The 114,615-nt window shown below is 39.7% G+C and overlaps 1 protein-coding gene and 2 long non-coding RNA genes across 14 annotated transcripts; 1 reads left to right on the top strand and 2 right to left on the bottom strand.

Annotated features, from left to right (window-relative positions):
- Positions 1–12,979: 12,979 nt before the first annotated feature.
- Positions 12,980–58,712, bottom strand: LOC143694642 (uncharacterized). 12 transcript variants are annotated; one of them, XR_013183252.1, is made up of 7 exons: positions 36,008–46,600; positions 33,286–33,436; positions 32,890–33,023; positions 31,474–31,570; positions 26,608–26,671; positions 14,147–19,609; positions 12,980–13,580 (listed from the first exon to the last, which is right to left on the bottom strand). It is a non-coding gene; the product is annotated as an uncharacterized LOC143694642 (long non-coding RNA). The 12 variants fall into 12 exon arrangements; XR_013183253.1 differs by having other exon boundaries at positions 13,003–14,319; positions 19,579–19,609; positions 36,008–46,585; XR_013183254.1 differs by lacking the exons at positions 12,980–13,580; positions 14,147–19,609 and adding exons at positions 57,836–57,909; positions 58,019–58,166 and having other exon boundaries at positions 20,767–26,671; positions 36,008–36,185.
- On the top strand, positions 56,334–86,485 carry SNX7 (sorting nexin 7). The gene is made up of 9 exons (XM_054638695.2): positions 56,334–57,515; positions 63,281–63,463; positions 65,281–65,391; positions 65,798–65,962; positions 66,929–67,130; positions 69,037–69,236; positions 72,585–72,671; positions 78,153–78,305; positions 86,083–86,485. Exons 1-9 carry the CDS (start codon positions 57,342–57,344, stop codon positions 86,161–86,163), a joined length of 1,356 nt encoding a protein of 451 aa, XP_054494670.1. The 5' UTR covers positions 56,334–57,341; the 3' UTR covers positions 86,164–86,485.
- Positions 75,146–81,088, bottom strand: LOC143694644 (uncharacterized). Its single transcript, XR_013183261.1, has 3 exons — positions 80,897–81,088; positions 77,471–77,656; positions 75,146–75,291 (listed from the first exon to the last, which is right to left on the bottom strand). It is a non-coding gene; the product is annotated as an uncharacterized LOC143694644 (long non-coding RNA).
- Positions 86,486–114,615: the final 28,130 nt, after the last annotated feature.

Raw genomic sequence — 114,615 nt, 5'->3', positions numbered from 1 at the left:
TAAGCCACAGTTCCTATGGCTTAAAAGAAATCTGATGAAATCAAGGTGTTCCCCATTAGTGTTAAACAATCTAATTCTACCTGCTCATGGTAATGTCCAAGTACTGTATCTGGAGTAATTAAAAATAACATTTGAACAGCAAGAATTTTTGGTTTTGTTAAGCTATTTTACAGAGGTTTTGCATCATCTCTGTCAATAACTAAACACCTGTATTCTGGTAAGTGCAAAAGCTGAGCTAAGAAAAGCTGTTCAGTTTATATACAAAATAAAATTGCTAAATTCACCTAAATGAACCATTTAAAGCAAATTGCTTTCCCAGTACTACTCAGGACTATTTGCCATTTAGGAGTTGTTAGAGAAGTATGAAATATACCTAATGAAATACACAGCCATACAAAAGTCAAGGCTTTTTTATAAGTCATTCTTTAATGAAAGATGAGGCATTTTCTTGTAAAAATGTTGCCAGTGTGTGTATTTCTAAAGCATATTAAGAAATGTACAATCAGAAGCAGCATGCTGTTCTACCTTCTGCTCATTTCCTTGAAAAAGTTCCTGTCACAAATAGAAATGTTATCTGAAAAGACCCAGTGAGTGCATCTTTTCTAGGAAAAAGAAAAGAATTCCTCTTCATTTGAAGATTTGATTCCAGGGATGACAAGGCAGTTTGCAATTTCAGCATGCCTTCTGATTTTTATAAAAGAGAGGAACAACAGCTTCAAAGGCCCAGCTCCCAAGTATGAAATCCTTTTGTAAATTTATCTCTTGGCTCCTAAATATCTGCTTTAATAAGCTAGTGCCAACACCTACATTACACTTGTACTATGAGGGTCACATATAGGTCTGAGTGTTGTCCTGACAGCCTCACCCCATTCCAGCTTTCCCAGAGCTTTTTTGGGTTCCCCCATTATGCTTTACAAAGAGAGACACCCCCATCCCAAACCTGAACTGCAGGCTCCCTGCATCCCAGCACAAGGCAGTTCCCCTACAAAGGGGAGCACCCATGTTCTGTGCCATGTTTGGAGGCTGCTCATGCAACAGCATGTGTCAGTATTTTCACTAGCTCCAAGACAGGATTTAATCTGTAGTTTGGCCACAGCAGATGCACACCACACAGGAAAAGCTGTAATATACTACCTACACATGCTGCACAGCCTTCTGCACCAAGTGTACACATCCCATTTTATGACATTTCAAATAAGTGCAGCAAGTGTTGATATTGCACATATCTTACTACATCAAAGCCCTGTGACATCCTCTTGAGGGCTTTTAAACTAGCAATGTATGCTGTACATGATCTGCCTTGCACACAGACTAGAAAGGATTCCATATTTCTTCACCTCTCCTTCCCTCTTCCTAACCTCACAACCACCTCAACTGAACATCTATAGAGAAAAATAAGGTGACTTCAAACAGACAAAAGAAATCACAAACTTTATTCTCAGTGATTGCAACAAACCTTGGCCTGCAGAGACTTGAGCTCCTTCCTGACTTCACCACCATCTAGGACAGATCACCACTAGCAAGTCTCATGTACACTTACAGGGCAATGCCTCATGCCAGGACTTTAGAAGACAGCAGCAGCTCTAAGCTCATGAACCAAAATCTTACACTTCTCTAACAATATATTCATGAATAAAACAAATGTGAAGGGTCATTCTAAAACCACAGAGCGTTGTATCAAGATTTATTATTATTTTTCAGTGAGATCCTCTCCTGTGGTTTTTCTGTGTCTGCAGTGGGTTTCCAAAAGAGGTAAAAGGGCCTCAGTAACTATCTCCTGGCTTGCACTACACAGTCCTCACTCAGGGCCAACCCTTCAACCAGCACAAACCTGAGCTGCAGCTCCTGATGCCACTGGAGCTTTTCTGCTGTGCTGCAGATGGGATTTGGCTCCTGGGGTTCTGGAGTACATGATAGCCCTTTCCAGTACATGATGCTTTACTGAGACAGCATTAATGCAAACACAACTCCTTGTTCTCTGAAAGGCAGACATCTCCTGCAATCTGACACCAACAATTTATACACCTGAAGGAACCATGCTGAAATGGCACCAGGAAATTCATTTATTATTGTTTCATCTTGTCAAGATTGGAAGATTAGAAGGTGTGCATTTGTAAAGAGGCACACAAAGGGTGGAGTAGTGGGAGTTTAGGAGGCTCTGCCAAGGAAGAAGAATGCAAACTGCATGTTTGGAGCACTTGGCACTAGGCCCTGCAAGTCTCTAGGAAGCAGTGAGACGGGGAGGGAGGAGGAGATGAAAGCAAAGCAAACAAGACAAGCCTGAACCCTGACGACAGGCAGGGAGGGGCACCAGGCATTAGCCTGGGAGGAAAGGCAAGAAGCTAAGCTCCAGCCTGCAGTGTTGAAGGACAAGGGAACATCAGTGGGAGATGTCTTGGAGACAGCCGAAGAGCTGAAATTTGGGGGTAAAAAATAAATTGGGATAGGACCTACCAAATAGGTGCAGAGGTTAAATCACATAAGAGGAGCTGGTGGGGAGAGAAATGACCATTTTCTTGTAAACCACAAGAATCAATAAAACAGAGTTTAGGAGGAAAGATGCTGCTTATAGCAATGCTGACTGAAAAAAATTGAATGAGACAATGAAAACCGAGGTAGAGCAAAGTAAATGTGAATGCCTGCATAAATTGGAAATCCTAGTACACATCTTGGAGACCTGAGACAAAAGCCAGCTCAGCTAGTGTAAACTGGCATAGATCCACTGAAAGCCAAGGGTACTTTTCCCATCACCAAGTCAGTCTGTCATGCCTTTAGACTTCTCTAGCCTCCTTGTGCACTGTCCCCCAGGACTCTATTAACTACATCACATATGTGCAGGCATACAAGGCTAACAGAGTGGTCTTACCACCAACCTTAAGAAATGTCCATAAATTTTATTTGACATAGGCAGTAGAAGTGGCATAAAAATATGAATATTGACTTTTATCCATTGCTGACAGACGCTCCCATAAAGAAAAAACTAAGGAGGCTTACTGTGTAATTGTTCAACACAATGATTTACTGTGCAATCCTGCAAAGCTTATCATGTAACTCATTGTGAAACTCCCTGATTTACTGTGAACACTGCAGAGCTTCTCACAATGTTTCTGTGGGAAAGACTTGGCACCAGCTTGGGATAGGGTTTCACAGACCATTAATGATGACTGACAGGTTCATTTCATATGAGTTATAAAAGTTCACTGTACAAAATCATCATGCTTTGTGATATTCAGATATTTTAACTTCAGTGCTGTATAAATACTCCTTACCACCAAGAAATTACCGAACAAGCACACATGAGACTGGCTTGGTTTACATTTCTCTCTCGCTTACATATTGTCATTAGAGTCAACTTTCACCTTTTCATGGTCCATACATGAAAAATGGAAACACTTCACTTTTTTCAGATTGGACTGGATGAGATATGTACAACCCTTCAACCCAATTATGAAAAGCTAAATGCTCTCAGCTTCGGTAAAATATTTTCAAAATCATAAATCTGCATTTTTGAAGGCTGGGAGACATGTTTATAAAATACTAAGTGCGTGTCTGACATGTCAGATAAAGCCCAGCATAAAAATAATGTAAATGCCACTTAGCCAAACGTTTACCTGGTTTCCTTTTTGCTTGGCTGGGCACATTAAACTTGAACAAATAGGATAAATATCTGATTTTCATTGAATTCCTATGCTTGAGGCAGTCCTGATAAAACTGGAATCAGGTACTGACTGCTGCAGGTAAGTGGGGAGATACCATCAGGTTTGTGTGGCTCTAAATCAGTGCCATGCTAGAACCACACAGAAATAGCAAGTCTGCCGTTCTATACAAAGGCCTGAAAAGGAATGGATGAAAATACCACTTGAATTACATGGACAATATGTTGAAAGTTAGATGCAAAACTGAAGAGGTCATCCAGCAGGTACCACCAGTTCAGGCCCACTTACTGTCAAATCTTTCATACAGCACAAGACTGACTACTTGCTGAAGTACTTTGCACAGGCCAACAGCAATTTTAAACATCCATTTCCCCCTTCCCCATTTTGTAAACAGTAACCTGGGCTTTACAAAAGACAAGTCTTCATCTCATGTGGCCACACTACAAATTGCACATTATTCAGCAGTGGAAAAGCTCATGCATTAATCTTGTTATCATGCGTAAAGGGAAGACCAGGAAATGCTCAATGCCCAGTTTATTTACAACAGCCCAGTCCATGTCACTGTATAGCACAGCCAGGTGGTCTTTCCTTGTGTTGTTCAAACAGGTGGGTGCTAAGGCTTGCCTTCCTTATACTGGACAAAAGCCAAACCTGCTGTAGTCCTTCAGAGGCTTTCAGCGCACACTGCACTGTAAAGATGCCCAGCTCAGTCCCCAGTGTATCAGGGCAGGCTGCCTTTCCTGCTCCTGTCAGAGCTCAGAGCAGCCCTTAGGAAGTAAAATACAACCCTAAGACCAAATCAAACATCCCCAACAAGATGGGCCTGTGCCCATCTCCCACTCTTAGAGCCTGTTCAGTGCTGATATGAAAGATACAAATGTGGCTCTGCTGCCACAGCTGTGACCATTCCTATTCAGTCAGGTCTGGACTTGCTAAATGGATACAGGCTGTAAAAACTGCTGAAAATGGCAGCTTGGATACATCTCCAACTACTCTGTGCTTCTGTAGAGGGGTTTGTTCAGGAAGCCCCATTAACAGTCCATGGCTTTTCAGGAAGTGGGATGAGAGCAAGAGCCAAAGCATGCTCATGGCATGGCGACTCACACAACCCCAGGACCATGGCAAAGAGTAGATTTCCTTTACAAACAAGCTGAATTCACTACTAAGGTGTTTTTGGATCACACTGTGTTAGCCACAACCACAAGAAGAGTCTTAAAGCAATCTGTTTCTAAAAAACCCACCCATTTTTCATTGTTCCTGTTGCAAAAAAGCATTTAAATACATTTTCGCACTGTTATAAGCAAAGAGCACTGAGCCAGCATAGCCACAGAACTGCCTCAGCTTTCTTTTTTCAATGAATCAGTGATTTACTTCCATTATTTATACTGGAAAACAGCAGGATTTCCATCTCCTGTAATTAATTTTCAATACTGTAGAAGACTGAGCACTGATTCACTGACTACAAAGGGGACCAAAGCACATGTTTCAGTTTAAGCATGTGACAAACTGTTCCAAGTAATCAGGGCTAAGGAAGTGTGCAGCAGTATCTGCTGTAGGTGCTTCCACAGCATCATTTTCCTCCTCATCTGCTAACATGAATCAGTGCTGTCTTACCACTGGACTGGCTGACCTATTAAAAATGTATCTGGACATCCAGCTGTAGCCTGTGATATACAGTTAGCTCTGTTCCGTCAGATTGATTTACAGAAAGGAATATGCTTATCTGGAAAGGTAAAAATCACAAGGCAGAAAAGGAACAGCTGGCAAGTCTTAAAGACAAAGGGGAGGCTCTCTTCAGACACTTTTCTTGTATAATTTATGCTGTAGACATTTTACTCTGTCTAATTGCCCCATTTCAATCTAATGTCAGTTAATCAATGACTTCTGCATAGCATGGAGGTGAACCCTGGATGCAGAACAAATGCATAAATTTGGTCTGCCTTTTTGCAGGCTCTACTTACAGAGCCTCATCTTTTGCATTTGCTTTCTGGAATTGAAATTTCTTCTCTTTTGACTCATCCCCAGCAAACACCCACGCTCTCCCTCTTTTGAGTCACAGTGTTTTTGTATTTTTAAATCATGATTACACTTCTGTAAAATGTAGATTTTTGAAGTACCTCACCACTGCTTTTTACTATTATTGTTTTATTATTCTGCTATTTTTATTTGGAAGGTCTGCTTCTCAAACCTCTCCAGGTGGTAAAATCCCAGATATATCATGAAACAAACATTGTGACTTTTTGCTTTGCTTCTGAAGTCTTGATTTCATGCCTTTCTTTCCCTTACTCAATATATTCAACCATAGTTTTAAAATGAGAATATATTATACCAAGTACTTGGAGAGACCCACAGGTTTTTTTCATCTTCTAGGCTAATCTATGTAGAGCAGTTGGAAACAAAAAACATTCAGAGATAATGCCAATCAAACCCCACATGTAAAGGATCTGATTTGGCAGGTGCTCCAGTCTAGGACTTTGTGGGATGAAGCCCATATTCTTCTAGTACCTTCACACTAATACTACATTTAAACAGACACACATCCAAATACACTGGTAGATATCCCGGAGGAGAACCCTGCACTTATCCCAGAGAAGCACACTCTTGCTTCTCCTTCAAACTTGCCCTATCAGAATCTGGCAAAATAAACAGAGAATGTTTCATTTTTTTTTTAAGGAAAACTGAGCAACAGTTTAACTGAGTGTAAAGCTTGAAATCTGTAGGTAGTTACCCTATGTCCTCCTGGAGGCCAGATAAGCCTTGTATGGAGTTGGACAAGAATGCAGGCAAAGTGACACTCTTTTGCATATTTTTTTTTCTAAATGGTGGAGAAACGCAACATAAGGTGCTTTATTTATCCCATTTCTTTAAATGGCCTACATGTGTAAGTAAGTTGTTCTGCTAAATGTATGAAACAGTGCCCCAGATTTCTTAAGAGCTGGATGCTTATTGAGGAGGTATTTTGGAGAATTTTGATTCATTCTGCTGCAAATAACTGTAGTCCTCCTCTTGAAACAATGCATGCAATTTGGATCAACTCATTGTCTAATACTCTCTCCCAAAAAAGGCAAGCTAAGACAAACCCTCCAGCTCCTTCTCAGCTCACAACTGTCACCACCCCAAATCTTTTACCATGGCCTGCACAAAACACTGGATTCCAGGAGGCTTATGTTTTGATTTAAAAAATTCTTGAACAATACCTTGGGTTTGCACACAATAGTCTGACACAAGATGAGGCAGGTGAGAAAGCACAGAAACCCTTTGGCTGCCCAGGAGCTCAGAGGAGAGCACAACCTCAGCTGCAGCTGTGGCAGCTCAGCTTCCACCAGCTGCATCCCCTGTCCCCCTGTCTCTGAGGAAAAGTCTGGAACACTAGAGCTGAAAAGCTATCGCAGAACAATTGCCCCAAGATATTGAATCTGGCTACTTTTTTATTCTCCTAAGAAATCTTGCCTTTTTAATAAGAAATAGGTTATAAAGGCATGGGACAGGATAGGCTCCTCTAGTTTAAGTGAACTCCATTAAAGTATTTACTTACCTCAACTAACCATGTCTTCTCCCAGTGGGACAGAATCAGACCAGTCACAAAGCAGCTGGTGGAGAGCGCAAGGAAGTTTCAACCACAAGTCCCAACATCAGGCACCTTCACAGCAACCACCTGGGGCCAAGCTTAGGGGCCAATCTGCAGGTCAGGGTCAAAGCAGACTGCCAGCCAGATCCATCCTGACAGGACAGCTCCGTCACCAAGCCTGCAGGCCCACACACAGGCCAGAGTCCACAGCAGCGGGATGCACAGAGCAGGAGCTGGGGGCCAGCAGCCCCACAGTACTGCTGAGAAACAGGAGATGCAAAGGGCTGAGCTTAAATCCTGAGTCCCTGGAGGGGGTGGGATGCCCCAGGTGAGGCTGGTCAGGGGCATTAATACCTATCAGTGCCTTGAGGCACCTGACACCTAATTTATTGTTCAATTAATTTCTGTGCACATTTACAGCAAAGTGGGGGGTTAGACTGCAATATACCATGTGCTTAAAAAACAGAAACAAAACCCCACCAAAGCAAACCCCAGGTACCCTAGTGAAAATATTGAGAGAGACCTCTATTAAAAATACCAGCTGTGATATGGAGCCTCAGAGGGGATATGAGGTTTTATTCAATATTTCCTAGCTGAACTCAACACTCTGCTTGGGGAGCTACAACAGTGCACAATCAAAACCTTGTCTTATTTATCACAACAGTCAACTGTATTGTGTCACATTGTTGCTGGTACAGAGTTATTTAATATATAATTATATAATATATAAATTATATATACAAATATATAATATATATTATATATTATATAATATATATACATAATATATATTATATATATATATATAATATAATATATAATATTTAATTTATATATTAAGTTGTAAATTCCAGCTCCAAAATTTTCCATATGCTTTATTCAATACCCATTGAACTGTTATGTTAATTGTTCCAAAATAGGTGGAATTTGTCATCAAAGAACAGATCAAGATCCCACTAACTTAAAACAGCCTTTTTCTTCTGCCTGAAAAGAGTAGGACTACCTGGGGATATTTTTTCCTTTGCCAAAGGAGAGAATCAGACCGATGAGAGTTTGCTCGTCAGGAAGATGTATAATGTATTTTATCTTCAGTTTTTGAGAAAACCCTGTGTCAGAAACGTGTATTGTAGGTGGAATAAATTCACTGCTGTATAAAATTAGAAATCATTCTGAGATCACATGTAAAACAAACATGGTCAACAATAAGGTTGTTTTAAAAGCTATTTGATTGGTGGTAATATTCTTCTTCTAATACACTATCATTAGTATCTTATTGATCTCAAAGTTCTTGGTATTTCAAAGGCTCTCATTAAAATTTTCTCCAAATAAAAGAAAAAAATCTATTGTACCAATTATACAAGTGATCTGGAGTCTGTAGTATGTGTCGCTTTACAGGACAAAACAGTAGGAAAAAGAAACAAAAGCCAGTGTCAATCTTCAGTGAAATTAACACAATTTAAAGCTGCTCCAGGCAAAACAATGAAATCTGTAATTTATCAGCACTGGATAACATCACCAGGAGAATTATTTAATGATTAACTACAGTGGGCTGGAGCCTGAGGTGAGGCGTGTTAGCTTTCGGCTGCTCTTGGAGTGTGCTCTGCCTCAGAGCTGAACCCCTGGCCATTGCCACTGCAAAACAAACCCCAGCAGGGCTGTCCTGCTGCCTGGGACATGACCAGGGCAAGGGGAATATGGAGATGACCTCTTCAGCAGCTCTGCAAGTGTAGAGTGCTCTGGACTAGCAATGAAAGTACTGATGCATTGGAACAGCTTTGTATGCAAAACCAATAAAACCACTCACCATAGGAAGGGCAGAAGCTACTCTGTCACTGATGCAGATTTTATCACTGGCCCTTGTAGAAACAAGATTTCACACCAAGTATTTTTTGCTATAAAGAACTGAAAAGGGGAAGGAACTTCACGTTAGTATTTAATATTGTAGCTTAAGTACTGGCAAATTACATTTCTGCGCTTCATGGAAGCAATCTACCACTGTGACTAAACAGATTTTTGTGTCAGAGCTTAATGATGGGGCTCAGAGTGACCAAGGGAAGCCATGGGGAGAGGTACCACATTTATCAGCCTCCCATGGGGTACAAAAACACAGACAGCATTCCAGAATGGGGGACCAACAATGTAGAAATCAGAAAAAAGGGACTAACTATCAAGCTACTGGAATCACAGAGAGGCCAAACTGATGTAACCAAGAGCAGACAGCCTTGGGAACAACCTAACATGGTTTGTGGGCACACATGCACCTCTCATCCTTGCACGTAGCTCAGCTTTGGGCTCAGCTTTGGTGACCACTGCTGGTGCCTGCGGCCAGCACCCTGCAGGGTCCCCCGTGTCCTGCCCACCCCAGCACAGCGGCCTCAGGCTCACACAGAGGGCACAGCTCAGCTGGGCAAGGCACAGAGGTCCATCCCAGCCTATGCTCCTGGGGACAGCCACAGGATCCCTACAGACCTGAAAGGGATGAATTCCAAGCAGCATTTGGGAAAGTCAAAGAGCTGTTGGCTCTTCCATGTGGCTGAACAGCTCCCAGCTGAAGTCTGAGCTCCAGACTTGGCCCTGGCCTGGCCACTGTTGCTTGGCTCAGGCTGCTGGCTTGCTCCTGGCACCTCCCAGCTTTAGGATGGGGATTCAGACTGTAGGTGTGTGAGAGACTCCACCAGGATGGAGCCAGAAAGGTTTGGGGCAAGTGCATTTCCTCTCCTGGGAGCAGCACTCTGTCTGTGAAGCTACGCCTCTGCATGGCTTTCTATAGCCCATGAGCAAGAAGACACCTAATTCCTTTTATTATATTTTGTCGCCTGAAGACAGTGAAAGTGTTGAGACAGAAATATCCTAGATCAACTTCTCCATCATGGTAATCAAATAGTGCATGGGCTGTTGATTTAATAATGCATTTTTGCTATAGAGATGCTAAGAGTGTGTAAAGTATCTTCATTGCAATCCATTGGGACATTAGCTATGTGTTACCTGGGTCATTTTGTGTCTGGGTTCTTTCAAATTTGTCATTTTTATGCACCCTCCAAAATGTCTTTAGACTGGCAGATCCTTTTTCATTGTAACTTCTGGGATGAACATCAACAAAGTTCTCATTGCTACAATTAACAAAAGTAAGGCTGTGTCTCCAAAAGACGATTGCCAGTAATATCTATACACAGATTGTACTATTCTCCCTCTAAGTCTTGCTGCTGATTAACAGGGTGGGTTTTTTTCCTCAAGAATACATTGTTTTTCTAGTTTGCTATTAGCCTCCACAAATGACTGTGTGATGCAGTTTAGTGTCTCCAAGCCTACAGTAAATGAGAAACATTTTGTAGAATTTTCTTTTGCTCTTGAATTTTTCAACATGCACATGGGATAAGAATGTAACAAGACTCCAATAGAATTTTATAATTGGATCAAAACACAGTTCACCCACATATGAGCTGGATTGGTTGTGATAGATGTCAGGAGAAATTCTAAGGCAATACTAAAATTCTTTTATTCCATAACTGCCAAATAAAATAGTACTAAAAGCCTGTGAGCAAAAGCCTCCTGGTTTGGCTGGGATTAAATAGGAAAAGAGTAATCAGATAGTGGATGAGGCATCAGTAAAATCAAATTATGTGAAGCCAAATGATACAATTGCCGTACCACCCTCCCTACCTCCATTTCTGTTTCAGTTCTGAACACATTAATCATGGCCAGATCATTCGCACCTTGAACCCAGACCAGGTGTCCCATCTCAGGGAATAACCGAAGGCTGAACCCCCCTCAGTGTGTGCAGCGCCTCCTTGCAGCTCCTCTGCTGCTATTAAGACCTCATCAGAGCCGGTCAGCGCCCAGATGGGAGTGGCCGGCCAGAGTGTGCGTGCCTGTCTGTGTTATTTACACTGAAACTGAAACACTGACTTGCCTGCTTTCAAGAATAGGCGCTGATGTTTCCTCAAGGGTCTACAGGCCGGTGCCTGGCCCCACCCGTCTGGGCTGGAGGCCCTACTGGCCCCACACTGCAAAGCTGAAGTTTGCAGGGACCCCGTTCATCAGTCCTGCCCCATGGCCGGCTTGTGGCACAGCCCCAGCGCTGCTGCCTGCCCAGGAGGCTCCTGGCACCGGAGCTCAGCCTCTTTTCTCTGCGCCGTGTGTCCGCAGCCCTCGCAGTGCTGAGCTGTCCCACACACGCCGTGCTCCGAGCCGGGGAGCTCAGGTGGGCGAGCTCCCGCTGGAGCAGCCCTTGCTGCACCGGGAGCCGCGCACGGAGCCCTTCCCGGGCGCCGCAGGACCCAGCTCCGAGACACCCAGCTCGGCTCCGAGTGGAGCGAGATAGCCCCTCCAAAATGCTCCTGTTTCTTCACGGAACACGAGAAGAAGCTGTGCGGGAGCGCTCCGAGAGCAGCCTCGGGGCAGGCCGGGCAGCGGGGCCGGCGTGAGCTCACCCGGCCCGGCCGCAGCGTTCGCCGGCCCCGGCGGAGATGGCGTCACCCTGACCTGCGCTCCCGAGCGGGGAGAACAAAAGCAGCGAGGGCGAAGCTACCGCCAGCCCTCCCGAAGCCCCGGTGCAGCCTTCCATTGTTGTGTGCAGTGCCTGGATTGTATGTCAGCGATGCAACATAATTAATTAGATTTAGATTAGATGAGAATACATTAGACACAGTGAGATGCTACCTTCCTGCCTGTCCATCCCTGGAAGAACTGGGCACAGTTTCTTTCCTTATGCATATTCCCTTAATAATATATTTGTCACAAGGATTCTTCCTACACCCATCTGGCATATAGATATTTTTCCAAATTTGTCATTTTTTATGTTCCAAAACCTATTTTACTTCACATGCTTTCATAATGAAGCAGCAAAAGCCTGCCATAGCTTGATATATGGAGCAGAAATCACATCTGTGCCAGGCTGTTTTCTAATCAGATAAAGCACTGAATACCTGCAGTGCTTTTTCTTCTGGCCTTTGAATAGATGTACCTGAGTGACTTCCAGTGCTTGTCTAGCTTTGCATTTACAATTACTACAAAATACCATTCCTACTTCTAGCTTTCAGCTAATTTCAGTGCTTTTAAAGCAAAAGAAAAAGAACCATTAGAACTGCCTAGTGGTCCCCCGCACAATGCAAACCATGGAAAGTCATTCTGCAACTTGGGCATCAGCCCAAACACTCATGCTTGAACTAGAGTGTACTTTTCAGAAGGACATTTGCCCTCATTTCTCCTCTTAATGCTGTCAATCACACCATAGAATTTAGATATCTGTTACTAGTGAGGAGTGAAATGGGCAACAGAGTGGGGACTTCAGTGAGTTTGCTCTTACCAAATTTGGGCTCCAGACAGAAGGAGAAAAAAGAGGCGTGATGTCCCATTTTCACCAGCAGCATAAGTCTGTGGTGCAAAGAACTTCACAGAGTCGTAGGAAGATTCTTCTACTTTTCTCTGAGGCTTCACCTGCCCGGCTGTGGCCTGGCTCCTCACCACTGCCTGGCTCCTTTGCATGCACTCAAACAAGAGGCAAGATGGATTCTGCAGGAGATAATTTCATCTGAAGCCACATTAACTCCCCAGACACACTGTCTGCTTCTCGTGGTACATCCCAGGAGAGGCTTCATTGGCACAGCAGAGACAGGAAGGCTGATGGTTTGTGGCACTCCCCTATGCCAAATCCCGGGAGAGACTTCCTCCTACTTTGAATTTCCTCTGTTCATATAAAGCAAAAGGACAATCTGAGGCATTGCTCTCAGTATAGTTCAAAACACAGTTTGAAGTGTGAATTTTTCAATATTTGAAGCATTGGCTTTTATGATTTATTTATTGATATTCCAGGACAAGCATCACAGAGTGAGGCTGGCGCCTAGTCCAAATATAACAACAATCATTGAATGAATAGCAATATTTTCAAAGACATTTTGTCCATTACTATGCAGATAAATTTTGTCTCTGTATAATATCACAAAGCTATCAAGATTATAAGATCAAGCATATTGGAGAAACACTACAAAAACTCTACTCTGAACTGGAACAGTTCATATTGTTTCATTTCTGACAACAGCATGCACTTTATGAACAGAGCCTGGCTTTATAGTGGGTGTGACTCAGGCAGGAGGTGTGCAGGGTTTGCGGTCTTTTATCCCTTGAGTCCACCTTGCAATATTGCTGGTATCCGTGTGTAACAGATAGTGTTGTGCACTGGGCTGGAAGATAATAAATAGATGTGAGCTGATGATTTACAGGAGGGTGCTTGGAACTCCTTGAACCACTGGGGAAGGGAAACTGTGCCGGTACAAGGTTGTGCTGTCAACCTCGCAATAGTTTTTCCTCTCTCCTGAGGGCAATTTCTCCAAGATGTAACTTGCTTCCTGCCTCATCATCTGGAAATTCACAAATCAGAGGAATTGTGGTTAATTACTAAAATGGCTGATCCATAGATCCTTAGCTGTCAGAGCCTGGGGGGAGGGGTTTAATTGTTGTTTTCCTCTGAAAAGATTTCTCCTAAAGTGATGAAATAACTCACATTAATGAAGATTGCAAATAGAAGACTTCTGTGATTATTTCCAATTGTTGCAAGAATTGCTTATTTAAAATGCATTGCCTCTTAAGTGAAGAAACAGATATTTCTCCAAACATCCAGAATAAATTTAGCCCTAAAACATTCATAACGAAGGATGAATGCATATCCAGGCTACCACTGCATGTGATCTCTGATCATACAGTAGTTAAGTTTTACAATCACAGTGATTTATGGTACTAAACTGTGTAGCCTCATATCTGCAGGGGCGTGGGTAAAGGGGTGGAACTCTCATCAATCAAAAGACTATACTTTTTCAGCATTTGGATAATTAAGGCAGACAGTTAAAAAGCATGAAATAATATTTTTAAAAATGAAATCAGAATATCTATTTGCATAGTGTTATTAAGCAATACAGTGCTGAGACACCTTTTCAAAAAGCTTGCCTAGAAATCCACTTGTTATCTTGCAGCACTTGATATATGTGTTCTTCAAATTCACACTGAGGGTATTTGTAGAGTTGTTATATAATACACATACTGTCCTCGACTTAAAAAAACAGGATTACCAATAAAGGCTGTCCTTTCAGTTTATTCCAAGATCTAAGCAAAACAAAAAGAAAAAAAAATTAAAGGCTCAAGCAATTTTAAAGTGCAAAATTCTGAAATCTCATTCTATTGATGGTGCTTTTCTTTCAATTCACCAATCCCAGGTAGTCAGGCATAATGAGGGGCTAGCACAAGGGGAACTGTATTAATCAAACAATGTTCAAAAAAAAAAGTTTAATTAACTGCATATTTTGTAAAAGCCACATTTCATTACTGTTTGTTAGGAAGATGGAAGCATGCACTGGAAACACTAATTCTAATTATTACTTGAAGTGGGAGTTTTTGGCAGAAGGTCAAGGAATAATAGAAGAATGTGTGAATCTGTGCTACAGCATAGCAGTAAGACTAATCATTTGAATACAGCCAGTTGCTTTTTCTTGGACTGTCTGTGTGCTGTTCAATGTTCTGGATGAATCTAACACAATCAGCCTGTTCTCTGGTGTATATCCACTTCCTGCTGACTCAGGGCAGCTTGCCTCTTCTGCCATTTATTAAAATGAAACATTCCTATTAAAACACAATTTTTCAGAGAGATGACCAAAGAGATATTAGTAATGACATTATTAAAACTATTTTGTTTAAAATGAACTGTCACACTTGTGTGTTGCAAAGCAACACAAACAAATCTATTTCATTTAGCAAGAGATTGCTTTGAAAAGCTGGATTTCTTTCTTTCTATTAGAAGGTATTGCAGAGGGGATGTGATGTGTGCTCCAGGAAACCTCCAGCTTTTATAGCTATTAGAAAGGAGGAATATTGTTTCTAGTACTCTCCATAGAAAATAATGTATAATTCATGGATTTGATTAACATGCAAATATGATCCATGGTCTCCAATGTTTATATCTCCTAATAATCTATTAATGGTTTTAAAAGTAAAGGGTAATAGAAACATTTTGTATGAGCAACATTACTCGTGGCTGTCTATGTTTTTCTCTAATTGTATAGTATAAGCATGTATAGAATTAAAACAGAAACAATGGAAATTAATTAACCTATGATTCTCAAAAAAATATTTATTGAATATAAGGTCACATGGCCAATAATTTAAAATTTGCTAGTGAAAGACCCTATTATCATCAGATGACAACATGCCTTAGAAAAATTTTGCTAGGGAATGGAAAGGTACCTGTTCTATAACTATTGCTTGAAATGACCCCTTGATTTGGAAATAGGATTTGTATTGAGATTTCAGCTCCCCCATCAAATATGGAGGGGGCAAGAAACAAAGAAATTTAGCATACATCTCAAAGACTTGGACTTTTTCAGTTCTCTTTGTAACAGCAATGGATAGATGAGAGTTCATGGGGTTACAACCTTGTTTAATGTTTTAGGATCAGCTACTCTCCACTTCCACACTCTATCTGAAATGTTAGAGTTGTCAGACTGAAAAAATGCCAAAACCCACTTCTTGCTTTGTCAGAGCAAACATACAGAGATGGCAGGCAGGTAATTCCCGATTTTGGGGTTTTCTTCTACTCTGAGCACTAGGTGCTCAAGGTTTGCATATTTTGCCTCCAACTTTCTGCAGTACTGTTGCACAACTCCCCACAGCTGGTACCCCAGCCCATTGCTGAGCCCCACACCTTTCCCTCTCCCTCTCCACAGGAGGATCTGCCAAGGTAGGGATTCACTTCTGTATCAGAAACCACAGAAAGAGAAACAGTGCAAGACATGGCCACATCTGCTCTTTGTTAAAAAATACATTTAAAGTAACAATGCTGTAGGCAACAATAACCCATTTTAATCAACTAATGGAAAGAAACATCCTGTCAAGGACAGTTTTGATGATTTTCATTTTATAACCCATAAGCACTGGACAGTATTTTAGACCAGGGTTGAGGACTTTTTTGTCTGAGTCTGAAGAGTTTGTCTGAGGATAAGGAGAAAAAAATAATATGTCAATCTCCACAGCATCTCTCTATATTTCTAATAAAAAATATTCCTCATATCACATAAATATGAAAGGAATGATGGACTTCTGAACATTTATTAGCAAATAAATATAGGGCCTTTTTTAAAACAAATGCATATATGATGTCAAAGCCCTTTATTGAATGAGCTGTTCCCTTCCTAGAATGCTCATTTCTCAGACAAATGAGAACAAATTATGTAAGGCTGGGAAACACAAACAGGACTTTGAATCAGCATCTTAGCTCATCCTTTTGTGGGTGACACTGTGGCATGCAGATCCTGATCATAAACTTGTGCCAGTGCTTTAATCTTCAAGTGTGACTAAAAAGTCAGTCTCTTATCCTCACTCTTGTATGTTATACCTCTATTATATCTTCCTCCCTTTTGAGGCAAGGAAGAACACTCATAACCCTTCCAGAAATGAGAATTGCCTGAAAGCTACTGCTGTATGAATTTGGGAAGATGGGTGCTGGGTCCACTACAAGAGAGGCAGTTCAGAAAACAATTTCTATGCTATTCATATTGACCCATATGTGTAGAAAAAAAAGTATTTCTTTAGTAGAGGCTACCTGTCAGTATAAACAATCACAATTGCATTCACAATGAAAATACACCAATTTTGCACAACGAAAAAGCCTGTTGGTACTTAGACTTCACAGTTCGCTACAGATTTCCTTAATTAAATGAATGTAACAAGTTGATTAGACTTGAGAAGCTCTGAGAAAAGTCAGATCCATTTATACTGAAAAGTAGGACTCAGAAATAAATTATTCACAGTTGATTAGACTAAGACAAGCATTTCTCAAACATTTCTCAATACTTCAGAAAAAGCGACATATTGAACTCTATTTTACTGTGAGGCTCAAAATGGCAATTAACAGTCCTAAGCTGCATATAAAAACCAGTATGAACCACGTTTACAAGAACATTGTGTGTGAATCAAATTACTTTATCTTTGGTTTGAAGAACTTGGAAATAATTGCCAATAAGTATTCATGTATAGGACCAGTTTTTTGAAACAAGTTATTTTAATTACTACTAGTGTCAGGAGTACGTGTAGGCAATTTTATTAGATTTAATGTGTTTAGTGAAGCTCCCTGAACTGTAGCTGGTTTATTTCTGTAGAGGATGAAATATTTAATATAACTTTATTATTCTTACTTTCTAATATTGTATTTATTTCTAAATGAAATCCCAGCATTTTATGTTTTCTTTGCATTCAAAGAGAATACCAGGATGAAACACAGCAATATATTTATCCTCTTGAACATCTGAACATCATGTAGACATGGCATTCTATAGACTCCACTTGTAAAATACATTCCTTTCAAGCTGCATTATTTAGAGTCTTTTCCATTTGTACCCACACCTGGACCCCAACACAATGATGAGCGGAAGCTCTTCCATGAAAGAATGTGAAAAAAAAATAGAGGGGAAAGGTCTCTAAGATGAGAATATCACAGTCCTAAAAAATTATATAAATCCTCAATGATTTTCATTTAGCAGCACTTTCACTTCTAGATTATTTTTCTCAAACATGGAGTTCCTTGAACTTTCCACACCCAAATTACTAAGAAAATAAACAAATTATATCAGCAACTCTGTCTGTAAATAATACTAAGAAGGCAATTCCAAGATATCCATACAGGTGAAGAATCAAATCTTAGCATATGTCTAACAGACTTTCAAGAGATATGATTTGTGGCTTTGCTTGCGTTTCTGTTTTCCTTACCTACTGAGGCCATACACCCAGGCCATTTCCAACACTGCAGTGACAGTCCAGCTGCCCAGAGCAGCTTGCATAGCTCAGGACACTCCACTGCATCTGCCACAGCTGAGGGATGGGCAAGGACACAGTCTGCCTGGCACAGGAACAGGCACTGAGGGGTCATGGGCACAGAGACAGGCACTGAGGGGTCACGGGCACAGAGACAGGCACTGAGGGGTCATGGGCACAGAGACAGGCACTGAGGGGTCACAGGCACAGACACAGGCACTGAGGGGTCACAGGCACAGACACAGGCACTGAGGGGTCACAGGCACAGGAACAGGCACAGGCACTGAGGGGTCACGGGCACAGAGACAGGCACTGAGGGGTCACAGGCACAGGAACAGGCACTGAGGGGTCATGGGCACAGAGACAGGCACTGAGGGGTCACAGGCACAGAGACAGGCACTGAGGGGTCACAGGCACAGGAACAGGCACTGAGGGGTCACGGGCACAGGAACAGGCACTGAGGGGTCACGGGCACAGGAACAGGCACTGAGGGGTCATGGGCACAGAGACAGGCACTGAGGGGTCATGGGCACAGAGACAGGCACTGAGGGGTCACAGACACAGGCACTGAGGGGTCACAGACACAGAGACAGGCACTGAGGGGTCACAGACACAGGCACTGAGGGGTCACAGGCACAGGCACTGAGGGGTCACGGGCACAGACACAGGCACTGAGGGGTCACAGGCACAGACACAGGCACTGAGGGGTCAGGCACTGAGGGGTCACAGGCACAGACACAGGCACTGAGGGGTCACGGGCACAGAGACAGGCACTGAGGGGTCATGGGCACAGAGACAGGCACTGAGGGGTCACAGGCACAGGAACAGGCACTGAGGGGTCATGGGCACAGAGACAGGCACTGAGGGGTCACAGGCACAATGCCACTGTCTCCTCCCTCCTCCAGGAGCAGACTCAGCCAGCTCTACACCACCAGGAGGGCTGAAGGAGTAAGACAATAAAAGTAAAACAACGTGGCACTTCACCATCATCCATATTGTTCATCACCCAAATCCAAAGGTAATATCCAAAGGTATTATCTTGAACATGTCAGTCCCATGCAAAGGTTTACAGATATCTGCAAACATTCATACTTCAAGGAACACAACAGTTATGCACTTTGCTGGTGTGATATAAATTAGCAGTTTCCCACTCTTCATTGCCACAATAAATCGACACAGAAAGAACTGCTGGTATATACAACAACATCAAAGAGACTGGAATAGAAGTGGTGAATTGCAGTTATAAAAATAAATTCCTATAAAGAAGAGAGAAGTGAAAAGGAGACGAATGTTCTAATCTTACCTTCATCATAATCTTATTAGCATTTCTCAGTGAGTAGTTCAAGTATCAGTCTATACTCTTATGAATCTGTCTCATAAATATGTCAAGTGCAAAGTATAGTTATTTTAATAGTCTGTGTTGGTGGGCTATCATGGATTTAATTAAGAGACAACTAGTGTATGAAATATGACACAAAAGCACCAAACTAAATGGAGAAATGTTTTACTGCAGATTTAAATCAGGGACACAGAAGTAAGGACGATCTGGCCTTACAAACCTACCTACATTTAATTAATGCAGACCAGCACAGACCTGTTCATATAGGGGAAAAAAAAGAGGCATTAAAAATAATGATTTAAGCTATAATATGTTATTTATAAAGACATTTGCATTATCTCCAACAGCATTATGTTATTCATAAATGTGTGTTAGTTTGTGGCTCTTAAATAAATTTCCAAAAGCTGGAAATGCTTCTCCAATAAGAATTAGTAAAATACTACTTTCAGCTATATGTTTTTCCAAAATGAAGCCTTTATTAAGCTTCCTGCCTTCCTCTGAAGGGTCTCAGAACACTCAAATCATTCTGTTACAAAATTGCCAATATTCTTCTAAGGTTGCAATGAAAACTGCTATTTTCCATCCAAATCTGCTCTTTCTCCATCTTTCTCCATCTTTCCCCGTCTATTCAAAAAATGAGGGCATGCTCAGCACTGTGAGTATGCAGGATTAGATGTTTGAGCACTGCACAATCCTTCCTGCTATCATTTTGGTGCACTGCTTTGACTTGATAGGAGATTTGGCAAGATACACTAGTTTTAAGAAGCGGTGCAAGTGCATATATTTTCACGTTTAAATTCCTTAAATTCCTACTTACGAGTTTAACACTATTTTAGAAAGAAAGAATCCACTAATTCCCTGAAACCATTCCAGTATCTTGAACTGATCTTGCAAAATCATTGACTGCCAACAACATCAGCTGCACTGAAGTTGAAAGCAAGGCTTACTATTGATTTATAAGGGCACAGAAGCAGACTCTGACAATAAACAGTTAAGAATTCGCCTGTCTGGCTGTAAGAGTAGATACCTGGGTCAACTACAGGAACCATATTTATACATGATTTTCATGTCTAGGACTTTGCTTTTTATTAACCTGATCCAACAGGTACTAGCCATTTCATGTTAACTTTTATCAATTCAAGTAGCTTCCAGTCATTTAGAATAGAATAACCTTTAATTGGTTGGTTGTTCTAACCGGCAGTTATAGTATTCAGTGATTTTATTAACCTTTTATTACTAGAGAAGAAAAAAGACAGTAGCCAGAAAGCATCATTAAGTGAACTTAGTCCTTATTTTTAGAAAACTTAGAACTGTGGACTCTAGATGCTCTCTAAACACCATAATTTGGACTGCCAGGAATGTAATAAAAACTGTAAAATGACACAAAAATGAAAGTACTTGGAAGAAAGAAATTCATAACTAATTTTATTTTTTGGTGAAGAAAACATCAAAGGTTTGCAAACTCAGCCTGGAAGGCAAAAATGGATAAAAGGATAGAGCCTATAGTTTCAAAATATTTTTCTCTTTAATGAACGGTAGAAAATATCTATAAATCTCTTCCATTATCACTGTATTTAAAAAGCAGTCAAATCTTTTGTGCCTGACATGTTTACAGTAAATCTATTATCATCTGTCATGTTTGCATAAATTGTCCAAAAGTTCATCCTGTCTTGGCTGTCTTTCAGTATTCATTAGTACTAAAGTAATTTTTGGAGTAAATGAAGGGAAAAATGCCAAGAAATTGAGATAATGCATAGAAAGAATGAGATTTCATATAACTAACAGGAACAAAGAGAGCTTTTTTCAGCTAAATTCACAGAAATTTGTTTTTTTATTGTATTTTATTATTTGGGGTTTTTTTTTTATTTTTTATTTTATAACCAGTATATAAGTGTAATAAATAACCACAGACAATCAGGATGAAATTCTAAATAATATATGATAAGGTAGTAATATGGTCCCAAATAGGTATTTATATGGACACCTAACTTATCAAATGGCTCTTGTCACAGGTCTGCTGTGAGCTGTCACCTGAATTTAGCATACCTTTGCACCTTCTCTGATAGTAAGAATTACTGTGCAAAAACACAATGTGAGTCCCAGTCTTCCACCAGCTTCCTCAATTAAGAAGACAAATATAACAAAAATGGAGAAAACACTGACAAAGAGCTGCCATGGGGGTACAGCCTGAAACACGGGACTGGCTGAAGCTCTTGTCTGGCGGGGGGGGCACTGCACAGCTGAGGGCCCCTGGCTTCCCATGGGACAGAGGACTGGGGTGCCTCCAGCCTCCAGAGCGTATCCTGGCTTAGCCATCCTTATCCAGGATGTTCCTTTGTGTGTCCTGGCTTAGCCATCCGCTCCACCCAGGATGTCCCCAGTGTGTCCTGGCTTAGCCCTCTGCTCCACCCAGGATGTTCCTCAGTGTGTCCTGGCTTAGCCATCCGCTCCATCCAGGATGTCCCCAGTGTGTCCTGGCTTAGCCCTCTGCTCCATCCTGGATGTCCCCAGTGTGTCCTGGCTTAGCCCTCTGCTCCACCCAGGATGTTCCTCAGTGTGTCCTGGCTTAGCCATCCGCTCCATCCAGGATGTTCCTCCGTGTATCCTGGCTTAGCCATCCGCTCCATCCAGGATGTCCCCAGTGTGTCCTGGCTTAGCCCTCTGCTCCATCTGGGATGTCCCCAGCGTGTCCTGGCTTAGCCATCCGCTCCACCCAGGATGTCCCCAGCACCCATGCCCTGCCTTGCAGTGCTTGGCTGTGCCATGGGTGTTTGCAGGAGGCAGCAGAAGCACGGCCCCCTTCCCATCAGGGAGGAAGGAACAAAAACAGAGCTTTCAGCTTCTCAACACACACTACCAAATTCAAGAGCTTCCTCTCAGGAATAATTAGAGGCACTTTGGGTGGCATTGTAACTGGAGCATCTAAACACCTTTTAGGTTCCCTGTAGCACAAGGTAGTGACTTGATAAAAAGGGCTGAAAATCAAGGACATAATCTTGCTGAATTATTCAGGTAATAAAGAGGTGAATAGGTAAGAAATAGCTGTATTGCTTCACTGCAACCAAAGGAACAAGGAAACCCAGAGCCTTCTAGTCTAGACTCCCATGGAATCAAACCCGAAGATGTGCAGGAAGAAATTTACCCTGGTCTACACTCCACACAATGTGTTCATTAGATTTTAAAATAATGGGGCACTATATCTCTTCGCCTCAGGGCACAGTTGCTTGTGATTTCCATTAAAAGTCTTGTTGACAGCAGGGTTTGTTCAATGAAGTGTGAACATAACAATGGTTTTACAGAGTTTTACAAAGTAACTTACATTCACATAAAGCTCCCCACACCTCTGTATCAAAAACAATTTGTAGAATTAAATATTTAACAAACAAGTTTGAGATCTACAGTGATTAAATTAGTGAGATAATTAGCAAGATATTTAAGGTTAATGTTTACAAGTAGGTTAATTATATCCTTTCCCAAATCTCTGTTTTCATTTCATTTGACACATGTTGCAATAACAGTGAAAGTGAGGCCACACTTGCAGAGGTGGCAGGCAAGGCAGCATGTGTCACCAAAGGTGACTAAATGTACACTTCTGAGGGAACTTTTCTCCAATATACAGTCTTAGAGCCTTATGTTCTTCATGTCCCAGCAATTCTCCATCTTTTAGGGTGAATTTGTTCGAATAACACTTCAGATCTGTATAAAGAAATGTTTTCTGCAGGACTTAAGGGATTTCATAGCTTCAAGGCTTCATATAGCTCTCTAATGTTAATTACAAAAGTGACAGCGTTTAATGCTCTGTGCTGAATTCAATCTACTTGAACAGCTCCTGTGTACAAGACTGTAGACCCAAGGCAATGCAGAGAGCTGAAATTCCCTCTGACTGGATGTCAATGAGGTTACTTACGTTTATTGTAATGAAAGTAAGAACAGAATCTGCTACAATGATCACCAAGTTGGTTGTAGAGAATCAAGAAGGGAATCAGGTGCTTCAATAAAGTTTTAAAAAACTATTTAGCAGGTATTCGTGCAGAGGCAACAGAATATGCCATCTGGATTAACTTACATAAAGCTATTCTGAAAACATGTCAAGTCACTGTGGCCATGGGCTCTGAGAATCCAGGGAACACAGCCATGCATGCAGTGAGCTCAGCTGCAAGCTGATGCTGTTGAAGGAAAAGGTGGTGAAGTTTTCCAGTAGCAGAAGAAACATTTTTCAAGCATCTGACCACTGTTTCCTCTTCTTCCTGACGGAATGCATTTGTTGTCTTCTCAGCACACCAGAGCCCAGGACCAAACTTCCCAAACTCTGATGGGACTAAAATCCCACATATGAGAATGAGCCTCAAAATTTCCACCTCTAAAACAAGGTAAGTCCAGAACCAGATATTGTCAAACATTACAACATTTGATATTCAGATCTTATTTAGACAGCACGTGATTTGTAACTACTACATGTGCCCCAGCACATTTTACAGGGTTTCCTCCTTGGTAAACATACAACATGTAGTCTGCTGAAGGCCTCTCAGTCCAGCCGCCCTCCTCCAGGCACTGGCAGCCTCAGAAAGAGTTCATTTTTCATTCATTGCCAGTTTTTGAGTCTTCAATCTGGAAAGACAGTTGCCTCTTCCATAGGGTCAGGGCTGCTGGGGGACCTGTTCTCACGAGCCATGGGATCCTGTCCTGCCCAGTCCCTCAGAGTGAGTGCTGTAGGCTGTCACTGCACAGCAAGGGGAGCTCCTGGAGAGGCTGAGTTACTTCTCATTCAACACAACTGCAGTGCTCCCATCCCCTGGAATCACACCCATTCCTCCCCAGGAAGAGGGTGCTTTCTGGCTGTTAATGACACCTGCTTTGCCTCATGGGGCTCATGGCCCAGCCTTCCCTTGGGAGCAGCAGAGGCCCAGCCTGGCCCTCCCCTCTGGAGTGGGGTCATAAAGCTGTTATTGGGAAAGCAAAGTACACTCGCCATGGCCCAGGGGAGGAGGGAAGCCAGGACTGTGGCGCACAACTGGATAAATTCGTTTGTGTAAAACTTTCTCCGGCTACAATTTACTGAGGAAAAGGATGGATCTGGAAGTCTTATCCCTGTCTAGGGAGGATGTGTTTTCCTATACCTCTGCAGCTATAGGAACCAACCTTCTAAGCAAAAGGAGACACCTTTTAAACTAGAGGGAGCCACAGCAGTTGGTTCTTGGGTTCTGCATTCTAAGAAACTCACTGCACTATGTTGAAACTTTAATTGTTTTCTGAATTTTTTAAGCTGCAAAATTTTATTCAGTGTGGTTTTATTTGGTTTTATTTTTTTTTGTTATATTCTAGTATGGTGCTGTTATTTGATATATTATTTTATCATTTTGCCATACCATTATAAAACATTAACATGCCCATGCCTGCTGGACACTGCTGATAAGGAGGCTCACAAGACAGGAGCTGGTGCAAATCAGTCTCTGTCCTTTTGAAAAATTAGTTGAAGTAATTTTACATTTTTACTTTCCCAAAGAGACACTGCAGCTATTTCTCTCCCTTTCAAATTATTGGTTCAAATCACTGCAATGTAAACATTTATTTCTCTATCCTACATTCCTACTGCCAGAGACAAGCCCTCACCTGCAGTATTTCAGGGGCAAGTACAGAGGTGGGGATGCTCTGGGCTGCACTGCATTTTCACAAGTGACTACTGTGAGTATACATGCAAGTAGAGCAAGTGATTTTTGAAAGGCAGTTAGATACCCAACCAGTAATTGTGTGCACAATTACTGTGATTACACATGTAATCATGGTCATTGTGCTTTTAAATGATGCATGTGCTATTCTAAAAATCCACTGCTGTATTACTAAAATTAATGGGAGCTTTGCCATCAATTTAAACTGATGGAGGATCAAACACTATGCATTGTGGCAATATCCAAGATATATTGAAGAGCAAATGCATTTTTTGCAACACAAATGCTAAATCCTCAGTATATTGAAACAGTAAAAGAGGGGTGGAGACATAGTTTTTTAGCATATGTAGGTATATATTCATTATGCATTCATTAATAAATTATAATTTTTTAATAGAGTTCTGGATTTGATTCAAACTACACTGACATGAAGAGAAAACCATGGCTCTGGATCAAGGCTTCTTGCTCTAATGTTTCCAATTAGCTCAGGTTATAGAGCCGTGCATGCACTTGCTCATGACAAAATCTTTGGCTTTTGACTACCTTGTCTTTCAAGAGTTAAACAGGAGTTGCAGTGAAGATGCTGTGCAATACAGTAGGTACAGTGATGTGTAGTATTTCACATCTAGTCTTTGTCCACGTTCTAACAATGTGCATTAAATGTGCTACTATTGTCTCTTTTTCCGATTAGTTTACAGCCCTGTAGTTCCAGCTGTTTTATTCTGAAACTCTAAAACCCTGTCACTAGGGAGTTCTGTGTAATTGCCCATAATATGCACCACATTATCCATTTCAGGAACTGTGCTGAAAGACAGCAGCAATAAGGGGTTTTCTAAAGGCAGTCTGGTTTACACTAATGGATCTAACAGGAAGGAAATGCAATTTGAAAGAAGCTGATGCATATGTTCTATTGTTGAATATAATGTTTGATTTAATTATTAACTGTCTGTGATGGAAAGTCAGATCCTGCTCAGTTCTGCTTACAGTTTGGTACTCTGCTACCAGTAAAAACAGATGAGATTCAGTCTTAGGATTTAAGAGTTCTTTGTAAAGTACTGACATTTAATTGTGCTTTTATAAAATATCAGCTGAAGAACTTCAATTGCACACTTCTTCCATGCAGACTGGCTTCCTTTTATCAAGCTAAATATACAATATAGAAGCCAACTCTCTTTCATTTTCCCTTGCATAAATCAGGAGATTCTCAAAGTTAACAATCTGCTGTAATTATTTAAATAAATATGATCCAAATTGAGTTCATATTCACTGCTGTTCATGACCTATTCATTTTTATTTTATTTTACTTTCATGTCATACACATAGCACTGCAGTCAATCTACTGTATCACCGAGAATGTTCACAATGGACCCAAGTGAATTTTTAGGAAGGAGTTAAAATGTGCTGGCATGACTATACCTATCCTTCTTTTATCAGGAACAGAGGATTTGGCAGCTCATTTCAGTCCAATTCTATAATTGGTGTTTTGTGATGTCTAGTAAATTGTTGCATTGTGTTACAAAGGTCCCTAATTCCATGGGTGGGTGTTAACATGCTGTAAGGAATGAATTCATTATGGAGAACTCTTACCTGAAATTCCATTATCCTTTCCTCACCATGGTGACTCCTATCAAACTCATTCATATAACGTAATCTGGAAAAAAATAGGTACTGATGCTAAAGCTGTATTTTCAGAGGAGCTTAAAGGTAAAAAAAATCACAGCTCTTCTGCATGATTCAGACAAAAACAGTGGTTTAACACCACTAGTAAACAAAATAATTGAGCAACGTAATTTCAGTTTTGTATTTTGCATCTGTCTGGTGAGATTATTATCTTTGAAACTATCTTAAACAGATGCCGAACTGGAACTGAAATTAAACAATAGTAATGACATTTGCAGTGCATCCAGAATGCAGCTTTTGTTAAACATACCTTTCTACAAGTAGTGCACACAGCATTAGCTCTGTGGGATGCACCTTACTTTGCAAGCTCCAAAGAGATTGGTTAATTTTGTCAGGAGGGTAATAGAAAGAAATTAAGTTCCTAGGAAATACACCACCATGCCTCAGATCCCTAACTGATTTTGACAGCTTAAGAAGAAGTAGAGACCCTGTCCTTGGCATATTTGCGTTCTTGGTGTCAGTCAGTGAACTTCAGGCAAAGAGTATGAAAGAGCCATTAGAGCAAAATCCATCTCACATTTATCTGAAGAGTTTTCCTTGTAATCTGTTTTCTGCTGTAAGGATCTGAGGAGATTTTCTGAAAATCCAAAACATTTTGAATATTTTGTTTTAGAGAAATACCTCAGAGCTTTGATCAAAATATATCCACACACCTTTAGCCCATGGCTCCCATCACAGCAGATTTCTGCTGGATCTTTCCTAGATCAAGAACACCATAAAACCATTCATAGGCTGTTGCAGGACTCCTTTAAAGAACTTCTTCTGAACAGCCTTGCCAGTAACCAACAAATGGCAAGGTGTGCAGCCTCTTTAAAAAAGTTAACAAACCCACAAAACAGGTACGAGCTGAGGTCAGCTCATCTTGCCTAAAGTTTTCCCTTAGTTTCACTGTTACTCCTACTCCCAATTAAAAGTTTATTGAAGCACTTTGCATACTCTAGTGTATTGAAGAAGCAATTGTTGGAGTGAAAAGGAAAACTGTCAGTTCTGAAAATAGCTTGGACTACTCATGTGTCATTCTCAGTGTATGCTGAAATATCCAGAAAAACGTGGCTCACACTGCAGATTGCATCAGATACCGACACATGTATAAGCAACTCTCTCCCCACTTTCTCCTCCTGAGGCTCATTTTTACAAAACACATGGTTAGAACTAAGCTGTGCTTTCTGCTATTGGAGTAAACTACAATGGAGCAGAGCACAAAGGAAATTCATTCCCCATGCGTGTGTAGGATCTGTCTGTAGAGCGCAGTGTGAGAATTAAGGCAGACACGTGTAACCAGCACACTGCAGGGGAGGGGGGAGACAGCCTGCTTCATTCTCTTCAATCTCATGACCAGACCTCAGGTGAAACTCTGTATGTGCCAAGTGTCAGATCATTTGCAGTGACAAACACAAGGCTCTTGCACAGGTCCTGGGAGCTCATCCTCCTATCTCAGCCATGCCAGAACCCATCTGGTCTGAGCATCCCCAGTGCACTCCCAATGCACCTGTGTGACCAATCCACCCACTCATTCCTGCTTCCCTTCTCAACATGCAGCACTCTGCACTGTTCGTGCTTTGTCTCCATCCCAAAGTACCTCTCTGTGTTTGCTGGCTTAGGCATGTCCAAGAGGGGGATTGAAAAGGGTCTCAGTGGCTGCACAGAACAGCAATGGAATAAGGGTGGAAATCATTCACAGGGAGACAGAACTGAACTCACGCAGGTGTTCCTCCATGTCTGCTGTGACTCCTTTAGGCAGCAAAACAGGTGAGTTTGCTGCATGCTAATCAGGAAAAAAACCATCTGAAATATGCATCTGCACATGAGCATCTGTGCAGAGTTTCTCCAAACCAGTTCTCAAGTGCATTTTTTCCCTGTATGGGCCTCTTTTGTACTTTGTTGTGCCAAGAGGCTTATTTTGTATAGGTGGAGAGACCCCTACCCACCAGTCATCAGGGAGTGCTATTAATATGCAACATCTTGAATGCATGAGCTGAATGACAAGCTGGCAGTGTTTGAGAATGTGTGGTCCAAGTTTATGTCTCTCCCTGAAGAGGCGAAAAGCCCCTTCCCGAACTCTCTGCCAAACCGTGCAAGAGATGAAAGAAAGGAGAAGGGGCAACCTATTTTTTTTTGCCTCTCTCTTCCTTCTCTTCCTAATACCTTGACATTGTCGTTTCCTTCCTGTGGCCACAGTTACTGTGAATGGCCAATTTCAAATAGTTTGCTACTACTTTCAATGTTGAAAAAGAACAGGACAGCATAGCTGTTAATTTTTTTTTTTCTTAAATGCTTGTGGAAGAAATTGGAAACATTTATTATTCTTTTTATACAAAAATTGTCTTTTGGATTCATATGTCATTATCGTGTCTGAAATGTCCCAACAAAAGTGAGTTAAATTGAGGTCCTGAATTTTAGGCATTTTTGCAATTTGCTTTTGGTCACACAATGTCACTATGCAAGCCTCAACTCAGCAAGTTTTTAAGCCTGGAAAAACTTGCTGAGTGTTTCATGTGCCTGAGTAGCAAGAAAGGATACCAGCATGTCTCATTATGGTTTAGCTACAGTTTGATCTAGGAAGAATAAATGGGTATTTCTTGTACTTCTGACCAAGAAGATGGGAAAGGATGCAGAGGGAAGAGGAAGAATCAGACAGTCACCATTCCTGGCCTCTGAACCAGCCTGGAATGTTCCCCGACATTCCATGGGGCTCAGGAGCTGGACTTTGCTTGTGCAATTTAGCTGCATCCTCTGAGATGTTCATCTAGGTCCTCCTGCACAAGAAATGTGCTGGATGCTGTTATGACATGACATGACAGAACCATGCTGTGGTTTGTTTGCAGCACTAGTTCCTTAAACACATATCTTTGGCCTTCACCAGCTGTACAGCTTTGGGGTGATCAGAAAGAATTAGAGAAACAAAGGCCCATGGATTAAAACTTTGCTTCTGAGTCTTGTGATAGAAGAACCAGAAGTACCCATACATGCCCACCTGTATCCATGTAGTCTGGGAGCAATGTCTACCATGCTAGCAGAACTGAAACCCACCCCAGGACCTTTCCTTGGTACAGTCACTCCCACTGAGTCCATGTGGTCAAGCAAGAAGCTGGTTTTACAGTTCTCCATGGCAGTGTGGAGTTAGGACCTGGTTTTGCCGTATTCGATCCCAGCTGGCTGGGGCCTCCCAAGCCACGAGTTCCAGACCAGCATCTCCCCAGCAGTATCCTGGCTGGAGCCTGGCCTGATCAGCAAAGGGCTCCACCCCAGCCTCCAGGCAGAGCAGTAAGGGGAACAGCAAATTGGGCTTTTCAGACACCAGCTGTTTCCCTGGCATTGCTGCCTCCCTCTCTGCATGTGCCTTTGTCATTCCCTGAATCTCTGCCCACTGCACAACTCTTGGAATCAGTTAAAATGACTTTTGGGATGTTTTCCTCTTGCCTTAAAGGACTCCTGTGCTTTGTTTTTCCCTCAGTCACAGCAGAACATAGAAAATGGTCTACACGGAAAATGTGAAAGACGGTTTCTATGTAAATGCAAGGTAATGTCAGCCAAATTAATTTGTTCATTCAACGTCTATAAATAATTTTGTATTCGGCATTTACAAATTTATATTATTTCTTATAGGGAATCTATTTTCTACATATTCAATTCATTTTTTAACTGCTCCAACCATTTTTCACCATTCCATAAAGCAGGTTCATTTACAAATTATGCTTATCAATCATAAGGAAAATTACCTCTTTTACTTCTTATTATGAGATTGAAGTTCCATCCCTTTTTGGTGAAGATTTTGTAGTATCTTACCAAAAATTTTCAATTCAGGGAGCAGGGGAAGGTAGGGAAGGTCAGACAAATGCTGCCAAAGGCTAGCTACAATTATCAGCTTGAGAAAAAACCAGCTACAGTTTGTAGAGTGACGTGGAACAAGTACAAATACATAATTTTATAATGTTATGACCTTCCTTAAAATTCATTAATGCAAATTGGTTAAAATTTAGGTGAGTTATTAAGAACCCCATAAAACAGACAATCTATTAATGCAGAAGGAGCTAGCAACATTGATACTTTAAATCTAGGAAATATGGATTTTTATCAGCTTGCCCTCAGAATGAGTGAAGAGATTTTCCAGGATAAGAGACATTTGAGTGATTTAAACTTTCAGGCTGACATAACTCTGTTGTTGAGTGCATGTAACCTCCCCAAGATCACAGACAGGTGCTAGGCACAGGTCTTCCACAGAAGAGAAAATCAAAGCTTTGAATCATACATTCAAGGGTTTCTCACTGAGACAGAAGCGAAATAATTTTAAACAAAATTCTGGATATTGAATAAACACCACAGCAGCACGGATGGTGGCAGCAGAAGCTGGAAGGGTACCTGGGCTGTTCCCCAGCTCTGGCCCTGGCTTTGCATAGTGCTGTGTCTGGGATTGGGGCAATTCCAGCTGTGCCAGAGCAGGTGTGGGAGTGTCCCCACAAGCAGATGGATGAGCCACCTCCTGTGTGAGCAGCACCAACCTCTGCCCACTGGAGAGGCCATGCCTGCAACGTCAAGCATTCTTTCTCGAGGCACACTGTGGTGCTTTCCAGTTACAACCCTTCTGTGTATGGCCAATATCCTTACAAACATCCTGTTCCTTCTGTGAGTCATAGTGGCTTTACTCCAGCAGGCAGCAGTGGAAAGAAAACATCTCAGAGTTAAAATGCACCACCTCAGCCTCCTGCTCTACTGCCCCCAGAAAACACAACACACTTGGGGCTGTTTTAATGACACCTGATAGACTCCACTTACCCTCCTAAGGGTATCCTCTGATGCCACTACAGTGAAGAATAACTTCTCCCTACACTGTCAGCAGGACAAATGTGGATTTCTTCAAAATAATAGAGATCTGAAAATAAAAGAATATTGATTTAGGCCATGTTGTCAATCACAGGAAAGAACAGTCCAACAGGTATAGCAGAAAGGGAGTTTGTAACAAAATGTGCCTTTGTTTCTGAAGAACAGCAGATATACGTGGTTTTAATGTTGGTTGGATGGACTTTAAATTTCCAAGCGTTTCCTCTGAGACAAAGTATTTTCCTGGAGACAAGCAAGACCAAGAGAATTTCCACTGGACCAAAAAAAAATTATTCAACTAACAACTTCATTAGCACCTTAGAAAGGCAACAGCAGGAAAATCTGTAGCTGAACTTGGCAAGCATCTGGTAACTCTCACCTTGTGCAGATCCCTCAGCCACTGTTGGTACTCATGTATTGCCCAGGTTCCTGATACCTGGCTGTCTTGAGGTGCTACTGACACAAAAGCCTCCACCATTTGGATCTTGCTGTGTTCCCCCTCATTCCCAGCAGGAAGGATGCTGCCAGCCTCAGGCACGCTGCTCCAGGCTGTGAGTAACCCCAGATCCTACGGCCAGCAGGCATTTGCTACTAAAATGCACAGGAAGGCAGCCCAGGGTCTGACTGCACAGGCCTGCACAGACAGACCCATGGCATGGGACACAGCCTTTATATTAAACACAGCTTCAAAGCTGAAAAATATTAACAGACACCAAAAAATAGAAGCATAAAGGTCCTTTAATAGCCCTATGCTGCTCTTGCCATGAGCTCAAGCGCTTAGTGAGGAAGTGACCTTTACAAAATTATTGTTTATGATCTCTGTGTGTGTGCCAGTATAGGCACAAAGAGTATTCCAATTTATTTAAAAGGTTACATATCAAAACTGAATATGCAGTACAACTGTGTTATCACACTGTATAGCTTTTACACAGGAAATCCAATCCTTGAGTATGACTTCTAGGCACTGGGGCCAGTTTCTCTCTCACTATTCAAACTAGAGATGAAGATGCAATATAACAAAATAATTTATTCATCCTACATTTCTTGTTTTTAAATTATCTAAAAATCACTGAGAAATTGCACCCAATAATTCCTGGCTTTAAATTACTCACAAATTTCTTCCAATAAACAGTATTTTAGCTTGCAAAATATTTGAACGTGGAATTCAAGGTACTCAATATCCTGACAAGCCAAGGCTGGTCATGCTGAAAAATTTGGTTGTCTCAGTTTCAGAACCTGATTCAATTTCTTTTGAGTTGTATGGTATCTCTTATGGTATCTTATGCATCATAAACAATTTCCCCTTCCCCTGCTGCTTGTTAGAGGCACTGGCTATGCCTGATGAGGGAGACTGACCCAGTACTGCCTTACCTGCCCTCAAGCTGGCTCCAGTAACTAGGTGGGAAACCACTCCCCTGCTCCAAGGGAATACTTGTGTGTGTCTTTTTCCTTGCTCCACCAGTAAGAAAGTGCCTTGAATCAGCCATAGGGAATACTCTGTTCAGCTGCCAAGGTGAAAGATGAAATCAGGACACATTTAGCCCAGCAAAATAAGTGATTACACTCCTGTGCACAACAATGGATGAACCCACAACATAAAAACTAAACTGAAATTTAAAATTGCGTTCCCAGACTGCCGTTATTGATGAGGACCTCTCCCCCCATGTGAGATTGGTAGCACAGGGGCTGCTAAGGCCAGGTGCAAGCATTGCTCAGGCTGCTCCCCCTGAGCAGCCCCTTCCCCTTGTTTGAGCTGGGTGAGCTCACCTTCCTGGGCTGGCCCATAGGGTCCCGTGGTCACCTCTGCAGGCTGCCAGCAGCGTCTCCTCTTAGCCTCCCCACACATCACAGCTCCGGCCAGAACTGATCCTACTGCATCCATGGAGGTGTCAAGCATCCTTCCTGCTTCTCCTTGTTCCTAGGAACACAAAAATACTGTGCCAAGCAGGCCCACACCCCATCCTCTCATCTCACTTGCTGGTGTTGATTTCTCCTCCTGATATGGAAGACTTGCCCAACTAATTTCTCTTATGTCCCTAAGTAAGAATATTATTTTCACCTTCAGTTCTTCCTGCGAGTCACTGGGCTCTAGATAATGTTTAAACTGGATACACCATAAGAACAGTTCTATACAAACACATTATTAGATCTAGGACTTCTTTTGTGAAGTCAGCTTCTAATTGAAACCACACATCCCATGCTGGAGCTCCAGTGACAGTCATTGCATGTACACCACTTTTTCTAAGGTACCCCAAACTATCAGCCATTGCAATTTATCATGACTCTTGTCTTCAATGGTTAAAAATCCAAACAACCACTTCCTTAAAGTTATTCTGCTTGGACATAGTCGCTGAACTTGGCCATGATCATGGCCTGACAGCACAAATGAGTAGAAATTGGCCTCTAAGATTCACTTCATGCTGAAGTTCAATATATTTTTTTTTAAATCCTCAAATGGAAATTGGAAATCTGCAGAGTTTCTTATTTTATTGTTTATTCTCATTTGTTTCTGCTTCTTGATGAATCCTGTAATTCACAAGGTAAAGGTTTTCCAAAGTGTTCCATCCAGCTAAAACCTTCCTGGAGGCCTTCAAATATGCAGTCCCACAGAACAAATCACAAATATCAGGCAGCATGAGATAAAATCCAAATCTCACAATTAAATATATCACTGAAAAATTATTTTCTGCAAGTATATGAAATATCTAATTGAAAATTTGCTTTTTCAAATATTCATGAAAGGTAATTTCAAGTGCAAGTATGCTCGTAGAAAGTAAATTCACAAAGTCATAGGCATGATCAATTTGGAGTTAATTTTTGAATTTAAATGAATATTCATAGACATTTTCAACTATTCGTTTAACTTCAATACAGACTCATCAGAAGTCATTTGCACCTAGTTTTTATTAGTGCAAATCAGGATTAAAAACACTGAAATCAAAATTTGAGCATGTCTGAAAAATCCTTAAAAATCACAATTAAAACAGCCTTTCTTATCTTCAGAATGGAATAAATCTAGCTCTCTTTTTCTAGCTTCCTTTTCTATCAAAATTTGAGAATGATTTGTTAACTTTTGAAGTTATTGTTCTGCTGTCAGCTAAAGCTATTTATATGCTTTGATACTAAACATTCCTTTACATAATGGTGTCTCTTCCTCCCAATTCCTTAAAAATTACTCATCTGCAATACTTTTTTTTCCACATTTCCTAGGATTCAGTTTAAATGAAGTTTATAAAACTCTCATAAAATTTTCTATTTCAAGCTGATTTCAAAAGCTACCAAGTTCAATATTAAAAATTCTTCCACTTACAAAAAAAAATTGACAATATCAAGAAAAAGGAGGATTATATTTTAGGCAGTAAACCTAAGCAATGGGAGGTCAATGAATTATTGAACAATTTTCCTAGAGAGCAGCAATAGTCATGCTTAGGTTACCTACATGCTTTGTGTTCTCATGTGACTGAAGAACTAATAGGATATGATATTACAGTAAAATTGCATTGTTTGAAAAGCTTTAGTCATGAAACTTTTTTTTTTCACATCTTATGATTTATTCTTTCTCAGTTTGATGAAAACTCAGCAGTTCCTTATTTTATATGTCTTCAATTTTATCTGGAAATGCTGGGATGACCCTGAAGCTGTTTAGAAAGATGGGACTATATTAAAGGTCATATTTTCAAAGATATTCTAGGTAAGTTAGAAGTGTAAAGGTCTATTCTCCTATAAGATTCAAAATGTCCTAGTCTCTTCTAGAAAGGGCATAAATCTGTGACTATTTGGCTCTTTTGACTGTCTCCCTAATGTTCCTTGATCAGAGCAATGCACAATGACACAGAGTTGCATCACAACAGCTAACAAATTACATTAGAGCTAATTGAGTTTGTGCTCTATGATATCAAACATAAGCCTTTGCAGAAAATCTAACAATGAACATGATGCCCATCATTCTTGAAGACTAACCAATCCTTTTTTCCTCCTTTCTCCTGGAAAGATGAAGAACAGATGTAGAACAACATCTCTTAAGAATGTTATGGCACTTTCTGTATGTCACAAATGCAATATTTGCAGTTATAGTTTGGATTTATATGGAGCTAATTACTTCACTACAAAATAATTTTGCAACAAATGACAAATCTGAAAAAAAAAAAACAACAAAAAGAAAACAGTGTTCCCCTCCTCTTTTATTTTTGAACCATTTTTCTTAGATTATCCTAACATCTAAAATCAATATTTTTCCTTCTACTTATTTTCTTCAGAATCCAGCTTCTGGGCATGTTTTATACAAGGCAAAGTGAAAGGCTTAGCTTTGAAGTCACAGAAAATTCACTGGCCAAGTGTATCAACAATTCATTGCAATACATGTGAAGGCATAGAGCAGAGAACTGGTACAGATCAGAGAAACTAGCCAAGCTGCTGTATCAGTTCAGCTTCATTTATTAAAAGGAACTGACAAGATACTCTGTATTGGAGTCTCGGATATATTACTTACAGAACAACAGGTCAAACTTTATGAGAAATTTCTGGTGCTGCCTTTTGAGGATGCAAAGGTCTTACTGCAGGAGGATCATTTAACACCCCTGAGACAAGACATTCTCGTTCCATCCTCTTCACCTTTATTTCTTAGAGGATATTCACTCTTCTGCAATAATCAGTAACTATCTACAGTTCTGAAAATACAAACAAAACATGACATTTCCTTAAATCCTTTCCTATTATAAGAATACTGAGACAGTCAATGCTAATTGATTAGCTAAGACATGTCTTAGTGAAGGTAACTGGTTTAACACAGGTTTTTATTTCAATTGCAGAATTCTGCAGTATTCTTCCCCATTCAGCAGAAAGAATTTTCTTCCTTGTTCTCTTTGCTTTCTTATTCACCCCACAGTCATTTATTCAACTCTGTGGTTGTGAAGACTGCAGTAGCTGTTAGTCTACATGAAGAAACTGTTACAGGCACACCAAATAGATGATATGCAAATATACCATTGTGATTCATATGTTTCTTTAGGCTAATTTATATTTTAATGAATTTGGTCATTGGGAACTGAAGTACTTTGGCTTCAGAAATAGAGCTTGTTGAAAACCTTTCACTGAAATACATAAATTTCAAGGATGTTTTCAGCCAGCTCAAATCATTGTTGAGATCCTTTATTTAGTGAACCAACACTTCAATAAATAAGACAGAGATACAACTTTTGTATAATAATCCATAATTTGATATATGAGAAATAGGGATAGCAGAGAAAGCCATGCCCACTGGGACAAGCTATTTCTGAAGTACAACACAGTTATAAACCACAATCTGAAAATTACTCTAAAATCACTTCGCCACTGTTTTGTTGCAGGCGTAGCTTCTTTCAGGAGATAATTCAAAGTAATTTGAAAGATGCCATCAAGATTGAATAGACAAGTTCTAGTCATAATTGGGAAACACAGGAGTGGCTCACGTGCCAGACAGGCAGGAATAGGCTGATGGGAGCACTCATAAGGTGGAAGTGGTCAGTGTTGCAGCCTTGTGCCACTAGAGCTGATCTGAGGAAGATCGCCCACACCAAAACTCCCAGAGATCTGAAAGAACTGTAAAACCAAAGCAAAGTTCTGACATTAGCATGCACCACAGAATTTTGGTGGGAAAATCCAGAACTCAGGTTGGTGAAGAGAATTCAGGCGTTAATGAAACTGCTTTGGGAAGGGGTGCAACACACTTACCCACACTGGGTGTCACACTGACTAGCCACTGCCTTCTGAATTAATATTGAAGCTTTAAGGCATGCATTTTCCTTGCAAAAAAAGCATTTAATTTGAATTTTACCTAGGCTGGATACAGTCCAACATCTGAAAAATGTAGACTTCCATTGTCAACACTCAGCTACAGAAAAATCTGAGCTTTTAAAGAAGCCCCTTGCACAACGGACATTTTGGAGCTCTGGCTCATTAGCTGTGGATTACTGAGCTCACTGCTGCTGGAAAGCCTGTGCTGTCATGGTCAAGCCAGAGTCATCTGTGGTGGCCACTGTTGGCTCTTTAAATAGATTACTTCAGTTTGGATGGAAAGAATATGCAGATCTAAGACCACAATCAGGAGGACAGGGAAAGACAGAGTGAGATTAGGAGAGATATCACTAGAAAACCTCACACGCTGAAAACAATGGCAGTAAAATCACAATGACAGAACAATCATTTATGTCATACCAGTTTGAGAGAACATCGATTTAAAAGGTGTAATCAGATACATTTATTGCAAGGACTAAAAAAATATGGAAACTGTGAAAGTGAATACAAATACATCCTTTGCTGTATTTTAAACCAGTAGCATAGCTTTACCCAATTAGAATGAAATCCATCTTATAAGAAATATCTAATTAGATATGGTAAACTTATTTTATTTTAAAAGAAAGACATTGATGACTCCTAATTATACACATACATGTTCTCTAAGTAAATTACTCATTGTCTAAGGCATTAGGCCCAACATGTCCTTATACAACAGTGGCATCTAGTGGCCAGCGGCCAGGCTCTGCTCCAGCTGGAAGAGGGAGACGGTCAAACGCTGGAGTAATGAAAAACAACACCGGGGTTTTTGTTTGTTTAATAGATCGCATTATTTCAGATAACGAAATACGATATGGATTATTATGCTCATGTTAATTACAGGCGCTTTAGCATCCTAGCAGAAGGCATGAACCGATTGATACTTGGACATTGGGAGAGGAAAGGGAAAGCCCATCCACTGCCAGTCCAATGGACACTAGGGCTGTGCCAGGTGCTTTCTGCAATGCTAGCAACACCGACTCATGTAGTCTCTTTCTGTACCTCCAGATTTTGTTCCCTGTAGTCCATTTGGTCCAGGTTTACCATTCAAGTTGGGAGAATTTTTGCCGTCAACTGGGCGTTGAGCAGGGAGTGGATGAGACGGCCCCACAGCAGCACCGGCAGCAGCGGCAAGAGCGGCCCCGGGGCGCCCCGGCAGCCCCGAGCCACCCCTGCAGCCTCGCATCGAGCTGCTGTGCTCCATGGCCGCACCTCGGCTGCAGTCGGGAAAGCCTTCTGCAAGCCCCTTTGCTTCCTGTTAGCCACCCAACAGCACACCGGGGAGAATACAGCAGCATGGGCTGCCTCTGATTGCAGCACTAGAGATAAAACACCCACTGGAATAAATAATTACATTTTACAGACACGCATCCTGGAAGTATCTGTAATTAATGAGAAACAGAAAAAAATAATGACAACATGTCCTAAAAGCAATGCATCACCATGACCCTGACTAACTTGCCAGCAGCTGAGCACTGCATTTACCAGTAAATCTCATTTTATGAAAAATAAGAACTTTATATTCTAGAACTAGCTGTATGTTCTGGATAACAGCATTGTGAGTATACACTCTTGCTATAGATGACAACTACAGGCGTCAGTGAAAGCCGTGTTTTAAAAAGTATATGCCTCTGCGATCCAATACTGATCTTATTGGTCAGACATGCAAACCCAAATAGTATTTCTCACTCCTCATTGTAACAGGCTACTCCTATTCCCAGAAAAGCCTTGGGGCTTGATACCAGAAGTCCTGAAACATCAGACATCATTCAATTGTCAGATTGGCAAGCTGTGATCTTGGTTATCTGTGATAACCAAATAAAATTCAGATTCCACCTCAACTCACAGGAATGCAGTACTATTTTTGAGAGTCTATAAACTCAAACATATTCCTGGCAGATTTGAGCCCTTATTTCTTAACAAATAAATATCATAGTTGAGATAATTAAATAAATTTGGAATGTCTTTTTTTTGTGTGTTCTCAAAAAAAAAAAATATATCACAATACATTAAACACGGATTTTCAGCATCATCCACTTATTACAACTAGTATCATCTTATATTTAATTTCTCCTGATCAATGACATTATGGAAAGTCAGAATATCTTGTAGAAATCAGCTGCTTTGTCCAGTTTCTTTGGAGGTAAAAGACAAGTCAAGGATTTCATGCACCAAACCTGATCTCTAACCAGTCTGGGATTTTCCCAATTCCCTGCTGCTGGGTCCCACTTACCCGGCTTTTCCTCTCAATCCAGCCATCCTGCGAAGGGCTGCACTAAGTCAGCATTCTTCGACTGGATTGTTCCAGTGATCAATAGAGAAAGGACAATGATTTATTTATAAAGCAGCAATGCAGCACTGCAAGAATTAGTTCTCTTCTGGAAACGTTTCCCATTTTACACATTTCCTACATAAAAGAATGCACAATAAACTTCAGCATGAATTGCAGTGCAAACCACATTTTAACTGTACTCCTTCATTTGCTTCTTTTTAGGAAGTATTGTGTGGTTTTGTTGTTTGGCTGGTGGGGTTTTTTAGGGGGGTGGCATAGGACTGTGTATTTATTTATTTATTGATTTATTTAAAGCTTGTTGTGTATTGATTTAGCAAGGAACAGGTAATAGCCATATCAATTTTCTCACAGTGAGATGTATTGGTAGAAAAACAATTTTATAACTAAACAGAAATGACTGATTTATCGGCTAGTATGAGCTATTCTATTATACATAGATTATAGAGCTGATTTATATAAATAACTTAAGCAAGGTCTGTATTTTAGATATGCTTCAACTAAGGCAGTATTGTTAAAAGGAAAAGGGCCACATCAGCAGTATAACATACACTAGAAGCTGATATTTTGCATAGGAAATGGGATATATGTCTCTGAGTTCCTTATTATGTTGATTATTACATTTGGGAGAAATAACATTGAGTATTATTATGGCAGCTTGAGAAATAACAAGATATCTGAATCTGCAAAAAATACAGCTTGTAACAATCCGGGCACACACTCAGTGTTTCAGAAAAAGTAAATGTGATAGAAAGTACGTTTTATATCTTCAAGAAGAGATTTCCCCCCCACACCCCCCTTTTGGGTTGTATGTTTCTTCATAATCATCATTTTGCAATCTAATGTCAGAATGAAGCACAAAAGAGAATTTTTTTCCAACAATTGGAATTGCCATGGCAACACCCCAGATCTCAGATAAAGTTTGGTCCTGTACTGATAGTCACATTAGCATTTGTTTTTGTGCTAAGTGCAATACTGCATGTGAAAAGCACCTCAGTCTCTCTAGTTATGTATAAGAAGATGTAATTTGATTATTTCAGAAATGTGAAATATAAAATTTTGAAAGCTCCACAGAAAGCTTCACCCTTAAAATCATGTTTTTGAAATGACACAAATCATCAGAAGAACATTAGGTACGGCTATCAATATTAAATGCATCTCTAGTCTCACTTATGATGAATCTGAGTAATTGTCCACTGTCCCCTTTCCAGCAGCTCTTAAGTTTCCCAAACATATTGATCTTCAGTCTTTGAATTCACATACATATATAAAGAAACTGATGAATTTAAGCAATACCTACTAAAGAATCAAAGGAGACTATTTTACCAGACATATTTATAATTGCCTTACACTACTGCAAAAAATCAGCTGATGATAAAGACAGACATTTCTTTTCTGACACACAAAAATCCTATCCAAACTATAAGGCAACTAAAAACCCTGAAATTACAAATATTCTATGCTGGCAAATCTACATATCTATAAAATATATACACGTGAAAACATTTAGGATGTATTCAGGAGGCTTTTGTTCTGTATCATTAATCTGCAGGTTTGTAGAACAACCTACCAGAAATAAAACACAGAGGGACAACCATGACCATTTGAGCTGAAATCTGATTCCTCCCCAAGCAGAAAACAAAACCAGGATATACTGTCTATCATGGTAGCATACAGTTCAGATTTCAATCACTGTTTTTTTCAAATACTGTAGAGTCAAATGCTGTGTTTCAAAACAACATGATGGAAATATCTAGGAGATAACCATAATTGTTCCCAAATAAACTGCCTAACAAATAGACAGAGTGCCAAATCACTTATTATGAATTTTAACAGTTCTGATGACAAAATAAATAATAGAGAATGCAGGATGTGACTGAAATTCTGTTGCAATAATAAGCTTTGAGTGTAAATCATTGGGCAAATGTCATGTCACAATTTTTTAAAAAAGAAATTCAAGTATGTGGTTTTGGTATACTCAAGCAGGTACCACATATTCTCTAATAAATACAGCAAAGAATGTGCCACACTACATTTCCAGCTGGAGAGAGTAACTCAAATTCAAGATCTGTGTCTCCTTTCTCTTTAAGGGACAGAGAGGTAAACAGCATTGGCTAGGAAAGGATCTTTCAGAAGCCTGACATTAAACAAAGCAGTCATGGCTGTCATTGGAAAGACCCTAAATTCTAACATTTTATGAGTATACAGGGTCTGCCTGAAATACATGCTGGTTTTTGAAGTGTTACTAGTCTCCTGTACATATTATAGATACAACTTCATGGATCCAGGATGACAAGCTTAACTCCTCAAATGAAAAACCTGACAAGCTCCAAACTGTATTTAAGGGCAGAATAAGCTAATGACCAAAGCATGAAGCTATGAAAATAAAAAAGCCTAGGACCAGATGCTGCTGGCTGTTGTGGGGCTCAGTTTCTAAGCACCCAGAAGAACTTTTAAATCCCCCTTTACCTGTCCCCAAGAAGCGTACATTATTCTTTAGTGGGTATCTCAATACCTTCACTCAACAGCATCCCACCCTGACACACAAGCCCTTAGAGCAAGGTGAAGATTCCTGCACCACTTTTGAGATCAACAAACTCCACACTTGCAAACTCCTTGGCAGATAAATTCTGCATGTCCTGGATGAGGTCCTGAGAAGCCCGGAACGCATGCTGCACCAAAGTCAACTTAAATTTGATTCCTTTTTAATATTTACTGTGGGATACTAGAGAAGAGAAAGGAACATTATGCTACAATTCCTCAACATTGATTAACTTTTTTCTTTATCCTATTAATGTCTATCCTGCAGAACAGGCTGTGAACTTTACAATCATCATTTGGGTTTACCCCTGCTTTAATGCACAAATTCTAAATTAAGAGACCTTTGTTAGGGAATAGGCAAAGCATCCTGTTAATGCACATCATATTGCACGCTCCTAAGCAAAATGTTTACCTTGTGCAGGTAAAAATTGGGACCTTTTTTAAGACATAGGCATACTTTGAATCAGCTTTTCCATATTTGACATCGTTAGGCATTCTCTGTGATGTGAGGCAAAAAAATAAGTTGAGCTATGAAAACTCAGTATTTTGGAGATCATGAGCTGAAACAGAAAGCTGGGAGGGAGATGGGAAGACAGGCAGCAGTAAGACTACATCACTAAGCATCTGGTTTTTTCACACATTTCCTTGCTGCCCTGCAATTTTTCTAGTAGCTCCTCTTTGAAGGGAATAACACATAGGTAGCTGTGTCACTGCTGCAAGCATGCAGTTGTGATTTGCTTATGCAGTGCTGTGTTTTAGCAGCCATTTGAAAGCATGACTGAAATATCCTATTGCACATTATGATGCACCAGTAACTAAAGATGTAGTCCCCAGGAAGTGCCATTTGTGTCAGTGGAGCACAGCTGCTCTGGAGGAAAAAGCCTGGGGCACCTGCAGCAGCCATAGGGAAGCAAAGGGAACCAGCAGCTTTGCTCTGATTTGAAACAGGATTCACCTCCTTTAAAGTATTTATTTGCAAACACCTTGCCAAAATCTTTAGAGGAGTCTCCATTTTTTCTATTCTTAATTGTTTATTTCTTCAGGTGTTTAGATTATTTTGCTAATCCTTCTCCATGCAAATATATCTATTCCTTTTTATAAAGTCTATCAGTTCTTTTTTTAGCATCCAGTATGTTTATACATGGAAGTTACACATTGAAGAACATATGCCCCTTTTCAACTTCTTCTTGAGCTCTAATGGAGGAAAACCAGAAACCTTTGAAATGTCTTTCTTTCTTTCTATGAAAAAAGTTAATTTTCTTTTTTTTTATTTTAGAAAAACATTACAGAATGACAATTGGAAGCAGTAGTTTCTGAAAACATTTCAAAGAGGTTTACAACAGCCACTGTATATAGTTATAATTATTTTGGTAGAGAGGCACAAAAATGACAAAAATAAAATTCAAGACAATTCCAAACTCCTCACCTCTTTCTAATAATCAGGACTACATTTCTGATGACTCCTTATTTAGTAGGCTGGGCTAGGAATCTGCTTCTCATGCTGTCAAACTCGTGTGTTGTGATATGGAACAGGTCACTCAATCTGTATCTGCTGCTCTCCTTCTCCCTTCCTTAGCTGTCTAATTTATACAGTGAAATATCAGGACAGACTACAACACTGCTGCCGACACAGCACACAGAAAAATGAGGCATGATCTTTTAAATATAGTATTCATTATAACACTGGCACTGGAAACACTTTACTCTTTTACAATGCAAATAAGCACATCTTAGTTATGGAGGTTACATATACAGATGTCACAAAAGCACATTTAAAGACAGGCAAATATATGAAAAAATCCAGAAGAATCTGAATGAAGATTAAATTTCAGGGGGTAGAAATCTGATCATGAAGGACACTTTCTGCACAGTGCATAATGGAGGGTACAGTGTATTCTTTTTATATTCCTCAAATGTGTACATTTTCAGTGCATACAGTTTCAGTAATTAGAAAAGAAATTTGGATGTTAGAGTTTACATAAATAACAAAAACCATCAAGATGCCTTTTTCTTGTGATATTTTTTTCTTTTTATCTGCTTTATAATTTTTTAATTTCCTTTATACTATCTCAAGATATTAAAGTCCAAATCACCTAGCTATATCACTGGCAAAATAAGTCATATGTCATGCTCAATTTTAGTCATTAGCTATCTGTAGACACTCTCTTATGCAGTGGAGTTAAAAAACCTAAAGAGAGAAAGACAGAATATATCTGAGGGTAAAAAGCCTCTGTGGGTGTTGATGGGAGTATATGGAAGAAACCAGCAAGAACAGTGGATAATGGAAGATTGCTAGTGCAGGTAGTAGGCTTATCTATATGACAAATTGATGAAGAATGAGGAGGAAAACTATGTTGATTTAATGCTGGCAATTTGAAGCATAGGCTGCACAGCTGTTTCAGACAGAAATACTAAGATAAATTCAGAAGCAACCCCTGCTCTGACAGATTAATAAAAGACCAGGAATTATTTGAGCTTCTTAGAGGAAGGGATCACTAAAGAGCCCTTCAAATACCCAAGATATTGCACATAAGAATAGAAGAACAGCTCATCCAGCCCTTGCCTGTTATCAAGAACAGGCTTTAAACTGAGAGTCAAGCTTTTCCAGCAGACATGAAAAAATACATACTACAAGTGAAAAAGTAAAGAACAAAGTGAACACTTGCTACTGATACAATTTTAGGAAAAAAAGTCATTGGTAGAACCTTCAAACAGGCTACCTAAAAAATGGCTTACCTAACATAAATTTTTAAAACAGCTGTACTGGGTCTTCTGTTTCACCTTGTTTCTTAAAATCATTGCTAGCAATAGCACCATTTATCCAGGTGAAGTGAAGATACAGACTTTTTTCACTTCAAAAGTCAGACAAACCAACTCCATGTAAACATTTTCCCCAGTGCTTTAAAGACGCCTGTGGACACTGAGCCCTCCATTCTCTGGTCAAACACAAAAGGGCTCCTTCCCCTGGCTCTGCCAGGAGTGTACTGTGTGTCCTGCATGCTCACTGCTGGCAATGTAAGCCCACACAGTCATTTCAAGCATATTTTAGTACATTTTACGAAACAGCCAGCCATGCTTCTTAGCTGAATTTCTGACAGTTTGATTTACTGGCATTATTGTCCAGTTCCAGACAACCCAGCACTATCAGAAAGGTTATACTGCATCAGCAGCCTTCCACTGCTCTGAGCCAGAACCCTTTGGAAAAATTATATGGACTAATTCACAAACCAAAGGATCAGAACTGAGAGTTAGCTCTATGTTAGGAGAGAAGGTGCCTCTGGAAGAATACTTCAGAAGTGTTAAGACTGCAAGGTAGCATTTAAAAAAGCAAAAAACAAAAAAAACCCCAAACCAAAAGTAAGTAGCTTTGGTATCCCTCCCCTGCTCCCTCAAAAGAAGGGAATACTTCAGTATGATGGCTCACTAATGAATTATTCACAGAAAGGTAGGGCTTTCTTTCCCAGAGGTTACAGCAATGTCAAGTGAAAACATGTCAGTCTGCCAAGAAACACCAATGGTGTGGAATATTTCAACAGAAGGTGACACAATCACCCCGCTAATGATGTGAGCTCTTTTGGTGAGTGTATCTGAATTACATTCCTATAAAGGATGCCAGACATTACCAATAATTTCATATTTAATTTTGGGAAAATTTAAAGATTAACAAGCTCCTCTGAACAAATTCTAAAGCCAGGTTTTATTTTTAATTTATCAGCATTGCCTAAGCTTATTATTCATCACACAGTCCTCTTCCAGCACTCTTCATAAAGAATAAGCACTCTAAGTAATAATTTTAATACTAAAATTACCTAATGTAAAAATGCCCACCACTATCTCATCTCATCTCAGTTCTGGAAAGAACTTCTCAAACTTCAGTTCAATAGGCAGTCTTAAACTGTGGGGAAGACCACAGGTCACAAAATGTGACTTTATCCCTGATATTTGGGTTAAGCCTATTTTTCTTACAGTCTCTGTAGATATGGTGGAGCAAATGTGGTATTTAGGATGCTTTTTGTCAAGCTGTTAGTTCTGATGGCCAAGAAGAAAATTCCTTTGTCAGGAAACCTATTGGTAAAAGATCTGTGGGTCTTTACACCTCTTAAATACAATTTAGAAATAAATTTAATTTTTCTGAACAGATTACAATTCACAATTTATGCCTAGTGCTAGTAAGAGGTCTAAACCCCTTACCTTATGGGACAAAATTTGAAATTCATCCAGTGGACTTGAATCTTATGGGAAAATATTTGTAGACTCAAGTGTGTTCTTCACAATCTCTCTCATCTTCAAGAAGAAAGTTAAGATCATTTCACAGAGTTCACTGCACTCATAAGTCAGTGGGAGGGGAATCTCACAAAAACTCCACGATCTCTGTTCTGCACCTATATTAAGTTTTGGTACATTGTATGAGACAATTTTAGCCTATAACTGAAATTCATGTTTATGCAAATCTAGATCTGCCCAGTATGCATGAAAATTAAGTTACAGGCAAGGAATCAAGAATAATTTCTAGACTGAGCCATGTTCAGACACTTAAAAAAAAAAAGTCTAACACTACTTAAAGATCCAAATTGTTCAGAAGTGTTCCAGCCCAAAGCTGGGGTAAAGTGGCCCCTAAGAACATGCGGTGTCTGAGGAGGCGTGTGTGTGTGCACTGCCTGCAGCGCTGCCGTCCTGTGACAGCCCACGCTCACAACCAAAGCTGGAATCGGTCAAGCATTTATTTGCAGGTACAGGAAGGATTTCCTTTAAAAGTTGTTCTCAAGCCTCAAGGTAGGACTAATGCACCCGTAGCCAATTGGGTCATAATTCCTGCTCCCTAATCACTGTGTATTTGCTGCCATATGGTCAGATATGAGACTTCACAAGCCAGTATCTTTCTGGCCAAGGAACTGTTGGTCACCACTCTTCACTCCACTAAACTGCTTGAATCTCAGTTGCAGTGTTTTTTATTAAGATTGTGGACTTATTCCTACTATGCAACCTCCATTTCTCACCACAATCAGCACCAATGCCTCTAATGAAGACAGAATAAAATATTTCTTTTTTTTAGGGCAATACATTTAATCCCTGAACAGTGACTACATGTTGTTCTTAGGAGTTTGTTTCTAAAACTGCTTGCTTAAGGCTGATTACTTTTATCATGTTTAATATCCAGTGCAAGGTCTAGCTCTGCTGGACTTTAATTCACCTTACTCCTATCTTTCTCTAACTCTTTTGCATACATTTCTATGCCTGTCAGTCCTTTCTGCAATCTTTTTACATTCTGCTAATTTACTTTTGATTATGTGGCTATTGATCCAGTTACATTATTTCTACAATGCTTCTTTCTTTTTTCCAGGTATTAATGCCATAGAGTGTTAAAGTTTTTGAATAAGAAAGTTCCAGACCTTTTCCATGTTTAAGTTTCAGGGCTTCTTTGGTAGATTGATTCACATCTGTAGAGTACTGAGCTTTGAAATCCTCAGTTACATACAGATTTCTTTTCCTCTTGTCATTTAATTTTATCCAAATCACACATCATACATTCCTCAATCATCTCATCTAGAATATCTCCATTAATTAAATGAAACCTTATTGATGAAATGAAAAAACTGTCAGCTATTATCAGCAGAAATAACCAGTACTATCAGCATTTGTTCTCCAAGCTATTCTGAAGAAGTTAAATACTTCCATATGCAGGGCTGCCCACCCATCTGGTCACAACTCCTAGTAGTACTTAAAAGCTTTAACCACGCACAGAATGTTAAAACATAAAATGCTTTAAAAAGATCCCTTTTAATATGCAAATTCAACCCTACAATATCCTACAGACTCACCAAACTAATAGACTTTTGTTATCATTCTCTGATTTTGAGGTTTTTTGATTCAAAAGACATAGCTACACAAGAGCTATTGACAAGAATTTGTGCAATTCTACCTTCTGTGATTACCACATCAGATTTCTCACCTGTTGTTCCACTACGTGCCTGCAATCTGTCTAACCTAGAATCGTTAAGGTTGGAAAAAACCTCCAAGATCATCGAGTCCAGCATTTGACCTAATGCACCACGCCCAATAAAGCCTATCTCAGTGCCACATCCCCTCACTTTTTGAACTGTTTCTGCTCATTGTCAGCTCCATCATCATTGGAAAACACTTGAACTGTTAACAGAAAGTAAGTTGGGCAGTCCAAAAATCTGTTTTACCCTGTTTCTTGGCTTCAGACCCATTATGTCCATCATGCCAACATCAGCCCCCAGAGGCAGATTACCAAACCTATTTCCTATTTCCAGCTTCTTCAGTATGCAGCAGTACATACCATCATCTACCAGAGAATTTGTATCCATTCCACTCTGCATTGTGGTTACCTAAAAACTGACCTATTCATCTCTTAAATAGACATAATTTTGTTTAAGAATCATTTGCATTTCAGGCCATACTTTTACTGGAGACTTATTCCTCCAGTAACATGCTGATCTGCATGTTACTACATTACCTGGCTTTTCTGTACTAAAAATAATGAGAAAAAAATTATTAATTAATTAGATTATACCTTTAAATACATTTCATAAACATAGGATTGTTGAAAACTTTTTTCATCTGGGTTTAAGTTCATAACTTCCATGTTTGCTTTTATTGTGTCCTTTCACCTCCTTTCCTTACTCCTATCAGGCATGTTTCTGTGTTCCAGTGTGCAAGTAAAATTAAAGTTAAAGCATCCTAAAAGCAGTAGCATCTTTTCATGGAAATCTTCAGCTAATTTGTGGTCTTATGAATAATCTGAATTGGTTCTGCTAAAGCACAGGAATTAGGAATCTTCTTGGGGGATGCTCTTAAAGCCCTCAAAAGGCACAGAGATATCAAAGGAGATTTGCTCCAATCTACTCAATGACTCTTTTTAGCAGAGGGAATAGCTGGAGGCAAGAATGGCTGCAGCACTATATACAAAACCTTCTGTATTGCCTTATCAGCATAGGGCTTCAAACAGAATCCATACAGCTTATAGGAAATTATATGAGATATTTTTGGTGGTGTGGGAGCCAAATATAAGTCTTCCAAGCCTTGTTTCATTCCTCCTGGTGGCCTGAAGGGCTTTCTGAAACACAGAGATACAAATTCACATGAAGGCACTCCTTAAGTATTCCAGCCTTCTAAAGAGCTGGAGTAATTCCCAGCTGGTTCAAAACCAGAGGAGTTTACCACTGAGACCCTTCCCCCTACATTCAGCTATTGAGTCTGGCCTCAACAGAGTTTGCCCATCTAAGATACAGTCTCAAAGGTGCTAGAATGGTTAAACTGGAATGTCTCTTGAGCAAAACCAAAGGTGCTTTCAGAGATGTTGCACATGGAAAATGTACCCTTTCCAATAGTTGTGCTCTGTTCATTGCTTTTTCCCCTCATGTGTATCACATGAGAACAGAAAAATCTAAAATTCTAGTCTGTTTCAATAGTTTCATATACAGTTTAGAAATGTGAACAATTTGGTGGCATAAATCATTAAGTCAGTTTGAAGAGAAATTTTTACAGAACACCAAAACAACTATTATGGTATATGTGGCCACAGGCTGAGAAACGCAATCTAGCAGATGGTCATTTGCTGTCTTAAGTGATAGGGCATATAGAAAAGAAAATATTATTCTGTTAATGCCTCAGAAGCTCAACAAGGCCCAAAAATAGCATGCAACCTGGTTTCATGGATTAAAAAAAAAAAAAGCACAATTACATACTTATGGCAGAAGGAACTGACGTCTCTGATTTCTGAACTTTTTCAGAGTATGGAGTAGGTAAAGTGTAAATATTGTGGTAAATGCCTCTTAAGTTCTCATATATTCCTTCCTATAGTCTTCCTTTTTGAAGTCTACAGCACCCTTCTAGCCATTGCTTATTGGAAAGATGAATAAAAAAGAGAAATTTAATGTATTTAAGCTTTCATGTAATATGATAGGGATTAATTCCTAGGAGCTGGGGAGGTACACCTACTCTCCCCTGCAGTTTCATCTTGCCTTACAGCTTTTCTCTTTCTCTCAGTGGTAAACAAGTACCAATGCTAGCTACAGAGCTCACTGCAACTCACCAGAACACAGTATTTCAATGCCACAGTCTATCCACCAAGCTCATTTCAAACAGAAGTTCTCTTGCAAATCCACAGGGTCAACATCATCAGTGCCTTGCTATCACATCATCCCTAAGTGAAAAATCTGCTGGATGTAATAATGACCTAATTAATCCCATTGTTTTCCCTCTAAGACACAGACCAATCTGGTCTCTTTCATTTGCTCACAAAAGAGAAAACTGCAGGAAGCAAATGACTGCTTGTGTTGCCACTGTAAATCACATCTGCTGGAATACTTCCTTCCCATCTGATCTAGAGCTCTTGCAGCTGCAGTCTGACCATACTGTCCAAAGTCACTCTATTCTTGGACTACATCATGGTATAAATTCTTGAAATTTGTTTCCTCTGCTATTCTTTTCTAGAATTTGGCAATAGATCTTAGTATCTGAAGACAATTCTCAGTTTTCAAAATTGTACACATTGCAAACACACTACGATATGCTAAGACGAAATTAAAAAACTCCAATCTACAAAATTACTGAAGTCTGCTCCCCTGTGCACTTGTGCTCATGCACACACTTGCTATATAGCATTCCCACCAGATACACCAAAAACCTTAGCTAATTCCAAGCATGTCATGCAGTGGTGAGGGAACAGACAGTAGCTGGTTTGTTGCTTTTTATGTGTTCTGAGCAATGGGAAATACTCTGTCACTTGACTGTCCACCAGCAGCAACAGATATTTTTAAATCGTGAAGACATTTGGGGGGGTTAAATATAAAGTTAGGGCACATGAGTAGAACAGTTATCTACTACACTGCCAGTTTTATATGTGTGTATCCTGGCAGAAAAATTTTGAGGTTTCCTGTTAAGTTTTACCTAAGGGATAAGAGATTTACCTAAGGCACAGTGTAAAAAACATTAATTCTTCTATAAATCTATCTTAGCTCTTTTTTCAGATTTAGGCATCTCTTTTAACAGTGTTGAAACTATTTTGAGCTGTTCAGCAACTTCTTAACAAATAAAGTTAGGAGAGGAAGAGGATGTCAAAGGGAAGAAGAATCTTAGACCAACTACCAAGTTTTCCCACAAGGGCTTTTCCACATTAATCTTTGATAAGAAAACTATCCTCAAATAGTGCGAACACAGCTGTTCCCATTTAAAGCTTGACAACTTCTATGCTGGGTAAGCTCAGTTCTCACAAAGGACCCCAATATCACTCCTTTGTATTTTTAAATTATTCATATACCTGCTTCCCATACCAATCAGATTGTCTGATCAGATTGTTCTTTGGTCACTTCGGAGTTGCACCAGTTTCCAGACCTTTAAAACAACCTCCACTATTAACTAAAATGCATCATTTGTTTGCCAGGACCTAGAAATAGCTCTTCATACAGTGAGAACAGTTTTTCCCTCACAGATTACAAAAAATAAAAACCAAAAAACCAACAAACATTTACAGTCTGTGCAAATGACAAGAAAGCTATCCAAGAAGTAAATTCAGAATTTATAACTGAAGACACTTCAGGTACCCTGTCAGGCTGTGTGGATTTTCTTCCAGCTCTGGCAGAGTGTAATTGTTTACTTAACCTGGATATTGATTGTAGTTAGACTGCTGGCTCACTTCCTTCAGCTGCAATTCTCATTTTGGCAGTTTCACATACATCACTTAGAATTCCTCTCTGCAGCCATGCTGTTCACATTCTTTCCTCTGGGCCATAATCTGGTAACATGATCATACTTTTATTTCTGCATTATGATGATGGGGCTTTTTAAAAATTTTCTGATCTTTGTGGAACAAAAAGTGGAAGCTTTTAGCAAGAATGACCTTGAGTCACTGTCCTTTACAATTAGTATTATACTACAGAGTTTTATGGAAAGAGCTCAGATAAAATGGAGAGATTCTCCAGCAGTATAGCTGCAATATGAATTTTCTACATGTTTATGAATACCAATATACATGTCACTTTCTATCAATTAGTACAAAATTGTTAATTAGGTTGCGTGCTGTTCGAAACTTTATGTCGGTAGTTCAGATGTGAATTTGAGGACTAAAAAAAATCTCTTATATAACATCATGAATATAGAGTGTTAATTCAACCACGGTGCATCTTCTGTATTGGTTTTTTACTCTCACCTACTTCAAACGTACTTAGGCTCACCTACTAAAAAGTTTTGAGGGTCACAGAAAGCATGTGCAAACATTAGGGATTGCTAAATCCATACCAAGAAATTCTGTAAGGGCTAATTAACCTTGAAATGGTGGCAAAATCTGTGCCTAAAGGTCAAAAAATGATCACCAGTTTGCACAGTGTTTTCAGAGCCATTACACTGCACCAGCTGAAATACACAATCCTTCAAGTGAAATGGATTATAAACAGACACGAGAAAAATTAAAACCAGAGAGAATTCCAACTCCTGTATCAAATTACTTCAATAAGCCTTGATATGTATTTAATGTATGAATATTTTTGCATACTTTCTGACTAGGAGATACTCTAGTATTTCATGCCATACAGTAAAGATTGCTAAATATACAGTTCCTCAAAAAACTAGGACAGCAGCATTTATTTGAAAACAGGAAATCATTTTTTCAGCAGAAAAGACAATGCTATATTAGAACAGATAGACTCTATTTCACAACAATGCAAAGTATTACACCCCCTCACCCCACCCTCCCCAAAAAATGATGCTTTCATATCTAATGAAGCGTGACAACTGGTTCTAGATATTGTAAAATATATGTGATACAGTGCTTCACCTGGAATATTTTCATGTCTAAAATTTGACAGTAACATAGCTTAAAAGGATAGCATGTCTCCAGATATTGATCAGGGGTTTGTACAGCTGCAATGCCTTAAAATCATCTGCAGCTATAAAAGAGATAATGTGATTATGAGTACACTACATTGTAATTTCCTTTGGGCAGTCAGAAAGGAAAAACAGTCTGAGAGTCTCTGGAAAAAAATAAGCTTGCAGGATATCCACCATCTGACAGATGAATCATTTTACAATATTCCAATTAAAGAATCTTCCAAATTTAAATTAACAACAACAAAAATATCACAATAACTTAACAATTACCTTTCAACCACAAATCAAAAGGCAAGTTGAAAAGCTAAGCAGCTCACAATGTAGAGAGTTTTAATGTTCCAACTTCCTTGTGAGTCCAGGCATGGAACATAAATAGTTAACCTTATTCTAAGCCATTAAATGGAGCTTACTAAAAAGCTTGCTCTAATAAATGGTATGATATGAAGGTCAGCCCTTAATTCACCATCAAAATATCTTCTGGGTGTAAACATAATGACTTCTGCTTATGCACTACACAACCCTGACAAGAATGCTACTTGACAATCCATTTCAGAGCTAGAAAAACGTTCTCATTTGCGTCAAGGTGCTGAATGTCAGCAGATTCACTAACACGCTTATTTGCACTGCAGTGGTGGAACAGAGTAAAACACCAGGAGCCCTCCATGCCCCGCTGCTGCATGGCTAGAGAGATGGTGAAGTAAAACAAGATTTAATCCTGTCCATATCACTGTGCAGTTGGTGAAACTTGACAAGTCAACATTAAGTATTCAACGTGGTATTGTGGCCTAAAGGGATAACATGCAGCCTGCACATAAGAGCAAAGGAATAGCTTGGTTCTGCTTCGGTGTTTGTAAATTTAATTTGTTCAAGGAAAAGCAACTCTGGAAGGGATTACTAGCTAAGATCAACACTCTTACCAAAGAAAAAGAGAAAATGCAAGTAGGAATAATATTGACGTTTTTGTAATACAAAATAGCTTTTTGGATTTAAGTGAATAAATAAAATTTGGAGGTGATTGCAGCTCAACCCCAGCATATGAGAATATTCCACTTAGTGTTCCTGAGTAGGAGGGCCTGGGAAGGTATTTCATGAAAATTGCATAGGAATTTAGAAAAAAAACCCCATATTTTGCAAAATGTTACAATTTCTTTAGCAAAATATTGTCAAGTATTGTTTCAGTGCAATACCTATTTCTTTAAATAAGTGGGGCAACAATACTCATGGTACAACATCAAATATATTGACTTAATTATTGCCAAGATCTCATTCCACAGGTTCAGTAAAGGTTATCTGCAGTAAAATGTGTAAATCCCTGGTGCCCAGGAAACATGGAGCCTGTGAATATACACACATGGAAATGAAGAAAAAACAAGATCTACAGCAATGTAATTCTGAAATAAAAGTTCAAGAGAAACCTGCAAATCCCCTTTGCTAAGTGTAGCTCTGTATTTACGCTATCTGCAATATCTTTGAATAGAGCAACTATTCAACTATTTTAAGTCATCAAAAGGCATTAACCTGTGGTCCTACAGCAGGAAATGAGCACAAAATCCCTGAGTCTGTAAAATGCTCTCTTTGCTAAACAATGCAGGGGAGAGGTGCTGGCAAGCCCCTGGGACTCAGCATGGGTGGGAAGGTGCCCTGAAGATGCATTTGCTTACTCAGCCCTTTTAACAGAAATTAGGGACAACTGGCATAGAGGGTGGGGTGGGCAGCTGAAAGTAATCACAGAACAGTCTCCTATTTTGTTTTAGCAGGGGTCCTTTTGATGATTAAACCTCCAACTGATTGTTAAATGCAATGCATATTTTTTCTAGAGTGAAGGACAATGAATACCTTTTCCTTACAGACTGATACTTCAAATATAAAGCACAGAAAGATAAGCACTGCCAGCAAGGAATCTAAAAATATTCTTAAGCTTGACTAATGAGCTAATAAAAAGCTATAGTAAGAAAAAAGTCCAATTAAAGCATCTTGCAATATTTCTCTCAAACAGAAATAAAAAGCTCCAAGAGCACAGTAAAACTTTGGAAAATTAGTATGACTCAGACAACAGCCTTAATATTCAAGCCTACAGTACATCAATTTTATCCTTTCTTTGACTGGCTGTCCTTTATTTACCATCTCTGATGTGTGTTGTCTGAAATTGAGGTCCTTGAGTTTGTTATTGCCTCACAAGTATATAATCTAAATTTAAATACAGACATATTAAAAACTTGGGCATTATACAGGTTGTAGGTACTTATTCTATTCAGAAAACCTGCAGGCATATAGCAGAACATGTGGAAATAAGGGCAAAGCCACTGGAAACTATATACTATCAGCTATAGATAAAATCAGAAAACAAAGTAGCTACACTTCTCACAGATGGACAGGAGACAGAGTAGAAAATTTATATTGTAATAGTCACTTTTCATCAGTCTTTGGTACCTGAAGGTAATCAGAGGGGACAGGAGCAGCGACGACACTAGAAAGGAGCCGTAAAAGACACAGAGGTAGGAAGAGCCGGAGATTTGACACCAGACGAGAACACCTGCACCACAAGGAGCCCCAGCAGGGCCCTTGCAGCACCTGGAGGGGAGCGGCGCTCAGGCCAGGGCCCGTGGCAGGCTGCGAGGAACGCAGCGCACCAAAGAAACCCCCGGGCCCCTCAGGGGCGCAGAGCTGAGGCACGGCAAAGAGCAATAGGGCAGGGACAGTCTACACAGGGTGGGAAAGAAAAGAAGCCTGGGCATCTCGTACCAGGGGCAGTTGTTATTTTAATGCTACAGGAACCGTTTATCTGCACTTACTGAAAGGTCCTCAGGCATCGTCGGGTGTGCGAGGCTCCAGGACGGGCGCATCCCACCTCCCTCTGCCGGCGGCTCCGGGCGAGACCCCCGCAGCAAACGCTGCTGGCACCTGAGGCGTGGAGCGGGCCACTGCCCCCGTCTCCTCGTGAATTTTAGGGTATTTTTAAACAAAAATTAAAATGTCTCAGTAAATACTCTCTAATTAGGCAGACGTAGTCTTTGTCTCTTTTCACAGTTCAGTGAATATTTGGTGGTTTTTATTTTAATCCCTTTATTTCAAATTGTGGTTCAAGACTTCGCCGAAAACGTGAAATATCAAATGTATTTCCTCATCAGCTGCCTGCAGCGCTTCACGAAGGAATACTTTTCAAAATACTTTCATTTGATTACGGGGTTTGCCTTTTCTAATTTGACAGCAAGGGAATCAAGATACACAAAGACAATGTTGTATCTGCCTGTTTAAGAACCCGCCCACGACTCCTGAAATTTACATTAACAACAAAGTTGACTTCAGCTATTTCAGGCGGCGCCTAGAGAGATGTGCCCTGTTCCACACTGAGCAAACGCGGGCCCGGCCCAGCAGCGGCGCTCCCGACTCCGGCCCAGGGTCGGTGCCAGGGAGGGGCTGAAGCCCAGGGCAGGTCCTGCCCGCCGCCTCCCTGCTCGGCCCTGGCTCCGGCAACGAACGGCGCCGGCCATTACTTCCAGTTCAATACTGCCAACTTCGAAATCCCACAATTCCGATGGTTTTACTTTACAAAAAAAGGACAGCTTTGCGCTTTTAAACCTTTGGTGTCTCCTCGCTGCTTTTCTGATGTAATATGCCGTCACTTTGTTCTCACAAGCACATTTCTGACACCAAGGAATCCCTGGCCTCAGCATTAGGACACACGCCTGACCTCACGGCGAAGGGGTCCAGCTACGAGCGACAGAGCGGCTGCTCAAGAGAAGCTGTACGAGAGGCAAGAGACAAAGCAGCAACGCGTGGGTTTTCCCTGCTGCCCCGGTGCGGCACCTGAGTGCCAGCCAGGAGGGAAGAAAGTCCAACCCGCAGAGCGCAGGAAAGCAAGCCTGGGTACGCCCCTGCCGGGCCCGGGGGCTGCCGAGGGCAGAGCGGGCGGCTGCCTGGGAGGGCACGGAGCTCTCCCGACCGAGACACTGCACACTCTTTCTAGCGGCTGCGGCCAGCGGCACCCCGTGGGCAGCCCGCCCAGTCCCCTGGCAGCCCCGGGGGCGACCAGGGCGGCGTCCCCCGCGCCGCTACGAACACGCCTGTGGGCGTTGAGCCGCCCCGTCCCGCCTCCGCAGAGGCCGCAGCCGCAGTCCCCGCTGTCTGGGCCTGCCGGCAGGCTCGACACCCCCCGGGCCCGCTCCCTCCCAGCCCTAGCCCGGCAGCGCGGCCCTCCTGCCGCCGCTTCCACTCCTGCGCACTGGGCGCGCCCCCCGGGCCGGCCGCGGCCAGGGGCGGGCGGGGGAGCCGCCAGTTGCGGTCCCGCGGAGAGCGGCTGTGGCGGGGCCGCCGCCCGCGCTCGTAGGGCAGGATGGAGACTGAGGGCCGGGTAGCGGGGCCGGCGCTCCCCGTCGGCGGGGAAGGGCCCGGAGCCGATTCGCATCTCGCTGCGGGTGTCCTCGGCACGGCCCGGGGGCCGGTGCTCGCCGCCGCCGAGGTGCTGGCCCTGGACGATGAGGAAGACGACCTGGAGGTGTTCAGCAAGGTACGGCAGCACCCTCCGCGCCGGGGGCGGCCGGGCGGGCTCGCCGGTACTTTGCCCCAGCCGGCGTCGGGCGAGTCGGGGTGGCGCGACGGGACGGGACGGGAGGGGATGGCTCCGCCCCGGGCGGCGATCGCGGCCTCTGCCCGCTCGCCCCTCGCACGCACGGCGCTCCCCGGTGCCACCGGGGCTCCGTGACAGGCCGGGCTGCCCGAGGGCGCGGGGCTGACACGGGCAGCGATCCGCGGTCCCGGGTGACTTCTCGGGCACGAAACGCGGAGTCGCTGCTTCAGACCAGCAGTGTGAGTCATGACTGCGCTTACCTTACATGTGCCATCTAATCTGGACTCGCTGTACCATTTCCATCATTTAGGCTCGTCAGGTGCCACATATGTATCTGTAAATTAAATAAACAGTCGTGTTTAGTAATTGCACTTGTGTTTGAGTGTAAATAAATGTTTCCAAGTTTCAGTTTGAGTTTTCTTTTAAAAGATGAAGTATCATACCTTCAGATGGGAGATTTGAGAAGATAATAGCTGAATTTTGATGAAGGGAATCAAATGAACGTAACTGACAATGTATCAGTGTCCACCTTCAGAGAGCACACAGCCAGGAAGATGCGTGCCCATCTGGCTGATAGTGCTGGTTTTAATTAAACCAGCGAAGGGGGGGGTATGGCTTCCACGTGTATCGTTTCTCATTTAGTACTGATTTAGTACAGGTGAAGACAAGACTTACCTCTGTCTCCTTAGTAGTTAAAGAACAGGGCATGCCATAGATTTATTTGCCTTATCAAGGCAGCATCTAAAATATAAATGCATACAGAGAAGTAGGGTGGAGAAAATGTGTATGGGGCTACGGTGTCGTTCACCATCTGAGACTTGCAGACTGCTGTGATAGGATGTGTGGTGTGCCATGGGAGAGAAATAGCAGTTACATTTACAATTTGAAAAAGGACAATGTATTTCTATTCAGTAGGACAGATTGTCACAGGCAGTAAATGTGTGGTTTTATATTTCTGTAGGTGAGAAACACTGTTGTGGTATGAATGAATACTACTATTGGGATAAGGACTTCCTTCTTAGGAGCTATGTATTTAAACTCTGTAATAGATTTTATGTATGTATTGCTATGTATTTAAACTATAATAGAATTCTTGAAACTCATGGCTTTTAAGGCCAGAAGGGACTTTTAGGTGATTTAATAGTCTGTAACATGCAAGAGATTAGGCTAAATTTCACCAAGTTACCTGTATTTTTCTGAAGCATAACTAGGGTCGAGCTGAATTATATTTTCTTGGAAAGCACGAGTCCTGATTTTACTTAAAAAGATGAATGATTCACTAAACTTGTGTGCAGAAACAGTGCTAAAATATCATTTTAGTTGTTGATGCTCACTTTGCATCCATTTCATTTTACGAGTGAAGTTCAGGCAGTTCTGCATGAAGGTATCTGCTTATCAACACAGTGCATTGATGCTTATGCTGCTTCCTTATCAAGAGCAATTCTCCTTGGGAATAAGAAATAAAACCAAGTGGAGTTGATACAAGTTACTGCTGCTTTATGGCAAATATTGAGATCTTTAAATTTCTACCTGGATTCATGCCAAATATTTTTTACATATATGAAATCTTAACTACTGGTAATACATGCTACATGATAAGTTATTCCTGCAAACAAGAAAATTTGTCATATTATATGAAAATACAGCTTTCCGTCCAAAGCTTGGATACCTGCATGTAGTGGTTGTATATATCAACCAGAAATTCATGATTTGTTTTCAAGTGCAATTTGAAATCTGATCTTTTGAGCTGATGAAAATCTGTGACGTTGGTTGGGCTTTGCACCCTATTTATTCATGTTCCATATATTCAGAGAAATCTGACAGGCTAAATGTAGCTTACAACTAAGTTTTGTAAAACCAATTTTTCCGTAACATAGTGTTCCAGGACTGCCTTGTTTTAAATTGCACCTTAATGGGGTTCCTCATGCAGTGTCTGTAAGGCAGTGGTGTAGCCTTTGCAGGCCAAGGGGGATGGCAGCAGCCGTGCAGAGCTCACTGCCTGCCACTCTCGTCAGCTTCATCTTTCTCAGTCTAGGCAGTGCAATGTGCCAGCTAACAAAATGGTGAAAAATGAGGTTCTTAAAAATTGTCAACCTCAATACCCTGAGTTATTACTCAGAATGTAAACAGTGGGCTTTTATTTTATGAAAATCCATAGACATTTAACCTGATAGTGCTATAAACCATTGACCTGGTATCCTCTGACGTATCTCAAATATTACAGACCAGCATCTTCAGCAGCTCTGATAAAGCATTTCATGATGTGATACGCATTTCACTTTATCCTAGTTTCCACTGCCACTGAAAAAGTTTGTGATTCTTTTCAGCTGAGACAAATTCTGGGAGCTGAGTTATGAGTCAGACAGATGGAATGTTTTCAACCTGCTTTCTTCCCTTAGCTTCAAAGTATAGAGTACTGCCTGTATCACAAATACCCATTCAGTTATCTTTTGCATTCTTTGATTACTGATATGTAGCATTGACAAAGCTGTCAGCAGTTTGGTTAATACTTAAAATCTTTAGCACCTCTGCTTTCAAACTCTGTTTTACAGTGGTTGTCTGCATTTCATAATTACAGAAAACTTAATTCTATTTCTGAAAAACATGTATATACCACTTCAGAACTGCATAGAAACAAATTTTTCTTCAAGATTTTTCTTCAAGTTCATCAAGGATTTGAGACAGAATAGTTCCTTGGCAAAAAATGCACTTATAAATCAGTCCTCCTGAATCTCTTTGCTCTTTGAAGAATGCTCCAACAACCAAGCTATTCACTTATAAGATAAACTCTGCCCCATGTCCTTTATCTCAAGCTCTGGATCCTTGCTGGGATGGATGGATGGATGGATGGATGGATGGATGGATGGATGGATGGATGGATGGATGGATGGATGGATGGATGGATGGATGGATGGATGGATGGATGGATGGAGCACAGGGGTAACCTTGGGTCAAGGACCTATGCTGTGGGAGGGAGCATTGTTTAGACAAACTCCCAGGCTTCGTGTTGTCTCCAAAGAGCTGCAGTCTCAGCTCTGGGTGTAGCCTGTTTTAAGGCTGCTCTGGCTGCAGGAGTGTTTTCTTCCCTGATGTATTTTGGACTGCAACTGACCAGTTGCAGTCAAATGTGAGACTGAGATAGGTAACTGCAAGTGTTAGAGAAAGGAGTCACCGAAAAAGGCCCTCATGTTGCGAGGAGCTCATTGATTTTCCATGGCTTTGGTCTCTTGGCCAGTAAATCAAAAGGTATGAACCTGTTTGTGGACTGGCACACTTAGCTCTGCCAACTGCTCTGTCAGGAGGGAAGGGGCTTGGAAAGAGAAGGGGTACTGCAGGTAGGTGGGGATGGGGAAGGTGTGGGAAAGGACATAATTTTCTCGGACAGGGCCTTGATGTTCTTGGCATGGATGAGGAGGAAGAAGGTTACATGACCCAAGAGCTGTCTGTTTTTCCTGTGCTACAAAACTCCTGCCCTCATCTGTATGCACACAAAAACATAGTTCCAGCCACAAAATTACAGCTGTATAGAAAATTATCATGGGTTTTTTTAAATGTGTTTCTGTGATGACATCAGGCTTAGGTCACATGAACTTCAAGAATTACTGGAAGTAAACCTGAACTATCATGAGGATAAAGAGACAGATGCTTCTTTAAAACTCAGGTGTATTCATTCTGGTGCACTTGAATACTAGAGCTATATGAAACAAAACCAGAGACTTGCCTATTCTGTGGATTTTTGTTGCCCATATTTTGTTTCTCAAATCACATATTCATAAGCCCTTCCACATAAACATATACTTTCATACCTCCATGAATAGAACAATTTTTAGTAGCAACCTAGAAGAAGGAAGGAAACATTATGACATTTATGCTCCATGTAAAATGAGAAAATATGAAACACATTTATCTTGATCCAGTTTAAGCTTTGCAGAATCATTACTGCTCAAATTATATGGCCATTCAAGTCCCTTACTTGCTCACATCCATTTTTCTTTCCATAGAAATTTCCCATTGCCTCAGCGCTTTGAATTGCATGGGCTGCTCTGAGCGAGCAGTCCTCATTCTTCATCTAGACCACAGGCAGCCAGTGCTAGCAGGCTCTGGGAACAGCTCTGTTTATTCTGCACGACTCAGGATAGTGCTGGCTGTATAGAAGTTGTGTAGCAACACACTGAGAAAAAGTAAAATGACTGACGGATACAAGGAGGCCACTGTGTAATATTTAAAGTGTTGTCTTCAGTCTTCTGTGTTGCTTTTGTCTCCCTGTTCAAAGAACTGCATGTAAGTGAGGGGAGGAGAGCTAGTACATAAGCACTTTCTGGGCATAATTCCTGGTATAAATGTCTCTTCCATATTTGTAGGAGTACACTGATAAATCCAAAGCAGAAGAACAAGATAAGGTGTTTAGAAAGTTTTGATCCAGTTGAATTCAAAGGACAAAAAGCAACTCTGACACAGTTCAGCAGTAAAGTCGGGTTCCCTTCATTCCTGTGAGATCAGCCTTGGGATGATGCCATGACTCCAGTTAGTGTGGACTCACACTATTCCAGTCCTGGCATTTGAGCAGTTTTCTCTTTAACTGCATCCCTGTTCTCCTTCCTCCATAATTAACAAGGCATTGGAGAGGGGAACTCTTTGCTACTCATAGTCGGTGTAGTCTAACAGCCCTTTTAGAAAACTTCTAGGAAATAGATTAAAGTTTGTTATGAAGATAATTCTTTGTATTGCATATATTAAAAAAGCCATATACAGTATTTGATATTTAAAATATAATGATTGGTTTCAATTTCTGTTATCTCTAATGATTTATTTATTTGTTATGCTCTTTTATGAAGTTAGTGAATTCAATTTCTTTTCATGGTGACTGTATCCTTCAAGATTCTAGATTAGTAGATCTCACCCAGACTTGTAACTAAGGAAGAAAATGAGATTTCTGGCCCATTTCCAGTTTCCACCTTGTTTCTCAGCAGATGAGTGAGCACCATTGAATGTACTAGCAGAAGCAGCTGCTATGGGGACATATTCTTACTGAGTTGTGTGGAAGTGGTCAATGGTATCAAAAAGAGGTTTTTCACTTCACCAAAACAGTGGTTTGACTTTTTTTTTTTAGAAATTAAGCAGCTAATTTGTACTGCATCCTTATTTACTGTTTTCCTTAAGAAAAAAAAATAATTTATGTACTTTTAATTGTTTTCCATTTCAAATATTATTTAAAATAAATGCAACTGAAATATCCACTTCCAGTAAAAAATCTGATTTGGATTTTGCCTTGTTTTTTTGAATCATATTTTTTTTATCCATTCTGTTCAGGTAATTAGAGATAATTCAAACATCATAAATCCTCAATAATTGGCTGCTAACAATTTTAATAAAACTGGTAAGTACCCTACACAATTAATGGGTGCTTGGTTCATAACTAATTTTATTATTCATAGGCAAGTACTCTTTCTACCTATGCATAACGTTTTCTCAAATGGTAGCATTTTGATCTTTCATCCATTTTAGAATAAATCTCATTTCTTACATCTTCACCAAAGCAAATACTGGAAAGGATACCAGATTTGCTATGTACTACATAATTCTTTCATTTGCTCTGAGTTTTACCTGTTCTATCAGATTATTTTAAAGCTTGCCATTTTAGCATCAGAGAACCCGTTTGTATACAAAGATTACTGATTATGGGTGTCCTCATGTCTTATCTGCAGGATACATCTCTGACTGAGGTAAACTCATTCAGTCCTTCAGTGCCAATATCCCCCTCATCAATGATAAACCAGTATAAATTTGAAGATGGGCCTGAATTAAGAGATCTCTTCATTACAGTCGATGATCCCGAAAGCCACATTACAGCCATTGAAACATTTATCACATACAGAGTAGTCACAAAGGTGAGTATCTATTTGTGGTTTAATGGCTTGCTTTGATAACAACTGGCATTTTCACTCTTCTTGCACACCATTCTCTGGCCTATTGCTAAATTTAAACTTTAATTTTGCCAGGAGTTATAGACAACTAAAACTGCATGAAACTGTGCTATGTAATGGAAAAAATTCAGTGTGAGTCTGTATACACACGTGCTTAGATTCTTTATGTTGTGAAAGTAGTTAATAATTCTTCAATGGCAAAATGAGTGCTGTGAGGCAATAACATTTTCTGTTGTGATCTCCAGCAGGAACAGGAAACAGCCAAAGGACTGATCCACTTTGAAGACACTGTATTAGCACAAGTATTGATGACCTTTGGATAACTTACAGGCTACCAATCTTACATTTTGCATAAACATTACCTTCTACAGTCTTTCAGTTCCATTCTTTTCTAATTGCATCCATTAACACATGGGTGTTTGCTTCCCATGTACAGTTGCATGTGATTTCTGGGGAAACTGCCACAATTCTCTAATGAAAAAGTAGTATTAGGAAACAATTAAGTGTATTTTTAGTTGTCCTGAATGCAACTTATTTACAGAAAATAAGGAAGAAAGTCAGCCTTGTGAGACCAGCCAGATCTTATGAGATTACCAGTAAATATTCTGCAGGCTGCATTTTGAGAATTGCACTGTTAATTTATTTTACTTTGAGTTCTTTTTAAAATATTCATTTAAAAGCATATTTTCAAATGGGAATTATTCATCTTTAAATAAGATATATCAATTCCTCATAAAATATTTAATGAGTAGGAAGAGAGCTATCTTTGTTATGTTGCTAGCAATAATTTTCACTTTATGCCTCCTTCTGTAGACGAAAGAACATTTTTTTCTTCAGGCAAGTATGAAAGGGCTGTAAGTTGCATTGGTCTTGCTTTTTTTATCTCTTCTATCCTTTCTTATCATATTTAATTTGGAGTGCTGGTTGTTGATGATAAAGTAATAGCATTCCTCCCACACACCTTGAAAAATTTTTATTCAACCCTCAAAAATGTTTGGATTACCAAGCATCTTGTGAGGTTTTTAGAATTTACTTGCATCGCGTTATAAATCTCTGTGCAACAAAGAATGCTAAAAAGCACATGTAAATGAAAACATGGGCTCTTTGTGGCTTGCTTCCAGAAGACAGAGCAGTGGTAAAATAAATCTCAGGGTCTAACAATTTTTTAATCTGTAATAAGCATTTTTTGTAGGCATTAAAGGTTTGATGGCAAATTCTAACAGGGGGCTGCAAAACTGGAATCAGTGATAGGCTGCAGAATCCATTAAGAGGTGCAGGAAGTGTTATTGCTGTGATATGCTGAAGTTTTCATGTTTTGAATGTGGGGATTATTGAGTAATGTCACAAGGATGTGTGTCAGCTCTTTGGGCTTTGTTCAGAGTGCTATAAAATGGACTTTCCTCACTTGTAAATTACTAATCACTTTAAGAGAAGTGCCCAAAGTAACAAACATAACTGTGATTGCTGAAAGAAAAATGCCACACTAAAGTAATTATTGCAATAATTTGGAAACATTGTGGTAAGATAACCATTATATGTCACTGCACAAAGTGCAGCTTAGTGCTTTTTTTTTTCCCCAATAGAACTTTGATTTCTTGCTGAAATAGGATGTGTTAACTCTTCAAGGAGTTGATCATTGTTCTTTAACATAACAGCAAAGCAGTAACAGAGACCAAATAGAATGTATGCATTCCCTCAAGTACTCAGTTTTCTCCAAAATCTAAAACTTTTTTTTTCTGGTATTCTAACCTAAGCCTGTTTTTTCTGCTTTTGGTTTTCAGACAACCCGTGGTGAATTTGACTCCAGTGAATATGAAGTCCAAAGACGATACCAGGATTTCCTGTGGTTGAAGAGCAAACTTGAAGAAGCACATCCAACACTGATCATTCCTGTTTGTTTGCTAAAACTTAAGTTATTTTTCTTTGTTTATAAGATGGCTCCAGTTTTATAGAGAGATGTTTGAGGTCTTTCTTCAGCTTCTGAAATTTCACAAATATTAAGCCAACCTATTTTCCTTAGCTTTACATATATGTGACAAAAATCACATAAAGGTATTTCTTAGATTAATTTGCAGTAATTTATGTCCTTTCCTAGTTGTACTTGTGTTCTTCTGCACTGTATATTACAAGAAAAATGGTATACCTTTGTTGAATACGATAACTTTATATAGCTTTTGGGTTGTTGCATGGTGGATTTTACAATGTATACCTGTTTTTTAGTAAGCAGAAGAACTGTTATAATACTCCAAATATTATGCTATTTATACAATATATTTCTTCTTCTTTTTTTTTACTTAGCCGTTGCCTGAAAAATTCATAATGAAGGGAATGGTGGAACGATTTAGTGATGAATTCATTGAGACTCGAAGAAAAGCTTTACATAAATTTTTGAACCGTATTGCTGATCATCCAACTTTAACTTTTAATGAGGACTTCAAAATTTTTCTTACTGCTCAAGCCTGGGTAAAATGACTTTGTTGTTATTTACAGTTACGTGAAGCCACATGTTATGTTAGATGTGTATATCAGGAGCCTCCCTGGTTCAGTATTCAGCAGTGTCATCCCATGGCTTGTTACAGAAGTGGCAGAAGCAGGCAGGGATTTGTGGAATATTCATAACCTCAGATAACCTTTTCTGTTGGTTTTGGTAATCATGTGGTTCTGTGGTCTTGATGATCATGACCATAAATGGTGCTGTACTGTCCAAAGTTGGTTTTGTTACTGCATTTTTGATTTTTGTGGCAAATTCACAGTATTTCAACTCTGCATATTTTTTGGTACACATATAAGTTTCCAAGATTATGAGTAAAACAGTGGTATTAATTAATTATTTTGGCATGGCAATGTCTTTTCCTTCTTTTTTTTTTAAGTTTTACTAATCTCATAAAAATACAGGATTTTCCTGTTGCATTGTTGCAACATTGTGTCCAGTTGGAAATAGGAGTTTTGTACTCAGAAAAGCCTGCTGGTGAATTTCAGCAAAGGTTATTCTAGCAATGTATTAAAAAAGTTTAAAAAAATAGATGGATTGCTTCCTCCAGTAGGAGCATTATGTGCTTTTCTCAAAGACTTATTTCTTCAATCATTACCTTTGCTTTCCTGTTCAAAAAGCTAAATTGTAAACTAGCTAACTCACCCTGAGGAGCAAAGGGGTGAAGGTTCTCTGCCATCTTCAACCATTCTTGCAACACTGTCACACAATAGCACGCTTGTGTTTGCTCCGAAAGGCTTAGCTAATACATGCACAAGACAGGGATGGTTCTGACACTGGTCTAATAATGATAAGATTTATATACTAAAAAGACAGAGGTTTATGTATGTCGTTTTTGTTTTTTTTTAAAAAAAGAAAAATTTAAGCGCGCTTTTATTTATAATTTTCAGAGAATTAACAAAAGTACCTGGAGTAAAGAGAGCTTGTTCTGTCTTTAGGAACTCTCCTCCCACAAGAAGCAAGGTCCTGGTTTGCTGAGCAGGATGGGACGGACTGTCAGAGCTGTAGCATCCTCAGTAAGAGGAGCAGTTAAAAATCGTCCTGAAATGTTTACACAAATGAACAATTACATGGAAACATTTAGTCAGAAAATAAACTTACTAGATAAAATAGCTCATAGGATTTACAAGGAAGAAAGGGGTAAGTAGAAAACATGTATCAGTTTTACTGATTTAAGACATTTAAAAGTTAATTAGTTTTCATTGTGGCAGGCAAAATACTCTTTCCAGGAAAAAGGGAGATGTTTTTATTATGTTTTTCTTTCTGGTCATGTTTTTGACAGACCTTCAAGTTTGAATAATTTTTTAATAGGAAGAGTTTTAACATGTCATTCAGCTACTTATAAGGAACTTAGAAGAATATTTTAAGATGTGCTTTTTGGAAAGCAGCATGACCTTTGGTTTTTAACTTTCAAGGGAATGTACAGTTTTCTGTGCAATCTCATGGTGACATGAGGCTGTCTTGATTCTAGGTCTCTAAACTTTGTTTAGTTTTGTTCTGCATCTTTTTTCCATTGACAAAGTAGATTTTAATTTTTTAATAGCTTTACTGTTGGCCATAATTTTTTCTCATGATAAGCTGTGCCTACTAGAGTTTTCTCAAGAAGGATGGGTTAATCTGAATTTTTTCCTTAAGTAAGAGCAGTTCACACATCTAGTTGGAATGCTAAGTTACTGACTTTCCTGAGATTCTGAGATGATCCTGATCTCAGACTATGCCTGTTCAGTAGAATTTCCACTGGGCAGCACTTAAAGTATTTACTTGTCTATATAATATAATTTGAAGAGCTGCATTGTGTTAATAACTGAGTCCTAGAGCTTTCTTGTGCAGTACCAGATCTCAATGTGTCCTCACTGAAGATCTCAGTGTGTCCTCACTGAAAGGGTGTTATAAAAGAAAAATACATGTTGGTGAAAAGAGTAGGAACTCTTTCACTGAAGGGAACAATTGACATTGTTCCCTCCAGTGAATGTAGCTGTCTGAGCTCTGTAGGTACAAGGTATCAGTGCCAAAGTATTTCTTGGAAAAGCTTAAGAATTTTGACATGCTCCCAAATGTTGTAGGTTATATCTTCTTTCTAGATTTTCCAAACAACACTTGTGTCAGAACAGTTGTGTGCAGGGCCACACTGTTGTGAATAGGAATTGTTGATAGCTGTGATACAGAGAACATTCCTGCTTGCAGTACCTTAACATGGGGTTCTTAATTACATCTTCCATAGAGGATGTAATTTTTTGTCCAAATAATCTCAAAATATACATTACACTCTTTATGCCACATAACTGCTTTTTTCTCTCTTAGGACATTTCTTCATTATAAATCTAGTAGTGACAAAATTGCATTTTCAATGCATGACCAGTGTGTTCACAGTCTCTCCTCCTGTGAACTGCAGCTTGCCCATGTTTAGCCCTACCAAATGGCACAGTGATTTGTGGGCCTTCTCTGTTTATGGATTATCACTTGGTCTAGAAAATTACTTCTCTTATGTCTTCTACATAAGAGAAGTAATTAATAAGATATCTCTGTATTTAAATTAATAAAAACTACTGAAGGAGATACCTGTCGAGCAGGAGTGAACTTCAGTGCTTCTTCTGAAGCTTTTGGGACATAACAAAGCCTCTAGTTTCAATAACTGAGACTGTATTTGGAACATTACTGTTACAAAGAAGCAGAGGAATTCAGGGCAGTAGAAGTCAGCAAGTCAGACCAATTGCCATGACTCCTGTTGCTCTGTATGAAGACAGTGTAAGGTAATGCAGGTCATTGGTGGCTGAATGCAGCTCTTCAGGTCTGCCTGAATATTTGTGTCATTGTGAAATGTTTGGGGCACTTTTGCTGATAAATTTCTCAAAGCTACTTAATTACAATACATTAATTGATTAGTTTACTCATAAACAATGAACTGGAGTTTATTTATTTTGGTCATTCGAGCAAATTTAAAATTAGCGTCAGTCTCTTGCTTGGTTCACAGTAAGTACATAGTTGGAATTAGTATCACTTAGATCTCTATTAATGAGAAGTAATAGGTGTATATGTTCCTTTTAAGACTACTGTAATGAAATGAAGGAGTATGGCCCCATCCACACGCTGTGGTCGGCGTCAGAGGAGGCCATAGGCGACTCCCTGAAGGGCCTGGCCGGCTGCATCGACCGCTGCTGCAGGGCCACGGAGAGGAGAATGGCAGGGCTCTCAGAGCACCTGCTGCCCATGCTGCATGAGTACGTTCTCTACAGTGAAATTCTCATGGTAAGCTTTCCTGAAGGACTCCTTATGGCTCAGTATAAAATTTGGCTTAGCCCAGCAACCATGTCCAGGAGAGAATTTGTAGCTGATGAAAATGACTTCACAGTCCCTGTATTTACTCAGTACAAATCATGCACAGCATATGATACCTGTCCATTATTGGGGAATCTGACTGGTCCTGTTTCTCTTACTAATCAAGCAGGAGGTGCCCCTTCCAAATCAGAAGAGCCTGATAGTTTTGCCTGGCAGGCAGCTATGGGTAGCTGTGCTAGGGTGTCTAGTTTTGTCATCTTCAGTGAGCGCTGCATTGTAGCAGGGAGGGTTTGGGAACAGCAGTTGAGAAAGACCTTCCCTGACACTGCCAAAATATGAACTCATTGAGTAACAGATTGTGTGTGGGAAAAGGAGTGGAGAGGTTTTTCCCTTTCTAGGAGCTCTTCCTAAGTATGTTTTCTTTTTCCTGAACAGCTGGGAACTTCCAGTCCCTGCACCATTATATAAGCATGTGTTAGTCTTTGCCATAAACTACTGCTCTCAGTTCCCTTTATGTATGTATTTTGCTTACACTCGGAGAGGATGTAAAAAGTCAGACTCCAGAGTTGATACAGTCAGTGCTGGTGGATAATCAACATAATAAAGTAACTGAATTCAGTGTGTCATAATTTCTGTAGGCACTTTGCTGCCTACAGAAAGCAGAACATGTGTACAAACCCATCTTTGTCTAGGTTTTGAGCAATGCCAGCTGCAGAATCTGTTGTGTTACTGCTGGGAACCCAGCTCCTGCTGCAGTGGTTTCTGGATAGGGGCTGCATGAGTCTTACAGTCCATAGGTAGAGCAAGACCCAAATTAACTGAGCCTTTGGTGGCACTCTGCAGGGTATTGCCACTTTCTCAGTAAGGCTTAGCTACTGAGAGTTAGGAATTCCTGCTGCAATGACTGCTGTCTTTAAAACAAGCTTCACAGAAAAGGGGCCATACAAAATGTCCTGTATCTCACAGTCCTCATTATTTTCTGGTAGATGGAGGTAGGTACTGCTTTGCTTAAAGATCTGAAGAGATTACTGCCCTAGCAGGTCATCTTCTCCCCCACTTCCAATCTTATTTTTGAGAATTTCTATGTTACCCATAAGCAATTGTAGTCTTTATGCTACTGAGGAGATGCTGCCTACACATTGCCTTCTATTTAGCAGCCTGACTCACCCTCACCCTTTCTCAGGCGTTCTGCTTTGTGCAGAGCACAGAAAGATTTCTGGGGACAAGCCCCAGGATGATTACCTGGCTCTTCCTGCACACCTTACTGGTTTTTTTCTGCTTGTAGCTTTCTTGATGCAGCACTTGCAACACAGTATTAGGCTGCCCTGAGGTCCTGTCCAGGGGAGAAGTCTTCCTTCAGGAGCTCATTCCTATTCCACAACTGTTCCTTTCCCTTCATTCACCATGGATTTTTATTTTACTTACTGCTTATTTCCCTATTGCACTTTGAAGAGGGAAATGCTAGCCACTAAAATAAAATACCCAAAAATATCCGTGGAAGTCACCCACTAGCAAGCCTTTCAGAGGTGTGTTTAACCCCTCATCACAGGGACCTTGGTGCAATGCTGCCAAGATCACTTGCAAATGTGCAGAGCAAGGTGTGATCGATACAATGCAATCCTTGTATTTTCCAGTGTTGAAAGTTCAGCCTGTAACTAGGAAAAGAGTTGGATTCATAACTAAAATATTTACATCAGGACCAACCCCTTCCTAACTGACCCACAGAACAAATGTGCTGTCCCTCAGGGTAAAAATTACAGCTTTAATTAGTTATGGGTCCACATAAAATTATTTGTGGGTTTTGTGGCAAGGTACCATTAAGTATTGTACAAAAACCTGCAGAAGTATAATAATATGTTTTAAAAGGATAGTGCCTTTGTTTGCAATTAGAAGTCAGCACTTGTCCATGTAGCACCTTAATGTTAATTGGTTTTGTCTTGTAATTTAAAGTGTATGTGTGATAAATGTTACCAAGCTGTCATTAAAAGTTTTAAAAGAGGCAAAAGAAATAGGAAAAAAGAGAAAACATTTGTATTATGAAGAAAAGCTGTTCCAGACTTTTTTTTTTTTGCTTCTGTGCTTCCAGATAAACATTTTCTGTATTTATCTAACTAAAAGATTCCAAGGTATTGATGAGCATTCATCTCTGTTGCTGATCTATTGCTCAGAAAAGCCCAAAGTCAGATTTACCAGGTTTTTATAGTGATTACCTGTTCAAAAAGAAAGAGTGAAAAATTACTTGAAATTTAAGCTCTTAAATTATTCTATCATGTTTGATAAAGTGTCAAGATTTCAGAGAGAACTCAGTCAAATAAGAGAGCTAGAGAAGGCAGAGCTGCTTGTGCCCTGTGCTGTTTCAACATGCTCTATGCTAGAGGTGAATACTGAACATCTCTGCAGAAGAAGCAGTAAAACCAGTTGTGGCAAGGTAATGTAAAAGAAGGTTTTGAGATTTGTAATTATGTATGTCCTGCTTCTGATTTTTTTTCAAAAATACTAAAGCCTTGCAACACTTCTGCAACATAAGCATACCTGAGTGTGCTTTTACAGATGAGGAAGCTAAGACAAAGAGACATTTGTAAGGCTTCATCAAGGTCTCAGAGCAAATGAGCATTGGAAATGCTGTTCATGTTTTATAGCTTAACAAGTAATATTGCTTCCCCTTTCTAATTATTTTTTGATATTATGCTAAAAATCCAATACCTGATAAGATAGTTTCAAAGGAGGTAAAAATTATATATTTTGAAAATAAGCACATATATTAATGGTAGAAAAGCTTTCGTTCCTATGATAATTTTATCTGATTTTTCTGATATTTTTTTTCTGATTTGCCAGAACTGTATTTGGGACTTACAAAATAATATTAAAGGTTAAAGTCATAATTTCAATAATGCCTTGTATACTATTTCTAGTCATTCTAATTTATTTTGTAAATTTTACTCAAGATGCTTCTGTTCATGAGATTTGGCAAACTCATGTTGCTGTTTTTAAACGAATATATTGTAAGTTAAGTAGATACCAAGTAAACTCCTGTAACAGTTCTGCTCATACAGCTGGCAGTAATATTGTGTATGGCAGATTCTTGTGGCACTGATTTTGGATTTAGTAAGATTAGTGAAAAACCTGCAAGATAAAATACAGGTATGGAAAAATAAGTCTTCATTATTTAAATTTTTTTTGATAAAACATATGTCAAAATTATTAAATGGTATCATTCTGTGGTCTTGTTTATCAAATAGCCAACTTGTTTGATGGTTTTCTGAAAGAGCTAAAATTTGGTGCAGTTTACTTCTTTTTTTCTTTTCCTTCCCTACTAAGGGTGTTTTGAAAAGGAGAGACCAAATTCAAGGCGAGCTGGATTCCAAAGTTGATGCTTTAGCCAATAAAAAGACAGAGAAGGATCTGGTAAGTGTTTTCAGAAGGCTGGACTCTTCCAGGCTGTGTTGTAGCAGCAGGAGAGGGGCAGAAGGACGCTGTCCTCTGAGGCCAGGGGCTGGGACTGGGGGCTGTCCCCACCTCCGGCAGCTCTTGTGCCAGGCAAAGGCCATCACCAGCAAGAAGCAGCACTGAGTAGCTGGGCTGCTGGTCATGGTGGGCAGCCACTGGCCTTTGTCAACACACACTGGACCACAGCTTATTTTTAGCTTTTATATCCCACACTTGGAGTTAAAAGAAAGTAACAGCAGACAGTTAAAAGAAAGTTGCTGCAGTGCTCTCGTAGCTGCTGCTTCAGTGATGTAGGAGAGGTAGAGGAGGAGATTACAATCAGCAAAACTGTTCATTAAACTTATTTAAAGCAAAATGTTCTGCATTCTGTTCTTACAGGTTTCTGTTTTTTCCAGTTGGGCCCAGGGATATATTTTTTTGCTTCCATTATGAAACTTTCATTCATTCCAGTGAAGTCAGACTCTAACTGGTACCCCATGGAGGCAGGCATCCCCAAACCAGCAGCAAGGCTCAGCAGCCAATTAAAAACAACCTCTGGGATGAGAATTGCCATTTTAAAAATTTTTGATTGTTAAACTCTCCAGTCTAAATAATTTCCTTTTAGCACAGTATTAACACCAAATGTTATACAGTGTAAATAATGCGTAAAAATGACTAATACCATTTTAGTACTTCAAAGATATTTAACATTTCAGATGCTTTTTATTGGGCTTGTTCTAATTAGTTTCCATGTAAAGATGAGCTGTTTAGATAGTTTTTGGCACTTGAAATGCATATTTTCATTTGATTTTTTTGGCACTGAGATGAATAAGAAGAATATATTGCTGAACTCTGATATCTACAATGGCTATGGTATATTATATAACAATTTGCCTCTGTGTACTGCAGTGGGACATTAAGTAAATATCTCTGTTTTGGGTTTTTTTTTCCTGAAGCAGAAATTTTGTGTTCTGTAATTTGTTTAAAGCCTGAAGCTCTTATAAAATGCTCAGAGGATGGTGAGCTGCAGAAGCCCCCATGCCCCCTATGCTGGGAGTTGGGTAACCATGGCAGGTGCATTCAGAGATGAATTCAGCTCCATACAGCTTGTTTAGCAGCCAGACTCGTTGTTGTTTACTGCAGAAAAGACACCACAACCTAACAGGACGTGCTATCTTTTCAAGATGCTTTTCCTGTTATAATCTGATGGAGCTCTCAGACAGTGTGCATGCTCTTCCTTTTCCTGAACTGTTACAAATAAAAAAGGGATATTTTTACCACAGTACTGATCATACCATGTTGATTTGATATTGGCAATGGTTTACTCCATCATGAGATGTTTGTACATGCTTCCAGGAGGATTTTGAAATCAGTTTGCCCAAACTTACTATTTTCACTGTGTACATGTTCTCATATCTGCATTTACAGTTTGGTAAAGGCTTTGGACACTCTGATTCCCCAGGTGTTCAGATCTTTGCTTTATCTTTCCAACCCCTCTATTTCTTACTAATTTCAGAGAATCCTGTTTTTGAGAGTCTGGTTCTTCTTGCAGTCTCAGAAGAGCAGTAAAACAGATGTCTGTTAGTCTAATCTGATAATAAAATCCTGTGTTCTCTAATTGAGTGGCAGCTGTATCCTGAAGACTTTTTCTTAATTAGAAGCTGAAGCCTTTTTCTAGTAAGGATAGTTTGGCAACAAAGAATGGTGTACTGCTATTTTTAACCGTTCAAGTGACTTAACTATTTTCTTGGTCAATTTTTTACTATGTTTTCATTTTTATTATGTGTTGAAATATTTTTCTACCACTTCTAACCAGACTTATTTCTTATAAAGGTGGTCATAAAACAGGTATATTGTTGGAACAGGTCTCAGACACCAAGTTTGGGTATATTTGCACATATCTATTCCTAAGCAGAACTCCTGTAGTTTCTAATGATCTCATAGATGTCAGATTGAACTTGTCAGTGCAATCTAGTAGCCAGAAATTTTGCTGACAATGAGTGGCATGAACCCTAATCTCATTTGAAGTACATTTCCACCACAGATAAGGAGTCTCAGACTGTCATTAGAGCTGATAAAAGGCTGTGAGATATTTAGCATTGGTCGTGGCAAACATTAAATGATTTAACAAACACAAGGTTGTACAGCAGAAGAATGTAAAACATCCCTAAGGTCAGTGCAGATGAAATAGGCTGAAATTGCAAATTAAACCTTATGGGACATTAGTCTAATCAGCTGGGAAAAAAATGTTTTCTTGAGCTGTGTTAGAAATCAGCTGCTTCTGGTGCTTCTACAAAAGCCAGAACCTTGGTTTCTACTCCAAAATTTGGTCCACAAAGGAGGCTGTTATTCAGGGTATGGATGGTTTGAAGACTGTGATTTTGGATGCAGGCTCTGACAGAGATTGGGCCTGACTTTGGTACCCCTCTGCTTAACTAGACATTTCTTACCTCCAGAGATGTGGCTGAAAAGATAGTAGAATATGCTGCTCCATGGTTCCCTCAGTCCATCCAGATTTCACACAACAATGCTGCTGCATCCCTCTATGGTTTGGGCATTTTTAACGGTTTTAGTCTTGCCACTAGGGCTGATAATAATTCTGAAAAAAAGGTTGGTATTAATGTGCTCTGACAGAGCAAGATAAGCATGAAATGCCAACTTAAGGATTCTAGTGTTCAGGCTTGAAACTGAGTAGTAAAGAGATGAAATCAGCATTTCTATTCAGAATCTATTACATTCTGAATATATTTTGTGTTTTAAGTCCAGGCTAAAAAGGGGTTAGTATCACCAAGCTGTAGGATTAATTCACATAGCAGGTAGAAATTTGTGCTATTTTGCTTAGTGAGATTGTGTAAAATACTGTCACCATGTAATTTGGCTATTGGGCCATGTCTCCTTGGCTACAGTCACACAGTCCACGTCTGGCAGCACCCTGCCCTAGCAATGCCTGCCTCCCACCTTCCTGAGCTCTGGTCCCATGGCTGATTAGTGCTGTGCTGGCCTCTGGCCATCACTGGGGGGAGATTTCATTTCTCACACTGGCTGCCTCAGTGAGATCCATGTAAGAAAATGGATTCAGAATCCTGTTTAATTTGCAGGATCAATTGTAACAATTTACACCTTGTAAATGAGGAACACACTAGGTGTGGTTTGGTTTGGACTTAACAAAAACTACATGTTTTTGGTTAACTCCAAGCCATTCTTCTTCAATTTCTGCTGTCATGGCAGCTAAAGAGAGTAGCATTGGTGGGCTTTTTCAGTTTTGAAGAAGTAGACTTTGAACATGGTGACATGTGGCATAATCCTGGCTTTAGACCGTAAGTCCAACCCCTGCTTAATACAACATGTGGTTTCTTTGGGGCTTTAGAGTGGGATGTTTAAACTGCATATCCAGGCAGATGGATGTCCATATCATGTTCTGACTACAGTATGGAAGAAGTTTGTAGTTCCTAGAAAAAGCTAGACAAAAACAAACTGTAAAATAACTTAAAGTTATAAAGTTGTAAAGACAGAGGTAAGGGGAAGCTGCTGCAACCAGGACTTCTAAGTCAGAGAAGTTCTTTATGTGTGTAGACTAGTGTATTCCTACATAGCAACTTTTTTTTTTTTTTAGCAAAAGCAGAGAATGGATTCAACTGCCTTTCCTGCTCTAAATCATCTTTAAAATGTCATCATTTCCAGTATTCTGTGCACATTCATTTTTTGGTATTTGAAGGAAAGGCAATTAGCATGGAACATGGTCAAAATACCAAATCCAGTTGTCTGTAATTCCTTTAAAGGTAATCCCCCCCCATTTAAGCTTTGGATTAGCCTTTTCATTTTGAATGCAGTGTTAATAGTTGAAATTATTCTTGTCTGTAGCTTGATTAGTGGTTTGGCCAGATAACTGAACTTGGGCTTTTCAGTAAAGTAGAAATATTTTTTTTTCATTTTGTTCCTCATTAATAACCAGTATGTCATTAACCTAGAAGTGTGCAAAGAAAATCAGTGTGGAAATCAAATCGAACTAAAAATGTTTGTTATTGACTGTGGATAACATCGATTCAGATTAAATTTTCAGTTTTACTAGCTAAGGAGTTCTTGGCTTCTTCAAGAGCTAAATGGGATTCAGGTTCTGTGACCCTTTCAGGCAGTGTTTGATGATTCAGTTTGTGTCTGATGGCAGCATCACTGCTGTTGCACTCGATCACTGTTCTCCCCTGCACCTGCATGGTCCAAGCTGGAGGCTCTGCACCCAGACTTTCCATGTCTTGCTCTGAGTTCTGATGTTTCTGTGTTCTACCAGGAGCATAAGCATTCCTTTAAAATCCTGGAAGCTAGGCCTGGAATCCTGAACTTCCTATCAATGAAAACACCAGCTCTGCAGAAAGTAAAATAGCTATCCAACTTCACACAGGTGTGGTATAAGGAGGAAATTATTTGCTTTATGGCAGAACATAAGGATGAAGAAGAAATGTATGGAACCTGAGTTGCAATGGAAGTAATCCAAGGAATTAAGTTTTCCTGCTTTTGATGTTCCTTATTTTGGTGGTGTTTGTGCCTGCATTCCCTCCTGCTGCAGACAGTGGCTCTGCAGTCCCAGCAGGGGATTTTGCACTGCAGCCACAGGAGATGTGACAGGAGATGTGACAGGAGATGTGACAGGAGATGTGACAGGAGATGTTCTGTGACCTGTTGCCAGCCAGAACAGACACAGCTGATGAGTAAATGACAATAGGTAACCAAATTACTGAGAAGAGCAGAAAAACTCATTAAAGAGAGAGCTGCTGTCCACTTACTCCCATTAGCTGGCAAGTCAGCTTGAGCATCCACAGGAATTAGAAGCAAGTAATGTCTGTAGAGTAGCTCTCAAAGTTTTGGGTCCTGGATTGCTGTGAAGGAGTTTTTTCTCTGTAGAAGTCCTTTCATTTAATTTCTTTCTCTGCTTCTGTATTTCTTTTTCCCTCATATGGTCACACACAGTTCTGCAAGAAAAGATGGTAATGTGACAGGCAAGAAATCAGAAAGTTTGTGATTTTGATTTCTGCTGTCTTTTCCCCATTCTGTTTTCTCCTGTTATCAAAGATTCTGACAGGATTTTCTCAGTTTTCCTTGCCAAATCTAATTTGTACAATTGATTCTGCTTCAGTAAAGTCCTCTATATATTTCTTTTTTGATGCATTAATGTCAAGTGCTAGTGAAGAGGTGCCAGAGTCTGTTATTCTCTCAGTGAAAAAATATATCTCCAGGAACTCTTTCATTCTGGTCTATATCTTCTGTTATTAATATTTCAGAAATTGCAGTGAGTTATTAATTAAGAATTAATTTTAAATTTATCCTTGGGGAAAGACTTTTTTTGCTAAGTTAAATACCAACCTTGGTTCCGCAGTTCTCTTCGTCTCCACTACAGTCAATTGATTTGAATAATTTTGGACATGGTGATTTTCCTAATATTTTTCAATGTTTAAAATTAATATTTAGTTCTCAGAAGAGATTGGGAAACTTGAAGACAAAGTTGAACGTGCCAATAATGCTCTGAAAGCGGACTGGGACAGATGGAAGCAGAACATGCAGTGGGATATGAGATCAACATTCACAAATGTGGCTGAGAATAATCTCCGTTACTATGAAGAGGTAAAACTCTTTCTCACAAAAAAGTTATTTTTTCATTATTTCAGAGAAGAAGTCCATGGGTTCTTTGTAAAGAGGAATTTTTCTATAGTTCAAATATTTGGTAACTTTGGAATCAGTTTCTGTGGGAATAGTGGGGCAGTTATGCTTAATTTGACAGATTTTAAGCAGATGATATTTTATTGTGCCCAAGTCGTTGATCCTGAGTTCCTCATCGACAGAGGGCACTCTTGTTTTACTAACCACAACAACTTGGAACATGATTTTTGGTTCAGTGTCAGCTGCTATATTTCAGTTTGGAAACATTTTGCTGTGAGAGCATGAAGAAGCCCTCTGGAAGGCTCAGATCTGTATGAGGAAAACATTTAAGTGTGATTCCATCAGATTTTTATTTTCAGCTCAAATGCCTCAGGTAATATTCTTGGTAAGAATTTCCAAGAATATATGCTAGGAAGGAGAATTTGAAAACATATAACAAAATACATTAAGTGTTCTGTGAAGTTTCCTCATGGGGAACACCATGTTGATTGAAATGCGCATTTTGAAAATATCCCAGATGTCTTGAAGTTTTTAAAATAATTTCTCCTTACTTTTGGGAAAGAAATGGAATGCACTGAGCCATCTATTAATCATAAATTAGTCATTTTCACAGATATATTTTGGTATGTGTAACTTCAGTCCTGTAGTCTGAGCCTTTTATGGATTGCACATTAGCCAATGGCAGTGCTCTGATTTTACAAATCATTTTGTTAAAACATAATTGAAAAGACAGAGCTCTTGATCATCAAGTCTAATTAATTAACATGCAGTCTGTGAGATGCATGGACATTGACAATCTGTTGTTACATATTAAGATCAAAATATTTTCAGAAATCAGGCAGCAAGCTTTTGGCTTCCTCTAACATTGTCTTCATTTATTGATGGTCTCTGACTTCTATAGCAGCAATATGTATGTTAAAACAATGCTGAATATATTAGAATATTTTCTTTGAGAATGATTAGCTAAAATATAAAAATAATTATTTGGTTCTTTTTCCTGTCTAGAAATGCTTTTTGCTGAATTAGAAGTTTAATCCAGAGCAGCAAAGCACATATTGTACATTAAATTACTGCTCTAAACCACAAACTGTAGAAAATTGTTCAGCTGTCTCTGCAACTGCCAGAGGTTCTTAAATAGCCTCTGAAGTACCAAAGAAGTTGGTTTATACTGAGGCACAATCTTTTGTTGGTGCTTTTCTTGAATAATGAAATCTTCATTAAATGGTTTTGCTGTTACGTCTTTGTAGATCTACATTTTAGAAAAAACACCTTATCTTACTACAGCAGTTACAAGAATAAGTAACATTGTGCTAACTCTATCACTCCTTGTTTGAAAAGTAAGAGCTTACCAACTCCTTTCTGTTTTATCAGAAAATCATTATCTAATCATGATATTCAAAAGAACTTGATAAAGTTAATATTTTGATTGGGAATTTTCACCTAAAATTTGTTTATTTAAGACCCGTGGTTAAGGGTGATGGTTAATTATTAGAGAAGTGATTACTGTCAGAGGCCTGAGTATCTCAAACTACAAGAGTGTACTTCAGAAAGCAGCAGGAAAAACAGCTCTGGCATCTGCTCCTGCTGTTTGGAAGTGAAACTTCAGGAAGAGAGTCTCAGAAACCTGAGAAGCAGAATATTATTTTTATGCTTTCAGTAGGAAAGAGAATCCAACCTTAAATGTAATAGTTTGAGTCTGAGTCATTACACTCATGCACAAACTCTTGCACTGTCTCTTAACAGTGTTTTTCACTTGTTCAGTTATTACTCGCTTCATTAGCATTCTTTCACATGTCTGAAGTTACTCATTCAGACTTTTGATGCACCATTTGATGCTTACTAAGCCTTTTCTTGCTGTAACATCCCTCATGTTATTTCCTGCCTTTTCTCTTCCCCAAAGCATGATCTGTGCATTTTCCCAGGCCCCATGGATGCTACGACTGTGATTCAGTCACCCAGTTCTTCTGTCCAGCTCCTATAAGGAATCATCTCCTGCTTTCTAACTTAGTCACTACCTGCTTCTCATCCTTTCCACAACTTCCCCCACCCCTCAGTTAAACTATCTGTGCCTCTCCACAAGCAGTGTCCCATTCTCTTCTCTACAGCAGCATTTCACTGTGCTTCTCATTACTCCCCTTGCTGACTGCATTTCCCAGGCACACAACCAAAGCAGGAGTCATTTCTGTTCATAGTCATTCTCTGCAGCCCTTAAATTTTGGGAACCACAAAGTACTGAGAGACAGGCATCTTGTATTTTCTGATGGCTGCTGCAGTAGAGAATGCAGCCCTTCAAAACTATAAACCCAAGCCAGTGTGGTCAAACACAACACAGCAGCATGTCAAAGTACACTAGAATTTCCAAAATGTTATTTCATCTTTGTCACAATGGGCAGAGAATATGACCTTACATTTGTTTGGGTTTTACCTTAATTGTAGTTGCCTCCTAAGGATTCTGCTGTCAACTTGCCAAGCATCACTTAGCTAGCATAAAAGAGTATCTCTTCCTTAAGCTGAATTAATGTTCACATGAATTAAATGTTACTCCAAAGTGTTACCTGTAATTATGTTTCTCCAGATTTACAATTTAGAAGTTATTCCTGTAGTCTTCCAGTTCACTGGCTATCTGCATTTATTAAACTTGAATAAGAAGTGTTCCTTTGTTTCCACAGCTGTTTTGTGTCTCTCAATGCTGTGGTAACAAAGACGTGAATAAAATCCCAGTGTTGCAGATTTACAGGGTGCTCCTGTGCAGGCCTGTGAAAATGAAAGCTTTCAATTGATAATGTGCAAGCTTTGTTATAATATATTTAAAATCATTTAGGAGCCAAGAATTATCATGACTGACCAATCATTTGGTATTCCTGTAGCTGGTCTCAGTGCTTCATACAGTTCTGTACTTCCTTTTCTCTGGAAAAGAGTTGAAAACATCCTTAAGTCTCTCTGTATTCCACAAAGTCTTAAATCCAAAATAATATTGTACTTACAATGACAGTAAATGCATTGCTAGAATAAGGAGGACTTTCTGAAACAAAATGAAAAGGTTTTCGTTTTTAAAAGTTCATTAATTTACTTCTATTTCTGAAGTAAATAACATTGATTCAGCAGGTGTTAACACCATACCATTTATTTTGTTCCTTTTCATGAGGCCTTAGGCATGACACCATTGTCTGACAGCTTAGTCCAGAAGAGGTATCTGCCAAACAGCTGGAATCACAAACTATCCACAGGGTGGAGCTTTCATCTGAGAAACTGAGTGTCACCATGAATATTTTCATAAATTTAGAAATAGATATTCTAAGGATGCAGCATCACTAAATCCAAAGCAGGATACAGAGTTAGTGGTGGTGCTGGCAGTGTTATTAGCTGGCAGGTTTGAAGTGTTGCTGCTGCAGACTAGCAGAACCAAACCAGGCACTGTTGAACTCTGGCTTCAAAGAATAGAAGCAGTTCAACATATGCTAAATTTTTCATTTTTTCTCATGTGTTTAGTATAGATAGTACATATGCAGCCAATGAATTTTGGCAACCTAATCTTTTTAGGAAAACCACCAGAATAAGTGGCTAGGTTACAGCCCAACCCGAAGAACTAGTTATAGATTGCAAATCCAGCAAATATACCAGAGTTTGGGTTTCCACTGCTTGTTGGGTACTCCAGGAAATGCAGACAGATTGGTGTTTTTTCCTAATCTGGGATGATAGTTAGTTTTGGCATTAAAAGAATGTGTTTTTTCTTGAGCATGGATGAACCTTTGTTTTAAAGCATAGCATTTGATTTTACTTATTGCATGGGAAATTAATCCTATTAAACCCTTGCATCTTAATCAGATAATGTTACCTTTGATATAGTCAGATTCATGTTGGTATTGGCACACCTTACTATTTTTCAAAAAAATAATTTCCTGATTTTCTTCGTGTTTCAAGCACAATTTTTTCTACAGACATGAATTGATCCAAAAAATTCATTAGGGCAAAGCAGTACTTGTTCCCCATTACAGCAACTTCCCTCTAACTCCAAAGCCCTTATGTACCTCTCAGTCTTGCAAAAGGTATAGAAAAATAGATGAGATTTTTTATTTGCCCTATAGGGCTCTGTAGTGATGCATTTAAGCAGTCATTTGGTCGTGTAGCAGGAAGTTGGCTGCTCCTGCATGTTGATCACATCCTACCTTAGCCATGCCTGGGAGTTCAGCTACCAAACTTCATGAGATTTTCAAAAGCCTCCCTCATCTGTTTGTCCCTGTTGCTTCAAAGACAGATCCATCTTTGAACCCTCATTCACTTCAGCCTTTAAACTTTTCTTAAAATAATTTCAGGAAGATTTTTTTGGAGTGAGAATTGCTATTTCTGTGCAGTCTAGTTTTTGTTCCCCTGGACACAGAAATCATGAAAATACTTTTAGACACAAACAAGACTTCATTGTCAGATTCTACTTCAAAAAATTCCATCATAATTGCTATTTTTAAGGTATCAGCCACAGATAACTTGGAACTGGAACAGAAACACACATGGCATGTGACACACTGCTTCTGCTAGCATCCTTACTACATGTTCAATTTTTGTATCTCCTTTTTCATTATAAATGCAATTATACTATATGAAAAACTTTTTGCTGCTTTTTCTAAGAATGATGTTGCAGAATAGATATGTGTTCTCCAGTAGTAATCAGAATATTTTAGGTAAAGTAGCCTTATTGAAGTTCTTGCTATTTCATTTTGTGTATTTAGGCTTTTTTATGTTTTCCATTGGGCTTTTACGAGTAATTGGATTATGAATTTCAATCCTGTGCAAACGCATTTAATTTCCTCAGTTTAGATGTTCTGGGGTTTTTTTTCATTTCTGTCTTCTTTGTGAAAACTGGCTGATCCTCTATTTTGATCTACATTTTCAATCTCCCAGGAGAATGGAGTAAAATCATTTGGTAATAATGTTGAAGTATACATCACTAACAAAATGTCGTTTATGCAGTTCATGCTTCACAATGTGAAAAGCTTGAGCCTAAGGCACAGGGACCTAGATTTGTTTTGGTGTGGTTAATTATAAAATTTGTCAGCTGTAGGAGCACTGTGATGTCTGACAGTGAAATGAGCCATCATTGCTCTTACATTTTGAAAAATTTGTTTTGGTTATAAAAAGAGGGATAAATTATAAGCTGAATAACTTGTGTGAAAAAAATGCTTTGCATCTTTGTCTTGACAGACTTCAGTAGATCATATCTGTTTGGTCAAGCAATGTATTATGATTGCATTTTAACATGTGCAGCTTGGCTCAGTGTTGCAAAGATAACACAAAGCAATTTTTACATTGCAGCCAATGCTGATACATGTATCTTAATTCACATCACTGAAATTATGGAATAACAAAACTTGGACTTATGTGGTAATTCAATCAAACTGTAGTTCAGAAAAAAAATCTGTCATTGCCAATGAAAGACTCTTCAAGAAAAAGTGATGTTTCCTTGTACCACAGCTAGAAAAAGCTTAGAAAAACAGCTGTGCCTTGCAGCTTTCTAGGATGGTGATCCAGGCTGGGCTCTAACAAACACAAGTTGATGAGTTTGAGTGCCACAGTGAAGACACATTGCTAGCAGCTGCCTCACTGACATTTCAAAACCAAGAGGCCACATTCCAGCTCAGGCCTCTCAGATAGACTCAGCTGCCACAGTGTCACATGAAGTAGGGAAGAATCTAATGATCAAACTTTAAGGCTTTATAAAAAAGGTCAAAAGACCTTTTAAATCAGAAATCAGTTTTCAACACGTGTAGTTCACTGTTCAGGCTGGCAGTATATTCACTGTTTCTCCCTGGTGTACAATTTCAAAATAACATTTCTCCAAAAAGTCAATGAAGAAAGCAGATTTCCACATGAATCTTATCCTGTTAGTCCTCTCTTTTCACAGTAATTCAGATCTTAGATGCACTCTGAACAGTAGCATAATGTTCTTGTGTGCAAGAGCAGCAGAAGTTACATGGGGCTTTTGTCACCAAGATCTGAAGAGAAAGACTGGGGCAGTAAATTCATGGTATCCAAAGTCTAGGGGACAAAATGTGAATAACAGGAATGTTCTCGTGCCTGATAAAAGCCAAAAAACCTGTGCAAAAATAAGCTCATGCTTTTTCTTTGTGATCTTTTAGTTCAGTTGGCTTGGGGTTTTAACTGCTCTCATTTTCCTGAAGACCCACTTGTTCTACTTTCTTACGTCTTTAGAGACAAAGCTACTGCTTTTTTTTCTTTTTCTTGTTACTTTTGTCAGCTTTGACTTTATGGGTATCCCTGGTTCTGTATCCTTGAATCATCATGGATTCCCCCAGCTCCAGTCATCCTGTGTGTATTCTTTGTTTTTCTCTTCGAGCTTATATTTAACATTATCAGATCCTCCCACTCATCTGCTGACACACAGACATGCAGTTATACCAGGACCTGGCTCTTCAGTGTAGTATGATTAAATCTCCATATTTCATGGCAGAGTTTGGAAGTCATTCACAAGAAATGTCTAATGGAGTTAGGTTGCTGCAAATTCAAGCAGGGTGATTTTCATGTCTCCTAAGCAATGACTGATGGATACAAGGTGTTTCAATGAGCTGGGCTTAGCTGGGCTTGAATAGTTGATGGCAAAGGATTTCAGTTAGGAAATAACACTGTTTTCAGGGTACTGATTTAATTCAAAGTTCAGGTAAATGGAGTGTGCTGTCCAGGTTTTAATATATATTTCCTGGGAAATTTCAATAGACTTATTTATGGTGCATAATAAAGATTCTTCTTGGAAAAAAAACTGTGTAGAGGAAGTAGTAAATCAGCTGCATTGTCAAGAACAATAGGTATGAATGTATAAGTCAAAAATTTTTAAGAACATTTCCATTTCAAGGGCTTTTTTTCAATAGCATCAGAAGAAGGAAATTACTGCAGCAATTTGTCTGTCCTGTTCTACTGACAGACTTGAAATAGTAGAAACCTGGTGCTTTGGGTAACAAGCATCAACTCACTGCAGGTTACCTTGTGACAGCCTTGCCATGGCTCTCAACAATAATTTCTGATTTAGAATGGCTTGCCAAGCTGCCAACACTCATTTAAGCTAAATTGAACCAAAGTAATTGGGGGGTTTTGTTGGTTTTCTGATTTTTTTCATTTTACTGCCTGCAGAATTGATGCTTCAGATAAAAAAAATAGTTTTTACAATTGTAAATACATTTTTCCATAAGCCGACAAATACCACTTATAAGGATAACAATTTCCCTACTCCCAGCCTCTGCCTTTCTGGTTCTATTTTTTTCCCATTACTCTGGGGGAAAATGAATTCTCTCCTTATTTAGAAAAAAAAAAATGGTTTAATTTAACTTGGAAGGAAAATTGGGTATACATTAGGAATCCACAGAGATTACAAGGGAACAGTGCCTGACAATGTGCTTTCTGTTTGGAAGAGATCTTTGCCTGTAACTAAAGGAAGAGATTAAAGAAGAGCATAATTAATGTTAGCATCTTCCATGCTACAACATACAATTACAGTGCTCACAGTGTGTGCCTGTCATTATGTAAAATTGACCTTTACAGCTCACTCAGCATGTTAGTTAACATTTTGCATTTTGAGCTGCCTAGGAAACCGTATTTTACTCTTACCATGATCCTACAAAAGCAGCTTGTGACAATGTGTGTGTATTCTGCTATTTTTTTTATTCTTTTTCTCCTTGGCTAACAGTTCACAGAAATCTCTCTGCTGTACTCACATGTGTGTCTTTGGTTTTTGCAGTGCCTTGCTACGTGGGAGTCCTTCCTAGCATCTCAAACAGTGGATCTTCATGTGGATGAAGATTCTGAAGACAGGCCTTGAGAAATATTTCTGCTTGATCTCTGCCTTTTCCATGCAGTTTCTCCCAACCAAAGTGCTTTATATGAGATCAGATACATTATTAAATTTAACTATTAAAATCAGTGAAATGCAGGAAACCAGCTTATTGCACACTCAGGTATTCTAGTCCTGAAATACATTTTGAAACATGCTATATATTGCTTTATATTGCTTAGCTCTGATTTTACATATTTTTATGCATTTGCATACAATTGTTTTCATAAATATTGTGTAATTTTGATATAAAGTATTTAAAATATGTAAAAATAGCTCCATTTTAATAAAAAGTTGACTAAGGAAAGTTTGTCATCAGCCTGTATCCTTGTCTTTTTAGAAGTATTTTCGTATTTTAGCATGCTTCTTAGATTCTCTTTCCTGAGTAATTTCTTGTACTTACAGAATTATGTCATGTAGTCCTCAAGGACTAGTACTTTAGTATTATTTCAATAGATCTTTCTAGTTGCCCAATGGCAGCATAGGACATAAAGATGCCAGACATGTTCTGTGAGATTAATGCTGCTTTAAAGTGTTGATAATTTAGTTTTCAGTTTGCATTATTTACATGTTTGTTAGACATCTTCAGTTTGACATTTTTTAAAGGATAAAGAAAAAAGTGACAGTTCATGAAACACTGTTTGTACAGTCATACCATTAGTCACAGCACTGATCCTGCCAACACAAGAACTTCCATTTGGAGTTTGCAGGGTGAAACCTGCTCCCATGGCTGACATTCCTGTAATCATCAACTTCTTTCCTCTTTAGATAGTCAGTGTGGAAGAGGAAGGGTTAAGAAAATAAGAGGTTTGCATTTAAATGATCAGCTGATTCACTTACGCAATATGCATTAAAGTCTTCCAGTCACTGAATTATTCCACCAGAAGGTCCTCCAGTCTGCAGCTGTAGTTTCTGCAGTTCTCCCTGGTGGTTAAGGTCTGAGCAAGCCACAGGCTTTCTATGGAAAGAATGAGGTCCAGGGATCAGAGACAGCCTGACCAGGGCTCTGGCCTTGCAGAAGAGCAGGGCTTCAGCCATCACCTGCACCTTTTGTGAGCTTGCTCTGTTCTGTCTCTTAATGGCTGCAGGGGACAATTCCAGAGCACATGGTTGCTGCTGCTGGGTGGCTGTGGAGCTGTCTAAGCTGGGCAAGGATTTTGTGGCTTTGATCTTAAAAAATGCATATTGCAAGTAAGACCTGGACTACCAGCATGACCTTTTCAGCAATGCTAGGAAAAGTCCTCTCATGCTGCCCCCATGAAGTGGGAGTGAAAGCTCAGCTCTTTTTTTTTCATCTATGAAATGTCAGTTAAGGTGCTCCTGAAATCCTGCAGGGAGCATCAGTCTCTCCCAAAGTGAGCAATTCCCTGTGCAGAGGTGAGTCTGTGCACAGAGGGCAGGGCAGTGCTGAAGGGCTGTGCCTCACAGGCTCTTCTCCAGCCGTGCTGGCAGTGGATCCTTGCAGGAGGAAGGGAAGAACAACGTGGCTGGACTGTGCTCTTTCCCCACTCTACCTTCCTGAGGATTTTTTTAACACCAGAGCTTCTATCAATATGCTTAATGGCTTTCCCTTTCTTTTGGTTTTTTTTTTTCCTAAATTCATAGGATTTACCGTGATGAATGTCAATGAATTCCACAACTTAATATGTAGGAAAAATAAATTAATTTTGTCATCTAAACCAGCTGCCCAACAACTTCAGGTAACACCTACTGCCTGTTAAATTGTGGGAAGAGATGAACAACTCTTTCCTATTTGTTTTCCCTGTGCCACTCAAGAATTTACAGACCTCTAGCATGTTTTCCAAGTACTGCCTGTATTCCCAGAGGAAAAACCATAGCTTAATACCATATTGTACAAAAGGCACTTCACATTAGTGCTCATTGTTACTGCTTTTCTCTGTATTTTCTAGTTCCACTGCAACCAGTGATCAAAATGCAGACACACCAAAAATGTACATGTTGTCATAATTATGCTTGGATTTTTGTCATCATATTCCTAATATATTTTTTGAAGGACCACTGAATGCTGAGCTGCCATTCCACAGAACTGTCCACAGAGCTATTCTGAAGGTTACTGAATAATTTAATATCCATCAGTGTGTATATATAGGAGAATTGGCTTTTCCCCAGTGAGCATTTATTTGCATTTATTAATACTCAATTTAGCCTGCTGTTTTTAGCTCCTAATTTCTCTGTAATGTACAGTTCTATAAACAGGATTGCAACAAGACAGACAGCAGTAACACTTTGAATACCAGATAAGCAGAGGTTCAAGGAATTGAGCTTGAACAGGCTTACTGGAAGGCTAGAAATACCTGAGTGTAACCAAAAATTACTACCATGCTGCTAATATAGGCACCTCTAAGGACATATAATGTCTGGTTAGCTGAGATGGGGAGTGCCAATGTGTGTTGCATTGATTTTACCTGTATATTCTACTAGAACATTATATATTCTTGTAGAATGTATATTCCTCTAGAACATTATTACCTGAGACATTTGGAAATCAGAAGCACCAATGGACATTTTGCATTCTAGGTAAAAATGTTCATTATGTTCATGATTTATTTTTCCTTTCTTTTTTCTTAGCTAGGCTGTAACTTATGTGGGAAAGACTTTAGCAGTCAGTTTTATAGAGGCCTTTTTGTGACCATGTGTTCCTGATATTTTAGTAGCTCTATCATCATGTAACAATAAGGTCTATTGTTGAGATCAAACATTGTCCTTTTTGTCATGCAAATACTTCTGAAACTTAGAATTTTAGAAACTCTATTGCCTATTTAGACTTATTTCCAAACATTTTTCTTTTGTGAAGTCTTGCCTTCCTTAGGCTTATGTTTGGAAAGTGCTTAAACTATTTGATTACTGAAAATCAGTCTGCCCCTTACTGGATTTTCATGCTCTGTGTATGTCAGTGGTTCATATCTTGGGCCTCTAAACAATGCATCTCTCTCTCATTAGACTGAAAACACATACAAAGAAAACAACAAAAGCCTTCTCTGGTACCTACCAGGGGAGCTGTCACCAGAGCAAATTGCTGGCAGTAAAGGTGAAACAGGGATGTGTGTAAGAAATCACCGGCCCTAAGCACTGAATGATTTTAAAGAGTTGACTAATACAGACTCTTCACAACTGGTCTATGGCAACATGCATGTCTGGAGAAAAAAGAAATAAATACAGGTTCTTCTGGCCCCTGCTGCTGTCAGCCTGTGCCTGAAATAGTGATCATTCAAAAAGATTTATGCACTATGTATTGAATTCTTTTCCTTTACCTGATAGCTGTGGCCAGGATTTCACTTCTAGTATCACTAATATAAGGATAATGCTGGCATAAATTAATCATGAAATCAACGTTTGAGCAGGAGCTTTGCAGGCCATGGAGGAATATGAAGTGGTTTTCTTTTATATGTCTAAATCATATTTTAATATCACACATCAGCACTGCCCACTATTTTAAACAGTCCCTTACAACTTCATGAAGAATGGATGAGGGTAGAGGTGTGTGCAATCAGCTACTCTGATATGTTTTAAATTTACTCAAAGAAAATGGCTAAATAACCCTGTTTCTAACACATGGAGGAGCTCCTACCTGCCAGCTGTGCAACTGACTTGAGTGAGTAGAGGATGAGATGGTAAAACCTTTGCAGAAAGCACCTGGACAGCAAAACATTCATAAAGCACTTGCTAGCTCTGCAGCTCTTACTGTGTGGACCTGCTGTTCACTGCTGTGTGTCACACAGGCAGCACCTTTACTCTAGTCCTGCCATCATTGTGAAGAGAGAGAAGCCTTATCTATGCAAGCCCACAGAGGCTCCTTATTGAATACAGGGTGATTGAAAGAAGTGCTGGCCAACAGCATGAACCATGAGCTCCTTCACAAAACCCCTGTGCCGCAATTTTCAAGCTGCACCAATGTTTGGATGCAGCTTCCAGTGTTGGTGCCACTGCCTCACTGGGAGGAACAGAGAGGCAACAATTCATCTGAACCTGAAAGAGATGGACACAAACTTTCAGCAGGTTTGGGAGGTTCTGGAGACCTGAAAAATGAGGGTACATCCTGGTTTAGGTGAGGTACACACACATCTGAAGAAATGAAGAACAGTAAGAGGATGTCCTTGTCCAAAACATAATTGGAAAAAAAATATCAAGAAACATTGTTTTCATTCTCCTACAGTCAGAAAGTCATACTTGAGGTTTAAAATTTTTTACCTAGATTGGGACATGACAGTAAGTGTTCAGCAGGAATAATTCATTTGATGTATTGCTTAGAAGTTTACTTAAGGAATAAGCATTATTATGTCTACATTAATATTTAACTAAGAGTTACCAGAAAGCCATTAACTCTTAAAACCAAACTAAAAAATTTCCTTGGAATCAAAGCAACGGTGAATATGTGATGTGGGGAAGATTGACTGTTCTTTAACCATGCTTAAAGAGCAACTGAACTGCTTTTTTGAATTAACTTCCTTAATTAAAAAAAGTAGTTGCAATGTTACAATATGATTTTTTTTCCTTTTTTTTTTTAAGTGAAGCATCTCACCAGGCTCTTTTTGCAAATGAAAACAAATAAGATGTTTATTTTTTTAATTTGTACCCTGGAGTTTGTTCATTTAAATAATAAATAAAGCTTTCACCAGGAGATAAAGAAATAGGATGTAAAATGAGAGCTGAGCAAGATGCTCTGTACATGTACAACTGTCACAAAGCTCCTCACTTCTAAGTGGAGAAATGTTTTTTCACTCAGGCACTGCATTATTTGTCAGGTTAGAGGACAAAGCCAGAGCTGCTGTGAACATCAGGGCCTCCTGCCCATGAGCCTGTAAAAATTGCTTGGGCCCCACAAAGCTGGCCATGAGCCCTTAAGGCTGGCAGGGTCTGTAAAGGAGCAGCAGCTCACTGAAGTTTCAGAATCACTCCTTTTTCATCTCCTTTCACTGCTTGATTCTTCAATAACACAAGCACAAGAATCCAAAATGTCTACCTAATAAAAAGTTAAAGAGGGACATTTATGAGAGTCCTTTTGAACCTAGATAATATTATATGAGTCTATGAAATAGAGTGTAAATTGACAGTAATTATATTATTAAGAGAAAAATTGTTACAAGAATTCAGTACATCCTCTCCTGCTTTTGTCCACCAACAATACCTTTTGCAATAAACAAAACAACCTGGCAGATAACTCAGCTGAGGAACAAGTAAATCTAAAGCAAGGTTAGAAGATTTGTAATTTGGTTTGAGAGAAAATACCTAAATGACAATAGCTCATTATGTGTTCATTCACTGACAGGACAAATTTTATAAATGAGTTAATTGTGACAGCTTAACATTCTAAAGTAAGTTGTTCAATATTTATTGGTGCATTGCAGATATTCCTTTATTCCTATGATTGCACCTGTTTTGTTACCATCTCGTTGTAGGAAAGAAAATTAATGGAGAAGTAAAAAAGGGGAGGCACTAAAGCAGAAAAATCAACTCATTTCTAATCTGTGATGATGACTGTGCACTGTGACACACAATTGTTAAAAGAATTTTAAAATGTTATACAAATACAGTTGTGTCTCATTTTGTCACAGTTACAGCAAATGAAAAAATACACTTCTACTATAAGCTGCACCTAGAACCTTTTATTTCTATTATCCTTTTCTTCATGTGTGACTTCCTGCTGAAGCAGAGACTCTCAGTACAGATGATCATCATCCCTATCCAGAATATCTAATACAGAGTGGCAGTACTGGGTCAACCTGGCCAGTCTCAGCCAGGTTCTTCTAACCAAACTGAAAAAACCTATCTGGTTAAAATGCAGAGATGCCAATAGAAGACATCCCCTTTTTCCCTCTTCCCATAAAGCCACTTCTGGGCCTGGTTCCTGCTCATGCACTGAGCACCTGGCCCAGGTTTAATAAGGACTTTTACAGCCATGCCAGGACAGAGTGCACAGCACCTAGACTGAGGAGGGGGCACAGAGAGGAGCGTGCAGGGCTGGAGCCAGGCACATCTGGGCAGGACAATCCCTTTCTCCTGGCCACTCCACTGCCAAGAGATGCTGAGGAGCAAAAGGAGGAACTACACTTTGTCTCTACTCAAGTTTTGGGAGTGGTACAAAGATAACTGGCATCTGTCACTTGGATTGCAATCTAGACATAGATTTCAGAATATAGAAAATCAGAAAATAGGACGGAAGGAAAAGAATAACTTGGATACAATTAGAAGGATATTTGCTTTCATGGTTTAAATTATATTTAGCTTAGTTTTTAACACTTGAAATGTTCCTACATTATATGGGTTGCTACCTACAATGAATGTGTATGTGAAGTTTGTGAGGGTTGCCATGGGAATTCTGGCTTCCATGCCTGGAAAATCATCTGCAATTTGACAAAGCTCATGCTATATGTGTTCATTTGCCCTTAGAAGCATTTGTCTTCTCAAAGACCTTTATGGAAAAAAAGTACTTTTTCATCTCTGCTTTGTAATATGTCATTTCATTTTTCAAAAGTATTTATTCAGAACAAATAGACTGCAGGGTTTTGAAGATTATTCTTTGAAGACCCTGTCCAATATCACGGATCCAGATGTTAGATAATTCTAATTCATTATTTGTGGTACAGTTATTTTACTAATTTATTGGTATTAATTTTAGTTTAAAAAAATCTAAGAGCAGAAATGAATCTTTGAGTAATTCTAAGCATTCAAATGTATTTATATGGTGCTTCTGGGGTTTTTGGGTTTGTTCATTCATTCTGAGATACCTGAACATTCCCAATATGATTGCTGACCACACCATCCCCATGCTGTGATCCAGGATCCATAGAAATTAATGAAGAGACCAAAGATTGTCTCCCAACTGATCAACATTCAAATTATTAATAGTATTTGGGGAGAATTTGCTCATTGAAAAGAAGCAGGAGCAGAAAACTAGAATCACTATCTTGACTTACTCCTATATTTAGCAATGACCACAGTCTCTGTGTCACCTTTTTCTAAAAGATTGGAAGGTGATTTTTTGGAGGACAGGGCAGCATTTTCCATTGTTTCATTTAAATTATCTCAGCTGTTCTCAGGCAGTGGCAACATGTTTAGAAAGGAAGCAATAAAATCTTAATTATAGGGTTGTAGAAAACAGCTACAAATGCATATTCTACTGCTACATGTTCTTCAGAAGAATGTAATCAATTCACACTGTTTTTGAATGATGTTTCATATTGTCATCTTGTAAACAGATCCTAAAATAGCAAGCTTATAAAGAAAGCTAAATCTCTGTAATTATGAAAGCTTTTCTTTTTTCCCAGTTAATCCTAAAAGAAAAGGTGGAGGCTGGAGGTGCAACAGGTTTGATTTTGAACCCCCTACTGAAGTAAAAGAATGCTAATAATTTGAAAGTGGGTTTGGAGTTTTTTGTAGGAAAAATGTAGCCATGAAACAACATACACAGCTAAATGTAGTATGTCAGAGATTAACTTAAAATGTTGTTTCGCTAATGCCACATCACCATGACTTTGTTAATGTAGTGAAGAGTGACACATTGTTTTGGATTTCAGTAAGAAACACGAAAACAGAGTTTACAGAATTCAGCCTTTACAGAATTTGTTTTGCTCTGTCTTATTTAAGTAGTGGCCAGTGGTTTCTGATCCACACTGTGAGGTCCTGTTGAAAGCTCAGATCTCTTGAGAATTGAAGTGTAATCTTGGGTTTTAAACATGCCACCAACTAAGGCTGATAATGCACCATCAGTGAAAAACTTAACTAATGTTTCATTAGAACAGATTTTGAGAAAAGCTGCAAAATCCCATGTCATGGAAATGGAACTATCCAGAGTATATTTCATTTTTTTGGGGTGAACTTCGAAGAAGCTGAGATCAATGGATAAATGGATAATCACAGTTGTAACAGCTCTGTTCAGTATCTGTAGCAAGATAATTACTATTGACTAGTGAAAAAAAGGAACCTGAATGAGTCCAAGGGAGTTACACCAGCCCTCTGCTCATCCCCTTTGCAGAGACGTGTCCAGTGTATGCAGGGGCTGAGCATTGGTGAACATGGAATAGTTCTACCCACAAGCCAGTAGCACAAAGGTGCCATTGAACCAACTTTTGGTTGCTGAGGCAGAGATCCATTTTTGATTTTAAATCCCTCTCTCTTTTGGCACTTGCCAACAAACTTGAGCAGAGCTGACAAAAAGCTAATCAGCAAGCTGAGAGTTCCCATACTCGCTACCTGAGAGTGTCATTTGCTGTAGCAAAAGCTTCTCATCTTGGACTCCCATGTCAAAACTTCTGATGAGGCTCCCTGGCCATCTTATCTAACATCTCCTTGCAAGGAAATGTTCATAATATTTTAATGACCAGGGGAAGAAGGTGTGCCTGTTTGGGGAATACTATGTATTTTTAAACCATAAATTATTGTTCCAAAGTGATCACTACTAGAAAAAAAATATACATTGCTTTGCCTTATCTCTGGAAGTTGCTTCCAGAGTGATATCCCCACCCTGTGGCAGAGGGCAAGAAAAGATTCTCAGTTTCCTAAGTCTTCAACGAAATACACATAGTAGGAAGGAGAAAGGCTGTCAAGTCTCTCGGCCTTTTCTGTTTCCTAAGTTTGATCATGTACTTCTGCAGCATATGGGTATAACTAATTACATTTTTTGAGCAGATGTGCAAGAGATGGATTGATATGCCAAGGCTGGTAAATGTCCAATGAGGAGGCGACTGGTGTGCCCATGACAGATTTTGTAAATGAGACATTTACGGAAATGATGAACGTAAAACATTTCATCTTAATATGTTGCTCCTGAGGTTAAAAGAAGACCAAGTCCATTGTCAATGGGGAAAAAATGTGTAATATGTCCCCATTTCTAATTAAGAAAAAAAGTTTGTTTCAAAATCTGTTTGGAATATGATGGGTTTTTAAAGCTTCTTTCTTCTCTCCTATTTTCTATTTACTGTTGTAAAAGAGAGGTCAATAGGAATGCATTTGGAAGAAATAGAAGGTTAAATTCCTCTCTCACATAAAAGTAGGATTTAAAAAATGGGGTTTGTTAATATTAAAATGAAGAGTCAACTGATAAGACTAATGAGAATCTGTACACGCTACATCTGAGCAGAAGAGCAAACCTGGAATTAACTCTGTTGCTCCTTGACACAGTATGTCAAAGCAGATTTGACTGACCATTCAGATGTGATCAGTGGCACAGCAGCTAAAGCTGCTGAATGTGTACCCAAAGCACAATAAAAGCCTAATGGATTCTGTCCTTAAGAAATACACAGTGCTGTTCTCCTACTTCAGTATTAAGCTGTTGAGAAGTCACTTTGCAAAATAAAAAAGACATTGTTTGATATTAAAAATGATATTTCTGATTTCTTGATATTTTCTGCATTACAGCCCTTTTGTAAATCAGTACCTCTGATCATGTAACTCCCTTACCCAGATCTAGATATGTTCCCACCTGGCTGACTCTAGGGGGTCTTCTTTTGTTTCCCTCATTTTGTTTTTAGACAGAGCTGAAGGAGGTTTGGGAAGTTTGCATGTTCTCTATAAAGAACTAAAGAACTATTCTGCCTCTTGAATTGACTCAGAGTTGTCACCCTTTTTATTTCCCCCTCTTAAGTCTCTTCATTATTATTCACATATCTCAAATCTTTGTATTCACCTTCTCCACACCTTCTCCAATTTTCAGGTGCTTTTTCTTCATAGTTAATTTCTTTCTTCATTTCAAAATTCTTCATTTCCCTCTGACACCATGTAATATTTATTACATCAGTGCTAAAGCTGCATGAATAATTCATAAACTATTTTGCTTCTTTTCCTATTCAAGTATGGCCCATAATAATTCACTTGAAATATTCATTATTTGAAATGTGTCACTGAATCATTTTTGCAAATAATTCTTGGTTTGTGTATTGTTCAGAGGTGCAACCAAAAACCCAAGTGACAAAACCTCAACTTTCATCCAACCATCCCCTGATGGAAGCTCTCCTTCCTATGTGGTGTTTGGTGCAAATGTCCCCACTCACAACTGGCTTCTTGAACATGCTCCTCAAGGGTCACTTCACAAGTTCTGATATAGAATAAAATACCCACCAAATAAGTGAATATTTTTTAGACTGCTTGGAAAGGAAGGACGTGAGAGTCAGTGGGCTGTCATGCTTCACTCACTTATTGCCTTTGCTCCTCAGCACCCTCAAACAGCACAAGTTACAAGTTTCTTAAAAGTACTTATGATTTACATTCTTCTCTGTGAGGGTGGTGAGACCCTGGAACAGGCTGCCCAAAGAAGTTGTGGATGCCCCATTCCTGGAAGTGTTCCAGGCCAGGTTGGATGTGAACCATTGTCTGGTGGAAGGTGTCCCTGTCTGTGCAGGGGAGCTGGAACTAGATGATCTCTAAGGTTTCTTCCAATCCAAACCATTCTATGGGTCTATGATTCTGCATAGCCAGAGATAGCACTGATACCAAGAGCAACAATAGTGCTGGGGTTTCCCTTGCAGCACTGACCCTGGACTGAAGACATGCACACCCGAGGCTTCACTGATATTCAGCCATGTACTTTTCAGCCACCAGTGGCAGCCTGGGTGACCTGACCTCTCTCTGTTTACATGGATGAGGGATACCACACTTTGGGGAGTGAGGGGCTGAGCTTCCAGGAGTTTGAAACCTGGTGGGATCAGGAGGTCACATTTCTACAACTCATAAGCAGGTGACAGTACTTTCTTGGCTACTTTGGCTTCTTGATGGAAAAATTGGTGCCAGAAATAAAAAAGTGACAACAAGTTTTAATAGTTTATGGTTGTTTACAGGCATTTATGTAAGCACCTATGTAAATACTGCAATCCTTAGATTGTCACCTTTCATGATCCAGATATGTTTCAGTTTTGTTGAGAAAGCATCAAGTTCTGCCCTGAAGTTGGAACTCCTACTTGCTGCTACAGTGGAATTAATATTTACCTCTGCACAGGTATTTTTGCTATGTCCTAGGGTGCAGGCTATTTGCATTTGTAGCAGAAGCAAGTCTTTGCAAAGTCAGGGTTAGGCCCTATAAAAGTGTACCTATAAACTACAGTAAAGTTGTTTGCAAAATACTGTCAAATACTAAGTTAGTTCTCAATGACATTTCTCTTGCAGTGAGAAGGTTGTTTTTAATTTAATTGCAAATTAAATTTCAATCATTTACTGCTTAATATTCCCAATGTAGCAGTAAATGAACATTAAGTGATGTAATGGCTGCTGAGGTCCCTGACCAAATCATAAAAGGAGGGATGGGGGCAATCTTTCCAAGCATCAGGGCTCGGTCTGTGCTCATGTCAGTTTTCCACCTCCTGCTTTCATTAGCAATGCTAAGCTCAAAGTGCTGACCCTCAGGGTTTGCTCCTCCTGAGCAACAAAATTGGAAGTGAAATGTGTGTGGCAATCTGCTGCAGTCTGAGAGCTGCCAGCTGTACCTGTGCTCTGCAGAGGCTCTGGGAGTGCGTCCAGGGCAGCAGGGAGAGAAGCACCGAGAGGGAGAGAATGTGGATCTAAGGGAGCTGTGCTTTGAAGAGGAGCAGGGGAAGGTATTGTGTTACACACCAAAGCAAACAAGTGCAACTAACTTAGAAGACAGAGGAAAACAAATATTTTTCTTCTGAATTCCTAGTAAAACCATGATACTTAGAAATATATATACAAGGAAGCCCAAAAAGTAGACAAATGGCACTGAGAAGTATTCTGTAAATCATTGCCTAAAAGGCTGTGACTTTTTGGAATCATGTCTTTTTTTCTGTTAGGCTGAGCTGTCACGCACCGTAACCAGATTCTGTCGATGAATGTGAATCCTTTAATTAATTATTACTTATTGTTTTTCTGTCTGACCCCTGGAGTTGGTTTTTGCAAACTACAAATTGTCAGAATCTGACTCACAGTTAGTGCTGCTGGAAGTGGGAAAGATCAGAAGTATTCACTTAACAAATGTAGATGATAAAATAAAATGTCACATTTTATTACATACTTTCATTCCATCTGTCTGAACAATTTTAAATGCCAGATTTAAAGAAGTGCCAGCAGGCCATGTCTTTCAGGGATGCTTGCACATGGCTGCACTCACTTTTAGCATTTCCTTTCTATTAAGAGGATAATTTGGTGGCATGGTAAACTCCTAGAAGGGTGCAAGAATACGTGTGTTTGCATGCTCCTGCCCCTGTGCCAGCTCCTGGGGAGTGCCCTAGGAATTACCACATCTTGATTTCCTTCTCCCTAGCTCACATGATTGGTTTTCATGGCACTGCCTTACCAGGGAAGCTGCACCATGGTTTCCATACAGCTTTTGAAGGTCACCATCGCTCACCTCCATGCTGCTTGCTAGTAAGAATCTACAAGAACATGCCTCTTACTGGCCTTTCCATCACTCACAGATTTCCCTTGTTCACCTACCAACTATCCAGGCTTGGGAAAACTTCAGATTATGTTGTAAGTATTTCTGTTTCCATCAGTGAGGCAGAAGAATGGTGGCAGTGGTTAGTTATGAGGTTGGGGTGCCTTTTTTAGCTCCAGTGAGCAGCTCCCACCAGGCTGCTCTAACTTCCTTCTAGTTTTTGCTGGGGACAGCACCTGCCCTGCATGCCAAGGTTGTCTGACCAGCCAGATGCTCGGGGCCCACCCCATCCTCCTCACCAAAGAAAGAAGTGAATCCACATCACCCCAGAAGTCCCTTAAAGATGGAGTGCTTTAAAGTTCTCTTCAAACTCAAAGCATCTCCTATGTATTTCTGCTTCAAAAATGTGAAAAAAAATGAACAGGAAAAAAAATTCCCAGAGGAAATAACATTGGAGAAAAAAAGATTGGGAAATGGAGCACGAGGAGGTAAAATAAAAAATGTAAAGAGTCTCAAGTCACAGAGTATTGAGGAGAGGAGAAAAAAAAAGAGATGATGAATAAATAAGTAAATGGTACATACTACTTGTCCAATTCCTGCTCTCTGTGCCTGCTCAGTGGCACTCCAGCTCTAATGCACAGAACTGGCACTGCACAGGGAGAAGAGGTTTTTTCTTCTTGGTAAAATCTGACTGACTTTCAAGGGGGACAATGGTACTATACAGGACAATCTGTTACTGCCCCAGTATTAGTGAAAATAATGTACAAACCAATGAGCTGCCAGCAGTACCTCTGTTGCCATATCCACCCCATGAAACAAAATTCTCATTCCATTCTTTACCCTTCAAGATTTTCATGGCTTAACCCCAGATGGCAACTAAGCACTTGGGCTGCTTCATGTAAGGCTTGTCCTCCTTTGGGTCAGGTGGCTACAGTAGTTCCATAAAATGCAATTCAACAAGTTAAAGGTATTTCCATGACAATGTACACTCCCAGTTCCTTTGGACCAGGCCATCATGTTTAACGTTGCAATGAACTCCTCCCCTTCCCCCTGCTCTGGCTTGGACTTAGCCAGACCCTGCAATCCCTCAGGTCCAGCCCAGGCCATGGCCAGTGCTGGGGTCAGAATGCCCCAGGGTGAGGGCATCAGCAGCACAGGCTGCAGCTGCAGCCCAAGCACAGAGCAGCTGCTGCTGAGCCCTAGACTCGAATGCACGGTGAGGCCAGTGAGCCCCATGGCAAGCACAGGAGCCTGGCAATTATTAGCCAAAATACAGTAACAGCTGTAAATTCCAGCTAGCACATTCCAATCAAACCTGTCATGATTTTGAACCCTTTGAGCCCCACAATGAGCACCAAAAAGGGCTGCTGTAATTTTACCTTAGATGACAACTAAGCACTCCACAGAGGGGCACTCACTACTCCCTGGTGGATGGGGTAGAAGATCAGAAGAGTAAAACTGAGAAAACTCATGGGTTGAGATAAAAATAGTTTTATAAATAAAGCAAAAGCCACACATGCAGACAAGCAAAGCAAAACAAGGAATTCATTCAGTACTTCCCATGGGCAGGCAGGTGTACAGCCATCTCCAGGTAAGCAGTGCTCCATCACTCACATAATGGTGAGTTGGGAAGACAAAACATCATGACCCCGAATGTCCCCTCCTTCCTTCTCTTTCCCCGAGCTTCACGTGCTGAGCAGGACTCCATATGGTCTGGGACATCCCTTGGGTCAGTTGGGGTCACCTGCCCAGGCTGTGTCCTCTCCCAACTCCTTGTGTACCCCAGTCTCCTCATGGTGGGGTGAGGTGAGGAACAGGAATGGCCTCGAATGCTGTGTAAGTGCTGCATCAATAGCTAAAACATCCCTGTGTTATCAAGGCTGTTTTCAGCACAAATCCAAAACACAGCCCCAGAGCAGCTGCTGTGAAGGAAACTAACTCTACCCCACCCAAAACTGGCACAGCTGTCCTGTATGCAATTCCCTTTGAGAAGTTCCCAACTTGTCAAAGCATGCAAAAAACCCAGCCATGTTTCAGACTGGAGAACAGACAGCTCCCTCTACACACACACATGTGCATTTCAGATGGAAAGACCTTGAAAGGTGCAAAATTTCAGCCCACAGATCCTTACCACTGACTGAAAAAAAGATTCTCTTCTTGTACCACAAATAAGCAGCTACTTGGAAATCTAGGCAAGAAGTTTTTATGCGATCTTCCAGGGAAATTTAAGTTGCATTTCAAAGTTAAAATTTACACTTCTTTACAAGTATTTACAATACCTTGCTTAAAAAAAAAAAAACATTACTTCAGCTGTTTTTAGGTGCATGTGTGGAGACAGGCATAATTGTGAAGACATAACCAAAGCTATTTATTCCTCTTGGGACCTAATTTTCTATATTGAATTAATTAGACTTGGACTTCCCAATTGCTAGAAGTTAAACTTTCATATCTGTGAACTGGAAAACAAGATGGTAAATTGCACTGGCTGCCTTTGAGGAACATAATGTATTTTTCAACCTTTCATTTAAAAGCTGGCAGTACAATGGTAATGGTCAGAGAAGAAGATGCCAAGCATTTATCAAGTTAAGGATAATTAAAAAATATATACCAGAAAATATATATACTGAAGCCAAACATGTCACATATTTTAGCAACCATTAAGCACAGTTTTGCTGAAAGAAAAAAAATGAATTTATTAAATACTCCATCTTTCCAAACTAGATCTTTGTAAAGACCTTGGTTTCTTTTTCTTGTTTAAACTTTTATCTTGATGCCTGATCCCTGCACATAATACCAGAATAATGTAGATTATTAGAGGAGGTAACTCAAGTATTGGGATTTAAACATGAAAACTTTGCTTTCTCCAGGCTACTATTAGTTTTGCACCCTGCCAGTGAGCAAAGTATGGATTAGACTTGCAGAAATACCCCCTCTGTGCTCATGCCTTGGGGAGGATTTAGATCAGACTGATTGTTCCAATAAGTCCCCAATCTGGTGAGAAGTCACACTAGTAATTTGCATCTTCATAAAAGAATTAGCAGAGCTGTTGCTTTGAAGTTCAATTATCCATGAGCATGTTTAAGGCAGACTATTGGAAATTCATTGTGCTGTTTGCACAGCTGCAGAGCTGAATACACGGGATGTTTGCAGGTTTGCTACTGAACTTTCCACACACCCAGGGAAACAGGGTGCTGGGAAGTCTGCAAAAGGCCTAAACCCAGGGGCAGGCACTGAAGAGAAATGAAGCTCTAAAGAAAGTTTAGAACTGCATTTGTGGACATTGAGGATAAATTGAACTGACTGCTTAAGTGTTATGAGGTGCCAGCTGCAGCTCTATAGTTTCGGCTGAATTGAGCTTCAAATTTAAAGCAGGGGTTCATGTTCATTATTTCTCTGGATGATGTGGTTTCCTTTTTTACCCTGTCTCAAAATTTACAGTCCTTGCTCTTTGAGAACATGATGGATTTCCTATTAAATAGACAGTAAATCAAGCAGTTAAGGATGAAAATCAAACTGTAAAATAGGCCTCTTGTGAATTTAGATTTTGTTCAGAATATACTACTGATTTTTTCACATTGTTATCACTGTTAAAATTCACTGGCTGCCCATCTCTTAAAGCACCATCTAACATTAAAGATTCTGCAGCCTGTGGCATTTGTTACAGGAAGGTACTTCCTTGAAAACCTAAGAGAAACAGACTGATCTGCTCACAAGAAAAAAATATTAGTTGTCATGTTATCACAACTAAATGACTGACTCTGAACACACTACTATTCCTATGGCAAAGAGAATTACAAAGGGAAATACAAGTGAAGAGGGTTTTTTGAAATGCAGTAAGTAAGGAAAGAAATTTCATGTAGGAAAATCCAGGGTGCTCTCTACAATTTCATGCACTGATGAATCTTTGCTAAAAGGAACAGAATACCTTAAGCTTACAACTGTGTATGTGATTAACTACATCCACATGATAACCCACAGGAATTCAATAGTCTGCCCAAAAACATCATCTCGTTGCATATTGGGGCAAACTATATGATATACAATAAGCTTAAAATCTTAAGTCAGATCTGCTCAGTTCACAGTGTGTTCAGACAGCTGTGTCTTCTCAAACAAAAAACCCCAGCGGAAGACATAAAAATATATTTAATTTGTTAAAATACTACTGTTTCTCTAAGAGCTAAGTTTGGGGGTAATCAGATTTACTGCAGTTTATTACTTTTAATGTAGGAAATATTGGAAAAGCATCAGCCTGGTACAGTCAAAACCTCTGAGTAAACTGGTAATCAATATAAACATCAATCCAGGCTCTTTCCACAAGTGCAAATGAAGCAAGTGTAAATGTTATACAACTTAAACTAAAACACCCCAAAACTTTAACATTATACCTGATTTCTGGCTACAGCTGAACAGCTCTAGCCCTGAAACCACACTTGTAGTAAGTGCACCACAGTCTCTATATGCTGCTTTTCAGTCATTCATGTTCTCATAATCTGCACAATGATTCATTTATCTTCATTTAGCACTGTAATAAATAATGTCTTCTCTGTATTATCATGTCTTTCTTATTCCATGCTGTTCACACTACTCTTGGAAAAAAAGGTTTTCCATAATTTTTAATATTAGAAGGAATTCTGGCAGGCAAAGAACACAACACATAAGAAATTGCAGTGCATTACATTATGCCCTACCTTGACTTATGTTATTCTCCTTAGCTGTTTATGATCCACACACTATTTTCTGTCTGCACAAATCATCTTTGCCAAACTTGCAGTATTATTGCCCCTATTGAAGTGACTTCACCTTGGATTTTATTACTGACAAAACCCACTTTAACAAAACAGCTTACACCACAGGTTTGCTTCAATAAAGTGTCTGTATATTTAGTCAGGCAGAAAGCAGAAACAATGCCACATTCCTGATTTGTGACCATGGTCACAAGGGTTTTCAGGATGAAGAAGAGACGAGAATGTTGACTCTATGATCAGAAGGCTTGATTTATTATTTTATGATATATGTTACATTAAGACTATATTAAAAAGAAATAAAAAGGAAAAGGTTTCTTCAGAAGCTAGCTAAGCTAAGAATAGAAAAGAATGAATAACAAAGATCTGTGTCTCAGACAGAGCAAGAGCCAGCTCTGCCATGAGTGGTCAGGAAATCCCAACATCCACAGGAGACCAATCATGGGTATACTTGTTGCATTCTACAGCAGCAGATAACCATTGTTTACTTTTGGTTGCTGAAACTGCAGCTTCTCACAAGGAAAAATCCTAAGGATTTTTCATGAAAGATGTCTGCGACACTGATTTTCTCACTTCCAATCAGGATAGTTTAAACTGTAAATACTGCTAAACATCAAGATAAGTCCCTAGTGAGAAAAGCCTCAGAGCACAAAGGCTTTTGTCCCAAAATGTGCACATCAGGGATTGGCAGCTACAAAGAACCCAGTTTCAAGTCCAGACACCTTAACTTGCAATCAGAAACTTTTCTGAACCATCCTTACTCACAGCAGCAGGTGATTTCTGCAACAGAGTATTTTAGACCTTGCAATAAAATGTCTTATGAGCACTGTGGGGGCCACAGTTGCTGCTGAAACAGTAGCTTCTCCTTGGGAAGCGCCAGGAGTGCCCCAAGCCCCGAGGAGCAGCGGAGGTGTCCCGTGAACAGCGGGCACTCCTTGCACGGGTGCGTTAGGACAAGGGGACAGCGGACAGGGGACAGCCGGAGTCGTGGCACACGTCTGCTTCCAAAGCCAGCAGGAGCAGAGAGGAGGCACAGCAAAGCACTAGGGTAGAAAAATTAGCTCTCAGAAGCCCACAATGACATTTGTAGAATTAAAAATAAGGCTGTGGTAACACCCACACGCACAGAAGGTGTACTGTGGACAGAATTGCAAGCGGTTATGAACAGTTCTTGCAAGTGTCAGCAATCACCATTAAAATAAATACTCACTAATATGTTGGAAATACCTCTAAGAATTGTGCAAGCTGCATGATTGAGTAAAGGCAATTTTCCTGTATTATTGCTAGCATATAGAGCTATTTCTACTCCCAGTCCCCTTAAAAAATAATTTTTTTTTCTAACTCCTGAAGGGGAAAAGGAAGAAAAAGGAAACAAAAAATTACTCCGTTGGCAGCAATCCAGTACCAGACAGAATTTAATGACACTGAATCAACAAAAAAACCTCTGCATGCTCTGTTTGGTTCCCTGTCCACAAGAATGTTTCAGGGAGGTGATGTGTGGAGGAAAATTATATAGTTTAATTGGATATTATTACCTATAAACTACCAGGTAGGTCCTGAAGTGTTTTGAAGTAACTGTAAAAGCATCTGCAGTAAAGTACATGAAGAACATAATTATTTGCTTATTTACTACTTGGAAATATTTTAAATCTTGTTTTTATTTCCAAGTGATCTCAGCCTGCAAATGTACAATGCACCATTATAACAGCTGCAGATGATATTAGAAATAAATTGCAAGTACACTGTACAGCACTTCAGTGAATCATAGATGAGTCCTGGAGAACTGTTCTTCCATTATTATAAATGTGTACACATTACCAAATGAAATGAAAATATCATGTATTATTAACATTGTATTACAACACTGTGGGGAAGTTGCATAAAATCAAGAAAATTATAACCAGAAAAACTCTATGAAGTTAAAATATTTTAATGAAGTTTATCGAGTTTAACTCATTACCTGAAAAAATTATAAAAATGAGATATAGATACAGGATCTACCCTTAATCTCAGAACAAATTTCATTATATTAATTTCATTACAGAAGAAACTCGGCTTTTGCATGATTTGGTTTTTTTATATTTTAATCATCACAGGCTTCTCTAAATTAAATTGCATGTTCAATTGTTTGGACAAAGCAGCATAAATTATCAAAAATACATTAGAAAGTATTTTTAATAAAATCCTGCTAGGCTCTATAAATTAATGGTGGTAAGGACTGTAAAATTTCATTTTAAAATGAACTCGAACATCAGAGAAACATTCTCATGCTTAAATGCAAGGACACAGATTTTTCTCTAACATGGGAATATTATTATGCAATGAAATGCTGGAAATGCCATAATATGTCATAAACACAATTTAATACTTTTTTTCCATTAGAGGACTGCTTGCAGGCACCAAGATAAACTTATTACAGCAGAACCATTGGTGCTTTCAAAGTTAATACTTCATTGCATTTTCATTTCAAATTTGTTTATTCTATAGTTGGTACTTTGATTAATTTGCCCTGGACCAAAACATGGTTCTCAAGAACCACCGGTATGGACCTCATTTAACAAAATACATTTAAGTACATATTTTTTAAATAGTGGAAAAACATTTTCAGTGACTGGATCCTAATAGCTTGTGACAACCACTGAGGATGCAAAGGAAACTGATAGGGATGGTCATATCCACAGAGCAGGTTAAATATTTCTTTTTCTGCAGCTTCACAAGGGTTACCAATCTGGCCCTGAAAATCACCATGCCTGCCTGTAGGAGCCATTGCTTTGTTTGACCACCAAGAGAAACAACTGACACTGGGAAAACATGAATGAGAAAATCCATGCTGTGACATGTGAGCAATCAAAGCAGGAAGGGTTCTCTATGCTCTGAAGGGTCAGCCATCCTCCAGTAGCTCCTCTTAGACACCTGCTCAGTAGCTGTGGAATAAGTCACAGTCTTTTGTTTCCCAGTGACTTGCCCAGAGGTTAAAAGCTCCAAACCTTCAACCTCCAGCCTACATAACAAAAAACAACTCAGTTCCCCAAACTTTTTCTTCACCTCTTCTCCTTCCAAAAGATATTCATCTAAGCTGGAAATTTGAAGTCAACATCAGAGATACTGAAAAATTAGGCTTTGTGCTGTTTTCTTTCTGGTTTATTCGAAGCCAAGCAGGGGCAGAAATACTACTAAATTGCTTGTGCTAAGTGCAGCAAAACTAGGTTTCCCAAAAAGAACATTGCAAAGCTCTTTCCTGTAAGCATGGGAAATCTCCTAATGCACACTAGAGTCAAAACAAAGATTTCTTTCCTTTAAGCAATATTCCAATAGGGAATGTAAGAGCTTTTAAAAATCCACAGACTATGATTTCAAGAAAGGGCTCTTCAGAACCCGTGAATCCGCCACTTCAAATTCTCAAATGAATAGCACAGACTGTGCTTTTAATAGGCACACAAAATCTTCTGAACTCAGAAACTAAAGCATTTGACATTTGATTTCTACAGCCTCTTTAGCAAATCCCTCAGCTATGGCATATAAGCACCTGTTCCTGGCCTAAAGAAACATCCCCCTGCAGAGACTATTTTATGGCCTAGCAGGAGCTGGCTGGGCAGTCTTGACATTGGCCAGCATAAGCACCTCAGATGGAGAAGCAAGGCTACTCCATGCAGGAGAGCACTTCTTGCCATGTCTCTCCTTAAAGCACATGCTAGAAGGGGGCATTCAAGGCCTGCCTTCTCCACCACCCTGCTGGAAGGAGGTATAATCTCTGCTTTTATACTTTCCATTCCTGGGAATCTTTCCAGGCTAATCTGTTCTGCATGGACTGTTTGGGTCACCTCTTCCCCACTAGCTAAGTGATGAGGCACTCACTGCTTTGAGTTCCTGCTGGCTGTGGCCAATGAGCTCATCAAAAGCTTGAGAGAAATCCAAAACCTCAAGCTGAGCTCCCCAGCATGTCTGGAAGCCCTTCACTGTGTCTGTCCCATAGTAATGTATTTCCATAGCTTAGCATCCTATGCAATCATACTTCACTACATAAAGCCAAAAAAATGAAGGTTTTCAAGCTGACCCTTGTAGGATCATTCCAGCCTCACCTCATAACTGCCAGCACATTAAGCCCAAATCCAAGTTTTTAGCCTAATATTCGACTGCTTCAACCAGACATAAGCACATTCAAGTAGATACAGGCAGTTAATACCTTTGAAAAAGACTAACTTTAGAAAGTTAAAATGCATTTGAAAACTTTGGTCCAAAGACAGAAAAAATGAAAATTGTTACCAACAGTCAGCTGTAACTCACCTAAGCTAGCTCTACTACCATCTGTTCAGGCCTAAATTCAAGCTTACAGTAATCAAAAAGAGATCTATAGGTATAAAAATAGATATATAAATAAAATAAAGCACTTTTAGAAGTAACATAACTTCTTGTAAGCACTTACAGCACCTTCTGGAGTTTACAAAATAATAAAAAACAACTCCATACAAAACACACATCAGAATGTGATTTCTCTATGAAGAATGACTTCCAAAGCACATCATTCAAAGGCATCTCACTCTTATATGCACTGCTTTCCAAACTGAATGTCCTACTTTAAACACATTGTCCACATTTCCAACTCTGAATTCCCCATCTATCCCCTTGTTCTTTCACACTTTATAATAACATTTCATGTATTCACCTCACTGTTCTTCAGTTAATTCTATTTTCTACAGTAAGACAGATAGCAAGGTGTGAGAAATCTCAGCCATGAATCTCTGTCACAGACTTCAGCCAAACCCTGAGAAGCATCACTGAATGGGCTACAAAATATGCAAATATGAAACCTACTAAAATATTGATGCCTTTCTAAATTAACTTTCGTATTTTCCTGCCCATAGACGGAGCTTTCCTAGCAACATTTCTCTTATAGTTCTTCTTCCTGCTTTATGAAACTCTTTCCAAGCAAGGTAAACATGAGGCAAATTGCATGCTCAAAAACCAGTCTGGACACATTTTATGCACCTGTCATCCTTGTGAAAGCTTGCCAGGGACCTTGGCAACACTATCCCCTAGGCCAGTGAGGCCAGACCAGCAGGCAGCGCTGTGCTGTTGGGTGGTGTGTGGCTGGCCAAGGGCCTGCCTTTCCAGCCACTCCCATTCTCCCAGGGACCACCCAGAAATGGTGGGTGTAGTGGACAACACCACCATGCCAAACTGATGTACAGGAAGCCAAAACTATCAGTCTGTTGGTGGCACTGAGTAAAGTAAGCCAGGCAGAATATAGCTGGAGCTTAGCCAGAATACAAAATGTACTACAGATTTTCTCATCCAAATGACTAAGATCTTGGATGACAAATCAGGCTAATCTCCATTCAGCAAAGGAATAAGACAGCTACAAACAGATATGCAACTAAGGTGACCTTTAAAACACAATTTTTGAAAAATAGGGGAAGAGAGAGATGGGCTCAGACCTTTTCACTGTTGTCTGCAGCATCCTGCTTCTTTGTTACTAGCTGGGGGGACATGGAGAGCAGGAGAAGAGAGAAACAGAAACAAGAGCAGTGCTCATTTCTAACAGCTGCTTCTTTGCTGCTGAAAAGGGCAAATTTACAGAGTATAGTCCCCAAGGCAACAAGCAGTTTTTAATGAGAGTCAGGGGAGACCAGCCAAAGGACCAGGTCCTTTGCTATCAGAACTAATGCATAAGGATCAAACTGGCTGGTTTTGCTGAGAAACAAGTCAAACTGTCATGTGTTCTGCTTACCTGGGTCCATATCTGACCAACCAAAATCCTCTGTCCATTTTAAACATCTGTTTAAGCATTATAAGCAAGCATATATTTCAGGGTTTTTTCAATTGTTTTAGGATTGTGTTAGGTGAAAGAAATCAGAACACAGGAAAATAAAACAACTCTTAAATGGTATTTTTGTTTTGAGGAAATACAGCTTTATGTATTCTATGTTTAGTCTTTGTCATAGTATATCAATAGAAAGGAGAAATGCATTCTTTTAAAATTTTCAGGAAAATTCAATGTATATCCTGGAATTTTACTGTCTGCTTCCAACTCTTAATGGTTTACTTATCTGCCAACTCAAGCCAAGATTTTCCATTGGCAGGATATTTCATTTCCACTTCTCAGTCTTGGGTTCATTAAGCTAACTCTGAGGGCAGCGACTAAAAGATGCAGAAGACAACAATTACAGAGAGAAAAAATTCCTCAGTTCCTTCAAATGGAACGTTCACTTCCCTGGAGTCTCCAAAGAGCTTCAGAAATATCTGTGGGCTGGGCAGGTGTGGCAAGGAGCAGATGACTATGCTAGGATGAAAATAAAACCATGATGTTGCTTTTAGATTCCACAGCAACCAAATGCCTCAACAGATGATGAGTGTGAATCCTCCTGTGACACCTTCTCATAGCTACAGAGTCCCTTAAAGCTGAGTACCTTATCCAATAAATGGAGCCCTATGTTATTATTCAAAATGCACCCACACGGCTGTTGAACTTTTTCCTGATGTTCCCTCAGTCTCTGCCTGACAGATCTTTCTTCTAGACCTCTCCAGAAATAAATGACCAGCAAGGAAAATCAGAACTCTGATAACTAAAGTCAAACTGCACACAAATTGTCAGTCTGATTGTCTAGAATCCTCCAATCACTGCTGTAATTAGAAACTCTAATGCTATTATCAACAGTCAAAATTCCTATTGGTCAGGCCATAAACTGAGTGATTTGGTTATAACTTTTTGTAGGAGCACAGGTACATGATAAGGCAATCAGGGAATTCAGGGATTCAGTAGTCATCACCCCCAGCTGCTAAGCTGGTTTTTATCTAGCTGGTATCGGGAGGTCCTGCCTGCAAAACCATATTCAGCAAAACTCCACTTGATTGCTCATAGTGATCATGATGAGCTCCATTCAGGGAACAGTGGGTCAGAAAACAAATCCTTGTTACATAACTGTAATCTATAAATACAGTCAATTTATACTTTTGTGTACTGATCATATACTGCAATTTCCTGCCTAGGATGGCACAGCAAAAAGCTCAGCCTCACAGAAAAGGCAGAAACCTATTTGCATTTTTATGAGTTTACATAGTTTCATCAGTAAAATAGTTGGAAAACTCCCTTTTTGGCAGAGATTTTTTTGGTAATTTTTCATCTGATATGCTTATCATGGTTTAACCCAGCCATCAACTGAGTACTCCCAACCCACTCATCCAGTCTGTCTTCCCCAGTGAGCTGGGGAGAGGAATCAGAAGAAGGTAAAAACTGTGGGCTGAGATAAGAACTTAATAATAAAATTGATTTTAATTAATTAAAAGCCCAAAAACACCCCCCACCCCAAAACCCTCAAAATACATAATAGCAACAAAAAGAAGAATGGAGATGAAAAAAGAGAGGACTAAACCAAAAGAAACACGAGTGATGCACAATAGAACTGTTCAGTTTACCACTGTGTGACCGATGCCCAGCCCATCCCCAGGCAGTGATCAGCAGCTCTTGGCCAACTCCCCCCAGTTTATTTACTGAGCACAACATTCCATGGAGTGAATGTCCCTCTGGCCAGCTGGGGTCAGCTGTACCAGCTGTGCTTCTAACACAACTAACTAAACACCAGTGTGTCAGCAGCAGTATTCTCATACTAAATCTAAAACACAGTTACTAGGCAGAAAATTAACATTCTCCCAGCTGGAACCAGTATTCAGCAAGCAACTGTCTTCCTTCAGAATCTTAATATCTAAATATCTCTTTAAATATTTAGATAAATTTCTTGCTCCTTTTTAACTTAATTAATTTCATTTTCATGCCTTCCCCCTTTCACAGAAGTCTCAATTTCAAGCCTTCAGCAGAATAAAAGACATGCATACATCCTGGCTGCTCCTTCAAGTTTACACACTGGCTGGAGCATCCCTGTGCTACAGCCACTGTTCCAGGTTTGCACATACCGTGCTCAGCAATGAAACCCAAGAGCCATGAGGACACTGCTGCCCAGGCCAGAAGGTCCCTCCCTGCTGCTGGGAAGTGTCACATTTGTCCTAGCCTGTACCTCTGCACTGAAACCAGCACTTTCAACCAACAATAAGGCACCTGGCAGAATTTCAGTTCCACCACTGCTGCAGGGAGCCCAGGCTTTGAAAAGCGCAAAACAAAGATACGTATTTGTCTCTGATATATTCTAAGAAATTATAAACTGCAAGCCAACATCAAACAATGACAAAGATGAAATGCTTAAACACTGGTGAAGTGTAAAGCTCAGCAGAGAGAAATGGCATTGAAAGAAAATGGAAATTTTTTTATGTCAGGTTAATGTATGCTGCCATCTGGAAATAACAGCAATAAAAACACAACATGGAAGAGTGAGTAAGTTCAAAAACTAATCAAGAACAAGAAACTGGCATATGAAAAACAAGCTGTCATCTGTAACAGAGAATGAATAGAAATCACATCTATCTCATACTCCAGGAGTAAGGAAAACTGAAAGCCTATTCTGATAACATACTGTCCTGGAAAAGGGCTATGCCAGGACATCTGGAAGTTTTTGGAGCCACAGCTGATAAATTCTCATCATAATTCTAGTCTCCATCTGGCAAGTGAAAGAGTCTTCCCACATTCCAGGGCTAACCCCTATGTGAGCCTGCAGCCTCTTGCAATAATCAAGAGTGTAAGGAAGAGGAATACCAGTGTAACAATACAAATGTGCTCTCAGCAGCAGCTGACACCACAACACGGCTTCCCACAGCACGCTGTCCTGCTGAGGACATTTCTATCCTTTTACCCCAGCAGGAGGAAGCAGGGCTGTGTATCTCAACTCTGGCTACAGATCAGCAGTGAGAAGGGAAGGTGCAGCTCTCCCATGTCCTCCTCAAAGCTAATGCAAAAGCTCTGCTGGTGGTCTGTAAGCACAGGCTGCAGTTGTGGCAAGAGCAGAGGAGAGACGCGCAGGAGAGGCGGCACAACTGGATGTGCAGCAGGTGGCCTGCATCTGAGGTCCAATTCAAACCACATCAGGGGTGGGGTATGGGTTGCCTTTCAAAGCAGGATGATACAATGTGGCTGTCCAAATTGCAAACAACAAAAAGATACAAAACCAGCATCCCCCCTCTCCAACTCCCACCTGGAGTTAAACAAACCAGAATCAACAAGGCCTAGATAGTGCTCTTTCTTGATCAATTTTCTTTCCTGTTATATAGCAGAAGGTATGATCCACACAGTCCTGAACATCTTGGCTTTCCCATGAGTTTCTGACTAGTCACAAATTCAGGCCATATTTGTTCCTATCAACATGACTGTCAGACCACTCCTGCTGGAATATGCAGTGTCAGGAATAAATTCAGTATGATCTATTTGCTTTAGCAGCTGTGTAGGGAATTCTTATTCACTGTCTATAAAGTCATTGCAAGTTGTATCCTTTGAAATCTCACTTGTATTCAGAGTTCTCTTCAGCTGAAATTATCTCATTTATTATCAAATTTTCAAATTATCTCATTTATTATCAAATTTTGATCACCACCCTTCATTTTTCTTCTGAAACCATCTCATTTTCTGCTGTTGCTCTACTCCCATTAAAATAATCAGTACCACACCACGTTTTTCTATTTTTATATTCATACCTGCATCTGAAAAACCAATTTTATGTTGGCAAAGGCCTAAGTCCAATACACTTGCTGGTTATTACACAATGTGACACAGCAGTATGTGACATCTACTGAGAAATAAAAATGCCAGAAGCAGACTCAGGAAGTGAACACTGGGCACAGAGCCATGTAGCAAAAGGCAGTAATGCAGGTATGTTAAAAGCTAATGAGGATGAAGAAGAAAGCCATAGTACTGTTCTCTTTTGTGTTAATGTGTATGCTTCTCAACAACCTTCCTTCCAACTGAAACCACAGCCACAGTGCAGAGAGTGGGACATCTGAAAACCAAAACACTTGTGATCAAGAGAGCCAGAAAGAGACTCCTAGGTGAGCACATATCTGTGATATCTTCCACCACACTGCTTAAGATCTGTAGCTCTTCCATTGAGCCCGCAGAGGTGACTCTTCCTCGCAACTATAAAAAGCTTTTACTGTCACATCTATAGCAACATACAGGTAGAAGTGAGTTTACAATCCCAAATTTCAAAAGAAATTGCATCCATGAGAGAGATTTTTCTTAAGCTCTATATAGAGGTAACCAGACTCCTGAAGAAAAAGTCCATTTTATTCATTAAAATGCAGTTTACAGCTTTTTACCCTCACTATGGAGGGAAGCCAGGTCACCAGGCAGAAAATAAAAGGCAGCAGCATAGTGTCCAATGCCATGGGAATATCAACTTCTCTTAATCTGACAAAGAACTAAGGTTCAAACAGCCCACAATTATCTGAACCTCTAAGCAAAATGTTAACTGAATGAAACATATACACTATAAGCAGGCAGCATTCCCACAGGAGACCCAGGATGACAGAATTCTGTCACATAATCAGCTGATATCAAGTCTCCCTACTCATTTGGTTTCTTTCCTGAAAAGACACAGCGTAGGAAATCTCTCACCCTCCAACTGACAAGAAATAGTTTGTTTAGTCTTTCTATTCCTCCTCTACCGGGCTGGTGCTCACTGGCTTTGAAGCGACTCCACAAAATACACATCATACAAAACCAATGGCATTCTATGTTTTTCTTTGAAAGATATATGATCCAAGCCAACATCCTTACAGTGTTTTCTCTAAATTCTCAGGGGACCAAAAAATAAAGTATTAATCAAAGAAGATCTATCACCTTATCTTGGTAACACTGTAAACTGTTGCCAAAAGACAAGGGTCTTTATCTTCTTCCTTGAGTTTTCTACTAAGATTAGCTTCCAGTCCCCTGTCTTCAAAGAGAATGAATGGGAATTTTCTTTTGTTTTGCTAAATGAGCACTTTATTCTCATCACATCAGACTTATTTTTAGAATATTTGACTAGAATATCTGTCAGTTGCTATTTTATAAATAGAGGTTGCTAAGGAAGGAACAGTAACTGCATTTCCTTAAGCAACAGCAGCAAAAGAATATGAAACAGCAGATGATTTCTTAGCAGAAACAGCAGACTAAAAGTAGCATTTTTCTTCTACTGTGAAGAAAACAATATTTTTTCAAAAATACAGAAATATGATCCCTATAGTTTTTCTTTTACAGGTGTAGACACGTTCACTCCCTTTTATTTGCCTACTTCAGAGCAATGCTAAGAATTCACAGCTTAAGGTTAGTCACAGCTTGGTAGCATTAAAGACTGCCACCAAGACTACAAGTTCCCTGTACTTGCAGAACGTATGTGTTTAGGTTTAATTTTGGTATGTAGGAAGAAATTGGTCAGAAAAAGGATTTGGTTTCTTATTTTTGTTTATTTATTTTGCTATGAACATTGCCAGATGAGAACA

Source organism: Agelaius phoeniceus, chromosome 8 (genome assembly GCF_051311805.1).
Source record: "Agelaius phoeniceus isolate bAgePho1 chromosome 8, bAgePho1.hap1, whole genome shotgun sequence".
NCBI lineage: Eukaryota > Metazoa > Chordata > Aves > Passeriformes > Icteridae > Agelaius > Agelaius phoeniceus.
Note: the sequence above shows the minus strand (reverse complement) of the source record. Positions and strands in the feature narration are given on the sequence as shown.

Coding starts and splice junctions, on each gene's coding strand:
- SNX7 (XM_054638695.2), top strand. CDS start 57,342: ATGGAGACTGAGGGCCGGGTAGCGGGGCCGGCGCTCCCCGTCGGCGGG. Junction 63,464..65,280: donor CATACAGAGTAGTCACAAAG/GTGAGTATCTAT, acceptor TTTGGTTTTCAG/ACAACCCGTGGTGAATTTGA. Junction 65,963..66,928: donor TTCTTACTGCTCAAGCCTGG/GTAAAATGACTT, acceptor TTCTGTCTTTAG/GAACTCTCCTCCCACAAGAA.